The following is a 144,179-nucleotide window of genomic DNA, read 5'->3' on the forward strand; positions in this document are numbered from 1 at the left end:
TTCTTTATGTTGTTGTTTTTATGGATCTTTTGCTGTGTAAAAACATATATTTGTTATGCAAGTCGCCTGACTTGGGTCAGTCTACCATTTCAGGCGGTTGGATGAATATCCTACGTCTCCTAACCCTTCTTTCCTTCTTCCTCACCTCTTCTTCCCCAACAGACCACCGCACGGACCGTACGGATACTCCCCAACATGCGGTTGGATAAACATACTCTATGAACGAAAATTATGTGTCAGCGATAGGATGGCTGAGTTTGGTTTGTTCACATGCGACAACACGTGTCAGTGAGGGTGCGTTCCCTTGGTTGGGTTTGCGGCATGCAGGAGCGACTGTGTGAGGGTGCGGTGCGACCGCGGCGTGCAGGAGCGACCGTGTGAGGGTGCGGTGCGACCGCGACAGCCGTGCGCAAGTGTACCTCCTTCTCATTTTGAAAACTTTAGGCAAGCTTGGCAAAAATGTGTGGCGAAGTTTGGCAATGCAAGGCCTAGACCCAAACAGGATAAGTACGTACGTACTAGGAGTACTAGTGTTAAAAAAGAAAGGCGGGGTTTTCCTTCGCGGGATTTAATCGATACAAATCCTCGTTTCACGTGTCAATTAATGCGTATTTTTTCTCCAAAGACCAAAGAGCTAACCATCTCACTCCTCATCGCTTGATTAATGCAGCGCCATGCAAACCAACCTTCTCACTTCCGCATGCATGCATGTCGTCTCTCTCTCTCCCCTGTCCATCTCTCTGCACGCATGCGCCTCTCGCTCTCTCTCCTGTTTCTGCATGCAAGCAGCTCTCTCTGCCTTGGGAAGATGCGAAGCACATGGGAAAGAGAGATGGGATTACTGCAGGCACGCATGCGGTGGAAAGGGATGGAGGGCCCGGTTGGAAAGAGCAGCGAAAAAATGCCAATGCGCAGAGCATTGCGGGGAAAACGAAATTTTCTTAGACGCAGACAAAAAAGGACCGGAGGGAGTACTACTAGGAGTACTAGTGCGGTGAGATGGTTTCTCGAAGAAGACGATGGAGAAGCGGAGTCAGCGAAGAGTGAAATGATGGTTGCTTCGTCCGTGCTTTTGTGATTTGACGCCTCACTGCTTTGTGATTTGTGATAGAAGGGACAGGGGAGTAGACTCTGTGCTCTATACTGTACTACATGCGTCCAAGCATGGGAGAAAGAGGAGAGACGTTGCATTTTTCTATTCCTTCAATCAATCAATCAGGGAGCTTCGGTTCCATCTTTTTGGCTTTGGCAACACCGTCCACAATGGTTCCCACGATGCCAAAAGCTATTTTCACATTTGGCTACACATTGTGGATGCCCTTAACCGTACCACTTGGTTTTGCTCCTGTGTGCTATCTATACAAATCTCAATTATATTGATCTAAAAAATTATAGAATCAAGATTAGTAAAAAGGAGGTGATTTTGCCGCGCGGATGGCGGGGGAGGTTTCTTATTTGAGCAATGCTACATCCACGTAATGGTTTACGTAAAGTTACGAACTGATGTGATGTGGGACTATTTGATTGGATTAAAGGAGAGGATTAGGCCCACCCCACCTGAAAATCAGGGGGGCATATATAGATTAGATGGAAAGTATACGTAGCAGCTACGTAGCCCTTTGTAAGTCTAGGATTAGGCTTCTTATTTTCGGAGGACGTTGTCCTCGCGGTTTGCTAACATGCGGTCCCACGTGTCAGTGCTTTACCAAGCCGATCCGCGTCCCACATGAGGCAGAACAACGGCAGAAGCAACACGTGGTTAAGTTGAAGAAGATGAGGGAGAAGCGGATTCAGCAACGAGTGAAATGATGGTTGCTTCGTCCCTCCAACTTAACTGCGGGAAAGGTGCAGCTTTGTGATTTGACGCCTCATTGCTCATTACTACGCCGGCGCCATGACTGGGGTGCTTCACCCCGGCTGCTCTGCACTGTATTCCGGTATGGCACGTGGACCCGGTAGCTTGATGTCCCACATGTCGGCGAAAGGGACTAGAAGATTTATGAAAGCGAGCGCTCCACTCTTACGACGGAGGAGTAGACGACACGACGGCCCAGTGAACTGTCACTTGTACTGTATAGTACTATAGTTTTGCTGTTTCGCACGATCCATCGATACAAACCCGATTAAACAGGAAAGGGCGGGATTTTTCCCGCGCGGTAGATGATACTAGCCATACATTTCAAAGGCAATTTTAATGTATGCAAACTGAATAATTATAAGTAACAATATGATATCTAGTAAAACTAAAAACACATATGATTTATTGTGTTAGAGTGTAGTAGTAGTGTTGTATTGCATAGTTGTTAGATGTAACATGCGAGAACATGTAGAGATGTAGTTTTGGAGGGCCTACAGAGAGAAAAGCGTAATACGGTCACCGAACTTCAGAATAAGCTGATTATGGTCACTATATACGTTTTGCGGTGATTATACGGTCACTTGCTCACAGTTCAGCATCGGATTGCACTCTTTTGACCGGCCAAATAGTCTGCATGGCGCCATGTTGACAAGTTAAATTGACCACGTTCCTTGTGGGTCCCACCTGTTAGTTCGCATAGGCAAAAGGTCAGATAAACACAAATTTACGCATGCGCGACAAGGCTCCAACCCGTGCGCGGGAATCACCTGGTTGTGTATGTGTCTATCAGGGCCTGATGTGTGCGCATGCACGTGTAGGTTGAGCACTTGAGCGTGAGTGTGTGTTGGTCGTGTGGTGTACTGGTGTGTGCATGCGTGCGTGTGAGTGTTGCATGCGTGCGTGGCTGTGTGTGTATGTGTGAGTGTTGCGTGCGTGCGTGGGTGCATGTGTTGCGTGGATGCAGTTCATGTGCATGCGTGCGTGTGTGTATAATCACCACACCAGCTCATGTGTGTTAAAACAGACGGCTCAGCATACCAATACAAGGCCACCTTGTCCGTTGCGCCCATGGTCATGACTTCGAACCACTGTCCAAATATTTTTTTGTCATTTGTTTTCATTCTTACTAGCAAGATGCCCGTGCGTTGCACGTAACATCAAGATGCATTTGTATGACTTGTTTATCTTGTGAGAGAAAAGGATGAACGAGGGAAGGCCTTATTTGCAAATGTGGAGAGGTGTGTGGGTACCTTTTTGCAAAATTGCCATAGTTTCTTTCCTATCCGTCAGATATAAATCGGACGACCTATATTGCAGGATGGCAGGCACACCATCATCACCAACTCTGTTTTTTATAAGAGTGTATTTTATGTATTTTATAAGAGTGTAGATGTAGAGTAAATACAAGTCGACATGTGGGCACGATGTTAGTGAGATAATGTGATGCAACACTAGAGGTGCCATGTGGAGCGTTTAACTGGTCAACTAGTCATGTCATGAGCAAATACAGAGTTGTACGGTGAGCCCGTGACTGTATAATAACCACTAAACGTAAATGGTGACCGTAATGAGTGGATTCTGAAGTCCAATGTACGTATCATGCTTTCGCTTCAAATACAATGATCGTCATTGCATATATCGCGAGAGAAAGATGAAACATGCGTGAATTTTCTGAGGGCTTACTTTTAGAGGACCTGGAGATAGTTTTGTGTGCATACATGAAAGGGGCGTACAGGGGGGTATGCGATGGAGAGAGAGATGCTCTTCGTTTCTCTTTATTATGACTAACTTTGTATATAGTATAAAAATATACAAATTCACAGTGCGGAATAAATATCATTGTGGGCACCATGCAATGCAAATTAGCGTTCGTACTCCTCCATATAACTTTGTAATGTTGTATATATGTAGAAACTCTAAAATAATTTTTTGGCCACACTTTATTCAAAAGGAATGTTGTATGCGAAATAAACGTGAAGAGAGGGCTTTTTAGATCAATGGGGTACGTGATGTAACATGTGTGAATGTGTAGTTGATGCATTTGGCGGGGCCTAGAGAGGTATGTGTGTGTATTACGTATTCGAGAGAGGCATGGATAGAGGGGCCGACGGGGGGGCGTGGGAGAGATAGCACGAGAAATGAGAGTGGTCTAGAGAGAGAGACGAATATGACGTCACGACAAGAGATTCCATTCCCTTGAGTGTGTATATGCAAGGGGGAGGGAATAGAGGCACCAGGAGAAATTTTCTGTGTGTGTGGTGTTTGTGTTGGTATGTGTGGGTGTGAGAAGATAATGAGACGTGGGGGCAGAGGGTGTGTCACCGCGTGAGGTCCGGTGGGTCGAGGTGAGGCCCTTCGTTCGGTTTCGTCCTGCGCCACATTGGTCGGCCCGTGACGCATTTAGGAAGACCCATGGATGACTAGTCGTACAAGACAAAGATAGCAGAATTGTGAAGGACTCTGTGTCCACTGACAAAGCCGGCTAGGATTTGTAACCCTAGGTTCTCGGACTAAGGTAACCCCTTTATCTCTGATATTACTATCCATCCAACCTAACTTTAAGGGCATCCTACAGAATGCTCTGCTAGAATCATACTCGTCGATTAGGAAGAGAGGTGTGAGACAATGCATGAGAGACAGGCGTAAAGATAATGTAGGCAGGTCCATGTATATAAAAAGGGTCGATGAGGATTGTGCGTGTGTATGTTTGCAAGAGGAAGAGTGCTTGTGATAAAGGTTAGTGGAAACATTTATAAATGGTTACGAGAGGGAGGGAGGGTTATATCTAGAGCATGTGTGCGAGAAAGACACCTCGGGAGAGAGTGTGTGAGCATGTGTGAGAGACCACCGATGGAGAGTGAAACTACACGTAAAAGACTGATCTACACATTGATTAAATATATAAATCATATCCAAATATTATGATGGGATCATGATATTTGCAATTCGCGTAAGGAGCGGTAATTGATCCATCAGACATCTAGATTCTATCGAATTTGAGCATGTCTATGTTATTATTCGACACAATTGATCCACATAGTTAGTATTTTGAAGTCCAGACAATGCATCGCTTTAGCAATTGAATATAAACGTGAGTATAGTTCATGTTGTGTGTGTAAAGCACATTATACATACGAAAGTTACACAATGGACATTATAAATAGCTACTTATGAACTAGCATACATTTGAATTCAACTTAAGGTGGTTTAAAAAATCGAATTCAACATGAAGTCCATTCAATTATTTGAATTTGATATCATGGCATTTGTAAACCATACCTAAATTATGGGGGCACCAATCTTTGCTCTGATTTTGTACATAATAGCATATGTAGTCATGTACAAAATAGATTCAAATTTAGCTCCTCCATTCCAAAATAATCGTAGTTATAGGATTTTCAAGTGTCAAAAATTCAAAAAGAAGCGGATAATTTAATGAGGTTTTCAAACATACAAGGTCAAATATAACGTTGTCTATTTAGGTCAATCCTAATAGTTCAAGAGTACTCTAAACGTGAATGCTTGTGTTTCAAAATTTAGAACGAAGCGCCAAAAGAGCCTCTACTCGCCCGAAACTGTGTGAGACCAGTGTTTGGTAGTACAAGGAAATTACTTTTCTAATAACTCCGACCCGTGAAACCTACCGGCCCGATGTCCAAAGGTCTAAACCGGGGTAGGTTTGTAGCTTCATCTAGACGCCACGCAACCGCATCCAAAAAACATTCATACACAATGGCCGCCTAAGCACACATGCGCGCGGCCGAAATCGCTCCCGCCCACTATTTGGGACACCTGGGATTACCATCCTACCCCCGACCCGTAGTAGGTCCGAAATTTAAGAGGGGGGCAAAGTTTGTACTTTCCCCAAATTTCAAACAAGCGCGTCCCATCTTCTGTTCAAAAAAGCCAAAAACAAGCGCGTCCCAGACCGAAATATGGTTCCCCCCACCCGTCTGATTCCCCATTCATACTCCGTGGGCGCCAAAACTACCTCTCCACCAGCCGCGAAACCCCGGCGTCCTCCGTCCGCCACCCCATCCCACCCATCAACCGCCGCCCTCCTCCATCACGCCGGAGCCGATACCCCGACGTCGTCGTCCACCGCAACCTCAACCGCAACGCCCTCCACGGCTAGTAGTTGAAGCCGAGGCCGAGCCGCCCGTACCCGAGCCAGTTCAACCACGCCGTCCTGTACCTCACCGCTGCCGCTCCAACTTCGCCACCCTCCACTGCACCGGAGCTGTTCCTGCTACGCCGTCCTTCGCCGCCTTGGATCTGCTTCCCTTCCGCCGACATACGGCCACGGAAACACAGTCAACAATTTGGCCATGGGTTCGTCCAAGCCTGCACCCTCCAGAACATCGGTTTCCCCGGTAAAAAGAAGAAGATCGGCGCGACATGTGGAGGTGACCACACCGGCAACCGAAAAAGGTACTCCTCTTCCCTTATTCGTGCAAATCTTACGTCTCTGCTTGCACGGTATTCATCCAACAGAAGACACTAGTTGACCGCTTCTTCTTGATACTAGATGTTCCTAGTAACTCGCGATGCATGAGGTTTCTCCTCATATACTATTTCACCTTAGCTAGAGGTCCGTCGCCCCCCTGAATTTCAATTTTTGGCCAGATGATTCCCAATTAACGGAAGCATTCCCCGGCGTAACAAGCGCTAGTACGCCTATTACGCCGGGGAAGCAGCGCCTTGGTGTTTATCTTAGGGGCGTGTGCGGCCTAGAGCTACTGGTGCCCGATCTGGAGGTCGGCTGGGATTAAAGGGATGGCCTGGGGGCGCTGCCAAGCACGGCGGTGGTGTGAGGTCGATGGGAGGGAGGGGCGGCGGAGGCAGGGGTCTGGGCCGGTGGTCGCTGGCGGTTCGAGAAAGATCGTCAACAGTGACTGGCGGGAGGTAGACGAAGGCCATCTGCCCGTTCCTTATAGATCGGACAGTTCATTAAAAAAATCGACTGGCCTATTTATTTTCAGTCGACTGTTATCTTAGATATGACCACATGTGGTGGTGTGCTGGAGGAGTACCTGCATTTCCTGTGCTCATATATTACAAAATCATACGGAGTAGAATCTAATTTTGTTTGCCATGCAATGTTGTAGAGCTATCATATGTCTCCTGTCATTTATTTTTCAGCAACCTGCTATCTGCTACTTTTATAGTGCACTAGTTCTGCAGACACTTCACCCTTACTCTCACTATTGTGTTTTTATGCAAGGGTATTTCAGACTCTGCTGCCATGAGAGAAGCCAAAAAGAAAAGAGAGAAGTCGCTCCAGCTTCGTATGCGGGTAGGCAAGACACGTTACAGCGCTATAAAGGGTGCAGTGTCAGCAGATGGAGACGGTAAACGTAGCTCTGGAGTTGATGACCTCGCTCGCAATGAACCACCATCCCAGGTGCTTGCTTTAACTTCGCGGTGTCATATGTGGTTGCATGTTCCATATGGTGTCTAGCTTGTATTCGAAAGGCCGAAGTCGGTAAGATAAGGAAAGATATTTTTTTACATGAACCACCATCCCGTGAGCACCAGAAGACAAATAGCTAGTCAGGGCACTGGTCGAGCCAGTGACAAGCCCAGCAAAGATAGGCATCACCTGGAAGCCAACTAAAAAGCTGTGATGGTGGCGAAGCAGCTCGCCTCCCACCAGGCTCTCAGGTCCTAGACGACCAAGCTCACCACTCCAGCCGGATGTCTAGCTTGTATTGCTTCCAATTTGGTTAAATTGCATCTGCTTAGCTTACACATTATACCTTTGAATATGACATGCCTTTCTGTTTTTGGTACATACTAGTACATCTGTGTATTAACCATGTTCTTACATCAAACTAATGTTCTTGTGTATCCCTCATCAATCACTTATGACGAGGCAGGCAGGCAAGGGGACTACTCCTCATTTAAAGAATGCAGCGTCAGCCTCCCGACATGATTCTCAAGAAACAGAAATGCTAGATGAAGATAGTGAACGTAGCTCTGTAGTTGATTACAGCATTTCCCCTACACTAGCATCGCAGGTGCTTGCTCTAACTTGGCAGCGTGATATGTGGTTGCATGTTGCATATGGTGTCTAGATTGTAATTCTTCCAATCTGGTTAAACTGCATGTGCTAGTCTGCTTAGCTTATACATTATACCTGTTAATGTGACACGCCTTCTTGTATTTAGTACATAGTACATCTGTCTATTAAGCATGTCCTTACATAAAACTATTGTCTTTTTGTATCCCGCATCCATCAACATGACGAGACACCTTTAGTATATGTAGTGCGATATTAGTTGCATCTTTCATATGATTTATAGCATGCGCTGCTTCTAATTTGTTGAAATTCCATTTATGATGGGACGCTTTTAACTTGGCAGAGTCATATTGGTTGCATCTTTCATGTGGTGTCTAACTTGCATTGCTTCTTATTTGCTGGAATGGTTTCTGCTTAGTTTACACAAACAGTTATGAACATGCCATGCCGTCCTCTTTTTCGTACATATTGCATCATGGTATCATGTTTTTGCCTTACATAAAAGTAGTGATTGTCAGTATCATGCATGAATGAGTTCTGAAGAGAGAATTTTATTGCTTTTTCTTGTCGGTTTTACTTGACAATTCAAAATCAATAAAGCGGAAGGAAGTTAGCAAGGCAGCAGATAAAGGTGCTCCTTCCGAACGGAGGGCCTCTATAGTTTCTACTCCTCCACACCCCCAAGATGATTTCCAAGACAACACATGCATAGACACTCAACAAAGCTGTGTTTATGATGAGCACGTCTCCCCTAGTGCAGCATCACCGGTGCTCCCTCTAACTTGGCACTGTTATATGTGGTTGCATGTTATGTGTGATGTCTAGCTTGTATTGCTTCTAATTTTGTTGAATTCCATCTGCTTACTTTACACATTATACTTGAATAAGACACGTGTTCCTGTTTCTAGAACATACAATATATGTCTATCACACCATGTTCTTACATCAAATTACTACTGTTGTGTAACCTGCAACAATCACTTATCATAAGACACGTTTGACTTCGGAGTGTGATATAGGTTACATCTCACATTCTTTTCTAGCTTGTACTACTAATTTGTTGAAATGGCACTTATGACGAGATAGTTTTAACTTGGTAGAGTGATATTCGTTGCATCTTTCATATGGTGTCTAGCTTTCATTGCTTCTAATTTGTTGAAATGCCTTCTCCTTAGTTTACACATCATAAGCTGTGAATATGCAATGGCACTAATGACGAGAGACCTCTAACATGGTAGTGTGATGTTGTTTGCATCTTGCATATGATTTATTTCTTATACTGCTTCACATTTGTTTAAACGCCATTTATGATGAGACACTGTTAACTTGGCAGAGCGATATTTGTAGCATCTTTCATATGGTGTCTACCTTCCATTGCATTGCTTCTAATTAGGTGAAATGTCTTCTTCTTAGTTTACACATCATAGTTCTGGTTATCTCTTCCGTCTTGTTTTTCATACATATTACATCCTCCTATCATGTGGTTGTCTAACAACAAAGTTCAGTTCGTCTGCATCACGCATCAATTTGTTCTGAAGAACTAAATTGTTATTCGTTTTTCTTGTCGGCTTGACTTAACATGGCACAGAGAAAGAGGAAGAAACACAGAATGGCAGGGAATGAGAAGCGGATGAATCCTGCAGATTCTGCTGGTACTGATGGTGCAATAGAAGGTCAAAGTCCAGCGGAAAATTCTACAAACACGGCATCCCATGCTACACGAGTTGCAAAAAAAGCCAAACAGAAAAAAATAACTGCCACCAACCAAGCAGAGACAACCCTAGTTATTGCAACACCTACCACAGTACTACCAGCTGCACGACTTACTCGTGCGTCAACTGAGCTAGCAGCATGTTCCCAAGCTCCCTTGCCACCTGACACTACTTCCCAAGCACTCTTGACACAAGACGAATTGTCAATATCAGATGAACCTTGTGAGCTTCAATAGCAAGAAGGTAGTTGCTAGAGTCAAGTTACAGTTGCATGCTTCTTTATATGTAGTCTCACAGTTTGATGTACACTAACACTTCCTATGTTCGTTGTTGGACTAGCACCTAGGTGCAAGAGGAAACAAACATCAGGGATGATGCTCGATAGGTTAACTAAATCTAGAGGAGGAAGAATGGAGATCTGTTTTGAGGCAGGTTTAAAAAGGCCATGTGATGCTACAGAATCAGCCAAGTTAGTATCTGTTGGGGAACGTAGTAATTTCAAAAAATTCCTACGCACACGCAAGATCATGGTGATGCATAGCAACGAGAGGGGAGAGTGTTGTCTACGTACCCTCGTAGACCGAAAGCGGAAGCGTTAGCACAACGCGGTTGATGTAGTCTTACATCTTCACGGCCCGACCAATCAAGCACCGAAACTACAGCACCTCCGAGTTTTAGCACACGTTCATCTCGACGACGATCCCCGGACTCCGATCCAGCAAAGTGTCGGGGAAGAGTTCCGTCAGCACGACGGCGTGGTGACGATCTTGATGTACTACTGTCGCAGGGCTTCGCCTAAGCACCGCTACAATATTATCGAGGATTATGGTGGAAGGGGGCACCGCACACGGCTAAGAATATGATCACGTGGATCAACTTGTGTATCTAGGGGTGCCCCCTGCCCCCGTATATAAAGGATCAAGGGGAGGAGGCCATCCGGCCCCTATGGCGCGCCAAGGAGGAGTCCTCCTCCTAGTAGGAGTAGGACTCCTACTAGGAGGGGGAAAGAAGTGGGGAGGGAGAAGGAAAGGGGGGTGCTGCCCCCCCTCTCCTAGTCCAATTCGGACCAGGGGGGAGGAGGCGCGCGGCCCACTCTGGCTGCCCCTCTCTCTCTCCACTAAGGCCCATATGGCCCATTACTTCTCCTGGGGGGGTTTCGGTAACCCTCCGGCTCTCCGGTTTTCTCGGAAATCACCCGGAACACTTCCGGTGTTCGAATATAGCCGTCCAATATATCAATCTTTATGTCTCGACCATTTCGAGACTCCTCGTCATGTCCGTGATCACATCCGGGACTCCGAACTAACTTCGGTACATCAAAACTCATAAACTCATAATATAACTGTCATCGAAACCTTAAGCATGCGGACCCTACGGGTTCGAGAACAATGTAGACATGACCGAGACACGTCTCCGGTCAATAACCAATAGCGGAACCTGGATGCTCATATTGGCTCCTACATATTCTACGAAGATCTTTATCGGTCAGACCGCATAACAACATACGTTGTTCCCTTTGTCATCGGTATGTTACTTGCCCGAGATTCGATCATCGGTATCTCAATACCTAGTTCAATCTCGTTACCGGCAAGTCTCTTTACTCGTTTCGTAATACATCATCTTGCAACTAACTCATTAGTTGTAATGCTTGCAAGGCTTATGTGATGTGCATTACCGAGAGGGCCCAGAGATACCTCTCCGATAATCGGAGTGACAAATCCTAATCTCGAAATACGCCAACCCAACATTCACCTTTGGAGACACCTGTAGAGCTCCTTTATAATCACCCAGTTACGTTGTGACGTTTGGTAGCACACAAAGTGTTCCTCCGGTAAACGGGAGTTGCATAATCTCATAGTCATAGGAACATGTATAAGTCATGAAGAAAGCAATAGCAACATACTAAACGATCGGGTGCTAAGCTAATGGAATGGGTCATGTCAATCACATCATTCTCCTAATGATGTGATCCCATTAATCAAATGACAACACATGTCTATGGTTAGGAAACATAACCATCTTCGATTAACAAACTAGTCAAGTAGAGGCATACTAGTGACGTTTGGTTTGTCTATGTATTCACACAAGTATTATGTTTCCGGATAATACAATTCTAGCATGAATAATAACCATTTATCATGGTATAAGGAAATAGAATAATAACATTATTATTGCCTCTAGGGCATATTTCCTTCAGTCTCCCACTTGCACTAGAGTCAATAATCTAGATTACACAGTAATGATTCTAACACCCAAGGAGCTTTGGTGTTGATCATGTTTTCCACGTGGAAGAGGCTTAGTCAACAGGTCTGCTACATTCAGATCCGTATGTATCTTGCAAATCTCTATGTCTCCCACCTGGACTAGATCCCGGATGGAATTGAAGCGTCTCTTGATGTGCTTGGTTCTCTTGTGAAATCTGGATTCCTTTCCCAAGGCAATTGCACCAGTATTGTCACAAAAGATTTTCATTGGACCCGATGCACTAGGTATGACACCTAGATCGGATATGAACTCCTTCATCCAGACTCCTTCGTTTGCTGCTTCCGAAGCAGCTATGTACTCCGCTTCACATGTAGATCCCGCCACAACACTTTGTTTAGAACTGCACCAACTAACAGCTCCACCGTTTAATGTAAACACATATCCGGTTTGCGATTTAGAATCGTCCGGATCAGTGTCAAAGCTTGCATCAACGTAACCATTTAAGATGAGCTCTTTGTCACCTCCATATATGAGAAACATATCCTTAGTCCTTTTCAGGTACTTCAGGATGTTCTTGACCGCTATCCAGTGATCCACTCCTGGATTACTTTGGTACCTCCCTGCTAGACTTATAGCAAGACACACATCAGGTCTGGTACACAGCATTGCATACATGATAGAGCCTATGGCTGAAGCATAGGGAGCATCTTTCATTTTCTCTCTATCTTCTGCATTGGTCGGACTTTGAGTCTTACTCAATTTCACACCTTGTAACACAGGCAAGAATCCTTTCTTTGCTTGATCCATTTTGAACTTTTTCAAAACTTTGTCAAGGTATGTGCTTTGTGAAAGTCCAATTAAGCGTCTTGATCTGTCTCTATAGATCTTGATGCCCAATATGTAGGCAGCTTCACCGAGGTCTTTCATTGAAAAACTTTTATTCAAGTATCCTTTTATGCTATCCAGAAATTCTATATCATTTCCGATTAGTAATATGCCATCTACATATAATATCAGAAATGCTACAGAGCTCCCACTCACTTTCTTGTAAATACAGGCTTCTCCAAAAGTGTGTATAAAACCAAATGCTTTGATCACACTATCAAAGCATTTATTCCAATTCCGAGAGGCTTGCACCAGTCCATAAATCGATCGCTGGAGTTTGCACACTTTGTTAGCTCCCTTTGGGTCGACAAAACCTTCCGGCTGCATCATATACAACTCTTCTTGCAGAAATCCATTTAGGAATGCAGTTTTGACATCCATTTGCCAAATTTCATAATCATAAAATGCGGCAATTGCTAACATGATTCGGACAAACTTAAGCATCGCTACGGGTGAGAAGGTCTCATCATAGTCAATCCCTTGAACTTGCCGAAAACCTTTTGCGACAAGTCGAGCTTTGTAGACAGTAACATTACCGCCAGCGTCAGTCTTCTTCTTGAAGATCCATTTATTCTCAATTGCTTGCCGATCATTGGGCAAGTCAACCAAAGTCCATACTTTGTTCTCATACATGGATCCCATCTCAGATTTCATGGCTTCAAGCCATTTTGCGGAATCTGGGCTCACCATCGCTTCTTCATAGTTCGTAGGTTCATCATGATCTAGTAGCATGACTTCCAAAATAGGATTACCGTACCACTCTGGCGCAGATCTTATTCTGGTTGATCTACGAGGTTCAGTAGTATCTTGTTCTGAAGTTTCATGATCATTATCATTAGCTTCCTCACTAATTGGTGTAGGTGTCACAGAAACTGGTTTCTGTGATGTACTACTTTCCAATAAGGGAGTAGGTATAGTTACCTCGTCAAGTTCTACTTTCCTCCCACTCACTTCTTTCGAGAGAAACTCTTTCTCTAGAAAGTTTCCGAATTTAGCAACAAAAGTCTTGCCTTCGGATCTGTGATAGAAGGTGTATCCAATAGTTTCCTTTGGATATCCTATGAAGACACATTTCTCCGATTTGGGTTCGAGCTTATCAGGTTGAAGCTTTTTCACATAAGCATCGCAGCCCCAAACTTTCATAAACGACAACTTTGGTTTCTTGCCAAACCAAAGTTCATAAGGCATCGTCTCAACGGATTTTGATGGTGCCCTATTTGACGTGAATGCGGCCGTCTCTAGAGCATATCCCCAAAACGATAGCGGTAAATCAGTAAGAGACATCATAGATCGCACCATATCTAGTACGTTCGGACACACCATTACGTTGTGGTGTTCCGGGCGGCGTGAGTTGCGAAACTATTCCACATTGTTTCAAATGTACACCAAACTCATAACTCAAATATTCTCCTCCACGATCAGATCGTAGGAATTTTATTTTCTTATTACGATGATTTTCAACTTCACTCTGAAATTCTTTGAACTTTTCAAACGTTTCAGACTTATGTTTCATTAAGTAGATATACCCATATCTGCTTAAGTCATCTGTGAAGGTGAGAAAATAACGATATCCGCCACGAGCCTCAACATTCATTGGACCACAAACATCTGTATGTATAATTTCCAACAAATCTCTTGCTCTCTCCATAGTACCGGAGAACGGTGTTTTTGTCATCTTACCCATAAGGCACGGTTCGCAAGTACCAAGTGATTCATAACCAAGTGGTTCCAAAAGCCCATCAGTATGGAGTTTCTTCATGCGCTTTACACTGATATGACCCAAACGGCAGTGCCACAAATAAGTTGCACTATCATTATCAACTCTGCATCTTTTGGCTTCAACATTATGAATATGTGTGCCACTACTATCGAGATTTAATAAGAATAGACCACTCTTTAAGGGTGCATGACCATAAAAGATATTACTCATATAAATAGAACAACCATTATTCTCTGATTTAAATGAATAACCGTCTCGCATCAAACAAGATCCAGATATAATGTTCATGCTTAACGCTGGCACCAAATAACAATTATTTAGGTCTAATACTAATCCCGAAGGTAGATGTAGACGTAGCGTGCCGACCGCGATCACATCGACTTTGGAACCATTTCCCACGCGCATCGTCACCTTGTCCTTAGCCAATCTTCGCTTAATCTGTAGTCCCTGTTTCGAGTTGCAAATATTAGCAACAGAACCAGTATCAAATACCCAGGTGCTACTGCGAGCATTAGTAAGGTACACATCAATAACATGTATATCACATATACCTTTGTTCACCTTGCCATCCTTCTTATCCGCCAAATACTTGGGGCAGTTCCGCTTCCAGTGACCAGTCTGCTTGCAGTAGAAGCACTCAGTTTCAGGCTTAGGTCCAGGTTTGGGTTTCTTCTCTTGAGTAGCAACTTGCTTGTTGTTCTTTTTGAAGTTCCCCTTCTTCTTCCCTTTGCCCTTTTTCTTGAAACTAGTGGTTTTATTGACCATCAACACTTGATGCTCCTTCTTGATTTCTACCTCCGCAGCTTTCAGCATTGCGAAGAGCTCGGGAATAGTCTTATTCATCCCTTGCATATTATAGTTCATCACGAAGCTCTTGTAGCTAGGTGGCAGTGATTGGAGAATTCTGTCAATGACACAATCATCTGGAAGATTAACTCCCAATTGAATCAAGTGATTATTATACCCAGACATTTTGAGTATATGCTCACTGATAGAATTGTTCTCCATCTTGCAGCTATAGAACTTATTGGAGACTTCATATCTCTCAATCCGGGCATTTGCTTGAAATATTAACTTCAACTCCTGGAACATCTCATATGCTCCATGACATTCAAAACGTCGTTGAAGTCCCGATTCTAAGCCGTAAAGCATGGCACACTGAACTATCGAGTAGTCATCAGCTTTGCTCTGCCAGACGTTCATAACATCTGGTGTTGCTCCAGCAGCAGGCCTGGCACCCAGCGGTGCTTCCAGGACGTAATTCTTCTGTCCAGCAATGAGGATGATCCTCAAGTTACGGACCCAGTCCGTGTAATTGCTATCATCATCTTTCAACTTTGCTTTCTCAAGGAACGCATTAAAATTTAACGGAACAACAGCACGGGCCATCTATCTACAATCAAACATAGACAAGCAAGATACTATCAGGTACTAAGTTCATGATAAATTTATGTTCAATTAATCATATTACTAAAGAACTCCCACTTAGATAGACATCCCTCTAATCCTCTAAGTGATTGCGTGATCCAAATCAACTAAACCATGTCCGATCATCACGTGAGATGGAGTAGTTTCATTGGTGAACATCGCTATGTTGATCATATCTACTATATGATTCACGCTCGACCTTTCGGCCTCCGTGTTCCGAGGCCATATATGTATATGCTTGGCTCGTCAAGTATAACTTGAGTATTCTGCGTGTGCAACTGTTTTCCACCCGTTGTATTTGAACGTAGAGCCTATCACACCCGATCATCACGTGGTGTCTCAGCACGAAGAACTTTCGCAACGGTGCATACTCAGGGAGAACACTTCTTGATAATTAGTGAGAGATCATCTTAAAATGCTATCGTCAATGAAAGCAAGATAAGATGCATAAAAGATAAACATCACATGCAATCAATATAAGTGATATGATATGGCCATCATCTTCTTGTGCTTGTGATCTCCATCTTCGAAGCACCGTCGTGATCACCATCGTCACCGGCGCGACACCTTGATCACCATCGTAGCATCGTTGTCGTCTCGCCAATCTTATGCTTCCACGACTATCGCTACCGTTTAGTGATAAAGTAAAGCATTACAGCGCAATTGCATTGCATACAATAAAGCGACAACCATATGGCTCCTGCCAGTTGCCGATAACTTGGTTACAAAACATGATCATCTCATACAATAAAATTCAGCATCGTGTCTTGACCATATCACATCACAACATGCCCTGCAAAAACAAGTTAGACGTCCTCTACTTTGTTGTTGCAAGTTTTACGTGGCTGCTACGGGCTTAAGCAAGAACCAATCTTACCTACGCATCAAAACCACAACGATAGTTTGTCAAGTTGGTGCTGTTTTAACCTTCGCAAGGACCGGGCGTAGCCACACTCGGTTCAACTAAAGTTGGAGAAACTGTCACCCGCTAGCCACCTTTGTGCAAAGCACGTCGGGAGAACCGGTCTCGCGTAAGCGTACGCGTAATGTCGGTCCGGGCAGCTTCATCCAACAATACCGCCGAACCAAAGTATGACATGCTGGTAAGCAGTATGACTTATATCGCCCACAACTCACTTGTGTTCTACTCGTGCATATAACATCAACACATAAAACCTAGGCTCGGATGCCACTGTTGGGGAACGTAGTAATTTCAAAAAAATTCCTACGCACACGCAAGATCATGGTGATGCATAGCAACGAGAGGGGAGAGTGTTGTCTACGTACTCTCGTAGACCAAAAGCGGAAGCGTTAGCACAACGCGGTTGATGTAGTCGTACGTCTTCACGGCCCGACCGATCAAGCACCGAAACTACGGCACCTCCGAGTTTTAGCACACGTTCAGCTCGATGACGATCCCCGGACTCCGATCCAGCAAAGTGTCGGGGAAGAGTTCCGTCAGCACGACGGCGTGGTGATGATCTTGATGTACTACTGTCACAGGGCTTCGCCTAAGCACCGCTACAATATTATCGAGGATTATGGTGGAAGGGGACACCACACACGGCTAAGAATATGATCACGTGGATCAACTTGTGTATCTAGGGGTGCCCCCTGCCCCCGTATATAAAGGATCAAGGGGAGGAGGCCGGCCGGCCCCTATGGCGCGCCAAGGAGGAGTCCTCCTCCTAGTAGGAGTAGGACTCCTACTAGGAGGGGGAAAGAAATGTGGAGGGAGAAGGAAAGGGGGGCGCCGCCCCCCCTCTCCTAGTCCAATTCGGACCAGGGGGGAGGAGGCGCGCGGCCCACCCTGGCTGCCCCTCTCTCTCTCCACTAAGGCCCATATGGCCCATTACTTCTCCCGGGGGGGTTCTGGTAACCCTCCGGCTCTCCGATTTTCTCCGAAATCACCCGGAACACTTCCGGTGTCCGAATATAGCCGTCCAATATATCAATATTTATGTCTCAACCATTTCGAGACTCCTCGTTATGTCCGTGATCACATCCGGGACTCCGAACTAACTTCGGTACATCAAAACTCATAAACTCATAATATAACTATCATCGAAACCTTAAGCGTGTGGACCCTACGGGTTCGAGAACAATGTAGACATGACCGAGACATGTCTCCGGTCAATAACCAATAGCGGAACCTGGATGCTCATATTGGCTCCTACATATTCTACGAAGATCTTTATTGGTCAGACCGCATAACAACATACGTTGTTCCCTTTGTCATCGGTATGTTACTTGCCCGAGATTCGATCGTCGGTATCTTAATACCTAGTTCAATCTCGTTACCGGCAAGTCTCTTTACTCGTTTCGTAATACATCATCTTGCAACTAACTCATTAGTTGTAATGCTTGCAAGGCTTATGTGATGTGCATTACCGAGAGGGCCCAGAGATACCTCTCCGACAATCAGAGTGACAAATCCTAATCTCGAAATACGCCAACCCAACATTCACCTTTGGAGACACCTGTAGAGCTCCTTTATAATCACCCAGTTATGTTGTGACGTTTGGTAGCACACAAAGTGTTCCTCCGGTAAACGGGAGTTGCATAATCTCATAGTCATAGGAACATGTATAAGTCATGAAGAAAGCAATAGCAACATACTAAATGATCGGGTGCTAAGCTAATGGAATGGGTCATGTCAATCACATCATTCTCCTAATGATGTGATCCCATTAATCAAATGACAACACATGTCTATGGTTAGGAAACATAACCATCTTCGATTAACGAGCTAGTCAAGTAGAGGCATACTAGTGACGTTTGGTTTGTCTATGTATTCACACAAGTATTATGTTTCCGGATAATACAATTCTAGCATGAATAATAAACATTTATCATGATATAAGGAAATAAAATAATAACATTATTATTGCCTCTAGGGCATATTTCCTTCAGTATCAGAGGCAGTGGTTGTCGTTAGGTGTCATGTACGTATCCTCCCAACATGGATTCAGTACAGGAATGACAAAGACGAAACCGAGTTCAACACCTTCCTCGACCATTTATCTGTAAGTATGGTTATGTATGGAAACTAGTAATATCGTCTTGCTTTGTCCCATACTTTCTAGGTTGCTAAAAATGAGACTCCCATAATTTTCAACAGATGAGGTTCAAGTTGGATAGCCAAGATGATGCAACTAGACAAGCTTGCACCCATGTTTTCAAGTCTGCTCTGCGACAGTATCGGTATAACTTGAGGAAAACTCACTTTGAAGGCAAGGCTAACAGTGAACTTTCCCAAACATCTCCAGTGGAAAATATATCGGATGAAGACTGGAGGGGCCTTGTTAAACACTGGTCTGATCCGAAGTATCAGGTACATTATATATATATATGTGATCAGATCACATGTTGAAGTCCTATTTACGCATGTGCCACACAAATCTATCTTCTTGTAGGTGAACTGTTCAAAGAACAAGGCCAACCGTGTGAAAGTGAAATTCCAACAGACGACAAGATCTCGTAGCTATATTGCACACTGCAAGGCTCTTGTAATTAGCTGTTGTTTCACTCCTTTCGTTATACCATATTATGAGATCTATATTGACTTGTTCGAAATGTAGAGGAAACCCCGCAAGGATCAAAAAGTACCTGAACCAAATGCTATGGAAATCTTCAAGGACTGTCACACCAGCAAGAAGAAGGGCATGACTACACCAGTCAAAGCCGCTGTTGTAAGTCCTTAATCCTCATGCCTTTTAACTACTACTTACTCTGACTTGTGCCTTGAACTGCATGGTTTGCAGCCAATGTCTATTACTCTTTTCAATTTTATACACAATTGTCTTAGTGTATCATTGCACCTTACAAGGTTTAAAAGAGAGGAGTGATGTTCCTTTGATCTTGACCCGTAATCTAGTTCCGTGCTGGACTTGCCCACACAATGTTACAATTGCCTGTTTGTCTGTTCTCAGTTGTTTTGTGATATGAATGATGTCATACTATGCTTACCGTATTATAAAATTCGTCTCTTTATCCTTAGCCCTCAATACAATGTGAAGAAATAGACAATACATTAGCGATGGTACATGGTCATATGTTTGGAACCTGGTTTTATTATGTACTTTGCAATGAAATACAACTAATATTTTACATGGGTTCACCAGAATAAGTTCTGTATATAGACCAAAGCTATTTTGTCTGGTTTTGCTGTCTCCTTGATATCTTCTGTTCTGGTACTACTAATGTAAAACCTCAACTTTTCAGCGAGCTATGGAAAAAATGGTGGAACCGCCACCTTTAGAAGGTGGCGAGGCAACTATAACCACAATGTCAGCTCTTGCTGCAGTGGGTCAGTACCTGTCCACTAACAGTGCCAAAAGCACGTTCCTGCGTAATACTGGGTTGGTTGTTAAGGCAATATCGTCCAAACTGCCTCATGATCAAGATATGCAAGCTCAAAGCAATGTTGTATCTGCGCTCCAGACACAAGTCCATTCCCTAACAGAGACCCTTTGTGAAACAAGGAGAAACATTGCTCAATGTCGTCAAGATATGCATGGTTTTGAAACCAGACTATCAGACATTTGCTATGTTGTTCAGGAGCCTAGGGGAAATGAAGGTGAGGGTTATGGTGCTCCATCGGACAATACAACATGAAAATGTAACAGTCAGGTCAAATGAACTGAGCTTCTGAACTTCTGGTGGTGCATTTATCTGCTAGACTGTTAAGTTTTATGCCAACCTTCCTTTTGTTATATAGTTTTAATCTGTTTTGGTGCTATACAAAATGTATTCTTAACGTGCAGCCACCGGCTGAAGAAAACAGCAAGCCATTTTTGTATAGTGTAGGGTGTTCCCTATATTTGCACTGGTGGCGATCTTTGATGCCGACTGGATGTAATCTGTGCAATCGCCTTAATAGCCTAGAGTTAGTTTCGGCCTTATTTATTTCCTAGTCTTCTTTTTCCCTGGTTTGCTAGTGGCCGCAACTACCATGGGCCATATACGGGCCGTAGGATCCATGGGTCTCCTACGGGCCGTCAATAAATGGGCCTGTAATCGGTGGGCCTCGGGCCGTCGGATAAATGGGTCTACATGGGCCGTAATCGGGCGTAATTGGTATCGGCCCAGCACGGTAATAGACCGTTAACAGGCCTTAGGACAGCAAAGGCTTAATTCTATCACAGGCATAACGGGTCGTTAATGGGCCAGAATATAGGATGGGCTGGAAACGGCGCAACGGGTTAACAGGCCAGAAACGGGTTGACTCTTGCCATGGGCCGAATTTGGCCCATTAGTGTAACAGGCCAGTAACGGGCCGACTCTTGCCATGGGCCGAATTTGGCCCATTAGGGGAACAGGCCAGTAACGGGCCGACTCTTGCCATGGGCCGAATTTGGCCCATTAGGGGAACAGGCCAGTAACGGGCCGGAAGTAATCGAGGGCCAAAAAGGAGCCCAAGAACGCATGGGCCGTCAATAGGCCGAAAGCTAACACGGGCTGGAAACGGCCCATGTAAATCATGGGTCGTTAACGGGTATAAAGAAAATTACTGTTCATTATGGGCTAGAGTCACCGTGGGCCTGTAAAGGGCCGAAAGATACGAAGGCCTCATATGGGCCGAAAGACGTCATGGGCCATACATGGGCTGAAAGTGAAATGGGCTGGTGTTATATTCGACGGCCCACATGACGTTGTTGGGACGATTTCCTCTAGGGCCTAACGGGTCGTGAGTTAACGGGCCGTAAAATGGGCTATTTGCGAAGAGACTGTTAACAGGCTTTTCATGGGCCAGCCCGTTAACTTTTGACCAAGTCAAACGGGCCGGCTTTGTAAGCTAAATGGGCCAGTGGTGGGCCGTGGCATGTGTCGACATATCATAGGCGCCTATCTGACCCACTGACGAGCTGACACGTGTTTCGTCCGGCCAATAAGAATTTTACACGTGGAAATTTCCCATTGGTCGGGGCTGTTAACGGGTTATCGGATCCAAAACCCGGCCCGATAGCTTAACGGCGTTCCGTTACGGTGGATGCCACGTTTCGGTCACCCTTGATGAAAGCACTTCTATGACGCGTGATTTATCGTCATGGAAGTGGACACTTCCGTGATGATAATTTCGGTAATGTCATGGAACACTTCTACGACAACATAGGTATGACTATCATGATTCTGTCATAAATTTGTCATGGATGTACATGCATGACAAAAAACGCGACCTACTGTGACAAACACGTATCATCACGGAATTGTATTTTTTTGTAGTGTGGGTTCCTTGTAATGAAGTTATTAGTTGAGTCGAGAATGGTCTTGAACGAACCTGCCATGCTAGCCGAGGTGAGGACGTCACACCGATCAATGAGTTCTTCCACCGCGTCATCATTCAGATTGGGGCAAGAATAACAGGGTCGTTTCCGGCTTGTTCCCTCCATGGAGAATACGATCAAACAATGGCAGATGGAAGGGTGAAGGCAAATGGAGGAGGGAGGAAGAGCTAGCGTGCGACGGCTGTTCCAAATTGAGATGGAAAGGCGAAGAGTCGGTGTACGGTTGCCACGGTACACGAAGAGGCGCCCGGGGAGAAAACGGTTGCCACAGAGGTCACACACTAACGACAAGGGTTGAGTGAACCGCATGCAATCCCATCACACAACACACATGTCTTCTTAAGTTGAACTGTTTCTGTTCTCTTATGTCAACGCAAACAGTTCATCCGAGTGAACCGCATGCCGTATATCGCACACACCTTGATCTGGCTGGCCGTTTCTTTTGTGTTGCCTAATCACAAACAGTTCATCCGAGTGAACCGTATGATGTATATCGCACACACCTTCATCCGGCTGCCCATTTCTTTTGTGTTACCTAATCACAACCAGTTCATCCGAGTGAACCGTATGCTGTGTATCGCACACGCCTTCATCTGGCTGCCCGTTTCTTTTGTTCCTCCTCATCGCAAACAGTTAATTGAACTGAACCGTATGCCCTTTATCGCACACACAACTAATCTGAACCGTGTCTGATGCATCCTCCATCGCAAAAGTTTTGCACCTTTTTGACGGTTTTCATACACCACCGTTTGCAATTATTGCATCGCACACAGTTTCTCGAAGGGTCTCTGATCGTAGTGTCGCGTTAGCAGCATCCTGCAGTAGTGGATGGTTTAGTTTCCTAGCCATAGACATGTGTTGTCATTTGATGAATGGGATCACATCATTAGAGAATGATGTGATGGACAAGACCCATCCGTTATCTTAGCACTATGGTCTTTTAGTTTATTGCTATTGCTTTCTTCATGACTTATACATGTTCCTATGACTATGAGATTATGCAACTCCCGAATACTGAGGAACACCTTGTGTGCTATCAAACGTCACAACGTAACTGGGTGATTATAAAGATGCTCTACAGGTTTCTCTAATGGTGTTTGTTGAGTTGGCATAGATCGATGTTAGGATTTGTCACTCTATGTTTCGGAGAGGTATCTCTAAGCCCTCTCGGTAATGCACACCACTATGAACCTTGCAAGCAATGTGACTAATGAGTTAGTCACGGGGTGATGCATTATGGAATGAGTAAAGAGACTTGCCGGTGACGATATTGAACTAGGTATGATGATACCGACGATCGAATCTCGGGCAAGTAACATACCGATGACAAAGGGAACAACATTGTTGTTATGCGGTTTGACCGATAAAGATCTTCGTAGAATATGTAGGAACCAATATGAGCATCCAGGTTCCGCTATTGATTATTGACTGGAGATGTGTCTCGGTCATGTCTACATAGTTCTCGAACCCGTAGGGTCCGCATGCTTAACGTTCGATGACGATTTGTATTATGAGTTATGTGATTTGATGTACCGAAGTTTGTTCGGAGTCCCGTATGAGATCACGGACATGACGAGGAGTCTCGAAATGGTCGAGACATAAAGATTCATATATTGGAAGGTTACATTCAGACACCAGAATGGTTCGGGTCGTTTCGAATAAGTTTCGGAGTACGGGGGGTTACCGAAACCCCCTCCGGGAAGTTATTAGGCCTTATGGGCCTAGTGGTGGAAGAGAGGAGGCAGGACAAGCCCCCCTAGCCCAAACCGAATTGGACTAGGGGGGCCGGCCCGCCTTTCCTTCTCTTCTCCTATTCCTTCCCCTGTTCTCCTTGTGGAAGTAGGAAAGGGGGGGCGAATCCTACTTGGAGTAGGATTCCCCCCTTGGGCGCGCCAACCCTAGCCGGCCTCCTCCTCCCTCCCCCCCTTTATATACGTGGGAGGGGGCACCCCATAGACACACAAGTTGATCTTTTAGCCGTGTGTGGTTCCCCCCTCCACAGATATACACCTCGGTCATATCGTTGTAGTGCTTAGGCGAAGCCCTGCATCGGTAACTTCATCATCACCATCAACACGCCGTCGTGCTGACGGAATTCACCCTCGGCCTCAGCTGGATCAAAAGTACGAGGGACGTCACCGAGCTGAATGTGTGCAGATCGCGGAGGTGTCATGCGTTCGGTACTTGATCGGTTGGATCGCGAAGACGTTCGACTGCATCAACCGCGTTACTAAACGCTTCCATTTTCGGTCTACGAGGGTATGTAAACACACTCTCCCCCTCTCGTTGCTATGCATCTCCTATATAGATCTTGCGTGATCGTAGGAAAAATTTTAAATACTGCGTTCCCCAACACTCCGGGCCTGTACGACTTTCACCAAGGTCTCAAGTAAAGTCAAGGTAACCGTGTGTCCAAACATCAAGAGGAAAACCCGAGGAATCACCCTTGGTGGATTGCACTCGATGCCATCATCAAGGTGAATGTAAGAGGAACCACCCTCGAGGTTTACACTTGAGAGGTTGCACGGCAGAGTCGTATCAGAAGTGGTTAAGGAGGAATCACCCTCGATGACCACGACTGAATAGCTACACTACAGAGATCTCATTAGGAGTTATGTGCGAGGTATCACCCTCGACACTCGATGGTAACTCTGCAAAGTCGAGCAACAAAAGGGGTGTGATGTGATGTGAGGTGTCGGGCTTTGGTCGTCGATCAAGTTGCTCGAGTCATCGATGATGAAGCAGGGGTAACAAGGACAAGGTGGGGGTCACTGATGGATCACTAACCAACCTATACTTAGCAGTTTAGGGCAAGAAAGTAGGTAACAATAGCAGGTACAAAAGCAGGCTATGCATCAGAATAGGAGCAATCAATTACAGTAGCAAAATCTAATGCAAGCATGAGAGAATGGAGGAAGTCTATGCGGCTCCCTGGACTGGTGAGGCGTCCTGAACGAAGGAAGTCAAGGGCAGTGGACCTCCTGGACGTGCTCCCACACACCAAAGGGGCCGGTGGATGCGTTGACGACGCAAAGGCAACGGTCACTGCGGATCTACCAAGCTTGAATTCGGGTAGTGGAGGAAGGGGCGAAGGGGGAATGGAGGGGGGGACCGAAGAGGGCGGTTTAGGGTTTCCAGAGGACGTAGATATAGCCTCGGGGGGACAACGGGGTGGCCATCCACGTCCATGGCACCCTGGATTTGTGCCACGCACCTCTCTGCCCCTATAGCGAGCTAGAAGAAGGCATAGGTTGGGCTGGCCTGCACTATTGTTAGAAGGGCCAAAGTGCACATAAGCACCTCTGCCTTTTCCCTTGTTTATTTCTGTTACACTCTTTTTCTATTGTTTTGCAATTTAAATTGCTGCTAAATGAATTTTGTTCATTTTGAAACTTGGCACATAAATCTAGTGCATTAGCATAGGACCATACACAAAGTTTCATGTGGTTTGGGAAAAGTAAGAATATATGTTGGAATTTAAACGACCAAATTAAATGTTGTTGGCCCACCAAAATATTGCCATGGCCAAAAAAATAATCCAATTTGAGTTGAATTCTCCATGACAATTACTTGGCGAATACTTGCAACCCATCGAACATTTTTATTTGACAGATTAAAGAAATGAGAATTTGACTTGTATTTCAAAAGGAATTTGGATTTGATTTTTCTCAAGTAGCAATGTGGCTTAGTCAACTTTAATGACATGACACCATTAGTGTGAGGTTACTGTAGTTTAATTATCCGATCGTCACAGAAAGAAAACACAAAAAAAAATAAGTTTGTCAAAGCGAACTACATCATGTAAACCATCAACATCAACCACCACCGATGACAACACTCAGACTATGGGAAAAGTTCTTCAACAATGATGCCTGCAAGAAGACAACGATATGCGAGCCTCGTCATCGTCAGTTCCACCCACGGAGGCTAGATCTTGGTTTTCAGTTTTCACTCCGAAGAGAACATCCAAACAACTCGAGACAAATGCCTCCACAAGGGGATGATGTGGAACACCACCATTGCCTCGTTCAACCAGTTCAGATCAGACCTAAAGTTTTCACTCTAGAGCTTGGGACCGACATTGCAAATTTCCATTAGTACCCTCGATTGGGTGCCTTGCGTGGCTGGAAGTACTGAGTCGGAGCCCGCAAACGCAAGTTACCCAGGTTCGGGCCTCCGAAGAGTAATCCCCTACGTCCTGCTTGTTATTCTTATTCATAGTGGAGAATGATACGTCTCCGTCGTATCTACTTTTCCAAACACTTTTGCCCTTGTTTTGGACTCTAACTTGCATGATTTGAATAGAACTAACCCGGACTGACGCTGTTTTCAGCAGAATTGCCATGGTGTTATTTTTGTGCAGAAATAAAAGTTCTCGGAATGACCTGAAAATCAACGGAGAATTATTTTGGAATATATAAAAAATACTGGAAGGAAGATCCATGTCAGGGGGGCCTCCACTTGTCCACGAGGGTGGGGGCGTGCCCTACCCCCCTGGGTGCGCCCCCTGCCTCGTGGGCCCCCTGACGCTCCACCGACCTCAACCCTGACTCCATATATTCACTTTCGAGGAGAAAAAAACTAGGGAGAAGGATTCATCACGTTTTACGATATGGAGCCATCGCCAAGCCCTAAACTCTCTCGGGAGAGCTGATCTCGAGTCCGTTCGGGGCTCCGGAGAGGGGAATCCGTCGCCATCGTCATCATCAACCATCCTCCATCACCAATTTCATGATGCTCACCGCCGTGCGTGAGTAATTCCATCGTAGGCTTGCTGGACAGTGATGGGTTGGATGAGATTTATCATGTAATCGAGTTAGTTTTGTTAGGGTTTGATCCCTAGTATCCACTATGTTCTGAGATTGATGTTGCCATGACTTTGCTACTTAATGCTTGTCACTAGGGCCCGAGTGCCATGATTTCATATCTGAACCTATTATGTTCTCATCAATATATGAGAGTTCTTGATCCTATATTGCAAGTCTATAGTAACCTATTATGTGTTATGATCCGTTAACCCCGAAGTGACAATAATCGGGATACTTACCGGTGATGACCGTAGTTTGAGGAGTTCATGTATTCACTATGTGTTAATGCTTTGTTCTGGTACTCTATTAAAAGAAGGCCTTAATATTCCTTAGTTTCTGCTAGGACCCCGCTGCCACGGGAGGGTAGGACAAAAGATGTCATGCAAGTTCTTTTCCATAAGCATGTATGACTATATTCAGAATACATGCCTACATTACATTGAACTAGAGCTAGTTCTGTGTCACCCTAGGTTATGACTATTACATGATGAACCGCATCCGGCATAATTCTCCATCACCGATCCATTGCCTACGAGCTTTCCATATATTGTTCTTCGCTTATTTACTTTTCAGTTGCTATTGTTATCATCACTATAAAACACCAAAAATATTACTTTTGCTACCGTTACTTTTGATGTCATTACCACTACTATCATATTACTTTGCTACTAAATACCTTGCTGCAGATATTAAGTTTCCAGGTGTGGTTGAATTGACAACTCAGCTGCTAATACTTGAGAATATTCTTTGGCTCCCCTTGTGTCGAATCAATAAATTTGGGTTGAATAATCTACCCTCAAAAACTGTTGTGATCCCCTATACTTGTGGGTTATCAGAGAATACCTCGTGCGAGGGAATACAATGGTGTGTAGAGAGATGGGTATCGAGCGTTGTCCTATGAGAGATTGGATCTGGACGAGAGCCCCTAGCTCCCCGTTATATACATGGTGGGAACTAGGGTTTACAAGAGGGAGATGCGATCTGTCCTTCCGCCCTCCTTGGCTTGGACTCCACAAAGGTCCCAGGGACGCTTATGGGTCGGCCTAGACCCTCTCCTGTCTTTGTCTTCTCGGTGGGCCTCAAGGGACCCCTGTCCAGGTTAGTCATTGGGCTCCCCTTGGAGAAGCCACCCCCGTTGTGTGGCACCGATAGTAGCCCCTCAAGCCTGTCTGGAGTTGGAGGTCTTTGAGAGCCCGGCAGGCTCATAGTTCTGTCTTTTGGTCAGCGGGGAGCTTGGAACCAACATCTTTATCGCTTTCTAGGGCCTCATGTCATTGACTTGTATCGCGGAGCTCCTTTCTCCGCAGCCTCCCCGTAACTTGAAGGTGCTGTGCTATTTTGACTGGGCCTCTGCATGGGCCGATGGAGTGGGCCACTAAGGGTGACTTAAGCGCTGCTGCTGTTGGCATCCCGTTTTAGTCTTCCACGTGTTGTCATTGGTTTTGGAGTATTTCTTGGAAACTATACCGCTGACCTGAGTCTTCCTCTTTATATATTGAGGAAACGGAACGCCTTGACCATCATGCCTTTTCCCCTCTCAATCTACCAGACTTTTGCCAGTTGTCGCCCCATTCAAAGAGTGCGTCATGGAGCCTGAACCAAGCGAGACCGGCACAATCTCCAGACTGGGGCATGCCAAGGGGCAGGCCGTGGTTCCATCTTTGCCCCCTCTGCCAGATTTGATCAACCCTCCTAGATGGTCCAGTGATTAGAGACCATATTGTATTACCAACAAGGACTTGGAATGCCTGGTTGCTCAGGGGTGGCTGCTGGAGCGCAAGTTGTTGCATTCGCTTACTCCTCACTGATATGATATTGCTCCTAATCCCCACTCCTGGATTCTGGTGGTGCGCCTTCATCTATCGTATGATGTGTCTCCCCTTGAACAGCTTCACTACAGGAATTGTGACCTACTATGGATTGCAGTTGCACCACCTGACCCCAAACAAGGTGTTGCTGAAAGCGCGGGTTATCTTGTAGGGGGTGAATGGGAGATTTTTAGAAATTCTTCAAAGTCAGGAGATTTTGACGAAAATCAGAGTGATGAAATAGAAACAGAGGCGAAACAAAATCATCACAGATAAGCAATACGGGCACACATGATAGATGCATATGAAGAACATGCGATCATACATACACACAACAGTAAACATGATGACCTGAGGAAATGAAAGGCATCATGATGAAAGTCTTCAGATCAAATTCTTCAGAGTGCAAAACACAAATTCTTTAAACGTAGATGCACTGAAAGTAAAGGGTTGAGGAATTTGAAAGCGGGATAGCTTGGTGATGACACTGTGATTTGATAGACCAGTTCCAGTTGTTGTATCAATTGTACGTCTGGTTGGGGCGGCTTGAGATTCAACGCAGAAGACAATTAGTCATCATTGTATTCCCCTTGAGCTAAGGTCACTGACACCCTGCCAATTACTCGTGGTAAGTGTTCAAGGTAGACTTCAAGAACCTTCGCAGACACGTTCAGTGGCACTCCACAATTTTCTCTTAGGTGTTCAGAACATGACGCCTAACCATCTGGAAGAACGGCAGTCTTCAAAGGTAACAGGCGTTGGATCACACAGGACAATCTCTTCAGCAATGCTCAATCACTTGGGCTCTGGTTCGGTTTTTCCTCACTTGGGTTTACAAGTTCGTCAAAGGATGGGTTGCTCTCAAAAGACACTTGCAATCTCTCTTTTGGAGCAGCCAATCAAAAAATGGTTGTGGGGGTGGGTATTTATAGTAAGGGGCAACCCGACATGAAATGCCATAAATGCCCTTCGGACATGACCGCGGAATAATAATTGCTTTTTAGGGGGTGAGTGTAACGCCCACGATGCGGCTATATCTCCCACGTGTCGAGGCACGACTTAGAGGCATAACCGCATGGCGGTTTAGTCGCAAGAGGGGTAATCTTCACACAATCCCATGTACTGAATAAGAAAGGGATAAAGAGTTGGCTTACAATCGCCACTTCACATAAATAACAAGTTAAACATACATCATCCAGAGTACAATCAAGGTCCGATTACGAAACCAAAATAAAAAAAGACAACCCCAAATGCTAGATCCCTGATCGTCCCAACTAGGCTCCACTACTGATCAACCGGAAAAGACGCATAACAATGATCACGATCTTCATCGAGCTCCCACCTGAGCTTGGTTGTGCCACCTGCACTGGTATCATCGGCACCTGCAACTGTTTGGAAGTATCCGTGAGTCACGAGGACTCAGCAATCCCACACCTGCGAGATCAAGACTATTTAAGCTTATGGGTAGGAGAAGGTAGTGAGGTGGAGCTGCAACAAGAACTAAGCATATATGGTGGCTAACATACGCAAATAAGAGTGAGAAGAGAAGCAATGCAATGGTCGAGAAGCTAGAAATGAACAAGAAGTGATCCTGAAACTACTTATGTTCAAGCATAACACAAGACCGTGTTCACTTCCCAGACTCCGCCAAAAAGAGACCGTCACGGCAACACACGCGGTTGATTCATTTTAATTAAGTCAAGTGTCAAGTTCTCTACAACCGGACATTAACAAATTCCCATCTACCATATAACCATAGGCACGGCTTTCGAAAGTTTATACCCTGCAGGGGTGTCCCAACTTAGCCCATCACAAGCTCTCACGGTCAACAAAGGATATTCCTTCTCCCGGAAATACCCGACCAATCTTGGAATCCCGATTACAAGACATTTCGACAATGGTAAAATAACACCAGCAAAGCCGCGCGATGTGCCGACAAATCCCGATAGGAGTCGCACGTCTCTCATTCTCAGGGCACACCGGATGGGCCAGACATCGGGTTGGCATAGACCCTGGTTGCCCAGGGGGCGCCGGACATCGCCCATGTTGGACCAACACTCAGAGGAGCACTGGCCCAGGGTTTTAAAATAAAGATGACCCTTGAGTCTGCAGAACCCAAGGGAAAAACACTTAGGTGAAAAATGTTAAAACCAAGGTTGGGCCTTACTGGAGGAGTTTTATTCAAAGTGAACTGTCAAGGGGTTCCCATAACACCCAACTGCGTAAGAAACGCAAAATCAATCAACATAACACCGGTATGACTAAAACTAATGCAGCAAGAGTGGAACAAAACACCAGGCATAAGGCCGAGCCTTCCACCCTTTACCAAGTATATAGATGCATTAATTAAAATAAGAGATATTATGGTATCCAACATATCCATGTTCCAACATGGAACAAACTTCAACTTCACCTGCAACTAGCAACGCTATAAGAGGGGCTGAGCAAAAGTGGTAACATAGCCAAACAACGGTTTGCTAGGAAGGTGGATTAGAGGCTTGACATGGCAATATGGGAGGCATGATATAACAAGTGGTAGGTAGCGCGACATAGCGATAGAGCGAACAACTAGCAAGCAAAGATAGAAGTGATATCGAGGGTATGGTCATCTTGCCTGAAATCCCGCAAAGAAGACGAACAGGTCCATGAAGAAGACAAACGGACGTAGTCAAACGGATCCTCACAAACGCAACGTTACCGAAACTATCAAGAAGAAGCAACACCGAAAAGAAGCAAACAACATGGTAAACACACAAGCATAAACATGACATGATGCACAACCAAGAATGATGCATGTCCGGTTTAAAGAGGCATGACATGGCAAAGTGCACAAACAACACTACAAGTTAAGTGGAGCTCAATATGTAACAAGTTGCATATTGACGAAACACCACATCAATTATTTAGTTCGCTCTTGTTTATGTACCCAACAATATTAAATGTTATTAAACATGGCAAGAGGTGAAACGTGAGTAAAATACACAGTTAGGCATTTTAAATGAGGCCGGAAACATCAAACAAGAATTTCGGTAAATCCTCATGTGCATTAGCAATTTAATGCAACAACAAATTTTAAACATTTTAAATGTTATTAACATGATGCGGATGACGTGTGCAAGTTTTATGCAGTTTGAAAATGTTGACAAGAGCATGATATGAAGCATTTTGTCATCGTGGTGGAAACGAAAGGGGTACCACGGCAACGAATCCGAAAATGATACCACAACAACATATCGGTTCCGGTAGCTCATGGAGATACCGATGCAAAGGAAGTGTGGCGGGAGCGTGCAAAAGATGGTGGGGTGATCCCGGTTACCGGGTTCCCACGGGTGGACGGCATGGCAATGAGGAGGAACAACTAACGTTCATGGGCGAATACAACATCTAAACATGCATCTCATACATTGCAAGCATTCGTCCACGGGGTCTTCGGCTCGGTAGTTATACCTTCGTAGCGTGTGGTTCGGGACGGTACGAGTTCGTCGTGGCAAGTAGAGGAAGTAGTCGTTCTCGCGACGGTAGTAGAAGTAGTGGTACTATCGATCCTCGGCGACGAAAGTGGAAGTAGTGGTACACGTTCGTTTTCGGAGAGGTACTTGACAAATCTAACGTTTTCGGGGCGACGGTGGTTGTACACGTGGTGACTTGGTTTTGTTGGATCCACGACGACGGTAGTCGTACACATATCATACAGGAACTTGGTCTTGCGAAGAGGTACTTGACGGTAGTGGTGCTTGGCGCGTCCGAGGGTCGTCGTGTCGTGGTACTTGGCAAAATCCACATCGGATGTAGTTGAACATTTTGAAACAGAACTTGGCGCGTCCAAAATCTGCAGGCGTCGGTGTCCAACAGGACAAATTGACCCGGCTGCAACCGAAGGCAGCAGGGCTTGCAGTTGTTGTGCTCATGGAAGAAGATGCCGGGGAAGTCAACGCGGGGCTGGGCATGGCCTGAAGCAGAAGAGGCCGGGACGTTCGATGACAAGTGCAGCGACACGTGGATCCATGGGCGGCAGCACGATAGAGCACTCCAACAGAGGGACTTGGCGGGGTGACGCGAAGCAAGGACTCCGGTGAACGAAGCGGAGGCAGAGGTGCACGATTGTGCAGCAGAGCAGCAGCGGGTTCAGGTGGTCGGCGCGGACGAAGCAGTGGACGCCGCGACGACAAGGTCTGCGCTGGAGGTCGCTGACACAGAGGAGGGTCGGTGAGGGGGCGCGAGGCAGCTGGTGGGGTCGGATGCGAAGGAAGAGGAGCGCCTTGGCGCTAGCGAGCAGGCAGGAGGCGCGTGACAGAGAAGGACTGCAGGGACAGGCGAGCTCGTGCCTACCGGCGAGGCCAAGGCAGCGAGGCAGGGCGCAGGAGGTCTCCGGCGAGGTCAGGCGAAGGAGGTAGCAGCAGCGAGGAGGCCGGGACGGGCGGCGAGCGGACGTGGCTCTGGCGGAGCTTCATGGTGAGACGGCCATGGCTGGCCTCGGGCGCGTGGAAAGGAAGGGAAGAAGGAAAGCTGGGGACGAGCGGGATAGGGCGCGGGGTGGAGAAGAATGGGGATCGAGCCGAGGCTCTCCCTGGCGGCGCTGACGGGAGGAGGAGGGGGATCGAACGGGCTAGGGTTAGAAGGGTTAGGTGGGCTTTGGGCAGGGACGGTTGGGCCTAGCAGGCCGGCCTCGGTGCAAAAGGGCTACGGGAGGCCACGGTAGTTGGGAGGCACAGCTGGCTCATGGGCTTCCTTCTCTCTCTCTCTCTTACTCTTTTCAAAATAGAAAATAAAGAGAAAGAAAAGGGAAGAAAAGAAAAGGTTAGAGAAAGAGTTTGGGCACGGGGATAATTTTCCCGGACTCACAAAAATGTGCACAGCCCAAGAAAATTGGAGTGCCCAAGATTGAAAGATTTAAATTCAAACTCATTTGAATTTAATTCAAATGGTTTGAACTAGGACTTGGGTTTTGAAGTGTCCAAAAATGTTAAGATTTTCTGTGGAGCTCAGGAAAAAGATGATAGAATTTATGTCAAGGTTGGAGACCAAGAATTAAGATAATAAAGGCATTGGGATAATTTGCAAGTGTGTTATGGTGAATTCCAAATTAAAGGAATATTTAATATAGCTCCCTAATATTGGGAGGACATGTTATAAAGAGAATCACCATGTGAATTCCCTCAGTTTAAATGGACCGAAGATCCATGCAATTTATTTAGTTGAGTTTACAAAATTAAATGACATGATGGCATGATGACATGATGCAATGCAAAAAAAATAGAGCAAGCACAAATGAAACACACGAAGGTCACGAAAAATATGGAAGTCTTCTAGAGCGTCGGTCTTGGGGCGTCAGAACACTCCACCACTATAAGAGGATCTCGTCCCGAGATCTAGGATGGACCGGAGAGAAAATGGAAGATGAAAAGGTAAAACAAAGTTGCTTCTTGACAAAAGAGTGAAACCAACAAACCTTGTGAGGTTGAACAAATTGAAAGAAAGAATACAACGAAGATGAACAAAGTTGAAAACACTCTGTTAGAAAAGAGGAACAAGGAACATTACGAGAACCTTTTAGGTTGAAAGACATAAGAAAAGTGTTACAATGGACAAGAGGTAGATGCAAGCACTCCGACTGAAACAAGATACAAGACTTGATAAGACGAAAAGAACTTGAGCAGTGGACACAACACTCTGGTTAAATGGATAAGCATGAAAAGAACACGATCCTCACAATTCGAGATGATGAGGGAAGAGAGCAACATCACAATGCCTCCGGAAGAAAGAATAGAAGATAGATCATTGGAATATAAGAATGGAGAAGAAAAAGGCAACTTCTGCCACAACTGAGCTTGGAGAGCACCCTTCCAAGAAAGTTATAACGGAATTGTTGGAAAACCAACAACAAAATGAATAAGCTTGTAGTGGGCTTATAGAAAACATCTCAAAATTATGAGGTGAAATTCTGCCACTAACGGAAATAATTGATTGGATTGATATCAACAAGGAGACTAGAAACTTATTTCACCGGGAGGATAAATGAAGAACTTGGGTCATTTATGAGCACCATAGATAGCAACAATCCTTAGGGAAGGCTTTAGGTGAAATATAACCCAAAATAATTTCAATGAAGAGATTGATGGGTTGCAAAGGATCTCATGAACGAATTGAAAATGATGGGTTTAAAATATGTCATTCCGGACAACTTGTGAATCATGAAACACAAAGAAATTGTCAAAAATGACATAACACCACCTCAAAATATAAGGTAGAACGAATTGCACTTTGGAATGCAAGATGAAGAATGCTTGAACTCCTCAAAGCAAAACATGTGTTAAACACCATGTTTATTTTAGAGTATAGCTTGGCGGATCTTAACTTCAAGAGAAATTTTGAAGAATGAAAGGAATCCTTGACGAACCACCATGTTGAGCCTTCGTGAGAACTCTGGTAAACAAAAGGATGATAAAAAAGAAAGAGAAGTTGAAAACACAAAGTGAAGCCCTGCGATGATTTAGATGGAGCTTCGCGACGAGATAATGCGGAAAACTTGGAACTTCGGGAAAAGAAAAGATGAAGCATCTCGAACCGAGAAATGTGACATGATGAACAACTCTGGACCGAAGAAACTAGATCACTTGGATGAAACAATAATAAGAATTACGTTATGCGTATCCTTCATCAATTAAATTGATGACCCACAATGGATTTGGCATACTACTTATTCTCGTAGAAAAGGATTAAGATAGATATGGCGCAAACTTGAGAAGGTCTTCAATGAACCACCGGTAGGATTTGGGAAGAATGAATGAATTGATACGGTAACAGAGGAAGAGGAATCTTGAATGAACCACCGTAAGAATTAAAAACGATCAAAGAAAAGATAGTGAGACACCCGGAAGAATTAGCAAATGAACGAAGATGCTTGAGAGAATTTAAATACAAAAGAACGAAGAGATCATGAGCTGATTAGAGAATACTTGGATGATGCACCGGTAAGATTTGGAGAACGAGAGCTAAAAGCTGAGAATGAGTAATGTTTGAAAAGATGTCCTTTGGAGGAAAGAAATGGAAACAACTCATGAAATGCTCCGGATGGGTGAAAAGAATTCTCACAATCGAAAACAATTATGAGAGGATGGCATCAAGCTAGAATCACGAATCTTTGAGAGAACGGATAAGATTTAAGAGGAGCTCCTCTTTCAGTCTTCAAATGCAGAGAATAACGATGAGAAACACCACCATGAATTGTTGAGGCACTCCGGAAGGATTAAAAGAGGAAAGGTTGAGACAAAGATGAAAAGAATTTGAAAGATCTTGGAGAAATACATATGACTGATGATAATTCATTCTTACGTCAAACTTGGAGAAGAATTTGAGAATAACACCGGGAAAATAGAAGAGTCGGGTAAGATCCTGGGAAAAGACCTGTGGGTTAGGGCCCACTCAAGAGAAACACCGTTGAACGATTTAAAAGGAAGATTGCGCCGGTTGAATTAAATGGCTTGAATGAGATAACAACCTCGAAATAGGTTGAACGGATCTTGAATGAAAAGACGAGCCTTCTGAGATATCTTCAGCACTCCAGAACAAATGAATAGCGAGAAGTGAATGATTAAGAGGTGCACCGACATGAGAAAGCATTTGAACCGAGGAAAGGATATGCTCGACAAAGCTTGAATGGAATCCACCGGAGAGGAAAGAGAACAAAGAATGATGAACTTGAAAGTCCTGATCCTCTTCATGATAATCACCGGGTAAGAACATTGACGGAAAAGAATGGAGAGACTTCACATCAATAAAAATGATACTTGATTAAGAAATCTGAGTCCTTGAAGAAAAGGGTTGGAGGGCGGGAAAAAACAAAGACAACTTGGAACGGATGAAACAAACACCGTTGCAAAGAACTGAGAATTTGATCTCGCGGATGTTGAAATGATCGGATCCACTTGAAGAGAAACACACCGGTTGGAAAAGGATTGACATGAAAATCTCGATTATCATGAAGGATTAGTATTCACATAGAAATATGAGAACACCACTTGGAAAAGGTATGGAATCAACACTTGACATTGAAGCAACTCGAATATCACAACTCAAAACAAAACAAAGGATTGGCTTGCAGAATAAGCCGGAAACAAGCATATGATAGATCCCATATCATATCATGTGTCTGTTGAAAAGATATTTAGGAACTACTTGAATTCCCACCTATAAACTCCCGAAACTTTCTGGTTATGCAATCAGGTGTTGGGGATACAGGGGAAGCATAATATCTCACCCAAACTAACAATCCCTACATCCAGCTATATCCATCCTTCAACACATAACCAAGAACTCTTCGGAAATTGTGTACCTCAACCTTCGAAAAGCATCCGTTATACGAGTTATGGCAGTACTCCCAAACTCCCGCCCCAGTATTGGGTGGCGTCAAGGTTATCTCACCAACAACTGCATAAAAGAGATTTTCGATGTCGGCGAACTCAGGTATTCCAGAACTGCAACGATAAAATTGTGACGACAACACCTCGGAGCTCAACTCCCCGGGACACTACCACAACCCCTAAATGTCAAGAGGCACCAAAAACAATGTTCTCGTCACAAGAATATCGGAACGATTCCGAGATATCCGCGTGATCCTAATTTTTTTAGTGAAATTTGAGGAGAGGAAAGTCAAAACTTCAACGTCAGGAGGTCTCACCAGAGCGACGAAGGGACTCAGGAGTAAAAAGAATCCTACTCTCCGATATATATAATCCTAAGACTCAAAACATTTTTGTTCTAGACTCAACAACGTCAGCGATTCGATCAAGCAGGGGGCTCCTAAGTCAGGGATATCTCTGATTACCAACTTGTAACGCCCACGATGCGGCTATATCTCCCACGTGTCGAGGCACGACTTAGAGGCATAACCGCATGGTGGTTTAGTCGCAAGAGGGGTAATCTTCACACAATCCCATGTACTGAATAAGAAAGGGATAAAGAGTTGGCTTACAATCGCCACTTCACACAAATAACAAGTTAAACATACATCATCCAGAGTACAATCAAGGTCCAACTACGGAACCAAAATAAAAGAAGACAACCCCAAATGCTAGATCCCCGATCGTCCCAACTGCGCTCCACTACTGATCAACCGGAAAAGACGCATAACAACGATCAACATCTTCATCGAGCTCCCACCTGAGCTTGGTTGCGTCACCTACACTGGTATCATCGGGACCTGCAACTGTTTGGAAGTATCCGTGAGTCACGAGGACTCAACAATCTCACACCCGCGAGATCAAGACTATTTAAGCTTATGGGTAGGAGAAGGTAGTGAGGTGGAGCTGCAGCAAGCACTAAGCATATATGGTGGCTAACATACGCAAATAAGAGTGAGAAGAGAAGCAACGCAATGGTCGAGAAGCTAGAAGTGATCCTGAAACTACTTATGTTCAAGCATAACACAAGACCGTGTTCACTTCCCGGACTCCGCCAAAAAGAGACCGTCACGGCAACACACGCGGTTGATTCATTTTAATTAAGTCAAGTGTCAAGTTCTCTACAACCGGACAATAACAAATTCCCATCTACCACATAACCACGGGCACGGCTTTCGAAAGTTTATACCCTGCAGGGGTGTCCCAACTTAGCCCATCACAAGCTCTCACGGTCAACGAAGGATATTCCTTCTCCTGGAAAGACCCGATCAATCTCGGAATCCCGGTTACAAGACATTTCGACAATGGTAAAACAAGACCAGCAAAGCTGCCAGATGTGCTGACAAATCCCGATAGGATTCGCACGTATCTCGTTCTCAGGGCACACCGGATGGGCCAGACATCGGGTTGGCGTAGACCCTGGTTGCCCAGGGGGCGTTGGACATCGCCCAGGTTGGACCAACACTCAGAGGAGCACTGGCCCGGGGGTTTAAAATAAAGATGGCCCTTGAGTCTGCAGAACCCAAAGGAAAAAGGCTTAGGTGGCAAATGTTAAAACCAAGATTGGGCCTTGCTGGAGGAGTTTTATTCAAAGCGAACTGTCAAGGGGTTCCCATAACACCCAACCGCGTAAGGAATGCAAAATCAAGGAACATAACACCGGTATGACGGAAACTAAGGCGGCAAGAGTGGAACAAAACACCAGGCATAAGGCCGAGCCTTCCACCCTTTACTAAGTATATAGATGCATTAATTAAAATAAGAGATATTCTGATATCCCAACATATCCATGTTCCAACATGGAACAAACTTCAACTTCACCTGCAACTAGCAACGCTATAAGAGGGGCTGAGCAAAAGCGGGAACATAGCCAAACAACGGTTTGCTAGGAAGGTGGGTTAGAGGCTTGACATGACAATATGGGAGGCATGATATAACAAGTGGTAGGTAGCGCGACATAGAGATAGAGCGAACAACTAGCAAGCAAAGATAGAAGTGATATCGAGGGTGTTGGAAATATGCCCTAGAGGCAATAATAAATTAGTTATTATTATATTTCCTTGTTCATGATAATCGTTTATTATCCATGCTAGAATTGTATTGATAGGAAACTCAGATACATGTGTGGATACATAGACAACACCTGTCCCTAGTAAGCCTCTAGTTGACTAGCTCGTTGATCAATAGATGGTTACGGTTTCCTGACCATGGACATTGGATGTCATTGATAACGGGATCACATCATTAGGAGAATGATGTGATGGACAAAGACCCAATCCTAAGCCTAGCACAAGATCATGTAGTTCGTATGCTAAAGCTTTTCTAATGTCAAGTATCATTTCCTTAGACCATGAGATTTTGCAACTCCCGGATACCGTAGGAGTGCTTTGGGTGTGCCAAACGTCACAACGTAACTGGGTGGCTATAAAGGTACACTACAGGTATCTCCGAAAGTGTCTATTGGGTTGGCATGAATCGAGACTGGGATTTGTCACTCCGTGTAAACGGAGAGGTATCTCTGGGCCCACTCGGTAGGACATCATCAAAATGTGCACAATGTGATCAAGGGGTTGATCACGGGATGATGTGTTACGAAACGAGTAAAGAGACTTGCCGGTAACGAGATTGAACAAGGTATCGGGATACCGACGATCGAATCTCGGGCAAGTATCGTACCACTAGACAAAGGGAATTGTATACGGGATTGATTAAGTCCTTGACATCGTGGTTCATCCGATGAGATCATCATGGAACATGTGGGAGCCAACATGGGTATCCAGATCCCGTTGTTGGTTATTGACCGGAGAGTCATCTCGGTCATGTCTGCATGTCTCCCGAACCCGTAGGGTCTACACACTTAAGGTTCGGTGACGCTAGGGTTATAGAGATATTAGTATGCGGTAACCCGAAAGTTGTTCGGAGTCCCGGATGAGATCCCGGACGTCACGAGGAGTTCCGGAATGGTCTGGAGGTAAAGAATTATATATATAGGAAGTGCTATTTCGGCCATCGGGACAAGTTTCGGGGTCACCCGTATTGTACCGGGACCACCGGAAGGGTCCCGTGGGTCCACCGGGTGGGGCCACCTACCCCGGGGGGTCACATGGGCTGTAGGGGTGTGCGCCTTGGCCTGTATGGGCCAAGGGCACCAGCCCCAAGAGGCTCATGTGCCAAGAGATAAGGAAAGGAAGAGTCCTAAAGGGGGAAGGCACCTCCGAGGTGCCTTGGGGAGGATGGACTCCTCCCTGGCCGCACCCTTCCTTGGAGGAAGGGCCAAGGCTGCGCCCCCCCTCTCCCTTGGCCCTATATATAGTGGGGGGAAGGGAGGGCAACCATATCTAAGCCCTGGCTCCTCCCTCTCCCTCCCATGACACATCTCCCTCCTCCCACAGCGCTTGGCGAAGCCCTGTTGGAATCCCGCTACTTCCACCACCACGCCGTCGTGCTGCTGGATCTCCATCAACCTCTCCTTCCCCCTTGCTGGATCAAGAAGGAGGAGACGTCGCTGCTCCGTACGTGTGTTGAACGCGGAGGCGCCGTCCGTTCGGCGCTAGGATCATCGGTGATTTGTATCACGATGAGTACGACTCCATCAACCCCGTTCTCTTGAACGCTTCCGCGCGCGATCTACAAGGGTATGTAGATCCACTCCTCCCTCGTTGCTAGATGACTCCATAGATAGATCTTGGTGACACGTAGGAAAATTTTGAATTTATGCTACGTTTCCCAACAGAGGGTATGGTCCTGTTGCCTGAAATCCCGCAAGGAAGAAGAACGAGTCCATGAAGAAGACAAACGGACGTAGTCGAACGGACCCTCACAAACGCAACGTTACCGGAACTATCAAAAAGAAGCAACACCGGAAAGAAGCAAACAACATGGTAAACACACAAGCATAAGCATGACATGATACACAACCAAGAATAATGCATGTCCGGTTTAAAGAGGCATGGCATGGCAAAGTGCACAAACAACACTACAAGTTAAGTGGAGCTCAATATGTAACAAGTTGCATATTGACGAAACACCACATCAATTATTTAGCTCGCTCTTGTTTATGTACCCAACAATATGAAATGTTATTAAACATGGCAAGAGGTGAAACATGAGTAAAATACACAGTTAGGCATTTTAAATGAGGCTGGAAACATCAAACAACAATTTCGGTAAATCCTCATGTGCATTAGCAATTTAATGCAACAACAAATTTTAAACATTTTAAATGTTATTAACATGATGCGGATGACGTGTGCAAGTTTTATGCAATTTGTAAATGTTGACAAGAGCATGATATGAAGCATTTTGTCATCGTGGTGGAAATGAAAGGGGTGCCACGGCAACGAATCCGAAAATGATACCACAGCAACATATAGGTTCCGGTAGCTCATGGAGATACCGGTGCAAAGGAAGTGTGGCAGGAGCGTGCAAAAGATGGTGGGGTGATCCTGGTTACCGGATTTCCACGGATGGACGGCATGGCAACGAGGAGGAACAACTAACGTTCACGGGCGAATACAACATCTAAACATGCATCTCATACATCGCAAGCATTCGTCCACGGGGTCATCGGCTCGGCGGTTATACCTTCGAAGCGTGCGGTTCGGGATGGTATGAGTTCGTCGAGGAAAGTAGGGGAAGTAGTCGTTCTCGCGACGGTAGTAGAAGTAGTGGTACTATTGATCCTCGGTGACGGAAGTGGAAGTAGTGGTACACGTTCGTTTTCGGAGAGGTACTTGATGAATCTAACGTTTTCGGGACGACGGTAGTTGTACACGTGGTTACTTGGTTTTGTTGGATCCACGGCGACGATAGTCGTACACATATTGTAGAGGAACTTGGTCTTGCGAAGAGGTACTTGACGGTAGTGGTACTTGGCACGTCCGAAGGTCGTCGTGTCGTGGTACTTGGCAAAATGCACGTCGGATGTAGTTGAACATTTTGAAACGAAACTTGGCGCGTCCAAAATCTGCAGGCGTTGGTGTCCAACTGGATAAATCGACTCGGCTGCAACCGAAGGCAACAGGGCTTGCAGTTGTTGTGCTCGCGGAAGAAGATGTCGGGGAAGTCAACGCGGGGCTGGGCATGGCCTGAAGCAGAAGAGGCCGCGACGTTCGATGACAAGTGCAGCTACGCGTGGATCCATGGGCGGCAGCATGGTAGAGACGCTCCAACAGAGGGACTCGGCGGGGTGACGCGAAGCAAGGACTCCGGCGAGCAGAGCGGAGGCAGAGGTGCACGATGGTGCAGCAGAGCAGCAGTGGGTTCAGGTGGTCGGCGCGGACGAAGCAGTGGATGCCGCGACGACAAGGGCGGCGCTGGAGGTCGCCGGCACGGAGGAGGGTCGGCGAGGGGGCGCGAGGCAGCTGGTGGGGTCGGACGCGAAGGAAGAGGAGCGCCTTGGCGCTAGCGAGCAGGCAGGAGGCGCGCGACGGAGAAGGACGGCAGGGACAGGCGAGCTCGCGCCTGCCGGCGAGGCCAAGGCGGCGAGGCGGGGCGCAAGAGGTCTCCGGCGAGGTCAGTCAAAGAAGGTAACAGCAGCGAGGAGGCCGGGACGGGCGGCGAGCGGACGTGGCTCTGGCGGAGATTCATGGTGAGACAGCCATGACTGGCCTCGGGCGCGTGGAAAGGAAGGGAAGAAGAGAAGCTGGGGACGAGCGGGATCGGGCGGCGCTGACGGGAGGAGGAGGGGGATCGAACGGGCTAGGATTAGAAGGGTTAGGTGGGCTTTGGGCAGGGACGGCTGGGCCTAGCAGGCCGGCCTCGGTGCAAAAGGGTTGCGGGAGACCGTGGTAGTTGGGAGGCCCAGCTGGCTCATGGGCTTCCTTCTCTCTCTCTCTCTCTTACTCTTTTCAAAACAGAAAATAAAGAGAAAGAAAATGGAAGAAAAGAAACGTTTAGAGAAAGAGTTTGGGCATGGGGATAATTTTCCCGGACTCACAAAAATGTGCACGGCCCAAGAAAATCGGAGTGGCCAGGATTGAAAGATTTAAATTCAAACTCATTTGAATTTAATTCAAATGGTTTGAACTAGGACTTGGGTTTTGAAGTGTCCAAAAATACTAAGATTTTCGGTGGAGCTCAGGAAAAAGATGATAGAATTTATGGCAAGGTTGGAGACCAAGAATTAAGATAACAAAGGCATTGGAATAATTTGCAAGTGTGTTATGATGAATTCCAAATTAAAGGAATATTTAATATACCTCCCTAATATTGGGAGGATATGTTATAAAAAGAATCATCATGTGAATTCCCTCTGTTTAAATAGACCGAAAATCCATGCAATTTATTTAGTTGAGTTTACAAAATTGAATGACATGATGACATGGTGTAATGCAAAAGAAAAAATAGAGCAAGCACAAATGAAACACACGAAGGTCACAAAAAATATGAAAGTCTTCTGAAGCGTCGGTCTTGGGACGTCACAGTGAAGAATAATAATTGCTTTTTAACTAGGAATAAATAATTGCTGGGACCAATAAAAGATGGGGCCTGCGCGACCCAATGGCCTTTTTAATCACGAGCCGCGAAGCAAATAGATCGTACTTTTTTTTCTTTTGCAAAAAAGATCATAGTTTTCTTTCAACTGAGAGTAAGTTTTTTAAGTCTGTATGCCTACATAAGCATGTTGCGCGGCAATGGAATCTTACATGGGACATCAAGAATCACAGAGCACGTTCCAACCACTACGACATCGCACAACACGTGACTTTAACTTTGTTTTTCTCCTTTTATTATTTCTCCAGTTCGCGATGACTTTCTCTTTTTTGGAACATTTGTTCGGCTCTTTTTTCTTTCCTTTTTTTGCAAATGCTTGAATTTTAAAAAAAATCATAATTTTAGTTCTACAAATTGAATATATTTTTTTAAACTCGTGAACTTTTTTAACAATTGATGAACATGTTTCAAATTCGTGATTTTTTTAAAATCCATGAACTTCTTTCATGACTGATGATTTTTTTAAAAAGATTCGATGAACTTTTTCAAAATCACTGCACCTTTTCAAAATCAATGAAGTTTTTCTCAAAATCGCTGAACTTTTTATTAATTTTTTGAAATTTTCTTTAAAATAAATGATATTAATTTTCAATAGCGATGAACTTTTGTCAAAATTGTTGAACTATTGTCGAATTCATGAACCTATTTTCAAATTCGTGAACTTTTTTTCCAAATAGATAAACTTTTTTCGGGTTCAACAAACTTTTTCAATATTTAAAACTTTTTACCATTCTGGTGAACCTTTTATTATCGCAAATCTATAAAAATCTTAAAACAAAATACAATTTAATTTTTCAAATGGTTTATATGGGTATTTTAATGTTGTACTGAATGAAGTATGTTAATGTTGGAGTGTTTTAGGATTATGGACAACTAAGTAGTCTTGTTACACGTAGTTGTTCTGCTAGGACTTCGGCTAATGAATGTTGGCCATGCGGGATCGAATCCCACCTCTCCCATTTTTTTCTGAATGGTTTTTTCTTTTTGCGTCTAGTTTTTTAGGACATTGCTAGGCCGGCCTACTAGCGTCGCATGCGAGCGCCAGGAGGCCTAAGCGGCGGTGAATCCAGCTAGTTCGCTCTCATCGCGCAGTTGTTGTTGTTGTTGTTGTTGTTGTTGTTGTTGTTGTTGTTGTTGTTGTTGTTGTTGTTGTCGTCGTCGTCGTCGTTGTTGTTGTTGTTTTCGTTTGATTTTTCTATTTGTTTTCTTCGCTGGTTTGTTGTTGTTGTTGTTGTTGTTGTTGTTGTTGTTGTTGTTGTTTCTTCATGTTTTCGTTTGGTTTTTCTATTTGTTTTCTTCGCTGGTTTTGTTGTTGTTGTAGTAGTTGTTGTTGTTGTTGTTGTTATTGTTGTTGTTGTTGTTGTTGTCGTTGTTTCTTCATGTTTTCGTTTGGTTTTTCTATTTGTTTTCTTCGTTGGTTTGTTGTTGTTGTCGTCGTCGTTGTTGTTGTTGTTGTTGTTGTTGTTGTTGTTGTTGTTGTTGTTGTTGTTGTTGTTGTTATTATTGTTGTTGTTTCTTCATGTTTTCGTTTGGTTTTTCTATTTGTTTTCTCCGCTGGTTCATTTCGTAATTTAATTTGGTTTTCTTTGGTGGTTATTCATTTTGGTATTTTTTTTCTTTTGTTTTCTTTATGTCTTCATCGGTTTTCCTCATTTTTCTTTTTTTATTTGATATACTATGATTTCCTTTGTTTGTTTCGTCGATTTTTTCATTATACTACAATTTTATTTTTTTGAACGGTTTTTTTTTGGTTCTTTTATTTGTTTTATTTTGATCTTCATTTTTCTTTGTTTTGCGCAGGTTTTCTTAGTACACAATATATATTTTTGGCGCACACATGAAATATTTTTTTGATACACATTGAACAATTTCAAATACATGATCTACATTTTTCTTAAATACATGGTTTTCAACACTTTTTCGAATACACTGTCAACATTGTGTTAGTACATGCTCAACATTTTTTCTATACATTTTATCACTTTTCGAATGCTTGATTAACATTTTTCAAACACAATATTTTTTTAATACATGGTCAAGAATTTTCCTATACACACTTTAAAGTTTTTCAAAAAAATGCTTGATTAATATTTTCTAATACATGGTCAACATTTTTTCAATGCACATTTAAAAAAAAATTCAAGTGTTTATCAACATTTTTCAAATGCAAGATTAACATTTTTTTCTCTACACATTTCACACTTTCGAAATGCTTGAATAACATTTGTCAAATACATTTTCCACATTTTTAAAAATGCTAATTAACATTTTTTTCATCTTTTTTTAATACATGGTCAACCTTTTTTCTATACACATTCTACATTTTTCAAATGATTGATTAATGTTTTTCAAATATTTGTTGAACATTTTTTTCAAATGCTTGATTAACATATTTGGAATACATGATCAACTTTTTTTTTACAAATATTGTACATTTTTTATATAAAATTTTCATATAAAATGGTAATGATTTTTCAAATGCATGATTTTTTTTTAAACATTACAAAAAGTATATTTCGTAATGTAAGAGTTTAGAATATTTGTTAGTGTAAACAAAAGTAAAAAAATAAATCAAAAAAGAAAACAAAAAGGTCAAATAAATATACTCGCGCCATTTAGGGCAGCGCCTTAAGCGAGAGCTTTCTCTCTTTCGCTTGCAGCAAGACATAGTAACGCCAATTGATCACTGCGCTTGGTTCGATTGATCCGAAATATCGATCGGCGTGCGTTGGGTTGAATCGCTGGGCTGGTGTGCGTTTGGTCGGACCGATCTGGAATAGGGAATACTAGTCTTTTTTAGATACTAGCAAAAAGGCCCGTGCGTTGCAAGGGGGGAAGGAAAACATCTCATATCGCTAGCTGGGCGCGTGGCCGGTTGACAGGTTATGAAATCGAACTCTCCCATGGGCAGTTTTATTTTTTGCCAAACTCTCCAGACCTGGGCCATAGTGCGCCGCCAGGCGGGCTTCCTTCATTGGGCCAAAACAAAATAGCGTATGTGAAATTAATTGAAGCGGGACCAAACGAAGTAGGACGAAACTAAGAATATCATCTCCCTTTAATAGTAGGTATAGATATAGGAGAGATACAAAGCATTATTAAAACTCTACAAGCACTACTCTTACATTCATTAATATATTTTCACCCCACATATTTTTTTATACATGTGAACATTTTGTAAAACTACGTTAACATGTTTGTTATACCCCAATAATATTTTTAAAATTCATGATTTTCTTAACTTAGTCAATATTTTTGGAATATGTGTTTTTATACCTTTTCAGAAAATATGAATAAAAAAAAGCCAAAAAATGAGAAAACACAGAGAAGAAAATAAACTAACCTGGGCCGGCCATAGCCGCGGGAAGGCAAACTTGAACATTTCTTATGTAATTATGAACATTTTGCATAAATTCTTGAATACGTTTCCAATGGTTAACATATTTTGTATTCGCAAACATTTTTTTGAACCCCGTGAATATTTCTTGGAATCATTGATAAATTTTTTAATCGACGAATTGTTTTGTGAACCATTTTCTAAATTCATTGGCATTTTTGGTTTCATGAATTTGTTTTATAATGCATGAACATTATTTCTAATTCATGAACATATTTTTAATCAGCAAACATTCTTTGAATCAATGAAATATTTTTCTAATTCAAGAACAATTTGTTTTGAATATCTTAAAAATATTCACGATTATTTTAATCCGTCAATGTTTGTTCAAAATGATGAACATTTTATTAAATTCATGAAAAAAACCTCAAAATCGCAAACATTTTTTTTTCAATTCTGAGAACTTTTTTTGAATCGTCTACATTTTCTGAGCCCGCAAACAGTTTGTGGATTCGAGGAAAAAATTCAAACTAATGAACATTTTTTTGAAGTCCTGCCTATTATTTGAAATTTAGAACTGTTTTTAAATGTCAAACAGTTTTGTAGAAGTCAGAAAATAACAAAAATAAATAATAAATAAAATAAGATCGCCCCGCTCCCCATATGGGGTAGCCGAAGAGCACGCATTGGGGGAGTGGGGCGCGTATAGTCAAGACCTCGTATTCAGCGCTGGCCAGTTAGGAAAACAAAATACAAAGAAAAAAGTTTCCTCAATCTGATCGTTATACGGCTGTAGCTATAGACCTTGGCGAATAGCTAATAGAGCGAGTTCACTTTTTTTCTACTACCAAGAAGTCGTGGTATTTGACCCTGCGTTGAGTACATCAGTTGACAATTTTTATATACCCAGTATGAACTATTTGAAAAAATGTAGAAAATCTAAACTTGAAAGAAGAATTCACAAAAAGTTAGAAATCCACGAATTTGCAAAAGTTAAAAATATGAAACAGGTTCGTATAAAATGAAAAAGTTCACAAATTCGAGTAAAGTTCATGAATTTTAAAAGGTTTGTACAAACTAAAAAAAGTTTATGAACTTGAGAAAAGTATATATATTTGGAAAAAATCACAAATTTGAAAAAGGTCAATACTTGGAAAATTCAAATTTGAAAAAAAATCATGAATTCAAAAAAGTTCAAATAGTTTTCAAGAAGTTCTTCAATATGATAAAAGATCATGAATATGAAAAAGTTCAGGAATTGAAAACAAATCAAGACTTCAAAAAAATTGTAATTTGAAAAACAAGTTAAATTGTTTTTAAGAAAGTTCGTAAATATGAAAGAGTCATATAATTTGGAAAAAGTTCACAAACTTTAAAATAGTTCAAGTCATGAAAGAGCTCAAAAATTGTTTCTCTGCAAAAATTAAAAATGTTCAAGATGTCTACAAAAAATGTTCACAAAAATTCTATTTCACGAATTCAAAAAAGTATTTAAATTTACAAAATGTGCATTCTAAAATAAAGAATGAAAAGATAATATAGAAACAAAACAAAAATAAAATACAAAAGAATGACGGAAGAAAATCGCTTTAGAAAAACCGAAACTGGAAACCGGTCAGAATAGAATGTGAGAAGAAACAGACTAACATTGCAGTTGCTTAATGGGACCGACCGGTCTGTCAGAGGTGTGTGCGACGTGTACGATTAACACTCTATTTGGCGCACGCTAGGTCGCTACCCAGCGACCTGAGCATGAAATAGGTGCTCCCGTTGTAGGCGACATATAGCCACGCCCCTCACTGGACCTATGTGGTTCCGCTCTATAGATGAGGTGAATCCGTATTATGTGGCCTTTAGCGCCGCGGAAGCCGACAGCGCCCTGTTGGGCCGGGCCACGAACGTGCAGCGTAGCGAATTTATAGCGCAAAATGTAGCTCTCTCGAGGATTCAAACTCGCGCTGTTGCATTCCTATACGAGTTTGGCTAATCACTAGAGCTACTAAATACTAGTGACTGATAATATCGCCAATTACTTAAGAACAATATTTGAAAGTTCATAGATTTTAAAAATATATGTGAATTATTTCACATCATAGTCTACTGCATCACTTAGATTTTTGAATTATTTGATTTTTTTGGCAAAACAATATAATTTTGAAAATATGTGAACAATATTTGAAAGTTCAGAGATTTCAAAAAAGTTCACTAACATGCAGAAAAAGTTCACGCATTAGAAATAGTTCACGAATTCAGAAAAGCTCTATACGGCTCACTAATTTGAAAAATTAATGCAAGTTTAAAAAAAGTTCATGGATTTGAAAACTTCTCCAGATTTTACAAAAGTTTACTAATAGAGTAAAGTTCACAAATATGGAAAATGTTCACTAGTTTGAAAAAAGTTCGCGGATTTGAGAAAGTTCATGAAATTTAGAAAAATTTCAAGAATTTGAAAAAAATGTGAACAGAATTTGGAAGTTCACAGGTTGAAAAAAAATCACAAACATTCAGAATAAAGTTGGCCTAGTCAAAAAAAGTTTCACAAATTAGAAAAAGTTTACGTAGTTCAAAAAAGTGCACAAAATTGAAAAGGTTCACTAATTTGAGAAAAAAGTTCACAGATTTAAAAAATGACCTTAGTTTGAAAAAAAATAAGGATTTGAAAACTTCACGGATTTTGGAAAAGTTCAAGAAATTGAAAGAACTTCACTAATTTAAGAAAATGTTCGCTAAAAAAGTTCATGACTTTGAAGAAGTTCATCACATTTGGAAAAAATTCACTAATTTGAAAAGGTTCATACATTTGAAGAAAAAGGAATAGAAAAAACAAAATAAAAGAAAATCAGAAACAAAAAGAAAAAAAGGCCGCTACCAGCCTTACATGGTACGTACAACAAGAAAGTAAAGAAGAAAAAAGGCACGACAGGTAAACTTTCCTAGTTGGTTACTGGGCGTGGTGCTAAAACCTGAGAGCACGTCGCGCGTACTAATTTGTTGAACTTTAAAGAAAAAGTAAATGGGCCGCCGGCCCAGTTTGGAGGGGTTGTGCGTCGGTTGGCTAAACAGCCTATAAGCGGCGCTTAAGGCCTGGAATAGGATCCAGTTGTGAACTGGTCCATAATCACTTCACCATCTTACAAAACATGTGTTCTCAAAAAAATATCTGATAAAACTTGTTGATATGGAAAAAAGCTGACAAGACTTCTTCGCGTGAACGGTCACCACATCGCCTTGGGGGAGCGCGGCTAAGAGTGTGTGCCGATCTAGGGCACAAGGGAGGAGAGGCGAGGTGTGGGTGTTGGTCTGGCATACCGGCCGTAGCAACTTCATCCAGTTATCCACGGGGGAGACTTATATGAGATCTCACAGTTAGGTGAGATCATGAGATCAACCTGAACAATTCATATTTAGACATTTCAAAAAAAAAATCTGAAGTTATTTCACATCATTCATGTGAGGTATGTCTACAACTTTGAAAAAAAAACCAGCTCAAAACTTGATGTTCATTTAGAGATTAGAAAAACAAATTTGAATGCGAATAGTGGCAGCTTTGAGTTAATAGTACTTTGATATTCGCATCTTTTTTGTTTCTATTAATGTAAATCGAATTAGGAGTTGAATATTTTTGAGGTTGTACATCAAACACTGACGTGTGTCTACAAAAAGAATAATAACGTTTGAACATGTATTTTTTTCTTCAAAAAAATCGATCTCATTGATGTCACCTAATGTGGGATCTCACACAAGTCTCACCCGGTTATCCACAGGACAAAAGTATACCTGGGTGTCTGAAGAAACGAACACAGCAAACAGATGTCAAAATCAGCAGATCACAATCACCGAATCCTTCTTTATATCATGGCAAACATAAACATCGCTGAGAAGAATCAAACAGATGACTGATGCACAATTACTCCAGCAGATTTGATGCACGCTGACAGCGACAGTAGGACCGGAGATGCCCTGGCCTTTCAACCCCAATGATTAGCCAGACACTGTTATCAAACAGGAGCAAGGACACCTTAATCATACCCTCTGATGACAAATTAGCTCCACTTAGCACTATTATTTTTGTTGCAGGTCACATCATGCTTACCTGAATCGGAGTTGTAATGTCCTGGCCTGGTCAGGGAAAGGGCACCAACTACCACTGATTGATTAGCATTCAGACAAAGATTGCATGGGCATGTCTCAGCTTTAGTTCGCGAGTTAATTAATTATTAGCAACTTGATGGTGGTTTCAGATCATTTTTAGCTCCTAGGCATTAACAATTTTGATAGGAAAAGCACCAGCTCGATCAGCAGTTGAGCAATCTGTTATCATCTCTGGGGCCCAGGGAATAATAATGTAGCCCTATCCACTGTGAATTATGTATGAAGATAGATTCTGAACAGTGTGCGATTTTTTGGTTGTTGATGAAAACAAACAGCGTGTTTTCAAAATAGACACGAATTTAGCTGTATTCTGGCCCCACGTGATCATTGGGGGCTAATCAAGATGCTTATCTGAAGAATTTAAACAAGATTATGGCACTGCTCTCCTGGACGCTCTCTTTTGGAGTATACTGAACTTTGCCATTCTGGATAGTGTCAAACGAATTTAGGCGGCTAGTGGTGTTTGTTTATTCAGATGTCACGTCGCTACCAAAAGAGGTCAGTTGCAAATGGAGTTGTCTCAACGATTTCAATCAAGTCTGCAAGTGCACGAGAAAAAGCAAAAATTGACATGGAGAAATCATAGGCGCTTAAAGAACATGAATATTTAGGCCCTCTTTCATTGTAGCATTCTGAAAATGCAGGAATTTGGTTGTCTTAATATACAGAAATAGATAAAGAAAAACAGGATTAAAATATTAATATATGGAAATCCTATATACAAATAGGATTTCCTGCAATATATTTCAACAGATTGAAAATTTCCTCGAAATTAGTATGCATAGCAATCATTAGGATTCCCCCCTAAGGATTCTATTCGTGTGAATCAAACGACCTATGTATTAGGAGAAATTTAAGTCCACATTCTACAAAATTCTTTCGGAATGCCTTTGAATCCAAATCCAAGGAGTCCTTCTAAGAAAACATATTTAGGCTTTCGTCTTAATTTTTAGAGGAGGAAAAATATCCTTTATAAATAGCTACTCCTTAAATTAGTAAATTGACCAACGAAATATCTATACATAATACATTACTTTCCTTTCAAGGGGCTCTAGTATCGTGCAAACCTCTAATTTATGTGTTCGCTAAAATCTGTACATTCTTTGTTCTATTACTTTTTTAACCAAACGATTAAACGAATGTCCCACAATTTTGTGTGTCCAGCAAACCCTTGTTTCCTATTTGCACTCTCGCTAAATTTCTGTTGAGCAGTTGGGCACAGACATTTCATTTACTGCTAAGCTGGCGAGCACAGTTATTTCACTAGCACATGGACATACGACTTTTACTGTGTTCCTAGTATGATCTTACCACGTATACGGGCTCCAACCCATTGATGCCATGTGGGCTGAAAACAGTTATTAGTTGGAACTGTAAATAGTGCCACAGTATATATGGGGTACTTTTCCTTTCTATGGGGAACATATATATGGGGTGGTTGAGAAATGGACGTCCTAAACTGGAAATGATAAGTTGAGCTGGAGCGTGGGAGTGGCTTAACACAGTGTCTCCGAGTAAGACAAGGTTGCTGCGTTGCGTCGGACATTTTAATAACCCAAATTAAGTCAGGTGGAATTAACTGGGGACGATCGATGGCCCATTAACTATGCTCACCTATCAAACCTCACACTCCACCAATGCTATGTATGCCTGGAGTAGTAATTCAGTTTGGTACACCAAACGTCATAAATGAATAGTGTTCAGCATTGCCAACCAGAGGTCTCCATTCGTACTTTGTGTGTACTGCAGTACCCGTGGTCGTGGCCAACGGTAGATGCAGAACCGAAGAACAACAGATCATAGCCGCGGGGGTATGAGCATAAATTTCTCCATCGCATTAGCTCTGATGCCATGTGCATACCTAAAATATGTTTTGAGTAAGATTAGTCGTGACATTTGTTGTATTTCAGAAAGTGTGAATATCCCATAAAAAGGTGTGAATAGGAACTAGTAAAGGAATATCATGACATGTTGAATACTACTTTTTTTAGAACACGGGACAGGCGCAGATACTCATATATACACGCATACACTCATCCTTATGAACACACACGCAAACCTTATCACTGTCCATCTAACCATCCAAACACAGGTTGGTTCGCACATGTTGAATACTATTGATATTGAAAATACTTGAATCTGTAATAGATGTTGTTTCATTGTACCACTAGAAAACACATTAATCATTCTGAAGAATTAGGCCCATACTCTGGTTATCATCGGAACAAAAAAAGAGTTCCCTTAAGGATTGGCTCAATGGAATTTTCTCTCTCGTTCCTCGAAGTTGACCGTATGAAAAATCTTATGCTTTTCAACCATACAAATCAAACAAACATCATAAGTAAAAGATTCTCCAAAATTCCTATGAAACTCTTTTGAACCAAAGGGACCTGAAAATACGAGGACGTTTGCAGGAAGTCATTTTATTTCTCCTGCCCAATGACTTGACTTTCTGTTCCTGGCAAGGATACGAACTCCAGTTTGATTCGACACTTCTGGGCTACTTATGTTCCATTGTAATACCGTCTAGAACGAATGAGTAATTTGAGAACCAAGATTATAGTTGATGGGAACTATTTTTGTTTCTTTGTAATACAATCTAAATAAATGAATATCAATAGAACTAAAATTGTAGTTTAAAATAAGACTATAGTTGAGTTAACATTTTCACTAATTGATGTGTCTCATCCTTTGCAAGCCCTCTTTGGTTCAACGGATTTTTCATAGGAATTTTGGAATATCATGATCCTTGATTAGTATTATTTTTCCTGAATGAGTTGCTTGATCTGTAGGATTTAGCTGTATAGGAATAATTTGCAAGGATTGTTTTGCACTATCCACTTAGCGTCTTCTAAAGAATTTGTTTTATCTCCTATTTACATTGCAATCTTTTGATTTTGCTATTCATGCACTTTTAGGAATCTTGTGAATGAAAGTGGCCAGGGTATATGCCTCTTTGGTTCGTTGGTTTCAAAAACCATCAAATAGGAAATGCATAGGATCAATATGCTAATCCTACAAAACAAATAAGCACGCAGAAGAAACAAAAATTTGCTTGCACAACGTAAAATTTCAGAAAACTATTGTAACAATTAGGCCAATACTTAAAGTAAAACTTCTTTTGCAAGTGCATGCAAAGCCGACCATAGAAAAAACACTTATGGTGTCTAATTGTACAAAACAAAGAAACAATACAAGATACAAATTGTAAGAAATAGGACCTAGGATATTCCTATGAAATTCCCTGAGGCAAAGGGGCCTTAAGTGGTTGTGCCACAAAAGAAGGCGGTCATATTTGATTATCTCTTAGTTTAGTGTTTCTTCTATTTTCATACTATTTTTAAGACAAAAAAAGTGTTTCTCGTGACTAATTTTACAGTTTAGGTTTGTTTCCTTACCTCCAATCCATAAATCATTTGCCCATCAAGTTTCCAAACCATCTACATTTCTCCATTTGCTCCTTGAAAACGGCTTAAGGATAATGCGTTGGCAGTTTTGCACATGTGGCACATAACTTAGCCAAAAAGAAACAAAATAAATCGGGAACAACTAAAAATAGGGGAAATTATTTCTTCGAAAAATATTTACTTGGAAAACTAACCTTTTTGAAGAAAAGATGCGCCAAAAGTTATGTGTACTAACCATACACCGAAAAGTTTTTCTAATAGAAGATAAAAATGTATCGTAAATGAAGATTGCAAAAAAGTTGAAATTGAAGGAAATATGCCCTAGAGGCAATAATAAAGTTGTTATTTTATATTTCCTTATTCATTATAAAGGTTTATTATTAATGCTAGAATTGTATTGATCGAAAACCTTAATACATGTGTGAATGCATAAACAAACACCGTGTCCGTAGTGAGCCTCTACTAGACTAGCTCGTTGATCAAACATGGTTAAGGTTTCCTAACCATGGACATGAGTTGTCATTTGATAACGGGATCACATCATTAGGTGAATGATCTGATGGACAAGACCCATCCGTTAGCTTAGCATAATGATCGTTCAGTTTTATTGCTACTGCTTTCTTCATGTCAAAGACATATTCCTTCGACTATGAGATTATGCAACTCCCGGATACTGGAGGAATGCCTTGTGTGCTATCAAACATCACTAGATAACTGGGTGATTATAAAGATGCTCTACAGGTATCTCTGAAGGTGTTTGTTGAGTTGGCATAGATCGACATTAGGATTTGTCACTCCGAGTTTCGGAGAGGTATCTCTGGGCCCTCTCAGTAATACACATCATAAGCTTGCAAGCAAATGACTGAGGAGTTAGTCACGAGGTGATGTATTACGGAACGAGTAAAGAGACTTGCCGGTAACGAGATTGAACTAGGTATGAAGATACTGATGATCGAATCACGGGCAAGTAACATACCGATGGACAAAGGGAATTACGTATGTTGTCATAACGGTTCGACCGATAAAGATCTTCGTAGAATATGGGAGCCAATATGGGCATCCAGGTCCCGCTATTGTTTATTAACCAGAGAGGTGTCTCTGTCATGTCTACATAGTTCTCGAACCCGTAGGGTCCGCACGCTTAACGTTCGATGACGATATAGTATTATATGAGTTATGCGATTTGGTGACCGAATGTTGTTCGGAGTTCTGGATGAGATCACGGACATGAAGAGGAGTCTCAAAATGGTCGAGGGGTAAAGATTTATATATAGGACGATGATATTCGAACACCGGAAGTGTTTCGGGGGGGGGGGGGGTACAGGGTACTTATCGGGTCACCGGAAGGGGTTCTGGGCACCCGTGGCAAAAGATATGGGCCTTATGAGCCAAGAGGGGAAACACACCAGCCACAAGGGGCTGGTGCACCCCCCATATGGGCCGGCCTAGGAGGAGAAGGAAAGAGGGGAAGAGAAAGGAAAGAGTGGAATAGGATTCCCCCTTCCTTCCCTCTCTCCCACCCCTCTTTCCTTTCCCCTCCGACAAACATGCAAGGGGGGCGCGGCCAAGGGCAGGAGCCCAAGTAGGATTCAGACCTACTTGGGGCGCCCTCTGGCCTCTCCTCTCTCCCTGACACCTATATGTATGTGGGGCGCCTTAGCACACCCCAGACAATTGTTTAGCCGTGTGCGGCACCCCCCTCCACCATTTACTCCCCAGTCATAATTTCGTAGTGCTTATGCGAAGCCCTGCGAGGATCACTTCAGCATCACCGTCACCACACCGTCGTGCTGACAGAACTCATCTACTACCTCGACGTCTTGGTGGATCAAGAAGGCGAGGAATATCACCGAGCTGAACGTGTGCAGAACACGGAGGTGCCGTGCATTCGATACTTGATCGGTTGAAGCGTGAAGAAGTTTGACTACATCAACCGCGTTGTCAAACGCTTCCGCTTACGGTCTACAAGGGTACATAGACACACTCTCCCCTCTCGTTGCTATGCATCTCCTTGATAGATCGTGTGCGTGCATAGAAATTTTTTATTTTCCATGCAACGTTTCCCAACAGTGGCATCATGAGCCAGGTCTATGCGTAGATGATATGCACGAGTAGAACACAAAGAGTTGTGGGCGGTGATAGTCATACTACTTACCACCAACGTCTTATCTTGATTCAGCGGTATTGTGGGATGAAGCGGCCCGTACCAACTTTACATGCCCACGCACATGAGACCGGATCCACCAACTGACATGCAACTAGTTTTGCATAAAGGTGACTGGCGGGTGTCTGTTTATCCTACTTTAGTTGAACCGAATTTGACTGCGGTCAGTTCTTGGTAGAAGCCCGTAGCAACCACGTAAAACTTGCAACAACAAAGTAGAGGATGTCTAACTTGTTTTTGCAGAGCATGTTGTGATGTGATATGGTCAAAATATGATGTGATACATGTTGATGTATGAGATGATCGTGTTTTGTCATATCAACAACCGGCAGGAGCCTTAGGGTTGTGTCTTTATTGTATGAAGTGCAAGCGCCATGTAATTGCTTTACTTTATTACTATGCGCTAGCGATAGTTGTAGAAGCAATAGTTGGCGTGACGACCTTGACACAACAACACTACGATGGAGATCAAGGTGTCAAGCCAGTGATGATGGAGATCATGATGATGCTTTGAAGATGGAGATCAAAAGCACAAGATGATGGCCATATCATGTCACATATTTTGATTGCATGTGATGTTTATCTTTTATGCATCCTATTTTGCTTAGAACGGTGGTAGCATTATCATATGATCCCTTCACTTAATTTCAAGATAAAAATGTTCTCCCTGAGCATGCACCGTTGCTACAGTTCATCGTTTCGAGACACCATGTGATGATCGGGTGTGATAGACTCTATGTTCACATACAATGGGTCTATGATAGTTTTACACATGCAGAATACTTGGGTTAAACTTGACGAGCCTAGCATGTACAGACATGCATGGTCTCGAAACATTGGAGACCGAAAGGTCGAACATGAGTCATATAGTAGATATGACCAACATAGAGATGTTCACCATTGATGACTACCCCATCTCACGTGATGATCGGACATGGGTTAGTTTATTTGGATCATGTATCACTTAAATAACTTGAGGGATGTTAATTTAAGTGGGAGTTCATTAGTAATTTGATTAATTGAACTTAAATTTATCATGAACTTAGTCTTAATAGTTTTTGCATACCTATGTTGTAGATCAATAGCTCGCGATATAGCTTCCATATTTTTTTGATATTTTCCTAGAGAAAACTAAGTTGAAAGATGATACTAGCAATAATGCGGACTGGGTCCGTGATATGAGGATTATCCTCATTGCTGCATAAAAGAATTATGTCCTTGATGCACTGCTAGGTGACAAACCTGTTGCAGGAGCAGATGCAGACATTATGAACGTTTTGCAAGCTCGATATGATGACTACTTGATAGTTTAGTGCACCATACTTTACGGCTTAGAACCGGGACTTCAAAAATGTTTTGAATGCCACGGAGCATATGAGATGTTCCAAGAAGCTGAAAAATGATATTTCAGATTCATGCTCATGTTGAGAGGTATGAGACCCCTGACAAATACTTTGCCTACAAGATGGAAGAGAATAGGTCAGCCAGTGAGCATGTACTCTGGATGTCTGGGTACTACAATCGCTTGAATCAAGTGGGAGTTAATCTTCCAGATAAGATAGTGATTGACAAAATTCTCTAGTCACTATCACCAAGCTACTAGAACTTCGTGATGAACTATAATATACAAGGGATGACGAAAATGATTCCCGAGCTCTTCGCGATGCTGAAATTAGTGAAGGTAGAAATCAAGAAGGAGCATCAAGTGTCGATGGTTAACAAGACCACTAGTTTCAAGAAAAATGGCGAGGGAAAGAAAGGGAACTTCAAGAAGAATGGCAAGTAAGTTGCCACTCCCGTGAAGAAGCCCAAAGTTGGACCCAAGCCTAAAACCGAGTGCTTCTACTGTGAAGGAAATGGTCACTGGAAGTGGAACTGCCCCAAATACTTGGCGGATAAGACGGATGGCAAAGTGAACAAAGATATATTTGATATACATGTTATTGATGTGTATTTTACTAGTGTTCGAAGTAACCCCTAGGTATTTGATACCGATTCAGTTGCTAAGATTAGTAACTCGAAATAGGAGTTATAGAGACTAGTTAAAAGCGAGGTGACGATGTGCATTGCAAATGATTCCAAGGTTGATATGATCACCATCACACACTCCCTCTACCTTCGGGATTAGTGTTGAACCTAAATAAATATTATTTGGTGTTTGCATTGAGCATGAATATGATTAGATCATGATTATTGCAATACGTTTATTCATTTAAGTTAGAGAATAATTGTTGTTGTGTTTACATGAATAAAACCTTCTATGGTTGATACATCTCCAACGTATCTATAATTTTTTATTGTTCCATGCTATTATATTATCTGTTTTGGATGTTTTATATGCATTAATATGCTATTTTATATGATTTTTGGGACTAACCTATTAACCAATAGCCTAGTGCCAGTTTCTGTTTTTTTCCTTGTTTTAGAGTTTGGCGGAAAAGGAATACCAAACGGAGTCCAAACGGAATAAAACTTCCGCGATGATTTTTCTTGGACCAGAAGACACCCAGGAGACTTGGAGTGCAAGTCAGAAGAGCCACGAGGTGGCCACAAGGGTGGAGGGCGCGCCCCTCGACCTTGTGGGCCCCTCGGTGACCCCCTGACCTAGATCTTCCTCCTATATATTCTCATATACCCTGAAAACTTCCAGGGGAGCCACGAAACCACTTTTCCACCATTGCAACCTTCTGTACCCGTGAGATCCCATCTAGGGACCTTTTCCGGCATCCTGCCGGAGGGGGATTTGATCACGGAGGGCTTCTACATCAACACCATTGCCTCACGGAGGGCAAGATGACTAAAACTCCGTTCTTTGGAACAATGGAGTGAGCAACTAACTTATTGGAAATAATACATACTGATGTATGCGGTCCAATGAGTGTTGAGGCTTGCGGCGGGTATCGTTATTTTTTGACCTTCACAAATGTTTATTATTCATGCTAGAATTGTATTAATCGGAAACTTAGTACATGTGTGAATATATAGACAAACAAAGTGTCCCTAGTATGCCTCTACTTGACTAGCTCGTTAATCAAAGATGGTTAAGTTTCCTGACCATAGACATGTGTTGTCATTTGATGAACGGGATCACATCATTAGAGAATGATGTGATGGACAAGACCCATCTGTTAGCTTAGCATTATGATCGTTTAGTTTTATTGCTATTGCTTTCTTCATGACTTATACATGTTCCTCTGACTATGAGATTATGCAACTCCCGAATACCAGAGGAACACCTTGTGTGCTATCAAACGTCACAACGTAACTGGGTGATTATAAAGATGCTATACAGGTGTCTCCGATGGTATTTGTTCAGTTGGCATAGATCGAGATTAGGATTTGCCACTCTCTGTATCGGAGTGGTATCTCTGGGCCCTCTCGGTAATGCACATCACTATAAGCCTTGCAAGCAATGTGACTAATAAGTTGGTTACAGGATGATGCATTATGGAACGAGTAAAGAGACTTGACGATAACGAGATTGAACTAGGTATGATGATACCGACGATCGAATCTCGGGCAAGTAACATACCGATGACAAAGGGAATAACGTATGTTGTTATGCGGTTTGACCGATAAAGATCTTATTAGAATATGTAGGAGCCAATATGATCATCTTGGTTCCGCTATTGGTTATTGACCGGAGATGTGTCTCGGTCATGTCTACATAGTTCTCGAACCCGTAGGGTCCGCACGCTTAACGTTCGATGACGATTTGTATTATGAGTTATGTGATTTGATGACCGAAGTTTGTTCGGATTCCCGGATGAGACCACGGACATGACGAGGAGTCTTGAAATGGTCGAGTGGTAAAGATCGATATAATGGAAGGTTATATTCGGACACTGGAATGGTTCTGAAGTGATTTGGGTATTTTTCGGAGTACCGGGAGGTTACCGGAACCCCCCGGGGAAGTATTGGGCCTTAATGGGCTTTAGTGGAAAGGAGAGAAGGGCCACAAGGGGTGGTCGCGCCCCCCATGGCAAGTCCAAATTGGACTAGGGAGGGGCGGCGCCCCCCTCTTTCCTTCTCCCTCTCCTCCTCCTTCCCCCTCTCCCCCTCTTGGAAAAGGAAGGGGACTCCAACTAGGATTGGGAATCCTAGTTGGACTCCCCTATGGCGCGCACCCCCCTTGGCTGGCCTCCTCCTCCCCCCTCCTTTATATACGTGGGCAAGGGGGCACCCAAAAGCACAACAGACAATCTCTTAGCTGTGTGCGGTGCTCCCCCTCCACAGTTCAACACCTCGGTCATATCGTCGTTGTGCTTAGGTGAAGCCATGCGCCACTAACTTCATCATCACCGTCGCCACGCCGTCGTGCTGACGAAACTCTCCCTTGTCCTCAACTGGATCAAGAACTCGAGGGACGTCATCGTGCCGAACGTGTGCTGAACGCGGAGGTGCCGTACGTTCGGTACTTGGATCGGGAAGACGTTCGACTACATCAACCGCGTTACTAAATGCTTCCGCTTTTGGTCTACGAGGGTACGTGGACAGACTCTCTTGTCTCGTTGCTATGCATCTCCTAGTTAGATCTTGCATGATCGTAGGATTTTTTTTTTGAATTACTACGTTCCCCAACAGTTGGGTGCAACTTGGTGTTTGTTTGTGCAGGTATTCAGTGGCTTTTCACGTTGTCTCCTACTGGATTGATACCATGGTTCTCAAAATTGAGGAAATACTTACTCTACTTTGCTGCATCACCCTCTTCTCTTCAAGGGAAAAACAAACGCAACCTCAAGAGGTAGCAGGAAGGATTTCTGGCGCCGTTGCCGGGGAGATCTATGCCAAACCGAGACATACCAAGTACCCATCATAAACTCTCATCCCTCACATTACATTATTCACCATTCGCCTCTCGTTTTCCTCTCTCCCACTTCTGAAACGGTTTTCGAAAAGATTGGCCTTTTCTTTGCCTTCTTTCTGTATGTCTTTTTGTTTGTGTTTCTATGTGGCTTCTATTTTCTTGCATCTTTGCTTGCTAAAAATCTATTGATATGGATCCACTTAAAGTGTTCTACTTGGATCATCTTCGATCTATTTGTGCTCGTGCTGAAACCCCAACTAGTTTAGTTGAGGGAAAATCTTTAGATGAGCATGCTCATTTTATGCGTCACCGTTTGTCTGAAAAAGGGAGACTCTTATGGAATCAAATAAACTCTTTGTTGTGCTATGCTTGGAATCTTTTTGAAATTTGTGATTTTACTTCTTGCTCTAAGAACCCTAAAAAACACCTTCCCTACCTATGTGAGTTTAATGATAATGAAATTGTATCTTCTTATGAAAAGGGAGTTTATAGTTACTATGTATCGAACAAATTGAAGAATTTGTTGCTTTTAAGGGTGCTTATGAAGTTGCTTCTTTGATTAAAAAGTATGATATTACTCTACGAATCTGAAAATTTTGACATACTTAAATATTGCTATGAAAACTATGCTCACAATGCCTATGTCAAAGAATTTATTGAGAGAATGACCGTTGCTTTGGAAGAAAATAATGATATGCATGAATCTATAGATAATTATGATTCTGATGATTTGGTTGAGATACCCTCCCTTGATGAGTGTGATGCTTGCTATTCTTGTGGCCATGATGCCAATATTTATGGAGATGAACTTGCTATAGTCCCTTTTGTTGAACATGAGATTGTTGCTATTGCACCCATACTTGATAGTTCCTTGAATAAAAATCATTTGCAATGATGTTATTATAAATTCTATTAATGTCAATTGTGCTAATAATATGCAAAACCCTAAGCTCGGGGATGCTATTTTTTCTATGTCTGTTACTTGTTGCAATGATCATGATTGGGGTGATTCTTCTTTTGATCTTAAAATTTTATTTAAGCCTCATGATGAATATGAGATTGATAATAATGTTTGCAATAATACTGAAAGTGGGTTTGGAAGAGTGTCAACTTTAGATCCCACATATTTGGATAATGTTCAATCTTATGAAGTTTTTGATAAAAGTGGGTTTAGAGAGGTCATGACTTTAGTTAATGATATTCCCACTATTTTGGAAGAGTGTCAACTCTGCATGCATGTGGATCATGTAGAGAAAATTTTATGTGATAGCTATATTTTTAATTTGAATATGATCCCACATGTAATTATTATGAGAGAGGAAAATATGGTTGTAGAAATATTCATGTCACTAATTTACCTCTCGTTATGTTGAGATTGCTATTGTTTCTTTCTTTTTCCTTGCATATGCTAGATCTTGCTTGTCTTGCTAATTTGTTTTCCTATAAAATGCCTATGAATCGCAATTATGTTAGACTTAGATGTGATTTTCATATGCTACATGATGCTCTCTTCGTTTTTCAATTTCTATCTTTCATGTTAGCATCATTAAAATTATTGATGCCTAGCTAAAAGGCTTTAAAGAAAAAGCGCTTGTTGGGAGACAACCCAATATTTTTATTCACTGTTTTGCATTAAATAATTTATGTAGCCTATGGTTAGATGTGGTTTTTATGTTTTAATTAGTTTTTGTGCCAAGTAAGACCTTTGGGATAACTTATGGTAATAGTTGATTTGATCTTGCTGAAAAACAGAAACTTTTGCGCTCAGGAAAACAATTATGATTTTTAGCAGGAGCATGATAAAATACTGTTTCTTTTCGCGGAAGATTAATAAACTAATTACCTAGGACTTCTTGATTTATCAGGATTTTTAGAGTTACAAAAGTATTCGAAATATCCAGATTGCTACAGACTATTCTGTTTTTGACAGATTCTGTTTTTCGCGTGTTGTTTGCATATTTTGATGAATCTATGGCTAGTATCGGGGGGTATGAACCATGGAAAATTCGGAATACAGTAGATATTACACCAATATAAATAAATAATGAGTTCACAACAGTACCAAAAGTGGTGATTTATTTTCTTATACTAACGGAGCTTACGAGATTTTCTGTTGAAGTTTTGTGTTGTGAAATTTTCAAGTTTTGGGTAAGGATTTGATGGACTATGGAATAAGGAGTGGCAAGAGCCTAAGCTTGGGGATTCCCAAGTCACACCAAGGTAATATTCAAGGAGGCTAAAGGGCCTAAGCTTGGGGATGCCCCGGGAAGGCATCCCCTCTTTCGTCTTCGTCTATCGGTAACTTTACTTGAGGCTATATTTTCATTCACCACATGATATGTGTTTTGCTTGGAGCGTCTTGTATGATTTGAGTCTTTGATTTTTAGTTTGCCACAATCATACTTGTTGTACACACCTTTTTGGAGAGACACACATGAATCATGATTTATTAGAATGCTCTATGTGCTTCACTTATATCTTTTGAGCTAGGCAAAATTGCTCTAGTGCTTCACTTATATATTTTTAGAGCACGACGGTGGTTTTATTTTATAGAAATTGATGAACTCTCATGCTTCACTTATATTATTTTTAGAGTCTTAAACATCATGGTAATTTGCTTTGGATATAAAATTAGTCCTAATATGATAGGCATCCAAAAGGGATATAATTAAAACTTTCAAATAAAGTGCATTGAATACTATGAGAAGTTTGATTCCATATGATTGTTTTGAGATATGAAGATGGTGATATTAGAGTCATGCTAGTAAGTAGTTGTGAATTTGAGAAATACTTGTGTTAAGGTTTGTGAGTCCCGTAGCATGCACGTATGGTGAACCGTTATGTAATGAAGTTGGAGCATGAGATGTTTTTGATTGTCTTCCTTATGAGTGGCGGCCGGGGACGAGCGATGGTATTTTCCTACCAATCTATCCCCCTAGGAGCATGCGCGTAGTACTTTGCTTCGATGACTAATAGATTTTTGCAATAAGTATGTGAGTTCTTTATGACTAATGTTGAGTCCATGGATTATACGCACTCTCATCTTTCTGCCATTGCTAGCCTCTTTAGTACCACACAACTTTTGCCGGTACCATAAACCCACCACATATCCTTCCTCAAAACAGCAACCATACCTACCTATTATGGCATTTCCATAGCCATTCCGAGATATATTGACATGCAACTTTCCACCATTCCATTTATTATGACATGTTCCATCATTGTCATATTGCTTTGCATGATCATGTAGTTGACATCGTATTTGTGGCAAAGCCACTGTTCATCATTTTTTATACATGTCGCTCTTGATTCATTGCACATCCCGGTACACCGCCGAAGGCATTCACATAGAGTCATATTTTTGTTCTAGTATAGAGTTGTAATTTTTGAGTTGTAAGTAAATAAAAGTGTGATGATCTTCATTATTAGAGCATTGTCCCATGTGAGGAAAAAAAGATAAAGGCCCAAAAAAAAGAAAAAAAAAGAAAAAATGAGAGAAAAAGAGAGAAGGGACAATGTTACTATCCTTTTTGCCAGACTTGTGCTTCAAAGTAGCACCATGATCTTCATGATAGAGAGTCTCCTATGATATCACTTTCATATACTAGTGGGAATTTTTCATTATAGAACTTGGCTTGTATATTCCAACGACGAGCTTCCTCAAAACGCCCTAGGTCTTCATGAGCAAGCAAGTTGGATGCACACCCACTTACTTTTCTTTTTGAGCTTTCATAAACTTATAACTCTAGTGCATCCGTTGCATGGCAATCCCTACTCACCCACATTGATATCTATTAATGGGCATCTCCATAGCCCGTTGATACGCCTAGTTGATGTGAGACTATCCCCTTCTTTTTTTGTCTTCTCCACAACCACCGTCTATTCCACCTATAGTGCTATGTACATGGCTCATGCTCATGTATTGTGTGAAAGTTGAAAAGGTTTGGGAACATCAAAAGTATGAAACAATTGCTTGGCTTGTCATCAGGGTTGTGCATGATTTGAATATTTTGTGTGATGAAGATGGAGCATAGCTAGACTATATGATTTTGTAGGGATAAGCTTTCTTTGGCCATGTTATTTTCAGAAGACATAATTATTTGTTAGTATGCTTGAAGTATTATGTTTTTATGTCAATATTAAACTTTTTTTGAATCTTATGGATCTGAACATTCATGCCACAATAAAGAGAATTACATGGATAAATATTTTAGGTAGAATTCCACATCAAAAATTCTGTTTTTATCATTTACCTACTCGAGGACGAGCAGGAATTAAGCTTGGGGATGCTTCATACGTCTCCAACATATCTATAATTTTTTATTGTTCCATGCTATTATATTATCTGTTTTGGATGTTTTATATGCATTAATATGCTATTCTATATGATTTTTGGGACTAACCTATTAACCTAGAGCCCAGTGCCAGTTTCTATTTTTTCCTTGTTTTAGAGTTTCGCAGAAAAGGAATACCAAACGGAGTCCAAACGGAATAAAACTTTCGCGATGATTTTTTTTGGACCAGAAGACACCCAGGAGACTTGGAGTGCAAGTCAGAAGAGACACGAGGCGGCCACAAGGGTGGAGGGCACGCCCAGGGGGTAGGGCGCGCCCCCCGACCTTGTGGGCCCCTCGGTGACCCCCTGACCTAGATCTTCCTCCTATATATTCTTATTTACCCCGAAAACTTCCAGGGGAGCCACGAAACCACTTTTCCAGTACCGCAACCTTCTATACCCGTGAGATCCCATCTAGGGACCTTTTCCAACATCCTGCCAGAGGGGGATTCGATCACGGAGGGCTTCTACATCAACACCATGTTGGGGGACGTAGCATGCAATTTCAAAAAAAATTCCTACGATCATGCAAGATCTATCTAGGAGATGCATAGCAACGAGAGGGGGAGAGTGTGTCCACGTACCCTCGTAGGCTGAAAGCGGAAGCATTAGTTTAACACAGTTGATGTAGTCGAATGTCTTCTCGATTAAATCGATCAAGTACCGAACATACGACACCTCCGAATTCTGCACACGTTCAGCTTGATGATGTCCCTTGAACTCTTGATCCAGCAAAGTGTCGAGGGAGAGTTTCGTTAGCACGATGGCATGGTGACGGTGATGGTGAAGTGATCCGCGCAGGGCTTCGCCTAAGCACTACGACAATATGACCAGAGGAGTAAACTGTGGAGGGGGGCGCCACACACGGCTTGGAACAATTGTGTGTCCTAGAGGCGCCCCCTGTCCCTGTATATAAAGGAGGGAGAGGGGAGGAGTCCGACCCTAGGGCGCCCCAAGTGGGAGGAGTCCCACTTGGGCTCCTAGTCCAATTCGGCCCCCCTTCCTTTTATCGGAGGGGGAAGGGGGAAGGAGAGGGAGAAGGAAAGGGGGGCGCCGCCCCCTCACCTAGTCCAATTCGGACTCACCCCTTGTGGGTCGTCCTGCCTCCCTCCTATGGCCCATATGGCCCATATCTTCCCCCGAGGGGTTCCGGTAACCCCCCCGGTACTCCAATACATACCCGATACATTCCGAAACACTTCCAGTGTCCGAATACTATCGTCCAATATATCAATCTATACTTCTCGACCATTTCGAGACTCATCATGTCAGTGATCTCATCTGGGACTCCAAACAATCTTCGGTCACCAAAACACATAACTCATAATACAAATAATCATCGAACGTTAAGTGTGCGGACCCTACTGGTTCGAGAACTATGTAGACATGACCGAGACACCTCTCCGGTCAATAACCAGTAGCGGAACCTAGATGCTCATATTGGTTCCCACATATTCTTCTAAGATCTTTATCGGTACTCGTAATGACAACATACGTCACTCCCTTTGTCATTGGTATGTTACTTGCCCGAGATTCGGTCGTCGGTATCTTTGTACCTAGTTCAATCTCGTTACCGACAAGTCTCTTTACTCATTCCGTAATACATCATCCCGCAACTAACTCATTAGTCACATTGCTTGCAAGGCTTATCGCGATGTGCATTACCGAGAGGGCCCAAAGATACCTCTCCGATACTCGGAGTGACAAATCGTAATCTCGATCTATGCCAACCCAACAAACGCCTTTGGATATACCTGTAGAGCATCTTTATAATCACCCAATTACGTCTTGATGTTTGATAGCACACAAGGTATTCCTCCGGTATTCAGGAGTTGCATAATCTCATAGTCAATGGAATATGTATAAGTCATGAAGAAAGCAATAGCAATAAAACTTAATGATCATTATGCTAGGCTAACGGATGGGTCTTGTCCATCACATCATTCTCCTAATGATGTGACCCCGTTCATCAAATGACAACACATGTATATTGCTACCTCTCAAGCATGCGTTAGTTTTTCCCTTGAAGAGGAAAGGGTGATGCATCAAAGTAGCATAAGTATTACCCTCAGTTTTGAGAACCAAGGTATCAATCCAGTAGGAGACAACGCGACAAACCACCGAATACCTGCACAAACAAACACCAACTTGCAACCAACGCGACAAAGGGGTTGTCAATCCCTTCACGGTTAAACGGTAAAGTAATATTTTTGGTATTTTTAGTTTATAGAACAGAAAGTGTAAATTGCAAAGGAAAGTAAATAGTAAACTAGTATTGTAGATCGGAAACTTATATGATGGAAAATAAACCCGGGGGCCATAGGTTTCACTAGAGGCTCCTCCCAAGATAGAAATTGGTGGGTGAACAAATTACTGCCGAGCAATTGATAGAAAAGCGCAAAGTTATGATGATATCTAAGGCAATGATCATGAACATAGGCATCACGTCCGTTTCAAGTAGACCGAAATGATTCTGCATCTACTACTATTACTCCACACATCGACCGCTATCCAGCATGCATCTAGAGTATTAAGTTCATAAGAACAGAGTAATGCTTTAAGCAAGATGACATGATGTAGAGGAATTAACTCAAGCAATATGATGAAAACCCCACATTTTTATCCTTGATGGCAACAATCCAATACATGTTGGTTCCCCTTCTGACACTCGGATCGAGCACCGCAAGATTGAACCCAAAGGTAAGCACTTCTCCTATTACAAGAAAAACCATTCTAGTTGGCCAAACCAAATCGATAGTTCGAAGAGACTTGCAAAGATATAAATTCATGCATATAAGAATTTAGAGGAGATTCAAATAATATTCATAGATAAGCTGATCATAAATCCACAATTCATTGAATCTCGGCAAACACACCGCAAAAGAGTATTACATTGAATAGATCTCCAAGAACATCAAGGAGAACTTTGTATTGAGAATCAAAGAGAGAGAAGAAGCCATCTAACAACTAGTTATGGACCCGTAGGTCTAAAGTAAACTACTCACGCTTCATCTGAGAGGTAATGGTGTTGATGTAGAAGCCCTCTGCGATCGAATTCCCCTCCGACAGGATGCCGAAAAAGGCCCCAAGATGGGATCTCACGGGTACAAAAGGTTGCGGTGGTGGAAAAGTGGTTCGTGGATCCCTTGGATGTTTTTGGGGTATAAGAGTATATATAGGAGGAAGATCTAGGTCAGGAGGTCTATAGGGGCCCACAAGGTTGGGGGCGCGCCCTACCCCCCTAGGCGCGCCCTCCACCCTTGTGGCCGCCTCACGGCTCTTCTGACTTGCACTCCAAGTCTCCTGGGTGTCTTCCGGTCCAAGAAAAATCATCACAAAAGTTTTATTCCGTTTGGACTCCGTTTGGTATTCCTTTTCTGCGAAACTCAAAAACAAGCAAAAAAACAGAAACTGGCACTAGGCTCTAGGTTAATAGGTTAGTCCCAAATATCATATAAAATAGCATATTAATGCATATAAAACATCCAAAACAGATAATATAATAGCATGGAACAATAAAAAATTATAGATACGTTGGAGAAGTATCATCTATGGTTAGGACACTTAACCATCTTTGATTAACGAGCTAGTCTAGTAGAGGCATACTAGGGACACTGTGTTTTGTCTATGTATTCACACATTTATCAAGTTTCCGGTTAATACAATTCTAGCATGAATAATAAACATTTATCATGATAGAAGGAAATACAAATAACAACTTTATTATTGCCTCCAGGACATATTTCCTCTAGTCTCCCACTTGCACTAGAGTCAATAATCTAGATTAAATTGTAATGATTCTAACACCCATGGAGTCTTGGTGCCGATCATGTTTTGCTCGAGGAAGAGGCTTAGTCAACGGGTCTGCCACATTTAGATCCGTATGTATTTTGCAAATCTCTATGACTCCCTCCTTGACTTGATCACGGATGGAGTTGAAGCGTCTCTTGATGTGTTTGGTTCTCTTGTGAAATCTGGATTCCCTTGCTAAGGTAATTGCTCCATTATTGTCACAAAATACTTTCATTAGACCCGATGCACTAGGTATTACACCTAGATCGGATATGAACTCCTTCATCCAGACTCCTTCATTTGCTGCTTCCGAAGCAGCTATGTACTCCGCTTCACATGTAGATCCTGCCATGGCGCTCTGCTTGGAACTACACCAACTGACAGCTCCACCATTCAATATAAATACGTATCCGGTTTGCGACTTAGAGTCATCCGGATCAGTGTCAAAGCTAGCATCGACGTAACCATTTACGACGAGCTCCTTGTCACCCCCATAAACGAGAAACATATCCTTAGTCCTTTTCATGTATTTCAGGATGTTCTTGACCGCTGTCCAGTGATCCACTCATGGATTACTTTGGTACCTCCCTGCCAAACTTATAACAAGGCACACATCAGGTCTGGTACACAACATTACATACATGATAGAACCTATGGCTGAGGCATAGAGAATGACTTTCATTTCTCTCTATCTTCTACAGTGGTCGGGCATTGAGTCTAACTCAACTTCACACCTTGTAACACAGGCAAGAACCCTTTCTTTGACTTATGCATTTTGAACTTCTTCAAAACTTTATCAAGGTATGTGCTTTGTGAAAGTCTAATTAAGCATCTTGATCTATCTTTATAGATCTTGATGCCCAATATATAAGCGGCTTCACTAAGGTCTTTCATTGAAAAACTCTTATTCAAGTATCCTTTTATGCTATCCAGAAATTCTATATCATCTCCAATCAACAATATGTCATCCACATATAATATTGGAAACGCTACAAAGCTCCCACTCACTTTCTTGTAAATACAGGCTTCTTCAAAAGTCTGTATAAAACCATATGCTTTGATCATTTCATCAAAGCGTATATTCCAACTCCGAGATGGTTGCACCGGTCCATAAATGGATCGTTGGAGCTTACACACTTTGTTAGCACCTTTAGGATTGACAAAACCTTCTGGTTGCATCATATACAACTCTTCTTTAAGAAATCCATTAAGGAATGCAATTTTGACATCCATTTGCCAGATTTCATAATCATAAAATGCGGCAATTGTCGTGGTTCTAAGTCTGACAGTAGATAGGGGTAGGAATGTAGAGGCAAGATCCTAGCTACGATGAGATTGTGCACGCAAGATGTACGAGTTTAGGCCCTTCACGGAGGAAGTAACAGCCTTACGTCTCGGTGCCCAGAGGCTCGGTCGATTGGAATATGCGTGAAGTTACAGGGGGTGTGAACCCTTGTGCCAGAGGAGGGGGGTGGCTTATATAGAGTGCGCCAGGACCCCAGCCGTCCCACATTACACAGGGTTCAACGTACATAAAGATAGGGCGTTACTGATAACGCCAACAATAAAGATACATGAATGACCATTAAGTCTACAGGGTAACGCCTGACCGTTGCCATACAAAGTGACTTTAGATCTTCTATCCGTCGAGTGATTCTTGTTACGGTCGAGTGAGTACTTACTGGTCGAGTGAACTTGAATCTTCCGAGTGGAATGTTTTATGGTCGAGTGAATGATGGTATCCCTTGAATGCTTCTGACTTTAGGTAAATGTCCTTGGAGAGGGTGTCTAGGTCAGGCCTATGACCCTACCCTAGGTACATGTCGTCGTCATTAGCCCCCGAATGGTTCAGGGTTCGAGTGGAAAAAGGATTGGAAGTTGGTTTCGACTCTGTTACATGTCGCGGAAGCGTTTTCTTTAGACTGATGAGTCATGTGACAACTTTGACTTCATTTTCAGTCGCCTTCATCCATTCTAAAGTAGTCGAGTGAACTTTGCTAATAAGCTTCGAGTGTTGATATGGAAAAAATCTTCAGTCTGTCAGGTTGCCCTGCTGCTTCCGGATCTTGCGGGATTCAAAATTTTGGGAAGCGCGTGGGACGGAGGAGGTTGCAGTAATCGGGATGGATTAAGCTAGGGCGCCTTGATCACCGCGCCACCTTTTTCGCCATGTACCGAGCGAGCGACAGTTGCGGGATTTAGCAGGATTACCTGGGCCCAGTCGTCAGTCACTCGGAAATGACTCCATATAAGGCGTTGGGTTGGGGAATTTTGCACAGTGCGCCCCAATTTCTCCTTCTTCCTCCTCTGCTTCTCCACCGCTACCGCTTCCGCTCTCGCCGCCGCCTCCCGCCCGTGGGCCTCTTGCTGCGATGGCGAAGGGCAAGATGGCGGCGCTGGAGCGCGCAAAGAAGGGGGCGGCGAAGGGGAAGGGCAAGAAGACCGACAGGAGCGGGTTGTCATCGAGATCCGCCTTGCCACACGGCTGGGTTCAGGGCGACTGGATCCAGTCCACAATCGAGTTGGGTGACTTGCAAGATCTAGCCGAGAGCGGGCTGATTGAGCATGGTTCCAGGAGGCTCCCGGGGGATGAAACTGAGCCGCAGCCTCAGGAGGGTGAGTGTGTCTTACTCGCCACTCACGTCGACCGCGGTTTTTCTTTGCCCCCACATCCCTTTTTTCGTGCATTCCTGAACTTCTTCGAAGCTCAGCTCCACCATTTCTCTCCCAACACTATCACGTACCTCGCTGCCTATCTCTCCCTGTGTGAGAAGTTCCTAGGCTGCCGACCGCACTAGGGTCTGTTTAAGCAAATCTCCACATGCCGCTCGCAGACTGTGAGAAAAGCTAGCCCGAGTGACGAGAGAACCCATGTGAGCCAGATGTGTGGGGGCTTAGGTATCCAGATGAGGGGGAAGAGCGCTTTTCCCGCGATGACTCTCCCTGACTCGGTTAGAGGGTGGCAGTCGACTTGGTTTTATTGCAAAGACAAGTTGACCCCTGGTCATTCGACTGGTCTCCCTCCCTTTTCCTTGGAGAGAGTCCAGAAACCTACTTCCTTGAGAGTGAATCCAGCAAAGTAGGTGGAGGTGACCATGTTGATGGAGCGAGTAATTCAGCGGATCCATGAGGGTGTGACTGGTATGGATTTGCTCGAGGTATTCCTCAGTCGACGTATCCAGCCCCTCCAGGCTCGTGATCACTCCATGTGGATGTACTCGGGGATTGAAGATTCCACTCGGATCCACCCGGAGGACGTTGATGAGAAGACAGTGGCACAATGGGTGCAAGGCATCACAGGAAACAAGGATAACCCCAGGGGGTCCCGAAGAGTTTTACCATTCGACACCAACAACCAACCAGACCAGGTCTATTCTTTATTTCCGAGTGTTTTTCATTTTGACTTGTAGTTGTTTATTGAGTCGACCATCCTTTGGTCACCTCTTTTCCTTCGCAGATTTATATGGAGACGTACTCAATGCCGAACGGGGAGCAAGAGCAGTACCAGGAAGGAGAAGAAAGCGGAGGCAAAAGCATGGATTAGCTGTCTGATGGAGGAGGAGAAGAGGAGGAAAGCGAGGACTCGAGCAGTGGCGAAGAAGTCGAGTCACTGGACAAAGTGTCTCAGCAAGTATCCGTGGCAAAGTGGCTAAGCCGACTGGACAGACTTCCAAGCGCACTCGGACCTCTTCCCATGTGCCGACTGAGAAGGCTCCAAAGCAGCCCAAAGTTGCAGCATCGAAGTCTCGAAAGACCCTGCCCAAGATCAAGATCGATGTCCCCATCACTTCTGCGTAAGTGTCTTGTCCTCACTTTTTCCTCAAGGACTTGTGCTATCGACTCTGTTCCTGATTTGATTGAGTGAATCTTGAAACTTGCAGAGCTGCTACTTCTGGGACTTCTGCTTACAGGGATGATGACAAGGATGTGGAAGACGTGGTCACTTCTAACCCGGGTATGACTTTTGCAAACTTGTCTTTGCTTTCTCAGCCATTTTGTTGGCCAACTGAATTCTGGTGGTTGACTCTTTTTGCAGCTCCTCCGAATGTCATTGATCTTCCAGACGACGATGAGGATGTGCCGCTGAGGCCCATGGGAAGGAAAAGCAGGAAGACATCAACTGGCAAGGTGCCTCAGTCGACGCCAGTGACGGAGCCGGCGATCCAGGAGACCGGCGATGCCAACCGGGTTTCTGTGACTTTTGCCATAACATTGTCGAGTGCCCAACCTTCAGCGTCGACTGCACAGATTCCAGCCGATACACCGTCTTCACTCTTCACTGCGCATCACGTCTCGGAGGACCAAGTGGGTGCTGCCAAGGAAGCTATAAGCCCGGCAGGCATCATGATGGAGCAGATGAAGGTGGTTCGGGGGGGGGGGGGGCAGTCAAGCTGCTTATGACGCCAGCTCAGCTCTCCAAAGCAACGTCCAGGTTGGTTGATTACCGACTGATCCCTTAGCTTGTCGCTTGTTCTGTTAGGATATGCTACCTGAAAATTTTTCTTGTGCATCTTTTCGTTAGTCTGCATTTTGCATTTGTACACCCACTGGGTGTTTAATTTACTGTCGAATAATTTTGCTTCTTGAGTCGACTAGGTTGTGTCGATTGAGTCTTTAAACTAGTGGGGGCACGCTGAGTACACCCACAGGGTGTAGTCCCCGAGACCATAGTTGATTGCAGGCAGTCGGCTATGGTCTGAGAATCAGAACTTTCTCACTCGGTCTGAACGGATCATGTCGAGTGTAATTTGAACCAGTGGGGGCACGCTAAGTGCACCCACTGGGTGTAGTCCCCGAGACTACTCTTGAATGTTTGATTTGGCAGTAGTCTGAGAATTCTTTTCACTCGGGAGTGAATAACTTTTGATTCTGTCCACTGATGTAACATTTGTTGACTTCAGAAATCCTGTGAGCTCATCTCCAAATTTGCCGAATTCGAGGAGAAGCAGAGACAGCTTAATCTTGACTTGGAGCTAGCTAAGCAGAACTTGCAGAAGGCCAAAGACGAGACAACTAGTATGGAAGGTAACATCCAGTCGACTATTTAACTTGGCCGACTAACAAGTCGTCTCCTCGTTGTTCTGTCTGACCCAAGTGCATATCTTTCAGAGAAAATGAAGTAGGCTCTGGAGAAAAAGGATCTTGATCTTGCTGCTGCATAAAAGGAGGCTCATGAGAAGATTGCACTTGCTGACAAGAAGCTGGCTTCAGTCGGGGCGCTGGAGGAAGAAAATGCCAAGCTGAAGGCATCTCTTAATGAATCCAACCGAGAAGTGACCCGTCTAAAGAAAGACAAAGTGGCTTTAACGAGAATATTGAAGGCATTTCTCGTAAGAGAAATGACCTGGAAGCTTATCTGGGGGCACTCGCCAAGAAGCTATTCCTTATGCTCGAAGGTATTCTTCCTTGTCCGATTGTTTAGCTATCGTCGATTCACCATCCAACCATCGACTCATTATTTCTTTGCATTTGTAGAATTCTGTCAAAACTTTGAGGAAGAAACTAGATAGATCGAGACAGGTCTGGACCCTGTCCTTTCCCCTGTTGGTGATGAGGCTGCCATGAACGTGCTCCAACTTGAATCCCGTGTTGCCAGTGTTACAAACTACCTTGCTCGCTTGAAGGTTGCCGTGTCGCGGATTGACTCAACGCTTTGGCCATGGGAGACGCCCCAGAATGACCTCGAGTCTTTGATGACTCGACTCAATGAGATCCCTGGCCGAGTGCAGGAGTGGAAGAAGTCATCTGCTCGCTGCAGTGCTGACGTAGCTCTCTCTCTAGTTCGAATCCACTACAAGGAAGCCAAGGAGGAAAAGCTAGCAGCGATCAAGGTTGCCAATACCAGGAAACATGAATTCCAGTCCTTCATGGAAACCTTTATTGCCGCCGCCACTCGAATTGCAGATGGGATCGACCTGGACGAATTCGTCGAGCCTGCCAGTCCTCCTCCCACGGAGTGAACAAACTTTTTATGATCCGATTAAATTTTCCTTGGTATGCCAAGTGGTTTTTGTAACCGTTAAACTCCGTCAGGCCTCATGCTCGAGTACCTTAAACTATGGTCTGGAACCTCGTAGGATTTATCCGAACTTTCTTTCTTTTGAATCTTTCGAATCTTTGAGTAGAACTTGTTTCTTTAGTTTTGAATTGCTACTGATTTTGTGGTGCAGCTTAGTCGAGTGAACCATGGGCAAGGGCACTTAGTGCTGCCCATAGCCTGCACCTCGGCGTCCTTGCAGATCGGGATGGAGCGGACGTTGTATTTGTGTTGCAGCTCCGAGGATAAGGTCGCAGTCGACTTGGACCTCATCATTCTTGCGGATCGGGATGGAGCGGACGTTGTATTTGTGTCGCAGCTCCGAGGATAAGGTCGCAGTCGTCCTGCACCTCGTCGTCCTTGCGGATCAGGATGGAGCGGGCATTGTATTTGTGTCGCAGCTCTGAGGATAAGGTCGCACTCGACCTGCACCTCGTCGTCCTTGCAGATCAGGATGGAGCGGACGTTGTACTTGTGTCGCAGCTCCGGACGTGTTTGAAACTTAGGCGAGCACTGGGCTGCAGCTAAGCCCTCGAGTGGGAGGATTGCTCTCCAGCCAGTAGGATTTTTGAAACTTAGGCGAGTATTGGGCTGCAGCTAAGCCCCCGAGTGGGAGGATTGTTCTCCACTCGGTAGGATTTTTATAAACTTAGGCGAGCACTGGGCTGCAGCTAAGCCCCTGAGTGGGAGGGTTGCTCTCCACTCAGTAGGATTTTATAAACTTAGGCGAGCACTGGGCTGCAGCTAAGCCTCCGAGTGGGAGGATTGCTCTTCACTTGGTAGGATTTTCTAAACTTAGACGAGCACTGGGCTACAGCTAAGCCCCCGAGTGGGAGGGTTGCTCTCCACTCGGTAGGATTTTTTAAACTTAGGCGAGCACTGGGCTGCAGCTAAGCCCCCGAGTGGGAGGGTTGCTCTCCACTCAGTAGGATTTTTTAAACTTAGGCGAGCACTGGGCTGCAGCTAAGCTTCCGAGTGGGAGGATTGCTCTCCACTTGGTAGGATTTTATAAACTTAGGCAAGCACGGGGCTGCAGCTAAGCCTCCGAGTGGGAGGATTGCTCTCCACTCGGTAGGATTTTTTAAACTTAGGCGAGCACTGGGCTGCAGCTAAGCCCCCGAGTGGGAGGATTGCTCTCCACTCGGTATGATTTTTTTAAACTCAGGCGAGCGCTGGGCTGCAGCTAAGCTCCCGAGTGGGAGGATTACTCTCCACTCGGTAGGATGTTTTTTAAACTTAGGCAAGCGTTGGGCTGCAGCTAAGCCCCCGAGTGGGAGGATTGCTCTCCACCCGGTAGGATTTTCTAAACTTAGGTGAATCGGGTTCACGGCTAAGCCACCCACTAGGGGATTTTGTACACATGTATAAGTAACAACCATTTAGGAGACAGCAAAATCATATCTTTGATAGACAAACTGAAAGGTACTTCTTATTACATCTCGACAGTCTGACTGTTCAAGTATTAAAGTGGCGGAGAAGCTCTGCATTCCAAGCGCGTGACTCATCCTTCTTGTGCTCTACATCATACAGGTGGTATGCTCCATTGTGAAGCACTTTGGTTATGATGAAAGGTCCCTCCCAAGCGGGAGCCAGCTTGTGCGGTCATTGTTGACCCACTCTGAGAACCAGGTCTCCTTCCTGAAATGTTCGACCCCTTACGTTTCTGGCGTGGAACCGATGAAGGTCTTGTTGGTAGATGGTCGACCTAATCAGGGCCATCTCTCTTTCCTCTTCCAGAAGATCTACAACATCTTGTCGAGCTTGTTTAGCTTCTGCTTCTGAGAAAAGCTCTACTCGGGGGGCATTGTGGAGTAAATCAGTCAGTAGTATGGCTTCATCCACCCAGGCACCAGCCGCATGCTTGAGGTCCCGCATCAACCTGGGCTTCAACCCTTGGAGGATCAAACCATTTGCTCTTTCTGCTTGCCCATTCGACTTAGGGTGAGCGATTGAAGCATAGTCGACCCGAGTGCGTTGGTAAGCACATAAAGCTCTGAACTCATCAGAATCAAAGTTTGAACCGTTGTCTGTGATGATGTTGTGCGGAACTCCGAACCTGAATGTTAACCCTCTAATGAAACTGACGGCAGTGCCTAAATTGAGGCTCTTGATTGGCTTGGCTTCAATCCATTTAGTGAACTTGTCGACTGCAACAAGTAAGTGGGTGAAACCACTTCTGCCAGTCCTTAAGGGTCCAACCATATCTAGCCCCCAAACAGCAAACAGCCAGACGAGTGGAATAGTCTTCAAAGCTGAAACGGGCTTGTGGGACATGTTGGAGTAGAACTGGCAGCCCTCACACTTGTCAACTATTTCTTTTGCCATCTCATTGGCCCGCGGCCAGAAAAAACCTGCTCGGTACGCTTTGGCCACGATTGTCCGAGAGGACGCATGGTGAGCACAGGTCCCCGAGTGGATATCATTGAGGATTAGTCGACCTTATTCTGGGGTAATGCATCGCTGGGCAACTCCAGTCACACTTTCCCTGTACAGTCGTCCACTTATCACAATGAAGGCTTTGGACCGAGACCGACAGATGATCTGTCTTGCCTCATCTTCATCTTCTGGAAGCTCTTTCCTGATAATATACGCGATATATGGCACTTTCAGTCAGGAATGACGACTAAAACCTCCATGACTAAGTCGACCATGGCTGGGACTTCAACTTCAGTCGGATCACTAGAACTCTTAGGCTGTGGGGGCTCTTCTGTGAAGGGATCCTCCTGGACTGATGGTGTGTGAAGATGCTCCAAAAACACATTGCTAGGAGTAGGCTCTCGCTTGGAACCTATCTTTGCTAGGTCATCTGCTGCCTGATTCTTCAGTCCGGCTATATGGTGAAGTTCTAACCCTTCAAACTTCTTTTCTAACTTTCTAACTGCATTGCAATAGCCAGTCATAGCCAGGCTTCTGACATCCCACTCTTTCATCACTTGATTAACCACCAAGTTCGAGTTGCCGAAAACCATTAGGCGATGGACGCCGAGTGAAATGGCCATTCGCAACCCATACAAAAGAGCTTCGCACTTAGCTTCATTTTGGAGGAATCTAAGTGAATTTGAAGGACATAACTGAGTTTGTCGCCTCGCGGGGATACCATAATAACTCCAGCACCAGAACCACTCAACATTTTGGATCCATCAAAAAACATAGTCCAATGTTTCGACTGGACTTGAGTCGGTTGTTGCTGTTCAATCCACTCGACGAGGAAATCTGCTATTGCTTGGGATTTGATTGCTTTATTTGCCTCAAACTTGATATCCAACGGAAGGAGTTCAATCGCCCACTTTGCCACTCGACCAGTTGCATCTCTGTTGTTTAGAATTTCTGACAATGGAGCGTCGCTGACGACTGTGATGGAGTGATCTGAGAAATAATGTGCCACCTTCTTTGTAGTCAAGTAAATTCCATAGACCAACTTCTGGTAATGTGGATACATCTGCTTGGACGGAGTTAAGACTTCAGAAATATAGTACACTGGGCGCTGAACTTTATAGGTTTTACCTTCTTCTTCCCGCTCGACCGTGAGTACTGTACTGACAACTTGTCCAGTGGCTGCAATATAAAGCAGCAAAGGCTCCTTGCTAACTGGAGCAGCAAGCACCGGCTAGGTGTAAAGCAGGGTTTTGAGCTCTGCAAACACTGCGTCGGCTTCAGGAGTCCACTCGAACTTATTAGATTTATTCATCAATTGGTAAAGAGGTAATGCCTTTTCACCGAGACGAGAGATGAACCGACTCAAAGCGGCCAAAACAACCAGTAAGCTTCTGAACGTCATGTATGCGCACAGGGCGCTTCATTCAGAGTATTACGTCGACTTTCTCTGGGTTTGCGTCGATACCTCGTTCGAAAACAAGGAAACCGAGTAACTTGCCACCTGGAACTCCAAATGTACACTTCAACGGGTTAAGCTTGATATCATATCTTCTCAGATTGGCAAAGGTTTTAGCGAGGTCAGTCAGCAGGTCGGAAACTTTACGTGACTTAACCACGATGTCATCCATGTACGCCTCCAACATTCTTGAGACCAAAGGGCAAGGTAACATAGCAAAAGCACCCGAATGGGGTGATAAAGGTTGTCTTTATTTCATCAGGCCCATACAGTCGGATCTGATGATACCCGGAATATGCGTCCAGAAAGGACAGTCGCTCACACCCCGCAGTCGAGTCAACTATTTGATCGATGCAGGCTAGAGGAAAATGATCCTTCGGACAGGCCCGATTGATATGCTTGAAGTCGGTACACATGCGGAGTGAATCATCCTTCTTGGGAACCATGACGACATTGGCAAGCCACTCGGAGTGGTAAATCTGTCGGATGAACTCAGCTGCCAGAAGCCGAGCCACTTCCTCGCCAATTGCCTTTCCCTTCTCCACGGCGGACCATCGGAGATACTCTTTCACAAGTTTCACTTTTGGGTCGACTCGCAAACGGTGCTAAGTCAGCTCTCTGGGTACACCTTGCACGTCAGAAGGTTTTCATGCAAAGATGTCCTAGTTCTCACGGAGGAACTGGATGAGCGCTTCTTCCTATTTGCTGTCGAGTGTTGTTGATATATGAGTCAGAGCAGCATTGGGATCAGTCGGGTGAATATGAACTGACTTTGTTTCACCAGTCGACTTAAATGCAGACTTTGAAGCAGGCTTCTTAGCTCTCCACAAATCACTCAGATCTGCTGTCTTCTTGTATTCTTCCATTTCAATTGCTGCCATCTGTTCATCGACAATCTTTGAGCCCTTCTGGAAGCACTCTTCTGCTTGCTGCCGATTACCAGTGACTGTAATCACGCCCCTAGGGCCAGGCATCTTGAGCTTGAGATACACATAGCATGGTCGATCCATGAAACGGGCATATGCAATCCTGCCCAGGATAGCGTGATAGGCACTGTGAAAATCCACGACTTCAAATGTCAACTTTTCCTTATGGTAATTCTTTGAATCGCCGAAAGCCACGTCGAGAGTGATCTGGATGAGTGAATCGGCTTTCTTTCCAGGAATAACTCCATGGAACCGCATGTTGCTCTCGCTGAGCTTGGACATCGGAATGTCCATCCCTTTAAGGGTCTCAGCATACAAGATGTTCAAGCCGCTACCACCATCCATCAAGACTTTGGTCAATCGGGTGCCCCCAACAACAGGGTCGACCACCAACGCTTGCCTCCCCGGGGTGGCAACGTGCGGCGGGTGGTCTGACTGGTCGAATGTGATTGGAGTCTTTGACCATTTCAGATACGTTATCATTGCCGGAGCAACCATATGCACTTCCCTATTGATCACTTTCAGTCGACTTTTGCTTTCGACGTCAGCAAAAATTACCAGGGTGGAATTGATATTGGGAAATCCATCATCATCCTCTTCTTTGTCCTCATCCTTACCAGATTCCTTCTCTTTCTCGCTGGGTTGTTTCTCTCAGAACTGCTGTATAAGGACTCGACACTGTCGAGTGGTATTCTTGGGATAAGTCAGATTACCCTCTTCATCCTTCTTGATGTGAATGTGACATGGCAAATCCATTACGTCATTTCCGGCTGCCTCTTTTGCCTTCTTGGGGATCTAGGGCCCTTTAGGTTTTCCTTTGAATTTCCCTTGAGTTTGACTGCAACTTCCCCATGAGTCGCAGGTTCTGCCTTGCGCTTCTGCTTCCGATTGGAATTAGATCCACCAGTGTACTGACCGACTGGTTTACTTTTGCCACTGCGGAGTCGGCCTTCTTCTTCTCCGTTTGCGTACCGAGTGGCTATCTCCATCATTCGGGCAGAGACATATCTCCTGTCCGACCGAATTTCATATTGAGCTCTCGATAGCGAACGCCCTCCTTGAAGGCGCAAACTGCTTGATGCTGAGACACATTCTCCACACTGTGATGCAAAGTGGACCACGTCTAAATATAATCCCTCAAAGTCTCTTTCGGTTTTTGCACACAATGTTGCAATTCCGTCAAACCTGCTAGCCGTTTGCATGTGCCCTCAAATGCTCTGACAAACACTCAAGCCAATTCCTCCCAGCTGAATATACTGCCCAGAGTCAACTCATTCAACCAACCTCTAGCTGACCCTTCAAGCATCAGGGGAAGGTGCTTCATGGCCACCTCGTTGTTTCCTTCACCGATCTGTACGGCCACTCGGTAATCCTCGAGCCAGGTGTCAGGCTTCGACTCACCAATGAAATTACTGACCCCAGTCGCCAACCTGAAATTGGGAGGGATTTCCGCTGCCCTAATGGCCCCGCTAAAGCAGTCGGGGCGTGAAACATGTACTCTGCTTCCAGTCGGACGATCTCTGTCTTGCCCTTCTCTATGAGCCCGATTCCTGTCCACCAAACCTTGCACCAGAATTGACCTTGCATCAAACCCTAGTTCTCTTGGGTCAACTGGCCTCCTCCTCTCTTTGCTGTTCGGACGCTTATCATCATAATGCCGGGGCACATATGATTCACCCCTCGGAGGGGGCGTAGGCACTTGACGACGGTCATTATGGTCGAGCCGACAATCATACTGCTCGTAGTTCTGACCCGAGTACTGCCTTTGGCGATACCCTCGCCCTTCATGCTGCGGAGGCGATCTTGGGCTGTGAGCCGACTGAATGGTGTCAGCCACCACAGATCTGCTATGAGTTCTGTTACGCGACTGAGATACTGCTGTGTTCTGCTCTCCTGCCGCCCTGAGTAACGCTCTGATCTGCATCAAACCCCTTCTAGCCTCCGACTGGGACGGCTGAATAGACTCCGCTATGCGGGCTGAAGCGGTGAGATTTTGAATCGGAGTGCGGTATACATGTGGTTCCGGTGGAAATAATTGTCGTTGTCATCAACTAGACTCAGGGGTCTGCCGCCGAGCACGTTCGTCGAGTGAATGCTGAAGATTCTCCAGTCGAGTGCGCTCAGCCAAAGTGGCTAAACACAGTGCCTCTAAGGCCCGAGCCTCAGAGGTCTCTCCAACAACGGGCATGTGTAGGGCCTCCATATTGCGGTGGTGAAGTTCCTCCCTCTGCTGAGAAGAGAGAGTTTCGGGATGATACTCTTCATGAATGCGCGATGGCTTGCCACCGCCGTCATTGCCGCCATTGCGACGCATGCCAGGCGGGCAGCGGGGCGTGTCGACCATCAGGACCTCTGTCGCGGGGTCGCTGCTATCGCACTTAGACAGGGTCTCGTCGGAGCCAGTCGAACAGGCCATAGAGAGATTCGTCGGGCTCAATTGCCGCGACTTGAGGGGTGGCCGACTGGCGTGCCACCACATGCTTCACCCACCGCTGAAACCGCGACCGGCCGGATCGCTTACAACGGCGAGCAGCGGGGAGTGAAGGTACTGCGGGAGCTGACCGATACTGGGTCCACGACTACCGTAGTAGGACGCCGCAAACTCATGCACGAAAGTGTCCTCGGCGACGAAGACAAGCACGCCGAGACGGATCTCACGGCCCTCAGTCAAACTCCGTCGGAAACCATGATGAAAAGAGTTGGAGAAAATTGCAACCTCACTGGAAAGTCGCTAAGACACCTGCCCCACGGTGGGCACCAACTGCCGTGGTTCTAAGTCTGACAGTATAATAGGGGGTACGAATGTAGAGGCAAGATCCTAGCTACGGTGAGATTGTGCATGCAAGATGTATGAGTTTAGGCCCTTCGTGGAGGAAGTAGCAACCCTACGTCTCGGTGCCCGGAGGCTCGGTCAATTGGAATATGCGTGAAGTTACAGGGGGTGCGAACCCTTGTGCCATAGGAGGGGGTGGCTTATAGAGAGTGCGCCAGGACCCTATCCATCCCACGTTACACAGGGTTCAATGTACATAAAGATAGGGCGTTACTAATAACGCTAACAATAAAGATACATGAATGACCATTAAGTCTACAGGGTAACTCCTGACCGTTGCCATACAGAGTGACTTTGGATCTTCTATCCATCGAGTGATTCTTGTTATGGTCGAGTGAGTACTTCCTGGTCAAGTGAACTTGAATCTCCCGAGTGGAATGTTTTATGGTCGAGTGAATGATGGTATCCCTTGAATGCTTCTGACTTTAGGTAAATATCCTTGTGGAGGGTGTCTAGGTCAGGCCTATGACCCTACCCTAGGTACATGTCATCGTCAGCAATTGCTAACAGGATTCAGACAGACTTAAGCATCGCTACGGGTGAGAAGGTCTCATCGTAGTCAACTCCTTGAACTTGTCAAAAACCTTTCACAAGAAGTCGAGCTTTGTAGATAGTAACATTACCATCAACATTAGCCTTCTTCTTAAAGATCCATTTATTCTCTATGGCTTGCTGATCATCGGGCAATTCAAACAAAGTCCATACTTTGTTCTCATACATGGACCCCATCTCAGATTTCATGGCCTCAAGCCATTTCGCAGAATCTGGGCTCATCATCGTTTCCTCATAGTTCATAGGTTCGTCATGGTCTAGTAACATGACTTCCATAATAGGATTACCGTACCACTCAGGCACGGAACGTATTCTGGTTGACCTACGAGGTTCAATAGTAACTTGATCTGAAGTGTCATGATCATCATCATTAGCTTCCTCACTAATTGGTCTAGGTATCATGGGAACGGTTTTCCGTGATGAGCTACTTTCCAATTCAAGAGAAGGTACGATTACCTCATCAAGTTCTACTTTCCTCCCACTCACTTCTTTCGAGAGAAACTCCTTCTGTAGAAAGGATCCATTCTTAGCAACAAATATCTTGCCTTTGGATCTATGATAGAAGGTATACCCAACATTTTCTTTTGGGTATCCTATGAAGGCACACTTCTCCGATATGGGTTTGAGCTCATCAGGCTGAAGCTTTTTCACATAAGCATCGCAAACCCAAACTTTAAGAAACGACAACTTAGGTTTCTTGCCAAACCACAATTCATACGGTGTCGTCTCAGCGGATTTAGATGGTGCCCTATTTAACGTGAATGCAGCTGTCTCTAATGCATAACCCCAAAACGATAGTGGTAAATCGGTAAGAGACATCATAGATCGCACCATATCTAATAAAGTACGGTTACGACGTTCGGACACACCATTACGCTATGTTGTTCCAGGTGGCGTGAGTTGTGAAATTATTACACATTGTTTTAAATGAAGACCAAACTCATAACTTAAATATTCACCTCCGCGATCAGATCATAGAAACTTTATTTTCTTGCTACGATGATTTTCCACTTCACTCTGAAATTCTTTGAACTTTTCAAATGTTTCAGACTTGTGTTTCATTAAGTAGATATACCCATATCTGCTCAAATCATCAGTGAAGGTCAGAAAATAATGATACCCGCCGCGAGCCTCAACACTCATCGGACTGCATACATATGTATTATTTCCAATAAGTCAGTGGCTCGCTCCATTGTTCTGGAGAACGGAGTCTTAGTCATCTTTCCCATGAGGCATGGTTTGCAAGCATCAAATGATTCATAGTCAAGTGATTCTAAAAGTCCATCCACATGGAGTTTCTTCATGCGCTTTACACCAATATGACCTAAACAGCACTGCCACAAATATGTTGCACTATCATTATCAACTTTGCATCTTTTGGCATCAATATTGTGAATATGTGTATCTCCACGATCGAGATTCAATAAAAATAGACCATTCTTCAAGGGTGCATGACCATAAAAGGTATTACTCATATAAATAGAACATCCATTATTCTCTGATTTAAATGAATAATCGTCTCGCATCAAACAAGAAACAGATATAATGTTCATCCTCAATGCTGGCACCAAATAACAATTATTCAGGTCTAAAACTAATCCCGAAGGTAGATGTAGAGGTAGCGTGCCGACGACGATCACATTGATCTTGGAACCATTCCCGATGCGCATCGTCACCTCGTCCTTAGCAAATCTTCATTTTATCCGTAGCCCATGTTTCGAGTTGCAAATATCAGCAACAAAACCAGTATCAAATACCCATGCGCTACTATGAGAATTAGTAAGGTACACATCAATAACATGTATATCAAATATACCTTTGTTCACTTTGCCATCCTTCTTATCCACCACATACTTGGGGCAATTCCGCTTCTAGTGATCAGTCCGTTTGCAGTAGAAGCACTCAGTTTCAGGCTTGGGTCCAGACTTGGGCTTCTTCCCAGGAGTGACAACTTGCTTGCCATTCTTCTTGAAGTTCCCCTTCTTTCCCTTGCCCTTTTTCTTGAAACTAGTGGTCTTGTTAACCATCAACACTTGATGCTCTTTCTTGATTTCTACTTTCGCAACTTTGAGCAAAGCGAAGAGCTCGGTAATTGTCTTATCCACCCCTTGCATATTATAGTTCATCACGAAGCCTTTGTAGCTTGGTGGCAGTGATTAAAGAACTCTCTCAATAACACTATCATCTAGAAGATTAACTCCCAGCTGAGTCAAGTGGTTATGGTACCTAGACATTCTACGTATGTGTTCACTAACAGAACTGTTCTCCTCCATATTGCAGTTATAGAACTTGTTGGAGACTTCTTATCTCTCAACTCGGGCATTTGCTTGAAATATTAACTTCAACTCCTGGAACATCTCATATGGTCCATGACGTTCGAAATGTCTTTGAAGTCCCGATTCTAAGCCGTAAAACATGGCACACTGAACTATAGAGTAGTCATCAGACCGCGTCTGCCAGACATTCAAAGCGTCTACATTACCAGGAGGGGCTTTTCACCTAGCGGTGCATCAAGAACATAATTCTTCTGTGCAGCAATGAGGATAACCCTCAAGTTACGGACCCAGATTGTGTAGTTGCTACCATCATCTTTCAACTTAGCTTTTTCTAGGAACGCATTAAAATTCAAGGGAACGATAACGGGCCATTGATCTACAACATAGATATGCAAAAATTATCAGGACTAAGTTCATGATAAATTAAGTTCAATTAATCATATTACTTAAGAACTCCCACTTAGATAGACATCCCTCGAGTCATCTAAATGATCACGTGATCCATATCAACTATCACATGAGATGGAGTAATTTTAAATGGTGAACATCTCTATGTTGATCATATCTACTATATGATTCACGTTCGACCTTTAGGTTTCCAGTGTTCCGAGGCCATGTCTGTACATGCTAGGCTCGTCAAGTTTAACCCGAGTATTCCGCACATGCAAAACAGTCTTGCACCTGTAGTGTGTGAATGTAGAGCTTATCACACCCGATCATCACATGGTGTCTCGGCACGACAAACTGTCGCAACGGTGCATACTCAGGGAGAACCCTTATACCTTGAAATTTTAGTGAGGGATCATCTTATAATGCTACCACCATACTAAGCAAAATAAGATGCATAAAAGATAAACATCACATGCAATCAAAATATGTGACATGATATGGCCATCATCATCTTGTGCCTTTGATCTCGATCTCCAAAGCACCGTCATGATCTCCATCATCGCCAGCTTGACACCTTGATCTCCATCACAACGTCGTTGTCGTCTCGCCAACTATTGCTTCTACAACTGTCGCTAACACATAGTGATAAAGTAAAGCAATTACATGGCGATTGCATTTCATACAATAAAGAAACAACCATAAGGCTCCTGCCAGTTGCCGATAACTTTTACAAAACATGATCATCTCATAAAATAACATATATCACATCATGTCTTGACCATATCACATCACAACATGCCCTGCAAAAACAAGTTAGACGTCCTCTACTTTGTTGTCACAAGTTTTACGTGGCTGCTACAGGCTTCTCGTAAGAACTGTTCTTACCTACGCATCAAAACCACAATGATGTTTCATCAAGTTTGTTGTTTTAACCTTCAACAAGGACCAGCCGCGGTCAAATTCGATTCAACTAAAGTTGGAGAAATAGACACCCGCCAACCAGCTTTATGCAAAACAAGTTGCATGTCTGTCGGTGGAATCGGTCTCATGAACGTGGTCATGTAAGGTTGGCCCGGGCCGCTTCATTCAACAATACCGCCGAATTAAAATAAGACGTTGGTGGTAAGCAGTATGACTATGATCGCCGACAAATCCTTGTGTTCTACTCGTGCATATCATCTACGCATAGAGCTGACTCGGATGCCACTATTGGGGAACGTAGCATGCAATTACAAAAAAATCCTATGATCACGCAAGATCTATCTAGAGGATGCATAGCAATGAGAGGGGGAGAGTGTGTCCACGTACCCTCGTAGACTGAAAGCGGAAGCGTTAGTTTAACGCGGTTGATGTAGTCGAACGTCTTCTCGATTAAACCGATCAAGTACCGAACGTACGACACCTCCGAGTTCTGCACACATTCAGCTCGATGACGTCCCTCGAACTCTTGATCTAGCTAAGTGCCGAGGGAGAGTTTCTTCAGCATGACGGCGTGGTGACGGTGATGGTGAAGTGATCCGCGCAGGGCTTCGCCTAAGCACTACGACAATATGACCGGAGGAGTAAACTTTGGAGGGGGGCACCACACACGGCTTGGAACAATTGTGTGTCCTAGAGGCGCCCCCTACACCGTATATAAAGGAGGGAGAGGGGAGGATGCCGGCCCTAGGGCCCCCCAAGTGGGAGGAGTCCCACTTGGGTTCCTAGTCCAATTCGGGCCCCGCCCTTCCTTTTATTGGAGGGGGAAAGGGGGAAGGAGAGGGAGAAAGAGAAGGAAAGGGGGCACCGCCCCCTCACCTAGTCCAATTCGGACTCCTCCCTTGGGGGGAGCACCCCTTGTGGGCTGGCCTGCCTCCCTCCTATGGCCCATATCTAGCCCCGGGGGGTTCCGGTAACCCCCCCGGCACTCAGATATGCACCCGATACATTCCGAAACACTTCCGGTGTCCAAATACTATCATACAATATATCAATTTTACTTCTCAACCATTTCGAGAATCCTCTCATGTCTGTGATATCATCCGGGACTCCGAACAATCTTCGGTCACTAAAACACATAACTCATAATACAAATCGTCATCGAATGTTAAGCGTGCGGACCCTACGGGTTCGAGAACTATGTAGAGATGACCGAGACACCTCTCCGATCAATAACCAATAGCGGAACCTGGATGCTCAAATTGGTTCCCACATATTCTTCGAAGATCTTTATCGGTCAAACCGTAATGACAACATACGTCATTCCCTTTGTCATCGGTATGTTACTTGCCCGAGATTTGATCGTTGGTATCTTCATACCTAGTTCAATCTCGTTACCAGCAAGTCTCTTTACTCGTTTTGTAATACATCATCTCGCAACTAAATCATTGGCCACATTGCTTGCAAGGCTTATCATGATGTGCATTACAGATAGGGCCCAGAGATACCTCTCCGGTACTCGGAGTGACAAATCCTAATCTCGATCTATGCCAACCCAACAAACACATTTGGAGATACCTATAGAGCATCTTTACAATCACCCAATTACGTCGTGACATTTGTTTGCACACAAGGTATTCCTCCGATATTAGGGAGTTGCATAATCTCATAGTCAAAGGAATATGTATAAGTCATGAAGAAAGCAATAGCAATAAAACTTAACGATCATTATGCTAAGCTAACGGATGGGTCTTGTCCATCACATCATTCTCCTAATGATGTGATCCCATTCATCAAATGACAACACCGAACCTATGAACTATGAAGACGCTATGATGAGCCCAGATTCCGATAAATGGTTTGAGGCCATGAAATCTGAGATAGGATCCATGTATGAGAACTAAGTATGGACTTTGGTGGACTTGTCTGATGATCAGCAAGCCATAGAAAATAAATGGATCTTCAAGAAGAAGACAGATGCTTATGGTAATGTTACTGTCTACAAAGCTCGACTTGTCGCGAAAGGTTTTTCGACAAGTTCAAGGGTTTGACTACGACGATACTTTCTCACCCGTAGTGATGCTTAAGTCTGTCCGAATAATGTTAGAAATTGCCACATTTTATGAAATCTGGCAAACAGACGTCAAAATTGCATTCCTTAATGGATTTTTTAAAGAAGGGTTGTATATGTTACAACTAGAAGGTTTTGTCGATCCTAAAGGTGCTAAAAAAGTGTGCAAACTCCAGCGATCCATCTATGGACCGGTGCAAGCATCTCGGAGTTGGAATATACAATTTGATGAGGTGATCAAAGCAAATGGTTTTATACAGACTTACGGTGAAGCCTGTATTTACAAGAAAGTGATTGGGAGCTCTGTAGCATTTCTGATATTATATGTGGATGACATATTATCAATTGGAAATGATATAGAATTTCTGGATAGCATAAAAGGATACTTGAATAATAATTTTTCAATGAAATACCTCGGTGAAGCTACTCATATATTGGGCATCAAGATCTATAGGGATAGATCGAGATGCTTAATAGGACTTTCAGCAAGCACATACCTTGACAAGATTTTGAAGAAGTTCAAAATGGATCAGTCAAAGAAAGGGTTCTTGCATGTGTTGCAAGGTGTGAAGTTGAGTAAGACTCAAAGCCCGGCCACGATAGAAGATAGAGAGAGAAAGAAAATCATTCCCTATGCCTCAACCATAGGTTCTATAAAGTATGCCATGCTGTGTACCAGACCTATTGTGTGCCTTGCCATGAGTTTGGCAAGGGGGTACAATAGTGATCCAGGAGTAGATCACTGGACAGTGGTCAAAATTATCCTTAGAGAACTAAGGAAATATTTTCTCGGTTATGGAGATGATAAAGAGTTCATCGTAAAGAGTTACGTTGATGCAAGCTTTGACACCAATTCAGATGACTATGAGTATCAATCTGGATACATATTGAATGTGGGAGTAATTAGGTAAGAATAGCTCCATGCAGAGCGTTGTAGACATAGAAATTTGCAAAATACATACATATCTGAATATGTCAGACCCATTGACTAAACTTCTCTCACAAGAAAAACATGATCACACCTTAGTGCTCTTTGGGTGTTAATCACATGGCAGTGTGAACTAGATTATTGACTCCAGTAAACTCTTTGGGTGTTGGTCAAATGGCGAGGTAAACTATGGGTGTTAAATCACATGCTGACGTGAACTAGATTATTGACTCTAGTGCAAGTGGGAGACTGAAGGAAATATGCCCTAGAGGCAATAATAAATTTGTTATTTTTTATTTCCTTATTCATTATAAAGGTTTATTTGTAACACCCCGGATGTAACTTTCACAATTTGTACTCCAACTCTTGCCGTTTCCGGCGTTAAGTTAATTTATTATCTCGGGTTCGGGTCTTTGTCTCCGTGTGTTGTTATCGCTGTCATGCATCTCATATCATGTCATCATGTGCATTGCATTTGCATACGTGTTCATCTCATGCATTCGAGCTTTTTCCCCGTTGTCCGTTTTGCATTCCGGCGTTTCCTTCTCCTCCGGTGGTCATTTCTACCTTTCTTTCGTGTGTGGGGATTAAACATTTCTGGATTGGACCAAGACTTGCCAAGCGGCCTTGGTTTACTACCGATAGACCGCCTGTCAAGTTTCGTATCATTTGGACTTCGTTTGATACTCCAACGGTTAACCGAGGGACCGAAAAGGCCTCGTATGTGTTGCAGCCCAACACCCCTCCAATTTGGCCCAAAACCCACCAAACTCTGCTCCATCATCTAGAGCGTTCGATCAAGATCGCGTGGCCGAAAACCGCACCTCATTTGGACTCTCCTAGCTCCCTCTATGCTTATAAATAGGTCCCCCTCGAAATATCCCGGATCCCCTCTCCCCGAAACCCTAAATCCACCTCGCGCCGCGCGGGACGTGTCCGTTCCGGCCGGACACGCCGCGCCGCCACCCGCGTCCACTGGTAGAGCGCCACGTGGCGTGCAGCCGCCGCCTCCCGCCGAAGCCCGCGCGGCCCGGGCCAGGCCCCCGCGGCCCGAAGGCTCTCCGCCACCGCCTGCCCTCCCGGCCCGTGCCCGCCGCCTCCCGTCGCCTGCCGCGCCGCCCAGCCGCCGCCGCGCGTCGCCCAGCCGCCCGTCGTCGCCTGCCGCGCCGCCCAGCCGCCCGCCGTCGCCGGACCGCGTCGCCGCCGCCGCTGCCGTTCTCCACCGCCGCCGCCTCCGCCCCTCGTCGCCCCGGTCGTCGCCGGACGGCTCCGGCCTCCTCCTCTCCCTCAACTCCGGCGAGATCCTGGCCGGATCCGGATCGGGACCAGATCCACCGGTCCCCGATCCAAACGCCCTTGCCCGTCCCCGCACCGCTCCGTCCCGATCCGCGAGATCCACTTTTTCTGGAGGTTGTTTTTTTCTCCAAGTCCAAGAATTCCAGATCCATATGCCCTGTTCGTAGCTCCATAACTTCGCATCCGTAGCTCCGATTCATGCATGTAGCATATCTAAATGTTCATCTCAGAGAGTACATCATTTCATTCCACTGCATCATTTTCATTTGAGTTCATCTTGATGCCCGAAATGCTGTTAGAAGAGGGCTACTTGAGTTAATTGTCAGATCTGCTACTCCGTTTAGGTTTTTGTCATTTTTGCCATGATTAATGTGTGCATGCTGTGCCCTAATGCTCTACATGTGTTTTGTTAAGGGTTTTGTCATCATTCCAGAGGTGCAACCCATGTATTTTTTTGATGTGTGTGGTGACTTGTGCAAGCTTGCAAAGTGGTGCACTTGCTAATTCTGTTTTCAGGGATTTAGCAATTTCACTAAGTCCTGGAGCTGTTTATCTCATGATGCCATATGTTCATGTTGTTTTCTAGTGACCCGTGCCTCTTTTGAGGATGATCAGTAAGGATGTTTTGTTAATCTTGTAGTGCTCTATCCATTCATGTCTTTTTTTGCAATTATGGAGCACCCTAGCTTGAGTCAATCGAGCTCTACTTTTGCTACTTTGTGAATCTGGGCAGATTGTCAACTTGTTTGCAATTTTGCCGATGATGTTGTAGTTGATCCGTGCATGCTATGCTATTGTTATTGCCATGTCTAGCTTGCATTTTGTGCCTTCTTGATGGGTGTATTCTTGTCTTGCCATGACTTGCACCGTAGTGAGTGCATCGAGCTCGTAAACATGCCTACTTGAGTTATATTTCAGCATGTGTCAGTTTTCACTAAGTCTGAAAACTGGTTGTGTTTTTGCTATATTCACATGCTTGCAATTGTATTTTCTGATCCCTTTTGGCTCAAGGTCACTAAGGGACTTTTGTTAAACTCTTTGAGTAGCTCCATGCCATGCTTTACTTTGCCATGTTCAGGTCCTGTAGCTTATAGTTTTGTTGCTCCGAAGAGGGCTATCTGATCTGAAATTCCAGACAAGTGTTAATTTCACTAAGTCTGAGATCTGTTTGTCATATGCATTTTTGCCATGCTTGTTTGAACCTGTTAATGGATGAATTGGCCGTAGCTCAGTGCTAGACTTTTGTTAAGCATCTTGAATGCATCCCTGCTATGTATTTTGTTGTCATGTTTGGGTGCTGTAGCATGTTCATCTCATTGCATTGAGATAGCTACTTGCTGTAAATCGCAGACCGGTGTCATTTTTGAATCGCTTGCCATTTCCAAACCGTAACTCCGATTCCGGCGTTCTTTATATCGTTTTCAAGCGATTTCATCTTATCTTTCCAATGGCACACTTGGTTTTCCAAGTTGAGGCCAGGTTCATGCATTTCCTATCATATCTTGCATTTCGCATCCCGCGTCGCATCCCGCATAGCATACCATATTTGCATTGCGTTGTTTGAGTTTGCACATGGTTGATTGTATCCTTGTTGCTTGTTTGTCTTGTTTGGGTAGAGTCGGGAGATGAGTTCGCTAATGAGGAGCCCGTTGAGTTTGCTTTCGAGGATCCAGTCAACTCTGACAACTATGCAGGCAAGATGATCATACCCTCGAAATCACTACTATCTTTGCTATGCTAGTTTGCTCGCTCTTTTGCTATGCCAATGCTACGATGCCTACCACTTGTTTTCCAGCCTCCCAAATTTCCATGTAAAACCTCTAACCCACCATGTCCTAGCAAACCGTTGATTGGCTATGTTACCGCTTTGCTCAGCCCCTCTTATAGCGTTGCTAGTTGCAGGTGAAGGTTGGAGGCTGTTCCTTGTTGAACATTTATTTACTTGTTGGGATATCATTATATTGCCATGTTATCTTAATGCATCTATATACTTGGTAAAGGGTGGAAGGCTCGGCCTCTCGCCTAGTGTTTTGTTCCACTCTTGCCGCCCTAGTTTCCGTCATATCGGTGTTATGTTCCCGGATTTTGCGTTCCTTACGCGGTTGGGTTATAATGGGAACCCCTTGATAGTTCGCCTTGATTAAAGCTTTTCCAGCAATGCCCAACCTTGGTTTTACCATTTGCCACCTAGCCTTTTTTCCCTCGGGTTTTGCAGACTCAAGGGTCATCTTATTTTAACTCCCCCGGGCCAGTGCTCCTTTGAGTGTTGGTCCAACCGAGCGATGTCTGGGGCTACCAGGGGCAATTCTGGGCTGGCCTACCCGACGTCTGGCTCATCTGAGTGTGCCCTGAGAACGAGATATGTGCAGCTCCTATCGGGATTTGTCGGCACATTCGGGCGGTGTTGCTGGTCTTGTTTTAACCTGTTGAAGTGTCTTGAATTACCGAGATACCGAGTCTGATCGGAACATCTTGGGAGGAGGTCTATTCCTTCGTTGACCGTGAGAGCTTGTCATGGGCTAAGTTGGGACTCCCCTGCAGGGATTTGAACTTTCGAAAGCCGTGCCCACGGTTATGGGCAGATGGGAATTTGTTAATGTCCGGTTGTAGATAACTTGAACCTTAATTAATTAAAATGAATCAACTGAGTGTGTTACCGTGATGGCCTCTTCTCGGCGGAGTCCGGGAAGTGGACACGGTGTTGGAGTAATGTTTGCGCAGGTTGTTCTCTAGTTTCTCGCTCGCGCTTTGCCTCCTCTTCTCGCTCTCTTTGCGAATAAGTTAGCCACCATACTTGCTAGTCGCTTGCTGCAGCTCCACATATTTTTACCTTGCCATTCCTATAAGCTTAAATAGTCTTGATCGCGAAGGTGCGAGATTGCTGAGTTCCCGTGGCTCACAGATTACTATTACACCAGATGCAGGGCCTGATGATTCCGCTCCAGGAGACGCGTTTGAGCTCAAATGGGAGTTCGAGGAAGACTCTCAACGTTACTATGTTTCCTTTCCCGATGATCAGTAGTGGTGCCCAGTTGGGGGTGAACGGGACCGTTGTCGCATGTTGGGTTCGCTTTTATTTTGGCGCCGTAGTCGGGCCATGAGTGTTTGGATGATGTAATGTTATTTATGTACTTGATTGACGGGGCGAGTGTAAGCCAACTATGTTATCTCCCCTTTATTGTTCATATTACATGGGATGTTGTGAAGATTGCCTAACTTGCGACATATGCCTTCAATGCGATTATGCCTCTAAGTCGTGCCTCGACACGTGGGAGATATAGTCGCATCGAGGGTGTTACAAGTTGGTAATCAGAGCCTTCCCCGACCTTAGGAGCCCCATTGCTTGATCGTTTTTAGCGGCTGAGTTGTGTCTAGAAAAATGTTTTGAGTCTTTTAGGAATTATATATCGGAGAGATTAGGAATTCTTTTTACTTCCCAGTCTCCTCATCGCTCTGGTAAGGCATCCTGACGTAGAGTTTTGACTCTTCTCTTCTCAAATTTCACTAAATTTTTTTAGGATCACGCGGGTATCTTGGAATCATTCCGATGGTTTTATGATGAGAACATTGTCTTGGTGCCTCCTGTCAGGGGTTTAGTGGAAGTGTCCCGGGGAGTTGAGCTCTGAGGTGTTGTCATCATAATTTTATCATTGCAGTTCTGGAATACCTGAGTTTAGTACGCCGACATCGAAAATCTCTTTTATGCAGTTCGTTGGTGAGATAACCTCGACGCCACCCAGTACTGGGGCGGGAGTTCGGGAGTATCGCCATAACTTGTATAACAGATGCTTTTCGAAGGTTGAGGTAGATGGTTTCCGAAGGTTTCTTGGTTATGTGTTGAAGGATGGATACAGCTGGATGTAGGAATTGCTAGTTTGGGTGAGATATTATGCTTCCCCTGTATCCCCAACACCTGATTGCATAACCGGAAAGGTTCGGGAGTTTCATAGGTGGGAATTCTAGTAGCTCTAGTTCTTCTTCCACGGATATTGGTTTGAGATTGGGATTTCTTACCGATTATTCATTCTTGATCCATACCTTGTTGAATTATTTCTCTACCTTAATTGTACGTGGCTTCTCAATTTATGGATATGTGACCATTTCAAGAGGAATGCATTCGTTCATTTTGTTCGGATGTGAAGACTATATGTTGCAATTTTCATTCCGTTGGATTCAGCTTCAATATTTGTCTATCATTGTGCTAATGGTGGTCAACCTCTTCAGGATGGCTCCTCCAACACACATGACTCCGAATCCTGTTCCGCCACCACCTCCACCTCCTCTGGAGGCATGGCAAGCTGTGATGGCCGCAACCAATGCAAACACACAGTTGATCGTGCAAATTCTTCAAGAGCGTAATCAAGGCAACCAAGGAAATCAAGGCAGCAATCAGAATCACTTTGCTTCACTCAACCAGTTCCTTGCTAACGGGCCAAAGTCTTTCAGTAATTGTGTTGAGGCAACCGATGCTGACGATTGGCTAGTGGATCTGTGCAAGCATTTCAAGTGCAGTAATGTCAGGCCTGAGGACCTTGTTAAGTTCGCTTCCTTCCAACTCAAAGATCAAGCTGCAGAATGGTTCCAGCAGTACAAGGACTCCACAGGTGGACGTGTTATCACTTGGGATGATTTCCGTCGAGATTTCCGAGCTCATCATATTCCTCAAAGCATGGTTGAAAGCAAGCGTGAGGAATTCCGCAATTTGAAGCAAGGCTCTTTATCTGTCTATGACTACAACAAGTTGTTCCAGAAGCTCGCCCGCTTTGCCAAGCAGGATGTACCTGATGAGAAGAGCATGATATATCAGTTCAGGGGTGGTCTCAGAGAATAAATTCAGCTAGCTCTTGTTCTCTTCGAGCCCTTGAGATACGATGAGTTCTACAACATGGCATTGAAGCAAGAGGCTGCTCAGTTGAGGTGTGATGCTTCCAAGAAGCGAGCCAGAGATGTTACTCCTTCTTCCTCTACTCAAGTGGCCAAGCAGTAGAAGTTTTGGCTTCCTCCTCCTCCGTTTCATCAGCCGTATCAGTAGAAGAGCAAAGGTGGCAGTGGTTCTTCACAGCCACCCAACCCTGGCTTTCAGAACAAGACTTCGTCTCAAGCTCCAAGATCGAGTGCTCCGTACCACCGTCCGCTTTCAGAGGTCACGTGCAACAAGTGCCAACAGAAGGGTCACTATGCCAACAAGTGTTTCAACCAGAGGCGTCTTCCTCCTCCTCCTCCTGTCAGATCGGCAAGTACAGCTGTGGTCAAGCATAACCCCAAGTTCGCCAAGGTCAACTTGATGAATGCAGCTCAGGCAGAGGACTCGTCAGATGTGATCATGAGTAACCTTCCTGTTAATGATATTCTTGCAAAAGTTCTTTTTGACACGGGTGCATCGCATTATTTCATCTCGAGACCATTTGTTTCTAAGCATGAGTTGCCTTTGCAAGATTTGCCTAGACAGTTATCTGTTGTTTCTCCGGGTAAATTCATGAATGCAAGCGCTATTGCCCCAGATGTTTCTATCACATTGGGATATTACAAGTTTCTCTCTTCTCCGGTGGTTCTTGGCAACTCGGATATTGATCTTATTCTCGGGATGGATTGGCTTTCTAAGCACAAGGCATATCTTGATTGTGCTTCCAGGCAGATTCAATTGACTCATTCGTCTGAGGATGTAATTGTCTTTGCCGCTCATGATGATACCATCCGTCTGTTTTCTCTCAATGAGAAGGGTGAATTGGATGCCATCTCTCAAATTCCAGTCGTTTGCGAATATCAAGACGTCTTTCCACAAGAGCTTCCAGGAATGCCTCCGCACCGGCCAGTTGAATTCGTTATTGATCTTGAGCCTGGCACGGAACCTATGTGCAAACGTCCTTACAAGCTCGGACCTGAAGAGATGAAGGAGCTGAAGAAGCAACTCGATATTCAAGAGAAAATGGGTCTCATCCAGCCTAGTTCTTCTCCGTGGGGTTGTGGTGTTCTTTTTGTGAAGAAGAAGGATGGAACGGACCGACTTTGTGTTGATTACCGTCCAGTGAACAAGAAGACCATCAAGAACAAATATCCACTTCCCAACACCAATGAGCTGTTCGAATAACTCAAAGGTGCCCAAGTATTCTCCAAGCTTGATCTCCGTATGGGTTATCATCAGATTCGAATCCGTGAGCAAGATATTCCCAAGACGGCTTTCAGGACAAGCTTTGGTTCATATGAATACACTGTCATGTCTTTTGGCCTCGTCAATGCTCCTCCGACGTTCTCTCGCATGATGAACTTCATCTTCAACGCCTACACCAATGACTTCATTTTGGTCTATCTCGATGACATTCTGGTTTTCTCGAAAAACAAGGAAGATCATGCCAAACACTTGCGTTTGGTACTCGATAAGCTCAGGGAACATCAGTTCTACGCCAAGTTCTCCAAGTGTGAATTTTGGCTCGATGAGGTTCTTTATCTTGGTCATATCATCTCTGCCAAGGGCATTGCCATGAATCATGAGAAGGTGTCTGCAATTGTGAATAGGGAACCTCCTCAGAACATGAAGCAACTCCATAGCTCCCTCGGTCTCGCAAGCTATTGCCGAAGATTCTTTGAAAACTTTTCTAAGACCGCGAAGCCTCTCTCAAATCTTCTTCAGAAGCACATCAAGTACGTTTGGTCTCCGGAGTGTGATATTGCTTTCAACACTTTGAAAGAGAAATTGATCACTGCTCCAGTTCTCACTCCGCCTGATGAATCCAAGCCGTACGAGGTCTTTTGTGATGCCTCTCTCCAAGGTCTTGGCGCAGTATTGATGCAAGAGAAGAAAGTTGTTGTTTATACCTCTCGCCAGTTGAAGCCAAATGAGAAGAACTACCCCACTCATGATCTCGAGTTGGCGGCAGTTGTGCATGCTCTTTTGACTTGGAGACATCTTCTATTGGGAAGAAAAGTGGACATTTTCACTGATCACAAGAGTCTCAAGTACATCTTCACTCAGCCTAATCTCAACCTCAGGCAAAATAGATGGGCCGAAATGATTCAAGAGTATAATCCGAGTATCGAGTACACTCCAGGCAAGGCCAATGTGATTGCTGACGCTTTGAGCAGGAAAGCTTACTGCAACAGTCTGATTCTCAAGCCTTATCAACCCGAGCTTTGTGAAGCCTTCCGCAAACTTAACCTGCAAGTTGTTCCTCAAGGTTTCCTCGCCAACCTTCTAGTCTCTCCTACCTTAGAAGACCAGATTCGCCAAGCCCAGCTTCTTGATGCTATGGTGAAAAAGGTGAAGATTGGGATTGCCAAGAGTCAATCCAAGTACAAGTGCTTCTGCCTTGATGACAAGGACACTCTTTTCTTCGAGGATCATATTGTTGTACCCAAAGGTGACCTCCGTAAAGTGATCATGAACGAGGCTCACAATTCTCTCCTCTCCATCCACCCTGGGAGCACGAAGATGTATCAGGTCCTTAAGCAAGCTTATTGGTGGACTCGAATGAAGCGCGAGATTGCTCAATTCGTGAATGAATGTGATGTCTGCAGAAGAGTGAAGGCAGAACACCAAAGGCTAGCAGGTCTCCTCCAACCTCTTGCCATTCCAGAATGGAAGTTTGACCACATTGAAATGGACTTCGTGACTGGGTTTCCAAAGTTCAAGCGTGGCAATGATGCTATATTCGTTGTCATCGACAAACTCACCAAAGTGGCTCATTTTCTGCCTATCAAAGAGTCGATCACTGCAGCTCAATTGGCGGAACTCTATACCTCTCGTATTGTTTCTCTGCACGGTATTCCACAAGTGATCTCTTCAGACCGTGGCAACATCTTTACCTCGAAATTTTGGGATTCTTTTCAGAAGGCCATGGGCACCAACATCCGCTTCAGCATAGCTTTCCATCCTCAAACCAACGGTCAAGTCGAGCGTGTCAACCAGATTTTTGAAGATATGCTCAGGGCTTGTGTGATCTCTTTCGGCATGAAATGGGAGGATTGTCTTCCTTATGCTGAATTCTCCTACAACAACAGTTTTCAAGCAAGTTCGGGCAAGGCCCCATTTGAAATTCTGTATGGCAGGATATGTCGTACCCCTCTCAACTGGTCTGAAACCGGTGAACGTCAGCTTTTGGGTAATGACTTAATCACAGAGGCAGAAGAAATGTGCAAAGTCATTCGTGATAACCTCAAAGCAGCCCAATCCCGCCAGAAGAGCTACTATGATAGTAAGCACCGTGATTTGGCTTTCGAGATCGAAGATCATGTTTACCTCCGTGTCTCTCCTATGAAAGGTACTCGTCGCTTCGGTATCAAAGGGAAGCTTGCTCCCAGATACGTGGGACCTTTCAAGATTGTCAGTAAGAGAGGCGACCTCGCCTATCAACTCGAGCTTCCTTCAAACCTTACAAATGTTCATGACGTGTTCCATGTCTCTCAGCTTCGAAAGTGCTTCAAGACTCCTGACCGCACCGTAAACTTCGAGGACATTGAGCTCCAAGAAGATCTCTCTTATCGTGAGCACCCAGTTGCTATTCTTGAAGAGACTGAATGCAAGACTCGCAATAAGTCAATCAAATTTCTCAAAGTCGAGTGGTCACACCATTCCGACCGTGAAGCTACCTGGGAATGCGAGGATCACCTCCGTTCTGAGTACCTGGCGTTTTTTCAGTCCTAGATCTCGGGACGAGATCCTTTCGTAGTGGTGGAGTGTTGTAACACCCCGGATGTAACTTTCCCAATTTGTACTCCAACTCTTGCCATTTCCGGCATTAAGTTAATTTGTTATCTTGGGTTCGGGTCTTTGTCTCCGTGTGTTGTTATCGCCGTCATGAATCTCATATCATGTCATCATGTGCATTGCATTTGCATACGTGTTCATCTCATGCATTCGAGCTTTTTCCCCATTGTCCGTTTTGCATTCCGGCGTTTCGTTCTCCTCCGGTGGTCATTTCTACCTTTCTTTCGTGTGTGGGGATTAAACATTTCCGGATTGGACCGAGACTTGCCAAGCGGCCTTGGTTTACTACCGGTAGACCGCCTGTCAAGTTTTGTATCATTTGGACTTCGTTTGATACTCCAACGGTTAACCGAGGGACCGAAAAGGCCTCGTGTGTGTTGCAGCCCAACACCCCTCCAATTTGGCCCGAAACCCACCAAACTATGCTCCATCATCTAGAGCGTTCGATCACGATCGCATGGCCGAAAACCGCACCTCATTTGGACTCTCCTAGCTCCCTCTATGCCTATAAATAGGTCCCCCTAGAAATATCCCGGATCCCCTCTTCCCGAAACCCTAAATCCACCTCGCCCCGCGCCGCCACCCGCGGCCACTGGCAGAGCGCCACGTGGTGCACAGCCGCCGCCTCCCACCGAAGCCCGCGCGGCCCGGGCCAGGCCCCCGCGGCCCGAAGGCTCTCCTCCGCCGCCTGCCCTCCCCGGCCCGCGCCCGCCGTCTCCCGTCGCCTGCCGCGCCGCCCAGCCGCCGCCGCGCGCCGCCCAGCCGCCCGTCGTCGCCTACCGCGCCGCCGAGCCGCCGACGCGCGCCGCCGAGCCGCCCGCCTTCGCCGCCGCCGCTGCCGTTCTCCACCGTCGCCGCCTCCGCCCCTCGTCGCCCTGGTCATCGCCGGAAGGCTCCCGCCTCCTCCTCTCCCTCAACTCTGGCGAGATCCCGGTCGGATCCGGATCGGGACCAGATCCACCGGTCCCCGATCCAAACGCCCTCGCCCGTCCCTGCACCGCTCCGTCCCGATCCGCGAGATCCACTTTTTCCGGAGGTTTTTTTTTCTCCAAGTCCCAGAATTCCAGATCCATATGCCCTGTTCATAGCTCCGTAACTTTGCATCCGTAGCTCCGATTCATGCATGTAGCATATCAAAATGTTCATCTCAGAGAGACATAATTTCATTCCATTGCATCATTTTCATTTGAGTTCATATTGATGCCCGAAATGTTGTTAGAAGAGGGCTACTTGAGTTAATTGTCAGATCTGCTACTCCGTTTAGGTTTTTGTCATTTTTGCCATGATTAATGTGGGCATGTTGTGCCCTGATGCTCTACATGTGTTTTGTTAAGGGTTTTGTCATCTTTCCAGAGGTTCAACCCATGTATTTTTTGGATGTGTGTGGTGACTTGTGCAAGCTTGCAAAGTGGTGCACTTGCTAATTCTGTTTTCAGGGATTTAGCAATTTCACCAAGTCCTGGAGCTGTTTATCTCATGATGTCATATGTTCATGTTGTTTCCTAGTGATCCATGCCTCTTTTGAGGATGATCAGTAAGGATGTTTTGTTAATCTTGTAGTGCTCTATCCATCCATGTCTTTGTTTGCAATTATGGAGCAACCTAGCTTGAGTCAATCGAGCTCTACTTTTTCTACTTTGTGAATCTGGGTAGATTGTCAACTTGTTTGCAATTTTGCCGATGATGTTGTAGTTGATCCGTGCATGCTATGCTATTGTTCTTGTCATGTCTAGCTTGAATTTTGTGCCTTCTTGATGGGTGTATGCTTGTCTTGCCATGACTTGCACCGTAGTGAGTGCATCGAGCTCGTAAACATGCCTACTTGAGTTATATTTCAGCATGTGTCAGTTTTCACTAAGTCTGAAAATTGATTATGTTTTTGCTATGTTCACATGTTTGCAATTGTATTTTCTGATCCCTTTTGGCTCAAGGTCACTAAGGCACTTTTGTTAAGCTCTTTCAGTAGCTCCATGCCATGCTTTACTTTGCCATGTTCAGGTCCTGTAGCTTGTAGTTTTGTTGCTCCGAAGAGGGCTATCTGATCTGAAATTCCACACAAGTGTTAATTTCACTAAGTCTGAGATCTGTTTGTCATATGCATTTTTGCCATGCTTGTTTGAACCTGTTAATGGATGAATTGGCCGTAGCTCAGTGCTAGACTTTTGTTAAGCATCTTGAATGCATCCCTGATATGTATTTTGTTGTCATATTTGGGTGCTGTAGCATGTTCATCTCATTGCATTTAGATAGCTACTTGCTGTAAATCGCAGACCGGTGTCATTTTTGAATATCTTGCCATTTCCAAACCGTAACTCCGATTCCGGTGTTCTTTATATCATTTTCAAGCGATTTCATCTCAACTTTCCTGTGGCACACTTGGTTTTCCAAGTTGAGGCCAGGTTCATGCATTTCCTGTCATATCTTGCATTTCGCATCCCGCGTCGCATCCCGCATAGCATACCATATTTGCATTGCGTTGTTTGAGTTTGCACGTGGTTGATTGTATCCTTGTTGCTTGTTTGTCTTGTTTGGGTAGAGCCGAGACGAGTTCGCTAACGAGGAGCCCGTTGAGTTTGCTTTCGAGGATCCAGTCAACTCTGACAACTGTGCAGGCAAGATGATCATACCCTCGAAATCACTACTATCTTTGCTATGCTAGTTTGCTCGCTCTTTTGCTATGCCAATGCTACGATGCCTACCACTTGTTTTCCAGCCTCCCAAATTGCCATGTAAAACCTCTAACCCACCATGTCCTAGCAAACCGTTGATTGGCTATGTTACCGCTTTGCTCAGCCCCTCTTATAGCGTTGCTAGTTGCAGGTGAAGGTTGGAGGCCGTTCCTTGTTGAACATTTATTTACTTGTTGGGATATCATTATATTGCCATGTTATCTTAATGCATCTATATACTTGGTAAACGGTGGAAGGCTCGGCCTCTCGCCTAGTGTTTTGTTCCACTCTTGCCGCCCTAGTTTCCGTCATATCGGTGTTATATTCCCGGATTTTGCGTTCCTTACGCGGTTGGGTTATAATGGGAACCCCTTGATAGTTCGCCTTGATTAAAGCTTTTCCAGCAATGCCCAACCTTGGTTTTACCATTTGCCACCTAGACTTTTTTCCCTTGGGTTCTGCAGACTCAAGGGTCATCTTTTTAACCCCCCCGGGCCAGTGCTCCTCTGAGTGTTGGTCCAACCGAGCGATGTCCGGGGCTACCAGGGGCAACTCTGGGCTGGCCTACCCGACGTCTGGCTTATCTGAGTGTGCCCTGAGAACGAGATATGTGCAACTCCTATCGGGATTTGTCGGCACATTCGGGCGGTGTTGCTGGTCTTGTTTTAACCTGTCGAAGTGTCTTGAATTACCGAGATACCGAGTCTGATCGGAACGTCTTGGGAGGAGGTCTATTCCTTCGTTGACCGTGAGAGCTTGTCATGGGCTAAGTTGGGACTCCCCTGCAGGGATTTGAACTTTCGAAAGCCGTGCCCATGGTTATGGGTAGATGGGAATTTGTTAATGTCCGGTTGTAGATAACTTGAACCTTAATTAATTAAAATGAATCAACTGAGTGTGTTACCGTGATGGCCTCTTCTCGGCGGAGTCCGGGAAGTGGACACGGTGTTGGAGTAATGTTTGCGCAGGTTGTTCTCTAGATTCTCGCTCGCGCTTTGCCTCCTCTTCTCGCTCTCCTTTGCGAATAAGTTAGCCACCATACTTGCTAGACGCTTGCTGCAGCTCCACATATTTCTTACTTTGCCATTCCTATAAGCTTAAATAGTCTTGATCGCGAGGGTGCGAGATTGCTGAGTCCCTGTGGCTCACAGATTACTATTACACCAGATGCAGGGCCTGATGATTCCGCTCTAGGAGACGTGTTTGAGCTCAAATGGGAGTTCGACGAAGACTCTCAATGTTACTATGTTTCCTTTCCCGATGATCAGTAGTGGTGTCCAGTTGGGGGTGAATGGGACCGTTTTCGCATGTTGGGTTCTCTTTTATTTTGGCGCCGTAGTCGGGCCATGAGTGTTTGGATGATGTAATGTTATTTATGTACTTGATTGATGTGGCGAGTGTAAGCCAACTATGTTATCTCCCCTTTATTTTTCATATTACATGGGATGTTGTGAAGATTGCCTAACTTGCGACATATGCCTTCAATGCGATTATGCCTCTAAGTCGTGCCTCGACACGTGGGAGATATAGTCGCATCGAGGGTGTGACATTATTATTCATGCAAGAATTGTATTAATCGGAAACCTTAATACATGTGTGAATACATAAATAAACACCGTGTCCCTAGTGAGCCTCTACTAGACTAGCTCATTGATCAAAGATGGTTAAAGTTTCCTAACCATCGACATGAGTTTTCATTTGATAACGGGATCACATCATTAGGAGAATGATGTGATGGACAAGACACATCCGTTAGCTTAGCATGATGATCGTTCAGTTTTATTTCTATTGCTTTCTTCATGTCAAATACATATTCCTTCGACTATGAGATTATGCAACTCTCGGATACCGGAGGAATGCCTTCTGTGCTATCAAACGTCACAACATAAATGGATGATTGTAAATATGCTCTAGGGTATCTCTGAAGGTGTTTGTTGAGTTGGCATAGATCGAGATTAGGATTTGTCACTCCGAGTTTTGGAGAGGTATCTCTAGGCCCTCTCAGTAATGACTAAGGAGTGAGTCACGAGGTGATGTATTACAGAACGAGTAAAGAGACTTGCCGGTAACGAGATTGAACTAGGTATGAAGATACCGACGATCGAATCTCGGGCAAGTAACATACCGATGGACACAGGGAATTGTGTATGTTGTCATAACAATTCGATCGATAAAGATCTTCGTAGAATATGTAGGAGCCAATATGGGCATCCAGGTTTCTCCATTGGTTATTGACCGGAGAGGTGTCTCGGTCAAGTCTACATAGTTCTCGAACCCATAGGGTCCGCACGCTTAACGTTCGATGACGATATAGCATTATATGAGTTATGTGATTTGCTGACCGAATGTTGTTCAGAGTCTCGGATGAGATCACGGATATGACGAGGAGTCTCAAAATGGTTGAGGGGTAAAGATTGATATGTAGGAAGATGGTATTCGGACACCGGAAGTGTTTCGGGGGGTACCGGGTACTTACCGGGTCATCGGAAGGGGTTTCGGGCACCCTCGGCAAAATATATGGGCCTTATGGGCCAAGAGGGGAAACGCACCAGCCACAAGGGGCTGGTGTACCACCATATGGGCCGGCCTAGAAGGAGAAGGAAAGAGGGGAAGGGAAATGAAAGAGTGGAATAGGGTTCCCCCTTCCTTCCCTCGCCTCTCTTTCCTTCCCCCCCCGACAAACATGGCAAGGGGGCGGGCCAAGGGCAGGAGCCCAAGTAGGATTCAGACCTACTTGGGGCGCCCCTTGGCATCTCCCCACTCCCTCCCACCTATATATATGTGGGGGGCGCCCTAGCACACCCCAGACAATTGTTTAGCCGTGTGCGGCGGCCCCCTCCACCGTTTATTCCCGGGTTATAATTTCGTAGTGCTTCGGCGAAGCCCTGCAAGGATCACTTCACCGTCACCACGCTGTTGTGCTGACGGAACTCATCTAGTAGCTCGACGTCTTGCTGGATCAACAAGGCAAGGAACGTCACCGAGCTGAACATGTGCAGAACACGGAGGTGTCGTGCATTCGATACTTGATCGGTTGAAGCACAAAGAAGTTCGACTACATCAACCGCGTTGTCAAACGCTTCCGCTTATGGTCTACGAGGGTACGTAGACACACTCTCCCCTCTCGTTGCTATGCATCTCCTTGATAGATCTTGCGTGTGCGTAGAAATTTTTTGTTTTCCATGCAACGTTTCCCAACATAAATAATAGGTAAATAAGGAGGATCAAACATATTCAGAAAAGGAAATTTAAATTGACATAACTTTTAATATAAAACACCGAGTAATTACGCTAGATTGATAAGACAAATATATAGTTTCTTTTAAAAGTGATTTTTACCTTTTTAAAATTTCCAAATGTTCCTTAAGACCTATGGAATACCCTTTTCCCTTTAATATATGGATTCGAAATTTTGTTGCCCAACATTTCTTATTTCTCTAAAGCAATTTTGTGATCAATGGTATGATACTTGGATGAAAGAGACATCAGAATGAAGCAAAAGACCAAATATATCTAGCTTTGGCACTTGAGGGACCAAAATAATTAATTCTTGAGATGAGAGGCGAAACTTGGATTTTAGTTATACTCAATTGACCATAACATGTGGTTTTCATTTATTTATAACAAAAAAGCTCTCGTGGAGTCCGCTCATGATGTGGACGCGTCCAAGATTATCTTACTTTCTATTAAAAAGGTGTTATACCAACATTAAGCTTTAGTTCACCAGGCTCTGCAACAATATGTCCAAGAGCTAGTGAAGACATTGAGGACCCGCACAACCAAACAACTACAAGAAGAAAGAAAAGGAGAGAAGGAAAAAAAATACATGACCCCAAGGCCATGCCAGATCGTCCAAAGGCATACAACAGTAAATTCACAAAAATAAGAAAATAGTAACTGATGAACGTTCCCCGGGGGCAACCTTGGTGAATGTTGTATCCATCATTGCATGTATCTTGGAGCGGGCCCCTGGCCATGTAGGGTTGTGATACGTCTCCAACGTATCTATAATTTTTTTATTGTTCCATGCTATTGTATTATCTGTTTTGGATGTATTATATGCATTAATATGCTATTTTATATTATTTTGGGGACTAACCTATTAACCTAGAGCCCAGTGCCAGTTTCTGTTTTTTTCCTCGTTTTTGAGTTTTACAAAAAAGGAATATCAAACGGAGTCCAAACGGAATAAAACTTCCGCAATGATTTTTCTTAGACCAGAAGACATCCACGATGCTTGGAGAGGGGGTCAGAAGAGTCCCGAGCGACCCCCAAGCCCCCAGGGTGTGCCCTAGGGGGTGCCCCTGGCATGTGGCCCTCCCGGGAGTCCTCTAACCTAATTTTTGCTCTGTAAATTCCCAAATATTCGCAAACCAACAGAAGCATCCACCAAAATTAGTTTTCTGCTGCCGCAAGCCTCTGTTCCCGTGAGATCCAATCTTGGGGCCTTTTCCGGCACCCTGCCGGAGCGGGGTTCAATCACGGAGGGCATCTACATCTACGTCAACCTTGCCGCCCTTCCGATGAAACTGAGTAGTTTACCACAGACCTACGGGTCCATAGCTAGTAGCTAGATGGCTTCTTCTCTCTCTTTGATCTTGAATACAATGTTCTCCTTGATGTTCTTGGAGTTCTATCCGATGTAATATTCTTTTGCGGTGTGTTTGTCGAGATCCGATGAATTGTGGATTTACGATCAGATTATCTATGAATATTATTTGAGTCTTTTCTAAACTGTTTTATGCATGATTAAATATATTGTATTTCCCTTCAAATTATCGGTTTGGTTTGGCCAGCTAGATTGGTTCTTCTTACAATGGGAGAGGTGCTTAGTTTTGGGTTCAATCTTGTGGTGTCACCTAGTGACAAAGTAGGGGTAGCGATGCATGTATTGTATTGTTGCCATCAAGGGTAAAAAGATGGGGATTTCATCATATTGCTTGAGTTTATCCCTCTACATCATGTCATCTTACTTACGGTGTTACTCCGTTCTTATGAACTTAATACTCTAGATGCATGCTGCATAGCGGTTGATGTGTGGAGTAATAGTAATAGATGCAGGCAGGAGTCGGTCTACTTGACACAGACGTGATGCTTATATTCATAATCATTGCCTTGGATATCGTCACAACTTTGCGCTTTTCTATCAATTGCTCGACAGTAATCTGTTCACCCACCATATGTTTTTGTTCAAGAGAGAAGCCTCTAGTGAAACTATGGCCCCGGGTCTATTTTCCATCATATATTTTCAGATCTATAAACCAAAAAACCAAAAAATACCTTGCTGCAATTTATTTGTTTTTACTTTGTTTTACGTTTTAATAATCTTTTATATCTATGTCTATCAGATCTCATCCTTGCAAGTGAGCGTGAAGGGATTGACAACCCCTTTATCGCATTGGGTGCAAGTGTTTGATTGTTTGTGTAGATGCATAGATTGGAGACTTGCTTGTACCTCATACTAGATTGATACCTTGGTTCTCAAACTGAGGGAAATACTTATCTCTACTTTGCTACATCACCCTTTCCTCTTCAAGGGAAAAACCAACGCAAGCTCAAGAAGTAGGAGGAAGAATTTCTGGCGTCGTCGCCGGGGAGGTTGTACATCAAGCCTACCAAGTACCCACCATAAACTCCCATCTCTTGCATTACATTATTTGCCATTTGCCTCTTGTTTTCCTCTCCCACACTTCTAAAACGTTTTCAGAAAAACACAAAAATATTTGCCTTATTATTCGCCCTTCTTCCGTTTGTCTTTTTGTTTGCTTTTTGGTTGCTCGTGTGCTAGATTGCTTGCTTTGTGACGATGTCCCAAGAAAACAACAAGTTGTGTGACTTTTCCAACACTAATAATAATTATTTTCTTAGTACTCTGATTGCTCCCGCCACTAGTGCAGAATCCTATGAAATTAATGCCGCTTTGTTGAATGTTGTTATGAAAGATCAATTTTCTGGCCTTCCTTGTGAAGATGCCGCATCGCATCTAAATACTTTAATTAAGTTGTGTGGTATGCAAAATAAAAAAGATGTGGATAATGTTATTGTTAAATTGAAGCTAGTTCCGTTCTCACTACGAGATCGTGCTAAAACTTGGTTTTCATCTTTGCCTAAAAATAGTATTGATTCATGGAATAAGTGTAAAGATACTTTTATTTCCAAGTATTTTCCTCCCGCTAAGATCATCTCCCTTAGGAACGATATAATGAATTTTAAGCAACTTGATCATGAACATGTTGCACAATCTTGGGAGAGGATGAAATTGATGATAAGAATCGCCCTACTCATGGTTTAAGTTTATGGATGATCATACAAAAAAATTATGCGGGGTTGAATTTTGCATCTAGAAATCTTTTAGATTTCGCCGTGCGAGGTACTTTTATGGAAATCACATTAGGAGAAGCTACTAAACTCCTAGATAATATTATGGCAAATTACTCTCAATGGCATACCGAAAGATCTTCCACTAGTAAAAAAGTGCATGCGATTGAAGAAATTAATACTTTGAGTGGAAAGATGGATGAACTTATGAAATTGATTGCTAATGAGAGTTCTCATGTTGATATTCCTTTGTCCACTTTGATTGAGAATAATAATGAATCTATGGATGTGAATTTTGTTGGTAGGAACAATTTGGTAATAGCGCTTATAGAGGCAATTTCAACCCTATGTCTTTTCCTTGTAATTCCTCTTGTAATTATGGTAATTCATACAACCATTCTTATGGAAATTATAATAAAATACCCTCTAATCTTGAGAACAATGTTAAAGATTTCATTAATTTCCAAAAAGTTCTCAATGCTATGGTTGAATAAAAATTGCTCAAGGTTGATGATTTGGCTAGAAATGTTGATATAATTTCTCTTGAGATATATTCTTTGAAAATTACATCTATGCCAACCAAGCATGAAATTAATGAATCTATGAAAGCTATTGAAATTTCTATTGATGAGTGTAAATAAAGAACCGCTAGGATGCGTGCTAAGGGAGATTGGTTTGTAAAAGCGCGTTCTTCGATTTCTTGCGAGAATAATGATAAAGATCTTAAAGTGAATTGTGTGACTCTATTGAATCTTTGTTTTCTAATATAAATCTTGATAAGTATAAGACTGGAGATGAGTCAACTTTAGCTAGAAGGCGTCCCAATGATCTGGAGTTTAAATATCTTAATGAAAAAATTGATAGAAGTGGGATTGGAGAGGTTAAAACTTTAAGCAACGATGAACCCACTCTTTTGGATTTCAAGGACTTTAATTATGATAATTGTTCTTCGATAGATTGTATTTCCTTGTTGAAATCCATGTTGAATTCTCCTCATGCTTATAATCAAAATAAAGCTTTACTAAACATGTTGTTGATGCTATGATGAAATCTTTTGAAGAAAAACTTGAGTTGGAAGTTTCGATCCCTAGAAAGCTTTATGATGAGTGGTAACATACTATTAACATCAAGATTAAAGATTGTGAGTGCCATGCTTTATGTGATTTGGGTCACGATTCCAAAAAGCTTTATGTGATGTGTTCGGTGTTCGTGAATTTGATGATTGTTCTTTGAACCTGCATCTAGCGGATTCCACTATTAAGAAACCTATGGGAAGGATTAATGATGTTCTTATTGTTGCAAATAGGAATTATGTTCCCGTAGATTTCATTGTGCTTGATATAGGTTGCAATCCTACATGTCCTATTATTGTTGGTAGACCTTTCCTTAGAACGATTGGTGGAAACATTAGATTTCAATTTCCGTTAAGTTGCCATATGAATCTATTATGAGGGATACTTATAGATTTAATACCAAAGATGACAATACCTAGATCTATGTTTTACGCCTAGCTAGGGGCGTTAAACAATAGTGCTTGTTTGGAGCAACCCAATTTTATTTTTATGTTTCTTGTTTTTTGGTTCTGTTCTTGAATAAATACACATCATTACCTCTGTAATAATTGTGTTTTGGTTTTTTTTAATTACTGTTTGATCCAAGTAAAGACTTTGGGATACATTAGTATAATGTTGATTTGGTCTTGCTTAAAAATAGAAACTTTTCCGCTCATTGCCAAAATTTTAAAAAAATCATAGAAGAGTGATAAAATTCTGAATTATTTACAAAAGATTGATATATGAATTGCATATGTTTTCCTAATTTTCAAGAATATTTGGATTTACACAAGTATACGAAGTTACAGATTACTACACATTGTTCTATTTTTGACATATTCTGTTTTGTGTGTGTTGTTTGCTTATTTTGATGAATCCATGGGTAGTATCGGGGGTATGAACCATGGAGAAGTTGGAATACAGTAGATATTACACCAATATAAATAAATATTGAGTTCACAACAGTACCAAAAGTGGTGATTTGTTTCTTATACTAACGGATCTCATGAGTTCTCTGTTGAGTTTTGTGTTGTGAAGTTTTCAAGTTTTGGGTAAAGATTTGGTGGACTATGGAATAAGGAGTGGCAAGAGCCTAAGCTAGGGGTTGCCCAAGGCACCCCAAGGTAATATTAAAGGACAACCAAGCATCTAAGCTTGGGGATGCCCCGGATGGCATCCCCTCTTTCGTCTTCAATCCATCAGTAAATTAACTTAAGGCTATATTTTTATTCACCACATGATATGTGTTTTGCTTCGAGCGTCGTGTATGATTGAGTCTTTGATTTTTAGTTTGCGACAATCATCCTTGTTGTACACACCTTTTGAGAGGGACATGCATGAATCGTGAATTTTTTTAGAATACTCTAGGTGCTTCACTTATATCTTTTGAGCTAGGCAGTCTGCTCTAGTGCATCACTTATATCTTTTTAGAGCACGGTAGTGGCTTCATTTTATAGAAATTTTTGAACTCTCATGCTTCACTTATATTATTTTGGGAGTCTCTAAATAGCAGGGTAATTTTTTTAGGTTGTGAATTTAGTCCTAATATGATGGGCATCCAAGAAGGATATAATAAAAACTTTCATATAAGGAGGATTGAATACTATGAGAAGTTTGATTCCTTGCATATTGTTTTGAGATATAAAGACAGTGATATTAGAGTCATGCTAGTGAATAATAGTGTATTGGTAGAAATACTTGTGTTAAAGTTTGTGATTCCCGTAGCATGCACGTATGGTGAACCGTTATGTGATGAAGTTGGAGCATGATTTATTCTTTGGTTGTCTCCCTTATGAGTGGCGGTCAGGAACGAGCGATGGTCTTTTCCTACCAATCTACCCCCTAGGAGCATGCATGTAGTACTTTGTTTCGATAGCTAATAAACTTTTGCAATAAGTATGTGGGTTCTTTGTGACTAATGTTGAGTCCATGGATTATACGCACTCTTGCCCTTCCACCATTGCTAGCCTCTCTAGTACCGCACAACTTTCGCCGGTGCATTAAACCCACCATATACTTTCCTCAAAACAGCCACCATACCTACCTATTATGGCATTTCCATAGCCATTCCGAGATATATTGCCATCCAACTTCCATCATTCCGTTTATTATGACACACACCATCATTGTCATATTGCTTTTCATGATAATGTAGTTGGCATTGTATTTGTGGCAAAGCCACTGTTCATATTTTTATACATGTCACTCGTGATCATTGCACATCCCGGTACACCTCCATAGGCATTCATATAGAGTCATATTTTGTTCTAGCATCGAGTTGTAATTCTTGAGTTGTAAAGTAAATAAAAGTGTGATGATCATCATTATTAGAGCATTGTCCCATGTGAGGAAAGGATGATGGAGGCTATGATTCCCCCACAAGTTAGGATGAGACCCCGGATGAAAAAGAGAGAGAAAAAAGAGGCCAAAGTGCCCAAAATAAAAAAGAAATGAGAGAAAAGAAAGAAGGGGCAATGTTACTATCCTTTTTCCACACTTGTGCTTCAAAGTAGCACCATGATCTTCATGATAGAGAGTCTCCTATTTTGTCACTTTCATATACTAGTGGGAATTTTTCATTATATAACTTGGCTTGTATATTCCAATGATGGGCTTCCTCAAATTGCCCTAGGTCTTCATGAGCAAGCGAGTTGGATGCACACCCACTTAGTTTCTTTTTGAGCTTTCATACACTTATAGATCTAGTTCATCCATTGCATGGAAATCCCTACTCACTCACATTGATATCTATTGATGGGCATCTCCATAGCCCGTTAATACGCCTAGTTGATGTGAGACTTTCTCCTTCTTTTTGCCTTCTCCACAACCACCATATTCTATTCCACCTACAGTGCTATATCCATGGCTCACGCTCATGTATTGTGTGAAAGTTGAAAAAGTTTCAGAATATCAAAAGTATGAAACAATTGCTTGGCTTGTCATCGGGGTTGTGCATGATAAAATACTTTGTGTGATGAAGATGGAGCATAGCCAGACTATATGATTTTGTAGGGATAACTTTCTTTGGCCATGTTATTTTGAGAAGACATGATTGCTTTGTTAGTATGCTTGAAGTATTATTGTTTTTATGTCAATATTAAACTTTTGTTACGAATCTTATGGATCTGAATATTCATGCCACAATAAATAAAATTACATGGGTAAATATGTTAGGTAGCATTCCACATCAAAAATTCTGTTTTTTATCATTTACCTACTCGAGGACGAGTATGAATTAAGCTTGGGGATGCTTGATACGTCTCCAATGTATCTATAATTTTTGATTGTTCCATGCTATTATATTATCTGTTTTGGATGTTTTATATGCATTAATATGCTATTTTATATTATTTTTGGGCCAACCTATTAACCTAGAGCCCAGTGCCAGTTTCTGTTTTTCCTTGTTTTTGAGTTTTATAGAAAAGGAATATCGAATGGAGTCCAAACGGAATAAAACTTTTGCGATGTTTTTTCTTGGATTAGAAGACATCCACGGAGCTTGGAGAGGGGGTCAGAAGAATCCCGAGGGACCCACAAGCCCACAGGGAGTGCCCTAGGGGGCGCCCCCGGCTTTTGTGCCCCCCCGTGAATCCTCCAACCCTTATTTTTGCTCTATAAATTCCCAAATATTTCCAAACCAACAGAAGCGTCCATGAAAATACTTTTCCGCTGCTGCAAGCCTCTGTTCCCATGAGATCCCATCTCGGGGCCTTTTCTGGCATACTGTCATAGGGGGATTCGATCATGGAGGGCATCTACATCAACCTTGCTACCCTTCCGATGAAGTGTGAGTAGTTTACCATAGATCTATGGGTCCATAGCTAGTAGCTACATGGCTTCTTCTGTCTCTTTGATCTTCAGTACAATGTTCTCCTCGATGTTCTTGCAGATCTATTTGATGTAATCTTCTTTTTGCGGTGTGTTTGTTGAAATCCGATGAATATTGGATATATGATCAGATTATCTATGAATATTATTCGAGTCTTCTCTGAACTCTTTTGTGCATGATTAAATATCTTTGTATTTCCCTTCAAATTATCGGTTTGGTTTGGCCAGCTAGATTGGTTCTTCTTGCAATGGGAGAGGTGCTTAGTTTTGGGTTCAATCTTGTCGTGTCCTCACCCAGTGACAAAGTAGGGGTAGCGAGGCACGTATTGTATTGTTGCCATCAAGGGTAAAAAGATGGGGTTTTCATCATATTGCTTGAGTTTATCCCTCTACATCATGTCATCTTACATAAGGTGTTAAGAACGTTCTTATGAACTTAATACTCTAGATGCATGCTGGATAGCGGTCGATGTGTGGAGTAATAGTAGTAGATGTAGGCAGGAGTCGGTCTACTTGACACAGACGTGATGCTTATATTCATAATCATTGCCTTGGATATCGTCATAACTTTGCGGTTTTCTATCAATTGCTCGGCAGTAATTTGTTCACCCAGCATATGTTTTCTTTCAAGAGAGAAGCCTCTAGTGAAACCTATGGCCCCGGGTCTATTTTTTACTTTGTTTTTACTTTGCTACAATTTAATTGTTTTTACTTTGTTTTACGTTTTACTAATCTTTTATATCTATCTCTATCAGATCTCATCCTTGCAAGTGACCACGAAGGGATTGACAACCCCTTTATCGTGTTGGGTGCAAGTGTTTGATTGTTTGGGCAGGTGCATAGATTGGAGACTTTCTTGGACCTCCGACTGGATTAATACCTTGGTTCTCAAACTGAGGGACATACTTATCTCTACTTTGCTGCATCACTCTATCCTCTTCAAGGCAAAAACTAACGCAAGCTTAAGAAGTAGCAGATTGCTGAAGTAATTTTCTATCACTTGATTCCTCGGGAACCCTCTTTGTCTTTTTGTCTACCTAAAAGTGTGCAGCCCATTGCACGAGTCTTGAAAGAGGCCCCTCGCAAAGTAGGATGATGAACTAGTTTGCTATCAGTTGATTCCTTGTGAACGCTCTCTATTTCCAATAAAATGTGCAGCCAATGTTTACGCAATGTGCAGGGTTCGATCATGCCACCTCCTACGTAGGGGGGGCAGGGACTTATCACTGGACCAATTAGGGGGTTTATAACACTTGGGACCAACACTTCTACATATTTCTAAAGCTATTTCTTAAATCTAGTTTTCATTTAAAACATTCTGAAAATCCTGAATTTTGACATTTTGAAAGAACAAAAATCCATATTTTTTAGAGGAGATTTTTTAAATTGCCATATGAATTTTTTATTTATAGATAACATGGCATTTTTTATTATTATTGTATGTATCTTGTCACTTTTATTATTGTTCACATGGAATTTTTTATTATTAAGATATTATCATTTTAACAAGTATTAACATGGCATTTTTTATCATCAAGAGGGTGGTAGGTTTATTATTAACTGGATGGTAGTTTTATTATTGGGGGAAATGGCATTTTTATTATATGTTGACATGGCATTTTTATTATTATTAGGATGGCAATTTAATTATTAACATGATGGCGGTTTTATTCAGGGAGCATGACACGTCTTATTGTTGTTGACATGTCATTTTTATTATTAGAAGGATGGCAGTTTAATTATTAACAGGATAATTTTTTAATTATATAGAGCATGTCATTTTTCATTATTGTTGATGTGGCATTTTTATTATTAGGAGGATGGCAGTTCTTATTTTTTATTGGCATGGCCAAAAAAATTACATTGACATGACATTTTCTTTTATAAGAAATGCATTGTTTTTTGTCCATGTCATTTTTTAAGAGGATGACATTGTCGTTTTTAATGCCATGGCAGCTTTATGAGAAATGCATTTTTAAATGTTGAATGGATGGCATTTTTTATGGCATGGAGGTTTATTTTGGGGCTTATCCAGATAAAACATTTTTTATATAAGATAGCAATTTTTACAAAGTAGCATGGTAATTTTCAAAAAGAAATCAGAGCATCGCATTTTTAATATAAATTTGTGCTTTTTCATGCACTTTTTATCTAGAGGGTGGTAGTTTCAAGTTTCTAGCGCTTTTTATCTAGAGGATGGCAGTTTTAAAGTTTAGCATGGCAAAGAGAATTTCTAGATCACTCAACCTTTTCTTGGTTTAATGTTTAGCATGGCAATTTTAAACAAATTTTTTTACTGAGCCTCTTGGGTCGGTCGGGAGTTCCACTGGCCTACCCCATGGCGAATGACCAGAACAGTCGTTGGAACTACTCCTCCTCGTCGATCGGTTTCACCCGCTCAGCCCTCCTCCCTGGCGATCGAACGTCGGGTATTGGGGTTCTAAAAATAATCGCTGCCATTAGCAATGCTAATACTATGACCCCCCCTAAAAGAAACACCTTTATAAAAGGAATGATGAGTGGTAGGACCCTAATATTGAGGTTAGGTCATGGGTTTTCACTTTGAAGAGTGATTCTGGGCAATATCCATGAAATGCACTGTAAGTGCATCTAGTGCCACCCCTAGTTGGTTTTGGAGTATTGACGACAAACTTGGTTGAGGGACTAATGTGTTTGTGAGAATGGCAGGATAACACAGGTAGTAGTCCCTTATTGATTCGGTTTACCTACCAGAGATGACCCCTAAAAATGTTTGAAGACATTGAAGACAATGGTGGTACGTGAAGACATTCACGATGAAGATTATGACATGAGAAGACATTCAAATGAATACTATGGAGTGCGAAGACACATTTGTTTCGTAGTTTCCTTTTCTTCTTTGTTGAGTCATAGGAACCACCGTACTGTTAAGTGGGGTCCAAGTGAACAAATTCAGAGTGACTGAAGTGACGCTCAACTAAATCATATGTCTTCGAGCGAAAACAATGAGAGCAAATCTTATCCAGAGTCGGCTTTACTTGTAGCCCAAGTCGCATGTGTTTGAAATCCGACCATTGGACACGTGTCGGTTCCTTAGTGACCCAGGGTCATTTTGGACAAATCAGGTCGGGTTGCCTCCTGGCTATAAATAGCCCACCCCCTACATTATAGATTGGTGGCTGCTTAGAGTTAGTGCACGACTTTTGTCGTTTGAGAGCAACCCACCTCCGAAGCATTTGAGAGAGAGATCCTTGCGAGGACAAAGCCCAAAACACCCAGAGCCAAAGAGTGTTAGGCATCACTGAAGTCTTTCTGTCTGCGTGACCTGAAGACTCGTTACACTTGAGGACTGTGAATTCTCCTGCCGGTTTGGCGTCGCATTCTGAGCATCCAAGAGCCATTGTGGATTTCCAGTGAACGAAGTATGTGAAGGTCTGGAAGTCTACCTTGAAGACTTACCAGAGTGATTGGGCGAGGACTGGGTGTCCTTAGCTCAAGGGGAATAAGGTGAAGACACGGTCTTCTGAGTTAAATCTCAGCCTCCCTAACCAGACGTACAGTTGTCACAGCAACTGGAACTGGTCTACAAATCCTAGTCTTCATCAAGCAACTGGTTCTATCCTTCACTCCCTTTACTTTACAGTTTGTCTTCGTGAAGTCATTGCCTGCCTGTCTATTTTGATTGACTTCACTGAGTGAAGACTATTAACTGTTTGGTTTCATACTGTCTTCCATCCCGATCCATACTACCTGGCTGTTGATAGTCATCGTGCTTTCACTTCATTGCTTAATTGACTATGGCCTGTCTAGTGTAGTCTACCTTCCGTTGCATATAAATAGGCTCATTTCTACTGTTTGTCTTCAAAGACCTTGTGTTTTGAAGACTTCCGTAAAAATCTCCTATTCACCCCCCCTCTAGTTGATAACTAGCACTTTCAATTGGTATCAGAGCAAGGTGCTCCCTTATTCTCTGTGATTCGGTTTAACCACCTGGAGTTTTAGCTATGTCGACTGCAGGGATAATGAAGGTCTCCAGTGCATGCCCAGTCTTTGATGGCACTGATTACCCCTATTGGAAGAACAAGATGCGTATGCATCTCGAAGCCATTGACGTCGACCTCTGGTATGTCGTCAAGAATGGTGTTCCCAAGGTCGGTGAAGGTGTCACCATTGCTGATGTCAAGAGGTTCATTCAACTGGATTTCACTGCCAAGAACATCATCTGTGGTCATCTGACCAAAGGACAGTACGGCCGTGTGAGTGCACTGGAAACTACGAAGCTAGTCTGGGACTGGCTCTCCAAGGTCAATGAAGGCATCTCAACTCAGAGAGATTCAAGGATTGATGTTCTTCGCAACCTCTTTAACCGCTTCAAGAGAAACGACAATGAGAATTTCCAGCTCACGTTTGATCGCCTCACTGATATCACAAATGAGCATCGCGCACTTGGCGCCACTGAGATCACCAAGCACGCAATCGTCAAGAAGCTCCTGAGATCACTTGACAACTCATTCGGCACCCTGGCCTTGATGATTCAAGAACGTCCTAAATTCAAGACTCTCGGTCCGTCTGACATACTTGAGAGGCTCAACACACATGAGTTCCAATTATTTGAGAAGAGAGATATCTATGGCCCCAACTATGTCCGAACCCGGGCTTTGAAGGCAAAGGTTGTGTCCTCATATGAAGAAGAATCTGACTGCAGTTCTGGGGATCCTAGAGACATTGGAAAAGAGCTAGCTATGCTCGTGAAGAAGTTCTAGAAGTTCTCCAAGAAGAAAGGTTTTCGAAAGTCTTCAAGATCCAGCTCAAGAAATGATGAAGCTTCCTCTTGTGACCACAAGAAGAGAACATGCCACAAATGCAAGAAACCTGGTCACTACATCTCTGAGTGTCCTCAATGGGACAGTGAGACCAAGAAGAAGAAGAAGAGCAAGGAATATGATTCTGATGACAAGAAGAAGAAGAAATCCTCAAAGTCTTCTTCAAAGCCTTCATCATACAAGAAGAGCTCATCAGGCAAGGCTCGTGTGTTTGTTGGCAAGGAGATGGATTCAGAGGAGGAGTCTGCTTCTGAGGAGGCGGATGTGGAGTCGGAGGAGGAGTCTGATTCAGGCGTGGCAAGCCTGGCTCTAGCTTCTACTTATGTCGCCAAGTCCATCTTCAACACCGAAGACAACGACATTGTCGCCAACGCCGATGCTGATGACGAGGATGACTCTACTCCTACCTACTGCTTCATGGCATGTGGTACCGAGGTAAACTCACGCGATGCTTACTTTCAAACATCCAGTGAAGATGACTCTGAATGTGAATCTAAACCTAGCTACAAAACACTTGCTAAAATTTCAACGGAACAACAAAATGTTAAGGAACACATTCAAAAGTTAATAGACAAAAGCGATGACCTGTTGGACGCGGAAATGACTCGAACTCAGTCCTTAATTGAAGACATTAAAAATCTTCATGTTAAGTATGAAGAACTTGAAAGTCGTCATGAAACTCTCTCAACTACTCATGAGAAGCTTTCTTATGATTATCTTCAAAGGAAGCAATAACTTGAGAACCTGAGAGCGTCTCATGAAGATCTTCAAAAGGAGAATGAGTCACTTCATGCTCAACAGACCAGTACCACTCATGAAAACTTTGAGCCACCATGTTTAAAATGTCTTGAGAGCGTGATTATGTTGTCTCTATTGCTGAATGTTGTACTGTTGCTACTGTTGCTATGTCTTCAACTGCTGATGTGGTAACTAACCCCTCTTTTGACGATACCACTACTATTGTTGATGAGAATGCTAGGTTGAAGACATTGCTTGAAATAGGGATGTACAAACGCCTCAAAGGGCATCAGACGCTATGCGATGTCCTCAAGAAACAGATTCTGAACCGAACCCCTAGGAAAGAGGGTGTTGGGTTCGAGAGGAAAATGAATGTTGATGGTTCATACTAGAAGCCTGAGCAGTACCCCAAAACCACATGGGTTGCTGCCAAGGGTCCTTCAGTGGATCCATCTACCTTGTCTGGCTTCACTTGTGCTAACCCGATTATCATTGATGAATCCTTTGATGCAAACTTTAAATTGTTTAAGAATTAGAATGGTGAAGTGTTTGCTAGGTATATTGGTACTAACTGTAGGAATGGACCACCTTTGAAGAAGATCTGGGTGCCCAAAAGTTGTCTTGAGAAGCTTCCTGTGAATGTCATCAAGACACCACCTGGGAAGAAGACAAACCCCAGACCAAAGGCTTCATATGGTCCAAAGGCTTCATACAGATGGAGGACTCATCAGAGCCACCCTAACACCAATGTTTTGCAGGGAAACCATACTCAGACTTATGAATATGAGCGTGTTTCATCAAACCGCTATGTTCATAAGACCAAAAACTTTTCTGCCTATTCTTATGAGTATTATTCACCTCCTGCAAGACTATTTGCTACGGCTCCAAAGCCAAAGTTCTCAGATGCTGCACTTGTACTCATTGCTTCTAAGCCACCCCTAAAGATGTGGGTGGTTAAGAAAAAATAACTCTCTTTTGCAGGAAAAGGTCTCCAGCCGGACATCAAAGGCTTCTGATGCTTATGCTGGGGACCTAAAACATCTTGTCGGACGCAAGATAAATTTCCAGAATGGTCTTACTATGTATTTCGTCCCAGGATTTCTAGACAAACATCCTATCTACCCTAACAAGGATCAGAACTTTGATAATATGCTTGTTCGTCAAATGTTTATGCTTCACATTTCCCTTGGTGAAGCCTATCCCCCAAACTGCACTATAGGGTACGACACCAATGGCTTCTGAGTGGATCATGGACAGTGGATGCACTAACCACATGACTGGTGATTGAGGTCTTCTTATGGATTAAACCCTACGTCCGTCTGACAAAAGTCACATCACATTTGCTGACACTGGTAAAAGCAAGGTATTGGGACTAGGTAGAGTTGCAATCTCAAAGGATCAGCACATGGATAAAGTGATGCTTGTTGAATCCCTTGGTTTTAACTTAATATCTGTCTCAATGCTTTGTGATCTAAACATGATTGTGATATTTGGAAAATATCATTGCCTTGTGCTTATGGAATCTGACAAATCTCTAGTATTCGAAGGGTATCGTAAGGATGATCTATACATGGTAGATTTCTCAGCAGGACCACAGTTGGCCGTATGCCTTCTAGCAAAAGCTTTAGAGTGCTGGCTCTGGCATCGGAGGCTAGGGCAGGCGGGCATGAGGAACTTACACACTCTCGCGAAGAAGAAGCATGTCATAGGCATCGAGGGCATCAAGTTCTAGAAGGATCATCTATGCGATGCCTGCGAAGCTGGAAAGATGACTCGGGCCAAGCATCCCTCGAAGACAATCATGACAACGACACGTCCCTTCAAGCTGCTTCACATGGACTTATTCGGCCCTACTCACTATTCTACCCTTACTACCACTGCTTGCCTCTATGGCTTCATCATTGTTGATGTTTACTCAAGATATACATGGGTGCACATAATTCTCTACAAGACTGAAGTGCAGGATGTCTTCAGACAATTCGCCAATCGTGCCATGACTAATTATGGCATCAAGATCAAGCACATTAGAAGTGACAACGACACTAAATTCAAGAACACAAGGCTCGACACTTATCTGGATACATTGGGCATCACACATGTCGGGGGTTTGGTGCGACATATGCCAAAGGATGGCTTATCATGGTGGGGGCGAGTAGAACGTCGCCGGTGCCTGGAAAAGGGATGAGGCGAAGACATGCACGCCGGCGAATCTTACCCAGCTTTAGGGCTCTCCGAGGAGATAATACCCCTACTGCTGCTCTGCGGGGTCTCTGCATGATCACTATGGCAAAGTGTTTACACGGTTGCTCCTTGAGCTGTTTCTTGGAGGTAGGAGAGGGCAAGGCTAGCTCTCTCCCTTCTATATAATCTGGTCTAGAGCTAATGGGTTCCAACCCTTTGCATGGGTGCCCTGGGGGGTTTATATAGGCCTACCCCCCAGGGGTACAATGGTAATCCAGCTGGACGCGGGCCCAGCCGTCAGTGCCTCTGGCCTCTGTCTTCTGTGCCGACCGCTGGGGCCCGCCAACTGGTGGGCCCCGCCGACTGGCCTAGTACGGAGCCGACAGGCCGCGTCCTCCACGGGCGGGTCTTGCCGGCTGCTGATTACTGTAGCCGTGCTTCTGATGACGCGGGCTTGATCATGAGGTCGCCGACGCCCGGCGGGCGATCACTGTCGCCACTCCCCATCACATCTTGATTAATGGCGCGTGGGCCCCGAGGGAGGGCTCGGCCGACTCCCCCGGGCCGATTCCCGACGAGTCCGACTGGTGGTTCTCCTGCTGTCTCCTAAGGTCTCACTGACTGGTGGGGCCTGCTGCCTCTAGGCCATACAGACAGGCCGTCGTGGGTGCAGGATTCGACCCTGCAGTGCTGATGTTAGGGCCGACATCGCAACAGTGCCACGCCGCACGGAGATCTTCCGGGGTATGACGTGCTGTGGCCATGCCTGCCCTTGGTAAGGGGCGGGGGTGGGATTCGCTGTAGCCATGCCCCTGCCCCGTCCCCTTTGATGAGGTCATGGGGTTTGTTGGAGTCGCAGGACGACTCCCCAAAGCCGGCTTTTCTGGACGTCGCCAGTTAGGAGTCGGCTTTATCCTGAAGTCGTCCCTGGGACTCGGCCGTGAGCGGGCAGTCGGCCGTCTTGTCGTCGACTCCTCGAAAGGCGGCTCTTCGTCCTGGGTCTTGAGGGGCGCAGCCTGCCCCAATGTCTTGAAAGGTTCTGGGCCTCGGGTTGGCCTACCCGTGGCCCATTACTCCGACAACACATGAGTTCTCGGCTCCATACACACCTCAGCAGAATGGCATCATGGAGCGCAAGAACAGAACCCTCATTGAGATGGCACAGACGATGCTCTGGCGTGAAGCTATTGATACTGCATGCCACGTCATCAACCGTGTTTATCTTCACAAGTTCCTAAAGAAGACAACATATGAGCTCCTGACTGGTAAGAAGCCAAACGTCAGCTACTTCAGAGTATTTGGTGTTAGGTGCCGGATCAAGGATCCTCATCACACTTCACAACTTGCGCCGAAAGCACATGAAGGATTTATGCTTGGCTACGGAAAGGATTCACACTCCTACAGAGTCTTGAATCTCTTTCACTACAAAGTGGTTGAAACTGTGGATGTGTGGTTCGACGAGACTAACGGCGCGCAAAGAGAGCACCTGCCAAATTTGCTAGATGAAGCTACACCAAGTGAATCTATCAAGCTTATGGGTACTGGAGAAATTATACCTTCAGAGGCACATGCTAAAGAGGAAATCATCATTTCTGCACCTAATCAGCCTGAAGACATTGCTTAGCCTGAAGCCAATGTTGAAGATGAAGACAATGATCAACAAGGGCAAAAACTTTGTCCAGTTCATCCTCGTGTTGCAAATGAAGTACATATTGACAAGATAATTGATAGCATCAATGCACCCGGTCGACTCACTCGTTCAAGAGCAACACAGCTAGCAAATTTTTGTGGGCACTTTGCATTTTTCTCTATATCTGAACCCAAGAAAGTTGATGAAGCCTTCATGGAACCAGAATGGATTCAAGCTATGCAAGAAGAGTTTCAATAGTTCGAGCTGAACAATGTGTGGGAGCTAGTAAAGCGTCCAGATCCTCGCAAGCACAATATTATCGGCACCAAATGGATCTATCACAACAAACAAGATGAGCATGGTCAAGTTGTCAGAAACAAGGCTCGTCCCGTTGCTCAAGGTTACACACAAGTTGAGGGAATTGACTTTGATGAAACATTTGCTCCTATGGCTAGGCTTGAAGCCTTTCGTATACTGCTAGCCTACACCAACCACAACAACATTCTTCTGTACCAAATGGATGTAAAGAGTGCCTTTCTCAACGACAAGATTGAAGAAGAAGTGTATGTTGCACAACCACCTGGTTTTGAAGACCCAAAGCATCCTAACATGGTATACAAGCTCAACAAGGCACTGTATGTCCTAAAACAAGCACCTCGAGCTTGGTATGACACACTCAAAGACTTCCTAAAGAGCAAAGGCTTCAAACCTAGTTCACTAGATCCCTCTCTGTTCACGAACACATATGATGGTGAACTGTTTGTATGCCAAATCTATGTGGATGACATTATCTTCGGCTGCACTGACAAGAGATTCAGTGATGAGTTTGGGCATATGATGCAAGAGCAATATCAGATGTCCATGATGGGTGAGCTGAAATTCTTCCTTGGTCTTCAAATCCGTCGGCAGAGTAATGGCATCTTCATACCACAAGAAAAATACCTCAAAGATTGCATGAAGAAGTTTGGAATGCAAGACTGCAAAGGGTACACGACGCCAATGCGAACCAAAAGTTATCTGGGCCCCGACGACAATGGTAAAGAGTTCAACCAAAAGGTATACTGCTCCATGATTGGTTATTTACTCTACTTATGTGCATCTAGGCCGGATATAATGCTTAGTGTTTGCATGTGTGCCCGATCCCAAGCGGCACTAAAGGAATCGCATCACTTAGCCGTGAAGCGGATTCTTCGATATTTGGCTTACACCCCCAACACTAGGATTATGGTATCCAAAGGGCTCAGGGTTTGATCTAGTTGGATTCTCAGATGCTGATTATGCTGGTGACAAGGTTCATCACAAGTCCACATCAGGCACATGTCACTTTCTTGGACGATCTCTTGTCTGGGTGTCTTCAAAGAAGCGGAACTGTGTATCACTCTCCACTGCTGAATCCGAATACATGGCTTCTGGATCTTGCTGCGCTCAGCTTCTATGGATGAAGCAAACTCTCAAGGACTATGGCATCCACCTGAAGCATGTGCCACTCTACTGCGACAATGAAAGCGCCATCAAGATTGCCAACAACCCAGTTCAGCACTCAAAGACAAAGCACATTCAGATTCGTCATCACTTTTTCAGAGATCATGTCATGAAGGAAGATATTGATATCATTCACGTCAACACTGAAGAGCAATTGGCAGATATCTTCACAAATCCCTTGTATGAGAAAAGGTTTTGCAAATTGCGGTGTGAGCTAAATATCTTAGAATCCTCAAATGTCATGTGATTGGACACACATCCTAACGCTTATGCATATTGATGAATTAGATGTGCAACACACGAAATAACGTATATCTTCAATCAATGAAGACATACACTCTAAGTGTGAATACATTAACGTGGAATTTGACTTCGGAGCGACACGATAATTGTGCGTCGTGTCTAGGTCTAATACTTCCTATACAGTGGGTAACGCCATTGTCGGTGTCAAAACCGGCGGATCTCGGGTAGGGGGTCCCGAACTGTGCGTCTAAGGCAGATGGTAACATGAGGCAGGGGACACGATGTTTTACCCAGGTTCGGGCCCTCTTGATGGAGGTAAAACCCTACGTCATGCTTGATTATTCTTGATAATATGAGTAGTACAAGAGTTGATCTACCACGAGATCAGAGAGGCTAAACCCTAGAAGCTAGCCTATGGTATGATTGTATGTTGTCCTACGGACTAAAGCCCTCTGGTTTATATAGACACCAGAGGGGGCTAGGGTTATATAAGGTCGGTTACAAAGGAGGAGATATACATATCCGTATTGCCTAGCTTGCCTTCCACGCCAAGGAGAGTCCCATCCGGACACGGGACACAGTCTTCAATCTTGTATCTTCATAGTCCAATAGTCCGGCCAAAGGATATAGTCCGGCTGTCCGGAGACCCCCTAATCCAGGACTCCCTCAGTAGCCCCCGAACTAGGCTTCAATGACGTCAAGTCCGACACGCAGTATTGTCTTCGGCATTGCAAGGCGGGTTCTTCTCCAAATTTCAAATGTTTGTTAAGCAGTGTCCGGCCCCATAAGTGTTGGACCTCTTGGCTTCCGCGCCCAATAAGGGCTATCTTCCACGCATCGAATGAATACGAGGAGCCAGGGCATTTTTACATTTGCCCCCTAGCCAGGTAAATAAATTGTCTATTAAAGGGATGGGGATTCTTTGATTCAATCCATATCATCCTCCCCCAGCGAGAATCCATCGGGGCGCGCTTCAGAAAAATCCACTCCAGCATGGCTGACAACCGCAGCTCCTCCTCCCGCCCCCGTAGCCCTAAGCCCGGTGATTGGGAGAGGTGTTCTGTCCCACACAGTCGATTAGTCGAACTGTAGACTAAGGGATTTCTCCCTCTAGCGTATATGGCTCCCGTCTGAGCCGGGCTCGCCACCTACAATGGCGGGGAGCAAGCGGAGAGCTTCCCCAGTCCCTCTACGGGGGAGCGGGTATGCCTTGTTCCTTACTTATTAAGGGGACTCGGATTTCCAATTCATCCATTCCTCCGCGGGCTCCTGGAGTTTTACGGCCTCCAATTGCATAATTTCACCCCTGCTTCCATATTACACATCGCCGACTATGTTGCCCTCTGCGAGTTATTCCTGGGCCGCGAGGCTCATTTCGAGCTGTGGAAAAGGTTATTTTGTCTCGTCCCCCGCACACAGGAGGGGTCACTTTATCATGTGGGCGGAACCGAAATATGGTGCCTCGCCGAAACCGGATACCTATCCGGTACTCCGAAGAAGATGTCCGAGGACTGGCCTTCAGAATGGTTTTATATGGAGGACGTCCCCCTTCTGGACCCTGTTCGGCGGGATCTTCCTGAGTTCAACAATGCTCCTCTAAAGAAACGCCGAAGCTGGCGCCCACAGAGCCCCCAGGAGGAAGATAACGGAGAGGTCCTTTACCTGATGAACCGGATTAAAGCGCTGGCCCAATCAGGATTGATAGTAATCGAGGTTATGTCAATATGCATAATGCGGGGAGTGCAGCCACTTCAATATCGAGGGCACCTCCTGTGGTGTTTTAACAGGGAAGATGATGCCACCCGTTACGGGCGTAAGGGTCCAAACAATGCTGCTGCTTTAGCAAAAATTCTGTCCGAGTTGTTCAAGGGAGAGGAAGAGGAGTTCATCCGCATCAAGCCACGGGATGGATTCTCCATGTACAACCCTCCAAGATGGGTGAGTTATATCTCCTTACTCCCATTCTTCCCGCATTCTTTATCGTAGGCACTCACTCGCCATTTTGCAGCAGGAACTGCAAAAAGCCATAAGGGAGGTCAACATCCCATCTCCACAACCAGAGGACCCTGACCGGGTCCTCGGTCCCGGACTTGAAGAAGATCCAGACATATCCGTGGAGTTGATAGACCGGCAATTCTATCAATTAAGTTGTGATGACGCCATGGTGGCCATTACGGCGGACTATCCCGGACTGCTTCCTGCGCCGCACGTAAGAAAAACCAAAAAATCCCAACTCCAAAGACTAGGATCCCCTTTTAGACACTTCACCTACCATATACATATGGTGTTTTATAGGGAAGGCATTCTGGATGCTGTGCCGAACCTGCAGCAACTCGCCAACAAGAGGCACCGAGGCCGGGCAGGCCAAAAAGGAAGGCGGTCAGGACGGAGACGCCGGCGCAAAGGTATGACAAAAACCCTGCTCCGTGGTTGTCGTCTTTCTCAAAATGTCATGACGTCCATATTTCTTTAACAGAAAAAACACTCGTCGGAATATGTCCGATGAGGATGCCGATCATGCTTCCACCAGTCGGGCTCCAGGACCGGATATAGAGGCGGAAGCCGACATGGGGCGGACGCCGGATATTCCTCCTAGAGAGGATGCGGATAGACTATCCGCTATAAATTCAAAAGTGGAGAGCGCCATGAATCATAGGCGTCGTCGGGCCGTACTCCGTGACGCTTGCTTCTCACCAGAGGCATTTGATGCCTTCTATTCTGGAGATGCTTACCTCCGTGCTACTCAAAATGGTCTAGCCAGAGCACGGACCAGTATCTAAGGGATGTACGGGTAAGCGAATCTGATGATTATGTGTATTAGTAGCCCCTGAGACTTGAAACAGTTAGCAGAACTGATTTAAGGATCATCTATTATGCAGGTTCTTACAGAGAAGAATACCCGACTGTCACAGGAGCTGGAGGAATGCAAGACCCAACTTCGGGCCGCCGTTGCCGCATTGAAGGAACCTAAAAAGTTCCCAGCTGGTAACATTTGTTTCATAGAATGATGGATACCATATAGCGTGCGGCGTGGCTGCAGATCTAACAATAGATGCTGCAGATGAATCGAGAGAGAATCCGGAGGACCGGCATGTCGTACGACAGCTAAAGGCTGGCGGACGCGTGCTGACTGAGGTCAGGCGAGAGAAAAACAATCTCCAAGACGCCAATACCAAGCTGAGCGTGGAACTGAAAGATGTTCGAGCCCAGCTTGCAGACTCCGAGAAGGAGAATAAGCGGCTTCGATGCGGCATTTTTAGTAAGTGCTTGAACAAACCCTTAAAAGGGGGCGACAGAGAAGCCGACTAATAGAGTTATGTCTGCAGGTATGCTGACGGGTCGTCCCGCGGAGGAGATGCCCGGGTCTGCGGGTGATCTTCTACCCGAGCTTTCACAACTGCAAGAACAAGTTCGGCAGGTGATGCAAGGTATTGCCTAGGCCTTGTGGCCATTCGTCTCCCTGCCAGAAGGCATTGGAGAGCTTGCGGAGAAGCTTAAGGGAGCACGGTGGCGCTTCCGATTATGGAAGATATTGGCCTGCGTCAAGGTGCCAGGGAAGCCTGGGCCATGGTGAAGACGCGGTATACCAAGGCTGACCCAAACCACATGGCCGAGGTCACACCTGTGGGGCCCGATGGGAAAGAGATCCCCATTAGCTTAGTGTATGGGCAAGTAGCATTAGCCGCAAAGTATTCCCAATAGGATTGTAGGCTAGACAGCCTGTTGGAAGGTATAGAAGATGAATTTAGTCGGTCTACATGACTATGTAATTAAAGTGACATGTATGATGCCTTCTAGCCGGATTGTAAATCATTTGTCATGGCGGACCTTTTCGCTTCAACCTCAGGACCTGATAGTTCGGAGTGTGTCCGAATACCTGCTCAGTTATATAAGAACTGCGGTATGCGTGGAATCCAGGCGTAGGGGTCATTAGTGCTTGAACAGACAAGTACCCAACTAGTTATGTTATATTACATGGGTAGTAAGAAACATCTTCCAGGGAGAATAGTTCCGTTAGGGGTTCCTTTCCCTGGGTACGCATGCCCTAAAGTGCATGTCCGGACTGCGAGAGGAGACGCAGGCAAAAACATCTGGGGGCACATATGGAAAATAAATAAAAGTCATCTTTTGTTCACCGACCGAATATCCCCTTAAGAATGCTAGCTTTCGGCTTCACCCAGTCTGAGGTACACATCCAGCTGACCTGGCAGTAACAACCGCAGAGGTGCTCCCCTTATACCCTAGACGAATTAACAAGAACATAGGGCATAAATACAAGAGCCAGGCAACCCAGCTTGGCCAAAACTTAAGTCATATCGATGCATATAATGGCGAATAAAAGGTACATGCGGAAGAATAACACATGTGCGGGGCATGAAGCCCAGATAAATAATTAAGCTTCTGTGTAAGAAGCCCCCAGGTATAACGAGCGCGGTTAGCGCGTCAATAGTGTGCAAACGAGGCACAAGTGGGCCCTTGAAGGCCTTGAGAAAGAATAAAAGAAAGAAAGATAAAAAGACAGATAATGTAAATGCGAAAAATGGACAGAGGAAGGAGACAGATATAGAGTCTGGCACTAGGCGTAGAATCTTCGGAGCCTGGCTGCGTTCCATAGGTTCAGCTCAAGTCGATTATTTGATGCATCCCGCAGACGGTACGCTCCACCGATCAGAACTTGGTCAATAATGAAGGGACCTTCCCATTTGGGCTCGAGCTTGGTCTTTTTCTTCTCCGGTAGGCGTAGAACTAGCTCACAAATGTTAAGCCCGTACTTCTCTGCTTTGGTATCTTCGAGCCTGTTGCTGATAGAATGCGGAACGGGCTTTTGCCACGTCACGCTCCTCCTCCAGGGTGTCCAGACTGTCCTGCCGATCGAGCTCGGCTTCTCTTTCTTCGTACATGCGCACTCGAGGTGAGTCATGAATTATGTCGCAGGGCAGAACCGCCTCTGCGTCGTACACCATAAAGAAGGGTGTGTATCCGGTAGTACGATTCGGCGTGGTCCGCAGCCCCCAGAGTACGGAGTCGAGCTCCTCTACGCAGTGCATGTTAGACTCCTTTAAGGACCGCACTAATCTAGGTTTGATGCCGCTCATGATAAGACCATTTGCTCGCTCAACTTGGCCGTTGGTTTATGGGTGATAGACAGAAGCATAATCGAGCTTGCTGCCCATGTTGTTGCACCAGAGTTTTACCTCGTCGGCCGTAAAGTTCGTGCCGTTGTCAGTGATGATGCTGTGGGGGATGCCATAACGGTGTACAACCCCGGATATGAAGTCTATCACTGGTCCGGATTCGGCCGTTTTAACAGGTTTGGCTTCTATCCATTTGGTGAATTTATCCACCATGACCAGTAAGTATTTTTTCCTATGGGTTCCCCCTTTAAGGGGTCCAACCATGTCAAGCCCCCAGACCGCGAAGGGCCAGGTAATGGGGATTGTTTGGAGGGCGGTGGGTGGCATGTGGCTTTGGTTTGCAAAAAGCTGGCAACCGACGCAGCGTTGGACCAAGTCATGTGCATCTACCCGGGCCGTCGGCCAATAAAAACCTGTGCGGAAGGCCTTGCTTACAAAGGCCCGGGCTGCGGCGTGGTGGCCGCCGAATCCGGCGTGAATTTCTGCCAAAAGTTTCCGCCCTTCCTCTTCGGAGATGCACCTTTGAAGGACTCCGGTAGTGCTTTTTTTATACAGCTCTCCCTCGTGGACCCTGTAGGCTTTGGATCACCGCACTATGCAGCGTGCCTCATTTTGGTCCTCGGGAAGTTCCTGCCTAGTTAGGTAGGCCAGTAATGGTTCTGTCCACAGGGCGATGATGGCCATTATTACGTGGGCTGAAGGTGTTATTTCGGTGGCCGAGGCTCCGATTGTGTCAGAGTGTTCGGTATCGGGCAGTTTGGCCGGGTCCAGACTATTGTTACCGGTGTCCCCTTCCCATACCACGGATGGCTTAAACAACCTCTCCAAAAACATGTTGGGGGGGGGACCGCATCGCGTTTTGCGCCGATGCGGGCGAGGATATCTGCCGCCTGATTGTTTTCCCGAGCCACATGGTGAAATTCGAGCCCCTCGAACCGAGCTGACATCTTTAGGACGGTGTTTCGATAGGCCGTCATCTTTGGATCCTTGGCATCGAAGTCTCCATTTATTTGGGATATTGCGAGGTTCGAATCCCCACGCACCTCCAGGCGTTGAATGCCCATGGAAACTGCCATCCGAAGACCATGTAACAGGGCTTCGTATTCGGCTGCGTTGTTGGAGTCTGTATACAGTATCTGCAGTACGTATTGAACTGTATCTCCGGTTGGGGACGTCAGGACGACGCCATCCCCCAGACCAGCCAGCATTTTGGAGCCGTCGAAGTGCATGGTCCAATTGGAGTATGCGCCGTACTCTTTAGGGAGTTCGGCTTCCGTCCATTCAGCGACAATGTCGGCCAATACTTGTGATTTAATGGCTCACCGCGGTTTATATGTTATGTTGAACGATAGGAGCTTAATGGCCCATTTGGCAATCCGGCCCGTGGTGTCACGGTTGTTTATAATATCATTAAGTGGCACTTCCGAGGCTACTGTAATCGAACACTCTTGAAAGTAGTGTCGCAGCTTCCGGGATGCCATGAATACCGCATAGGCTACACTTGATAATGTGGGTACCGTGATTTGCATGCAGTGAGGACAGTGGATACATAATATACCGGCTTTTGAAGAGGGAATTTATGTCCGCCCGCTTCTCGTTTGACGACGAGCACTACGCTTACAACCTGATGAGTTGCCGCAATGTACAACAACATTGGTTCGCCGATGTTTGGCATGGCCAGGATTGGGTTGGTTGCCAGTATGGCTTTTATTTCTTCCAATCCGGCTGTGGCAGTGTCCGTCCACTCGAAGTGTTCGGTGCGCTGAAGGAGGCAATAAAGGGGTAATGCCTTTTCTCCTAAGCGGGAGATAAAGCGGCTTAGAGCCGCCACACATCCAGTTAATTTCTGGATTTGTTGAGGTTCGTTGGGATAGCCAACTATGACAGAGCTCGGATTTTGGCCAGATTAGCTTCAATTCCTCTGCTGGGGACAATGAAGCCCAGGAGCTTCCCGGCTGGTGCGCCAAAAACGCATTTTTCCGGATTGAGCTTGATGTCGTATGCTCGGAGGTTGTTGAATGTGAGCCTCAAGTCTTCTATTAGAGAGTCGACGTGTTTGGTTTTGACGACCACATCATCTATGTATGCCTCTACTGTTTTGCCGATCTGTTTCTCCAGACATGTCTGAATCATGCGCTGATATGTTGCGCCGGCGTTTTTGAGACCAAAAGGCATTGTGTTGAAACAGAAGGGGTCGTATGGTGTGATAAATGCTGTTGCGGCTTGGTCGGACTCCGCCATCTTGATTTGGTGGTAGTCGGAGTATGCGTCCAGGAAACACAATGACTCGTGTCCTGTGGTAGCATTGATAATTTGATCAATGCGGGGGAGGGGGAAGGGATCCTTTGGGCAAGCCTTGTTGAGGTCCTTGAAATCGACACATAGGCGCCAGGATTTGTCATTCTTTGGTACCGTCACCAGGTTTTCTAGCTAGTCCGGGTGTTTTATTTCTCTAATGAATCCGGCCTCTAATAAATTGGCTAGTTCTTCTCCCATAGCTTGTCTCTTAGGTTCAGAGAAACGCCAAAGAGTCTGCTTGACCGGCTTGAATCCCTTTAGAATATTGAGGCTGTGCTCGGCCAGCCTGCGTGGGATTCCTGGCATGTCTGAGGGGTGCCAGGCGAATATGTCCCAATTCTCGCGCAGGAACTCTCGTAGTGCGGCGTCCACGGCGGGGTTTAAGTGTACCCCGATGGAGGTTGTTTTTGTAGGGTCCGTTGGGTGGACTTGGAATTTGACTATTTCATCCACTGGTTTAAAAGAGGTGGACTTGGATCTCTTGTCAAGTATCACGTGGTCCCTGTCCACTGTGGAGCGTAGAGCAGTTAATTCCTCGGCCGAAAGGGCTTCGGATAATGCCTCGAGGGCCAATGCGGCTGTTTTGTTTTCGGCACGGAGTGTTGTGTCCGGATCACTAGCGAGAGTGATGATTCCGTTGGGCCTGGGCATTTTGAGCTTCATGTACCCATAATGGGGTATGGCTTGGAAGACCGTGAACGCCTCCTATCCTAAAAGGGCGTGGTATCCACTACTAAACGGGGCCACTTGGGATGTAATTTCTTCGGGCCTATAGTTCTCCGCGTGCCGAATACCACATTTAGTGTGATTTTCACAGCACAGCGTGCTTCCCGACTGGGGATGATTCCTCTAAAGGTTGTGCTGCTTTGCTCAATGCGGTTCCAGTCCATTTCCATTTTTTGAAGAGTTTCCTCATAGATGAGTTCAATCCACTGCCGCCGTCCATGAGTACTTTGGTGAGTCGAAAGCCGTCCACAATTGGACTGAGGACCAGTGCAGCTGGTGCTCGGGCTGTTCAGAATTTAGGTTCATCACTGGCATTGAAGGTAATAGCCGTGTCACTCCATGGATTCATTGCTGTCACATGGCAGATTTCGGCGAGGCTGCGGAGTGTTCGCTTGCGCCTATTATTTGATGCGAAGGTTTCAAAGATTGTTAATACCGTATTGTTATCCACGGGATGGTGCTCTGTGGCATTTGGGATGAGAAGATCCTCACCACTTTTGGCCACCTGCCGGAGTATCCAACATGCTCTAAGGCTGTGTGTTGGTATGGTATCCGCTGTACTATGAATTTTGCAGGGTCCATTAAGCCATCCCTCCAATACGGTTCCATGCCCGGAAGAGGGTTCTTGTTTCTTTGTAACTAACTCGGGTGTCTTATGATAGTGCACCCTTTTACTTCGGACTGGGTGTATATTCCGAGCCGGATTATCCCAAAATTTCATTTCGGTTTTCCAGGCGCTTTCCATCACACAGTACTTTCGTACTATGGACGCCAAGTCAGCGAAGCATGATATGTCACGGCGACTTAAGGCGTTAAGGATTCCCTTGTCCGTGCAGTTATTGCAGAAAAATAAGACTGCGTCTTCCTCGTGACAGTCCTTAACCTTGTTCATTACAAGGAGGAATCTAGCCCAATAATGATGTATTGTTTCATGGGGCTCTTGCCTGATGTGGGAAAGATCGTTTATGTCTGGGTGGGTGGGTGGATTTGAGTCCGAACCCCTACCCGATGTAAGACCCAGGGGCCGAGGAGTTTCCAATTTTGGAAGTTCGGGTTCCAGGATGTTGCCCGATGAGTCTGGCCCGCTGCCTGACTCTAGGTTCAAGGCTTGGGTGATGTCCTCCCATAAACGGGTATCCGGCTCGGAGAGCTCAGGAATCCGGACATAGTTAGTCCTCAAGATAGAGGAAGAATCGCCGCATTGTTCCTCCACCACCGCGATATGATGGGTGACCGGTGGAGAGTTAATCTCCCTTTAATCGAGTTTAAGCCCAATCCGATCATAGTCCGTAGCGACTCCCAAGGCGGCGATGCGATCCAAGAGCTCGTTTAGGGAAGATAGCTCCATTGGATCCATCTGCTCGGCGAATTCCGAGACGACGTGGAGGCTGTTTTCGATGACCCGAGAAGTCATCGTCGGTGCAGCAGCCGAATGGGTGGTCATGATGAAACTGCCTAGCCGGAGAGTTTGGCCGATAGCCAAGGCTCCCCCGGCGGTAATGTTGTTTTTAACAACGAGACGAGGCATCCTTCCTTACGGCGATGGCACAGTGGAACTCTCAATGAAAGCACCAATGTCGGTGTCAAAACCGGCGGATCTCAGGTAGGGGGTCCCAAACTGTGCATCTAAGGCGGATGGTAACAGGAGGCAGGGGACACGATGTTTTACCCAGGTTCGGGCCCTCTTGATGGAGGTAAAACCCTATGTCCTGCTTGATTATTCGTGATAATATGAGTAGTACAAGAGTTGATCTACCACGAGATCAGAGAGGCTAAACCCTAGAAGCTAGCCTATGGTATGATTGTATGTTGTCCTATGGACTAAAGCCCTTCGGTTTATATAGACACCAGAGGGGGCTAGGGTTATACAAGGTTGGTTACAAAGGAGGAGATATACATATACGTATTGCCTAGCTTGCCTTCCACGCCAAGGAGAGTCCCATGCGGACATGGGACGAAGTCTTCAATCTTGTATCTTCATAGTCCAATAGTCCGGCCAAAGGATATAGTCCGGCTGTTCGGAGACCCCCTAATCCAGGACTCCCTCATCCACCACAAAACTTTCTCGAAGATTTGCATTCGGCATCATTGTTGTTTTTTCTTTGCATTTGGTTTGTCTTCAACATTGATTTGACTTCAAGGTTTATCTTCGCAATGTTGATTTGGTCCTTTAGGATAAGATATATATCTATGGTGTTCTGTCCTCTACAGCATTCACTTATAGCTATGCCTTCGACTTTTTCATTTTATGAACTAAGTGAATGTGATCGGACCCTAACCCCTTCTGTGCTTCTTCCTCCAACTCTCTCTATCTAGTCATATTCATTCTGTTGAAACCCGTCGAATGTCTTCACTGCATCCTTGTCAGCTGACGATATAGAGACACACATTCAAAACCGCTTTCAATGCTATATCTCTTTTGCCTGAATGTCGGAGAGGCCGGAACGACCATACGACAAACCAGGCGTGTGTGGGAACATGGAAGAACTTTCAATGAGTTGCATGCATGCCACGTGCCCATCAGATATGAACAACCAGGGGCACCTGTGTAATTGCGTTGTGCCGCTCTCTACCTTATAAATACCCATCCCACGTGGTCATTATCTCTTCTTCCACCTCGCCACCTCGCTCAAACCCTAGCGCCACCGCTAGCTCGCGTTGACGCTGGAGACAAAGCGCTTAGCTACCGCGACCTCTCCATCGCCGTCCTCACTCCGGCCGCTAACCTCATCTTCTCCGCCACCATCGTAGGTGTATTCCACCGCCGAGTTTGGGACGGGAGATTGAAACTGCTCGGCCTCCCTTCCGCCTCGTTTAGCAGTTTGTTTGGGGTAAATAACTTTCAATTTTTATAGTCTTTTTGACCTGTCAAATCCACCCACTTCACCCAAAAGTAGTTTATACTCTTCCAAATCTGGATTTGTCTCTTTCTGAATCTCATATCTTGCAAAGTATATTCACTTATGCTTCATAACTAGTTAGATTCCTCACTTGTACTTATTCCTGGATTCGTACAAATCTAGAACCAACTCTCTTCAAATAAGTGAATGTCTTCGCTCTATGGGGTCAATGTCTTCAAACTGATTTATCTTCAAAATCTTCTAAGGATGCATATGACCTCTTATCTTCCCTCGCATCACTAATGCTGTCACAGGTACATGTCCGTGGGACAATCCCTTGGTTCTCATAGTGTGCATTCATTTACAAAGTTCTCACAACATCACATTCACTCTCTTGAAGCCAGTTCTTGTCTGACCGGTAGACGGAAGCCTTTCACTATTCTGAAGCCTATTTGTCTGAATATCATGGCCACTGAGAAATCTGCTAGGAAGGGTGGCAGATAGCACCGTGGAAATATTGCTCTAGATCTGCCTCCGGATCTGTATGAACTATACAAGACAAATCCTAAGGAGAACTACAATCAGCGCAAGACCCAAATTCAATGGATCCAAAGATATTGGGCAGAACAGTGGTTCAAGTACAACTTTGTCACTTCTGAATATGCTGAGAAGAACACTATCAAGCGCCCGTGGGACGATATTCTCTACAGAAATTTGCAACCTAAGTTGAAGCCTGAAGCTATTGCTCAAGGTTTCTATCCTTGCATGGTCAGAGGACCGCAGCCTGAAAAATGCCGACCCATCGTCTTTGCTATGGTGTCGTGATGACAATCTCTTCTAGCGCAACTATCAATTCGCTAAGGAGTCAGCTGCAAAGAACAGAAAGGAGCTTGGACTCAACTTCAACCCCGGTCCTTCTGCTCCAAGATAGGATGGCACTCGCGAAGCCAATCCCAATGTCATTGGACCCTTCACCAGCTTCGATGGGCTCCTCTCCCACATTGCTACTCAGAGGGCCACGGTGGATCAATCTTCTGATGATGCAGAATCTGAAGATGCGCCAGCACCACCAAAGCAGAAGAAGACAAAAGCTTCGAAGCCCTCTGCTGCACCAACCGCTTCGCCTATGAAGCCCTTGAAGACTGCACCTCCTGAACCCACTGTGCAGTCCGAAGACTTGTCTCGTGTCTCCAAGAAGACCAAGAAGCCCAAGAATATTTCTGGGCATGACTTGACTCCGGCTGCCGTTCTGCGCAACGACGAAGACACCATTGATCTGTCCAGTGATGAAGATATTGGTGATGAAGCTCTAGAGATGTTGATCAAGAGCAAGCAAGAGGCGGAGATCTTAAATGATCTGCCCCTCTTTGATGTTGACATTCTGAACAACTTCATTGATGAATGGTTCGACGACCAAAGCATCAGTATTGATGACTTGCAGCTGCCAGTGGACATCAACGTCACTTTTCATGGAGCTATTGCAAATGAATTGGCCTTAGCTCAGAAAATCGCCGAGCTCAAAACAAAATTGATCATGAGAAGGCGCATTTCAAGAAGCACATGGCCAAGCTCAGTGTGGCTAATGTGAAAATCTTCAAGAAGATGTTGCATGATCTCAAGGCTGAATTCCACAAGAAGCGTGAAGAAGCCAAAGGCTCTCGCGGGCGCATGAAGTACTATGCGCAGAAATGTGTTCAAGTGCATAACGAAGTTGAGAAGCGAAAGGCTCTTGGGCGTCCTGGCAATGACCCTAGGATGTCTGCCAAGCAAAAGAAGAATCTGCTAAAGTCCAACCTGAAGCTCAACGGTAGGATCGTCCAAGCATTGTCTTCCCTGCCAGCATGACTGGCTTGAAGCCAAAGGTCCCTTTAGCAGCTTCAGAAATGAAGAAGACATGACAAGCCGAGGCTGAAGCCAGGAAGAGGAAGCTTAAGAACACCTCTGATGATGCTCCCTCCAAGAAGAGATTGAAGACAAAGGCTTCAAATTCTTCAAAGAAAGAGCGTGTTGCTGCCCCAGAGCCCCTCATAGTTGAACCTATCTCTGTTGCTCTTCCTGCTTCAACCAACCGAGAACGTCGCCATGTGATCCATGAGCCTACTTCCACAGAGGCTCATGGAAGTGAAGAAGTTCCAGCTGCTGACCCCAACACAGATGAAGACATTGGTCATGAAGACAATGTGCATGATGATGAAGTCCTTCCTCAGCTCGAGCCCCAGTCGGTATCATCGCCTGCTCGAACGAGCAGTGAACTTATTAGCATTGGTCGTCTATTGACGCCAATTGCTCAAGATGACTCATGGTCCGAGCACCAACAACAAGACACCCTAGTTCAAGATGAGACACCACGAACTCCCCCTACTCAAGTTACCTCTTCAGCATTGGATGATGAAAACTACATGGAACAGACCACCCCTTCTCCAAAGGCGTCGCCAACTTTCCACAGGCTTCGCAAGGGCCTCAAACCACAGGTCTCCATGTCGAGCATCCCAAAAGAAGAAGCGCAACACACTAGCTCGATAGCACATCAAGTGTTTCCTGAAACCACTCCTTCTGCGACTGCCTGTGAGTCCGAAGCCAAGACTGTTGAAGACATTCCGGCTGCATCAGTCAAAGAAGAAGAAAAAGGAGAAGAAAGAGGAAAAGAAAGAGGAAAAGAAAGAGAAGTCACACCCCCAACAAGTGATACAGTCATTCTTACAGAGAATATTATTGTGCCCGACTCTCCAGTCCTTGAACAGATGCAGGCTAAAAACCCTGAGGCTGCCACCAACAACGCCACTGAAGCCAATGACTCTGTCATGGCTGAAGATAATGTGGAGCCTGAAGCTAGTGTGAATGCTGATGCCACTTTGACGCATATCATCTCTGATGGCGCTGTTCCTCCTCTAAGGCCACATACCATGGAACGTGCATTCAATCGTGAATGTGAGCTTGTCACAGTCAGATGGCCTATTATGGTTCCACCCACTGCTCCCGGGCCACAGTATGATTATCATGTGGAGCATAGGCCTCAAGTTCAGAAGCCAAAACCACGTCTGCCAAGGCTTCCAAGTGTTGTCACCACTCAGGGCTCATTCAACATCCTCAGCTTCAGAGAGCACAATACTTTCTTTGGCAGCGCCAAGAACCCATACACGAAGCCCAAGATATCCCCTGACAGATTTTGGAGCCATCAGCGGCGAAGCTATTACTCATGCATCCTGTTGACTATCAGCCCTTAGCGCGCAATAATGTTGTTTTTCTACCTGAGGTTGATATGTCATTTGAAGCCATCTATCCCGAGACTGCAAAGAAGCCACTCCACCTTCAAAATGCTGAATTTCAAAGCTTCTCTAGCCAATCGAAGGAATTCTTGTGCCCAATGCTGCAACTCCTGCATACCCTCTGGCTGGCAACATGCACTTTCCGCACCGAGCCAACACTGAAGCCACTGCAAGCACAATTGCTCAAAGGCCTCAGAAGCGTCCTCGTGTACTCCATGACCGAGAGCTTCTAGTGGCTTTGCATCAAAAGCAGGATAAGCATCATGACTGGCTGAAGCGTCAGATGCAGAGTCACTTGGTGGATGTCAATCGCATTCGTAACTTGGCCACCAAGAACACATTTGTTGCCCATGAAGCCTGTCGGCGGCCCTGGAAGAGCCTCACACTGCCCTATTCTGAAGATGATCTGCGTGCAGATGGCTTCATAGAGCACTTCAAGTTTGACTCCAGGCCTCCTCAACATGCCAGCTGGCGTCGCACTCCCTCCATTGAAGATTCTGAGCATTCATCTTCGGCTGCAACTGTTGTTGCGAGAGTCGTCGATGAAGAAGACAACGCCACTTCACCAACCCTGGCTGCACTGCATCAAGATACTACGTCAGGCTCGTCTGCACCACCAAACTCCAATGATGACCCTACTCCATCTTCTACTCCAGCTGGGAACGAGTAGATCCTCTATGTCTTCTAACCTTTTTGGTCATTACTGAGAAAAGGGGGAGAAGCATATGAGGTTGATAGTCTTCAAGCGGGTCCATATGGGTGGTTGCATTAATTTGCTAAGTTCTTACAACTCACATTTTGAAACAATCAGGTTTTGAGTTGTAAAACTTAAACCTGATGGTGGCCTTCTATGTTTTGCTGCTACTTTGTGATGCGATGATAAATTCCGCATGAAGTCATTCCGCAGACGCCCATTTTTCATTGTGTATGTCATTTATCTTCATTATACTTATATATGCATGATGAATTGTCTTCATGAGTTGAAGAGGATCTCCACAAAGTAAAACCTACCATGTGCATTTGCATTCAAAGGTAAACTACTTATATGCACATCTTCAGGGGGAGCCTTTTGCAACTCATGAAGACAATGCTTCTATCCTTAACTCTCACATACTTTTATCCCCGTTGAAAACTTCAACCAGTTTGTCATGAATCGCCAAAAAGGGGGAGATTGTAAGTGCATCTAGTGCCACCCCTAGTTGGTTTTGGAGTATTGACAATAAACTTGGTTGAGGGACTAATGTGTTTGTGAGAATTTGTAGGATCAAAAGTATGTCTAGAGGGGGGGTGATTAGACTACTTGACCAAATAAAAATCTAGCCTTTCCCCAATTTTAAGTTTTGGCAGATTTTAGCAAATTAGAACAAGTCAAGCAATCAACCTACACATGCAAGTCTAAGAGTATAGCAACGAAATGTAAAACATTGCATATGAAGGTAAAGGGAGGAGTTTGGAGGGAGAAAACACAATGTAGACACGGAGATTTTTGGCATGGTTCCGATAGGTGGTGCTATCGTACATCCGCGTTGATGGAGACTTCAACCCATGGAGGGTAACTGTTGGGGATATTACTACTGGGCGTAAACCGGCCTATCTGGGCCGGATTAGCTTCATCAGTAGTTAAAGCATGTTAAAGCCCATGAAGGTAGATGAGGGCTCAAGACCCATAATCGGTTGAGAGCCCGTAGCCGTAAACCGGCGTCAATATGTAACTTGTATTGTAAGTTAGGAATAAGTAGAGACCAAACCGGACACGTCACCCATGTATATAAGGGGACGACCCGGCGGCGGTTCAAGGACGACAGACAACAATTCGAGCCATAGGCGAAGCTTATTGCTCCCTAGTCATCGAAACACCCATCAATTCCATCACAACTAGACGTAGGCTTTTACCTTCATTGAAGGGGCCGAACTAGTATAAACTCTCTTGCGTCCTTGTGTCTGCTTTAACCCTTCAAGCTAACCCGTCGCGATGGCTCCACGACTAAGTCCTTTCTCTAGGACATCTACCGTGACAAAAACACGACAATTGGCGCCCACCATGGGGCTATCGCACGATGGTTTCCGGTTCTTGGAGGGCCGCTTTGAAGGACTCAAGGGCTACGCTGTAGGCCGGATGACTAAGAGTCGTTGCGGCAAACTCTACATCGACGACGCAGGCTGGGGCCCCGAGGCTGGCTCAATTGAGTACGGGTACCGGGTCCCCTTTGGTAGCATTCACGTTTTCATTGGCAAGATCAGTGAACCGGGCCCTGAGCCGGACATCTGCACCGGCCTCGTCGAGACGGCTCAGCGTGCGCGATCCGCCCGGATTAAACCGGCCATGAAGCGTGCCTTCGTGGGAATGATTCATGGAGGGAGTTATGAGGATGGATCGGAGCTTCGCGGGGCAACTACCGTTTGTTCCGGTGACGACTTTTTGACCGGAGAAACCGAATCTCTTTATCAGCTACAAGATGGCTGGATTGAGAGCTGTTCTGATGGTGACAGTATTCCGGACCCCTCTGATCTGCCTAACTGGGTTGGAACATTCATGACCGGAACACAAGCAGCGCTTCACTCTTCGACAGCCGCGGCAACGATCTCCGGTTCAGCAGCGGCAACGGCTGCCGGGGCAGGGGGCCCCGTGCGCCCGTCGGCTCAGGTTCTATCAGAACTATTTGTTGCGTTGGCGGTGCTTATGGCAGAAGTTAATCCGCCAGATCAGGACGCTCACAACATGGAGATTGCAAAGATAAAGGAACAAATCACCCAGGCCAAAACGGATCTGGCGGCTGAGGACACCAGGATGGCTGCAGAGCGGGCCGCTTTAGACGCACAGGCCTACAGGCTTATGTTGGACCAGAGCGCGTCGCATGAAGTCATGAGGAGGAAGCACCGGTCCCGCCTACCTCCGGTTTTCGAGGCCAGAGGCCTTTTCAACACTCTAGGACCAAGAACCAGCAATCCGCTGGAGGGGAACCAGGCAGAAGCCCCTGGGACCGGTGCACCGGTTCAGCCCCGACCCGCCTCGTCAAAACACCGTTATACCTCAGGATGCTTTAACACCTCCGGGTCACTACTCCAACCCAATGGACAATCTTGTTGCCACTGCTGCACGACTGGAGGCCATTCCAGTTGAGGGTGACTCGCCGCAGGCAGTAGAGATGCGACGGGTCAAGGAACTTCTAAGGACAGCTTTGGCCCAACAGGAAGCGTACTCATACAGCCGCGACCGGATCCACTCGACCCCCCGTCCAAGCCGGAGTTATAGCAGACATATGGATGAACCAGCAGTGTCGAGTAATGAATGACGTGGAGCACCCCGTGGTAACAACCCGACGGGTGGAGCTGATGACGCTCAGGAAGTGGTGAACCGGGTCCGAGCGCGCAGGGAGGCCGAGTTAGCCGCATAGCATCAGGCTCGGCAGCTCACGCCGGTTCGTCCAACCATTTCGATCGAACCTGGTGTTACTTCTAGTTCTTTGGGGGTGCCTTGCCTCGTCCCCGCTTTACGCAACGTGCACCTGCCCAAGGATTTCAAAGGCCCACGCAAGGTACCAAATTATACGGCGGATCAACCACCAGAGACATGGGTAGAGAGCTATGAGATGGCTATGGAGATGCTTGATGTGGATGACACGGCGTGTGCGAAATACTTCACCATGATGCTTGAAGGAACGGCCCGTACTTGGTTAAAAAGCTTGCCCGCTAATTCTATCAGCTCATGGGCCCAATTACGAGCCCAGTTTATCAACAATTTCAAGGATACCTGTAAACAGCCTATGTCGATAATGGACTTAGCTGCATGCGTCCAGGAGGAAGGAGAGTCAACGACTCATTGGGTGCGCCGGGTTTCACAAGTGTTGCACTCCTCAGACCGCATCAACGCTAAAACCGCAGTATTAACCCTAGAAGGCAACTGCCGGTTTGGGCCCCTGAAGTTGAAATTCGGACGGATGAAGCGTCATTGCACCGACATGGGGACCCTCATGGCCGCTTTGGTAAAATATGCTGACTCTGATAGTACCAAGGATCCCGAATCTGATGATGACAAGACAGGGAAGGGGAAGAAGAACAGCAGCTCCAAAGGTCAGCAGCATCACTAGGTAGGCAATGGCGGAGGAGGCAAGCGTAAAGCGGATGGCAACATGGATTTTGTGGCTAATACCAACGTACAGGACAATGGCCAGCGGCGCAAGGGTAGGCCGAAAAATCATAGTGGAGCACCCGACCCCAACCCAAACCGCCTGAACTATCTTCTAAGCCAGCCCTGTCCAAAACATGGGACGAAGGAGGAGCCAGCAAACCACCTTTGGAAGGATTGCTTTATTATGCAGGAGTTCAAGAATTCTAATAATTTCCGGTATGATCACGGATCTGGCGGTGGCTCAGGGTCCAGGCCGGGTTACGGTGGAGGAAGTTCCGGTTCAGGATTTAATGGTAATCCGGGCGGACATAATGGTCAAAATAGTCAGAACAACCAGGGTGGTTACAACCAACAGCAGCAACAGTCAGGTTACCAAAGCAACCCAAAGTAGTTGAGTAGTGGGCAGTACCATGTCTTTACCACTAGCTTGGACAAGCGAGACCGGAAGGTTCAGTGGCGG

Source organism: Triticum aestivum, chromosome 5A, assembly GCF_018294505.1.
Source record: "Triticum aestivum cultivar Chinese Spring chromosome 5A, IWGSC CS RefSeq v2.1, whole genome shotgun sequence".
Taxonomy (NCBI): domain Eukaryota; kingdom Viridiplantae; phylum Streptophyta; class Magnoliopsida; order Poales; family Poaceae; genus Triticum; species Triticum aestivum.